Here is a 137,838-nt window from a genome sequence, read left to right on the forward strand (position 1 = left end):
ATGCTTGCATGAGCTGAAACCCAAACTTTAACAAAGATGAATATTTGGAAATAAAAAATCTGGTCACTTTTTAACTGAAACTTAACTCGTGTTTCATGTGTGGAATTAGGAGACTTTCATAAAACCTCTTGTCTGGCCTTGGATGATTCTGAGGTATTTTTGTTGGGCCCCAAACTCTATAAACTAGCCACTACTAACAGCTTCCTTCTGTGAGAGGCTCTGTTTCAAACTACAGCAAAACTCAAAGGCTAAGTCCAAAATAAACAGTTCCTGTAAAAGTAAATTGATAAATAGCTGCCCTGTAATCACATAATTAGTGGTACAATGTGTTAACCGCTTTTGTGAAAGCAATTTAAATGCTCACCATTCACATTGTCAAAAATATCATTGACCCAGTTGCTTAAAAACAATTGATGAAATGAATGTTGGTCTTTACTGTGTTTATTAATGCTGGGGCAGATCTTGCTGTGTGCAGACAGCAACAGACCCTTCCTCAGTACACATCCACACTGTGTTTTTTTTATTCTTTCCTAAGAAAATCTGGATGTTGGGGCAGGGTGGCAAGGATCCACATCTGGCCTGCTCACATATCCTTGGTCATTGGATCCACTAGCCAAACTTCCTACATACTGAGCACCAGTAGCTGTTAGGAAAAATTGTACCTCAACGAATTCAAAACATTTGATATCTAAAGCTTTAGTAATACAATCATACTTTATAGAACATGAAATGACCACAGTCGAGTGATTCGCTCCCTAAAGGCTTTCACATCAGAGAAGACCTGAAAAAATTATAGGGATACACTCTCACATTTGCAAACGAAGTAAAACACAGGGTAACAAAAGGGATTTTAAGGAAATCTTCCACCCTTCATTGGGAAATAGAGATCAAGATGATTAGATCTAGGTATGATTATGTCTAAACTAATGTTGGAATTCAGTCAACAGAAGCAAATACCCTCATTTTAACTTTATCCAAGATCATCACCAGGACTACAAGATTTCTGCAGTCTGAAAAATGTTTTATCTTTATAAAAGGTCTAGTCCTTATGTGTGAAAAGAGTTTTCCACTTGCCTGCTGTTAAGCTGGTAATTATAGAACAACATTTCTCAATATAGAGAACATTCCTTGGGATACAGACTAACTTTGGTGGGCAGCTCTCCTAAGGGAGGCTGAGCTGCCATTATTAAAAATTAAAGCTCTAACTCTTGCACTTCTGAAAGATGCCTGCAAAAAATGGAGGAATTTGTTCAGAAGGGTCTGCCTGCAATTTATACTCTTAGGCATGCACTAAATCCACCAATTACAAGAGGTGCTAAGGCCAGTACTGCTCACTATTTCACTACTGGTGCATGTACAAAGAGAAAAGCACATTAGAAGGAATTCTTACCCCAGTGTTTCTGGGATTAAGCAGTAAAAAATGGCATGTAATAAGGATAAACTTGAATATACACATGCTAAGGTGTTTGACTTTAAAAGTTCATGGAAAAGCAATGGGTTTGATTGATTGATTTCATTTTGAAAGTGAGCTCAGCTTTTAAAAGACTGAGGAGTACTGTTACAGGAAGATGTAATGATTTTACAATAACAGCAGATACCCAAATAGCAACAAACCACTGCACACAAAATGCCTGACTTCCTAGTAAAGAGCTGTGCAGCCCATGCTTATCGTTCTAAATTTTCAATTTTCAATTCCTTGCCTCCTGGGCTTAAAAGAAGATTCTTTACTAATAAACTAATAAACCTACCTATATATATTATCTTCCATTCAAATGTCATTTAACAATTATTTGACCTGGATGAGCTGCTCCCAAGCTTTTATATCAGCATACCTAGTTTCAGGACCATAACCCCACTTCTGGCTGATGACCTCTCCACAAATGCTGCAGATCCCCTGTCTGGGAAACACTGACCTTGATTGTAGGACTCGCAGGAGTATGATTCGAAATGTCACCACCTTCAGAAAAAAATGTATAGTCAATATACCTTCCACTGTGAGTCCTCAGTATAATTACAGACACACTCAATCACATACACAGGTACACAAATGTCCATTTGGGAAAGCTATAAACTAATGAAGATAGTTTTTCTACACCCTGGACAAAGAAAAAGGAAAAAAGAGAAGCTTATATTGTTACAGATATTTCTATTTTTAAATACTCAGGAAGAACTTTGATACTTCAGTAACAGGCCAGTTTCTAGAAGGACTGTACAAATAATTATGCAAAGAACCATACCCAGGGCAACAGCGTCAAGGTTTGATGCCTACATAAAGCAGTATTCTGGCACATGTGGCTCCTATGATAGACTTGGAAGCAGCCAAACCAATTTTCAAGGAAATAGCAAGCCAAAGCTATTAAATAATAGACATGGTGTTGAAGCCAGTCATTCAGTCCCCACTAGTTCAAATGTTCTTCCATACTGACAGGGCTTGGAACCCAAGTCGTACTGAAGAATGTCATTTAGCATCAGTGATGAGAATCATGAAAATTAAGACTGGAGCTGTAAAAGCAAATGGAAAAATGGGATGTAGGATCAGGGTTGCCATACGTTGTTTGCTGTGGAAAATACCTAGAGAGTGACATTGTCTATAAAATGGACAATATATATACTTTTACCAGGAAGACATAATAGAATAAAATAGTTTTAGATCAACAGGAACCACTGAGAAGGCCAGAATTTGGATTCTAGGAATTCAGCCCTTAGATGAGTTCCATTCTACAATTATTCTTGTTCAGAACAACTCCTTTTCTACAATTCCACACTATTAAAAAGAACAATCACTTCAGAAGACTGTCACATGATTTCTGGGTGTTAGCTCCCCTCATTGTATAGTGCAAACACAGTAATTTCTGCCCAGCCTAGAGAAATGCAGCTTAGCACAGATCTAGTAACACACACTAAAGGCAAAATCAACACACTGTTACATCAAGCAGGTAATATTTCTGCTCGTTTGCTTTCCACTCCTTTTTACACTTGGAGTGTATACCTCCTTTTAGAAAGTAGAATCAGAATCTCATCAATGTTGATAGTTTTCTACTTTTAACAGACAACAAAAGTTAAATCCTTCCATGACACAGCTGCCTAGAACGAAGTAGGAGAAAACTTCAGCGTGTTGGGGGAGGCATGGGGGGAAGGGGAGGCAATAGACTTTCATTGTGTTGTTCCGGACATGCAGGAAGAAAGACAAGATGCAAGGGATGTGGTTTATTTTGGCTGCAACTTTATTAGCTCAGCTCCTCTGGGAACTACCATCAATAACTTGTACAGTTCAGGTCGTCATTCTTTCCATAATCATTCCCACCTGCTGGAGAGCTGCAGTTGGACTCCTTTCTCCCATCACTCCTCCCCAACACACACACACCTCCACAGCTGTCCACCAGCTCACTACTGGCCACCGTATCCCCTAAAAAAGGGTAAATGGGCTGGAAGATGCAATTGTCTCTTTGCTGTTACAGAATTTAGCAATTCCTACTTCCCCTCAGCTTCTTACCTTTCTCTAAGTCCTCCTCCAGCTCCAGTTTATCAGAAATTCAGATCTTCATGGAACAAATACCTGTATTGCACATCTGCCTTACGGAAGAGACAGCAATTAGCTCGGCTGCGCTTCTCCACCCCTCTGCTCTGTTTCCCAGAGAGTTAACAGTTCACATTTGCTGCTAAGCATAAAGCTGTTATCAAACTCTCTGTATACAGACTCAGCAAAGTGCCTCAAATAGAAATAAATGCCATTTATCCAGAATGCTGATTATCATGACATTTAAGATTGCTGTAACAATGTTTACTTAGATCAATCAATATTTTAAAATACCACTGTAAATAGCAAAGGAAGTGTTTTTTTTACGCTGGTCAGAGAAAGTGAGGAGCAGAGATCAGTCTAATTTGATGGTTTTTATATATGCGTCAGATGATCTGTTGACCTCACATTCTCAACTCTGTTCTTTAGCTGTAAGAATGGGCATGACACCAGCAAAGACAGAGAACCAAGGGCTTGGAATGAGAGGGACAATATGTTTCACGAGAGCCAAGACCATATGGAAGTGGGGATGCACCTACTGACTGTCTGCAGACACAATCAATCCCTTGGGTTGCTCACACATGAAGTTTATATGAAATGTGTATCTGCATGCATACCTGCTCCTCATGTTCCCTGGCAAGAAGATGGGCTCTGTGTGTGCAAATCATGCGTGGAGGACAAAGGATGAACAATGGGAAAAGAGAGGAAAATGCAGCAAGTATTACACTCCCATCAAAAGTCTGTCCTTTAAGAAAAAGGTGAATACGCAATCAAAAGCACTCACAGAAAAGGTTTTCTGATATAACGCCAGCCATTGCACAAAAGTGTCTACGGAAAAATCCATCTGGTATTCCAATGGTATGACCACTGCATCTTAAAAAGCAATCAGTCTATTTTTATACTTTTGTTCCTCTAAGATTTTTTTATTTGTTTTGGCAATGTATCTACATTTTCTATGAATTATCAGTGAATGTAGGAAAGGCTTTCTAGGATCTTCAGTGAAAGAAATGTGTGTGTTTGGAAATACTTATACTTCTTAAACTATTAAAATCCAGTTGTGTGCAGTAGCTGTGCTATCACTGCCATATCATTTTGGATAATTATCTCCCTTCTACAAGCAACAGGTAATGCATACCCACTGACCCTTCCCCCAGCTGAACTGATTCTCTTTTGTCCTCTCTTATTGCTTCAGTAACCAAATTAAAATAATTAAAAGTTATACTAGTCATAGATGTGGTATAAGACCAGAAATGGGTTTGTTCCCATTGACTTCAGAGAAAATGGGTCATCTGTATGCATGGTGCTGTCTCCAGGAATACAAAATGAGGAGGACTTTGCATTTCTGGTTTGGTATTTATTTATTTTTTCACACTCAATTAATAAGTAAAAACTGCACAAAGGAAAAATTCATATATCAACATGGAACACATTTTCATCTGGCTTTTATGTTTTCTGAATGAATTCCCTTGAAAAAGAAGTATATAATTGAAACAGAAATTATGGATTTATTGATCATAAAAATCTATCATGGACAAGATGTTGAATGTTGAACTACTTAGAGAAATTTACTCCTTTGCATTTTTCACAAGAAGTTCCATTATGGGAACTGATGGATCTTTTCTGGAATCAGGGACATTTTTCTCCGTTACCGAATGCAGAAGAATGGAAATATGGTATTCTATCATTTTGCTGCACTTGGTCCAGATCCATTCAATTTTTTTCCTAATGTTTTGGAAACATACAGACATGAAAACCAATGTCTGCCTGGCCCAGCAGGAGATAGTAAAATACCTCACAAACACCAGATGGGATTTTAACAATGTTTGTATAATATAAAATGCTCGAAGTATTCTCTGCAAACCTAAAACTGAACATGTTTCATCTCACTATAAGCCTTTTTTTCACCTAGTGAATTCCTTTACATTTTCTGTTAGAAGACTGACACTAACAGACCTCTGATGTTTAAAAGGGAACCCAAAAATTATTTGGAAACTAATATTGATACATATGATAAAATACTGGTGTGATGCCACCAGTGCAAATCATGTGTAATCATTATAATGTGACTTCATGGTCTCAATGCTGGGAAAAAACATAGTGATACTTTTTCTTTCATTCTTCTATTAAATAACTAAGGCATTTGTGGGTTTTAATATATTGTGTTATGTTTATGTTTCTAACCATCAGATAACACTTTAAAAGTAAAAAAGCAGACTGCCTATCCATCATCACATTGAAAGAAATAATAATGAGTCCCTACTCCTCCAGAATTAGGAATGCTGCTGAATGGAAAATTCGAGAAGTCTACTTTTGCCACAAGATACAAAATGATTTAAACTGAAATTGTTTGGAGGAGATGAGCCAGCTGCACTGGATTTCTTATAAAAAAAAGGAAACATATCATAAGTATTGAGAAGAGTTATTCAGATGATTTTCTAACTAATTTTCTGTTTGATCGGTTTTCCTTTCAAAGCTTTAATATCAAAATATAAGGCAGTAATAGCTGAAATAATATAATTCCTGAAAATGGAATTATATATTTAGAAACAATCAAAAAGAACAGTTCATGTCAAAGCAATAGTTAAGTTCACAACTATTCTGAAATTTCAACATATTGCCCTGACAAGGGATGGACAGAATCATCAAAATCTTGAAAGATTTCCCAGGAAGGAAAATAATTTTAAAATGTATGAAACAATCAAGTTAACATAATTCTCTAGAAGGAAACCCTGTCTATATACAAGCAGCTTTGTAGCCTACTTGTTCTCTTAAATCCAAACAGCATTTTAATTAACTGAAGATTTTAAAGCATATTGTACAGCAGTATTGTTACTTCCCTTACTAAACATTTCTGCTTATAGGGTACCTGCACTTTCCTGAATAAGGGACACGCAAATCTCATTTAACTTGATAATTTTCTGCCTCCATCAGACAAAGCAGTTATTCCAAGGCTAGATCTGTAGCTAGCATTAACAGGCATAGGTGTGTGCTTTCTTGATCCAGGAGCCCTGGTCTCCCTGACTTGGTAAGCTGCAAAGTCAAACTTTATGGTTTCCTTTTGACAGCAGTCTTCTGCGTTCCCAGCAGCACAGTGATCTGGGTTTAACAAAAGGACTCTCTTCTCAGTATGCACTGCAGTTGGAGCTGCATACTCTCAGGGGAAGTGACAGCCAGTGACTCCAGAGCGCCTGGAGTGCCTGCTTCTCACTTCCTGGCTCCATACTGTGATGAAAATGGGACAGCAGCAGTGGCATTGCTCTAGAAGGTGAGTGGTCAGGGCCTGGCCACTGAGTGCAAATACGAGGTTGGTTTTGGATGGGGAGGCCTTCCAAACTCCTGCAACCCAGCAGAACTCAGGTGGGAGAAAAGGGCCCTGTTACCCACCCTGGGAGCACTTCTGCATGGGCCTGGGAGCAACTTCAAGGGCAATTAGGGTCACACTGAAGGAATTCTAGGCAGCAGCAGATGTAGGTAATGGCGGAAAAATAGCTTTTTTGGCTGCTTCTTTAGGAATTAGGTACCTTATTTCAGTGCAGTTTCAACAATCTTCAACTTCAGCTTAGGGAGCTAAGTGGTGGTAATGCAAAATAGATTAGTTTAGGAAAATTTAATTCCAGAAATGCCTATTGCCATCTGAAGGGACTTAGTAGAGTGCAGCAGTTTAGATGTTTTTGCATCAGGTTTACCAGATTCTCTCAGTTGTGATTTATATTTATCATTTAACTTTAAAGAGGTGTCAAAGGAATTGTGGCCCCCTAGAATATGCCCCTTTTAATTGTGACTCTTGGATGACTTTATGCACAAAAGTGCAGGGTGTCGATTGAAGTAAAGCCACAAATGAGTTATGCATGGTCATCTTTAAATCGAAAAAGTATTAAGTGCCTTTAAGTTTCCCTATCCCTTTGCATTGTAGGCCAGATTTTCATAAGGTGAAGCCTGATAGCCATATATTTTGTGAGCCTAACATTTGCACCAGCAAGAGCCGCAAATGCATCCTCAAACATAGCTTTATTTCGAGAAAACAGACAGATATTTGGATAACTGAGGGAACAGTGAGGTCTTACTAAATTCAGTGTGAACCTTTCCATCAGCTTCAGTGGGATTTATGTTAACAGTAGAATCATATTTTTATTAAGAAATTAAAGATTTCTGTAGATAGCTGCATAAAACAAAGAGCAAAATGACGGAGTCAGATATGTCATGATGTCTGGCTTGCTTTGTGAAAATCCCACACTGAAGGTCATCAAAGAAAGAATGATTTCAGGAGAGCCAGTGCTGGTATAAACTTTTTGTTATGCTTTTTGTAAAGTTGTTTGTTCTATTAATTGAGTAGCAGATATTACTGTAGCTATTGAAATGCTATGAATTATTAATTGATTATTTTTATTCTCTTCTCCTGTGGTGTATTATTGCACTTCCTGAGGGTTTTATGTGAAGTGCAGTTTGTGCTTTTTGGTTAAATATTTTTAAAACACTAACACTGTCAGGATAAAGAAAAGCCAAAATAAATTCTACTCATGAAAATTTTATTTTGGTTAAGTAATGTGTATGTATCGCCCACACATTTGGCTGCATCCATTTACAGACAAAATCTGCCTTCATAGAAATTTATGTGCAGAAACAAGGGACCAACTTTAAAAGCTGGAACACTTCAGCAGAGAGCTTTTTACAAGGGTCCTATAATTTGCATTAGTCAGTTCCATGTGTGGCACCCCCTTGAAACCTACAGCAATTGTGAGTGTACAGTCACAGAAGAACTGGGTCCTATATTTTCCTTAGTGAGAAAGATATAAACAGTCAGTGTCCGGAGGGAATTCACAGAATAAAACCTATCTCACTATGCAGTTGTGTACTAAAATACTCCTCTGTAAAACTCTGGTCTTTCAGTATTTTTATTTCCCAGTGACCTCATAGATTTTGTATCAATTTTATTCAGTTTACAAGTTAAAATATGCTTGTGCTTCCTTTTGTAAATGCCAACCCTCCAAACTAGGCCTGAAATGTAAAAGTCAAGATAGGTTTTCTGAAGTTTATACTCATCAGCATCACCAGTAAAAGATGCTCCACAGCCGGAGCTCCATTAGAAAAGCTATTGTGCAAAACTGACAATAAACCAAATCACCCTCACTAAATTTCTTGGCTCTTCAAAAAGAGGAAAGCAGCTAAAACATACTGGCAAGGGCTATGACACCTTTGGAAGAGCTGTAAGTACCATGTGCTCCGGCTCCCATCTGCCTGCTGCTCACACATGACTGTTGAAGGACAGGCTACAGGCTCCTTACTAAGACCTGCCTGGTGGTGCGTCAGTTTGTATTTGGGCCTGCACTGGCTTGCTTTCTGTTTGATTTTATGCTTCAGGGTTCCTTATCCTGTGCTTGAGCACCTTCATGAACCCTGAAGGAGCCCATAACTATAGCCCATGAGTCCTCTGGGTCACGTGAGAGCTACCATCCAGGGACTACACTCATTCCTAGAGTCAGCACAGTAAGCTCAGCACGCAGTGGAAGCAAACAATAGGAGGAAAAATGTGCCATTTTTAGTGAGCACCTTCACTTTATTCACAGTAATTGTCCTCAGAGTTCCCTATAAAGTGAGGAGTAGTCTCTGAATTTCAATGGGAAGCTTACCTCCCTTCACCTCCTTTGAAAATGGCTATCTGTATGTTAGTTTTGATGCTGCAAGAAAAAAAGTCAGATTGAGAGAATTTTTTTTCCAATTTCTTTTTGACCATAGAACAAAACTGTCAATTATTTGTGCTAGTGTGTGTATGTGTCCAGATGCTGCTTTTCAAGTAACACATCCTACCCAGGCTCCGCATTACGGCTCCATCCATGTCTAATGCCTTCAACTGCAATAGGGTCTCATTCCTGTCTTCCCTTTCTCATCCAAGAGAGAGTCTATGAGGCTGAAAGAGTACTGAATTATATTGGTTTTAATGGACCCAAATGCTAACTGCCTTTTCTGCATTTCAAAATTTACATCTGGAAACAATAATAAAGCCACTTTGCCTACAAGTAACTTTATCCACGCTACTTACAACTTAAAGAACATTTTCTTTGTATTTCTATTTAAATAATTTGACAAAGACATCTCTCAGATGCTGGCTGATTCTCCTTGTCTTGGCTAAAGGGTGCAGTGCACGCTTTCAACCTCCAAATGTGATCATTCTGTCTCTTCTGAAAAAAAAAGTTTCCCTTTGAAGTTACTGAGGCAAGCCAGTGGTGTTGGTTCACCCTCCTGCTTCCACAAAACCTATTATTCATAAATTGGAACACCTACTTGATGACTATAAAGGTGCAAGCTGCGGGCTGGGATTCAGTACATTTCGACAAACATTCTCCTGTGTTACTATTACAGCAGACAAACGTAATGTGCAGAAGAAATTATTTTAAAAGAATTTATGCTTGTAAAGCAGATACATCTAATAAAAATGAAGTTAGAAAAAAAATAGATTTCACAGAATATACACTTTTAATGAACAGTGCATGCTTCTCCCAGGATTTTTTAGGCAGCATATGGAAGACTTTATTCTCATGCATTTTGTGATAGGATCAAATAGGCTAAAACTCCAGATAGAACTGAGAGTAGAGTAATCGCGTTCATATTTTTACTTCACTTCTTGAAAATCCAGACACTCATATCAACAGTGTAACCTGTTCTTCAGTATATTCAAACTGTGCTAGAAAATAAAAACCACGTATAAATCTAATGCCTAAAGCCCTGCCCCGTTTTTAGTTTCAGAAAGCAATTTCTATTTAGCAATGGCCTTAATCCTTCAAGTGCATCTGTGCTGTGCAGTACTATCTAATGCAGCCACTTAGGTATTCATGCAACTTGAGCTAGCTGAGCTTCGCATTTGTGCTGAAAGATGTACCAGCTCTCTCAAAGCCAGCTCAGTTATACCAACATAGATATACAGAGGCATGTAAACACCCTTGTCCTGTGTAATGATATAGACCTTGAGAGTCAAAATTTCCATTGACTTCAATTAAAATTAGCAAAATAGAGTATGAACTGAAAGATTGGCCCCTACAGCTACAGAGTTAAGGTAACAGTGGAAGGGAATGAGTCCCTGAACTTACATTTGGCTCAATGTGAGCTGACCCCTCTACCATTCATAACTACCTCCTAACTCAATTAAAAGATTTTTTTTGTGTGGCAGAAAAAACAAGCCTTGAAACTTCACCTCTCATATCCCAATATCATCCATCATGTGTCTCAAAGCCAGGTATAAAGGAGAGAGAAGTTCCTAATGCGAGGATGCTTTCAAAGCAGGTTGTTTGCACCACTCATTTGCCTGCATGCAGTTTAGAGTGGTAAATGGAGTCTACTGACAGTGCCTTAATGGGCTGAATGCAAGTGAACTGTGCACAGCTATCTAATAAATGCTATTTATATGGGGCACTTCTAAAGTAATCACATAAAAGCAGTGAGTTCTAAAAATCTCCAGTTTATTAAGTCTATATATGTATCATATAAAATCTAACTATATCTGCATTCTGTTGTCCTGGCAATGTCTGGGTGACTGCTAAAACACTGAAGACACAGATGGTTCACAAACCTGAAGGAATATTGTCCTGTTTCTGTGTACTACTACTACCATGCCCATTTAAGTATCAAAAGGATAAAAAAGTTACAGTTGTGATATTATAACTAAAATTATTTTAAGCAAATTTACATCATGCTACAAAGCAAATCAAAGAACGGTTGTGACTCCTCTGTTGATAACATCAAGAAGGTGTTACAACAGCATCTGGAAAGAATGGCAATAGCAGCTACACACCTTCCTTCACTCTTCTGATACAGGCTCAATTAGGGGCACATGCAGTACTACCATTAATCCTTTGGACTACATTGTACGTTCAGCATTTTCAGTAAGTATCACTGAACAGAACAACCTGTAGAACAATATGTAGAACATATACTGACTTCAAAAACAGTTTTACCAATGACATTTTCAATGGCAGTTCCTCCTGATAAAATAGAGAGACAACGTGAAAAAAGGATTACATGAGGCTTCTCCAGGTTACCTGTGTAGCTTTTGATTATTTTTTTTTTCTATTTCCCAAAAAACTGTCTAGTGAATCAAGAGTATTTTGACCAAGGAGGACTAACTGGGGACACAGTCTCTTCATCAGGTCTGTCATTGTAGAACTACCAGGGTGTTTTTTAACCTTCCTCCTTGTATTACTTACGTTGCAGTTGGGTTCATCACTGCTAACATGTGACGGATTTGGCCACCTTGTTTCTTAAAAATTTCAGACTGTTCCTTCAGAATTGGCATTTGTAGATCGGGCTCCAGTAATTCCAAAAAAAAAAAATTCCATCTTGAAATATGTCTCATAATAATTCTGGTATCATGTTTGTAAAGGCAGTTTTCCAGAAGATTAGTAGAAAAAGCATAGTCCTTTTTTTGACAGTTACCCTTAACTGAAATCACAACACAGGCCCAAACAAACCTTTCATCTGACATGTTCATGGCAGGATGATGGGAATCTGTTGTGGCAAGTTGATCTCACCAATTTTTCACATATAATTCAAACTCATTAGAACAAAATGAAACCCCATATCCATCCATGGCCTAAAGAACTGAGAAAATCACACTGAACACTGGAGTGAGGGAAGGGAAAGAAGTATTCACAAAGGCTAAGTTTAGCCTTCAAAGACCAGACTTGCTAGGCTACTTTCATTGTTGATAGAAGGTGATAAGCTCTACTGGGGAAAAAAACAAGAATGCCTAGATTATGGCTTCTGCTCTGAACCATCTTCTAAAGAAGCCTCTCTCTTTTGAATATTGTATGTTTCCCTGCTTTCCTCTGGCACTGTTAATGTCTCTTTCATACAACCTATGCACTTCTCTTTCATATGACCTACGTACTGTCCAGTACTTTTGGGAAGGATGGAGAATTCACATTCATCCACTTCTCTCCCATGCAGTGAATGGTTGTGTCAGGCAGCTCTGTTGTAACAGTTGGTCACAATACAGAGGAGTTAAAAACATTCCTTTATTTTCATATAGCCTGTGCAGCCTTCCCTCATTGCACAGGCACGTCAGAGACTATCACCTGATTCCTCAGTCTAAGAGATAGTGTCCAGGATTCCTTTTGAAATGAGCTGTATGTAGTTTTCCACAGCTTTATTAATAGCTGTTAGTTGGTACAGGGGACACGCAGCCATGTTCCTTAATGCCTGAGGAGCTCCCTAATCTGCAACCTTGTACTCTGCACCTGTATCACACCTCTCCTTTCGCAAAGACCTGCTGGTACGCAAAGAGTGAAAGGGCAGAAAGTGGATGCAGGCCTCTCTCTTTACACAGGTAGAATGCCATTTTTCTACCTTGGAATATAAAAGGCCTTACAAGATGAATGTGGGGTAAAGGCTATATTATACAAACTCTTTTTCATAAGTTTAACCTTTCTCTCACATTTAGGACAGAAACATAGAACAATGTATGCTGGAAGGAAGTTACAGAGTTTATCTGGTTCAACCTCCAGCCCAAGGCAGGACCAAATTCAGTTCATATTGCTCAAGGCCTTATCCAGTAGAGATCTGAACAGAAATCAAATCTTGAAATAAATTATGCCCCAGAGACTGGGGACGGCTAAAAATAAGTTGAGAAATTGGATATTAGTTTTCTTTTGAGCTTTACGCAGGAGCTAGGATTGGTTAGACTGCATCCCCACTTCTCCGTTCCCTCCATCTCTTTTAGTACCTGAAATCACGGAAAGTAAAAACTTGTTTTTACCTAGTATTTTCTTTTCCAGTCTGTGTGATGCTCTTTCACCATAAAACTATTACTACTTAAGAGTGTCTGGGCATTTCAGATGCAAGTTTTATATTGCTGTTGTATTTTAAAGGCTAGATTAAATCTATTTTAATAGCAACGTGATAATATTTTTGCTTCAAAGTGTAAATTTGTTTAAAATAAGCTGCATCTCATGCCTTGTCAATTCTACTGCCTGGAGCGCCTGCTGAGTGTCCTGGAGAAGGGCTCGGCGCAACCCAGCAGCCAGCAGAGGGAGCCCGTGCTTTGAGCGTGGTCTTCTCTGACTGACCTCGAGAACGATGTAAGAAGGCAACAGTACACGTGCAGCTTCCACCCAGATAAACTCCAGCGCTGTAAGAGATGGTAGCCAAGTTAGTTTTTAGTTCAGGCAGAAGTACCTCTCCCTTGTGTGCTCGTGCTTTTGGCAAAACAATAAATAAAATCCACACCTTCCAGTAATAAGCAGTAAAAAAAATATTTTGTGTGAATACACAAACACATGGGAATCCATTCAACTTCTTCACAGATCAACTTATAGATACGGTTGGAATCTTTTAATTAACCCTTGGCCTCTTATGCCTTTTCATCTGTCACTACTGTTTTCAAAAGTCAAAATAATGTCTTCATCTGCTACTTTATTTACTTCACTTCAACCACTGCTTTAGACTTCAGCCTTGCAAAAAAATATATACGCTTACTTTGTCCATATGAAAAGTCGCAAAGAAGTTGTGCAATGTACAAGAAATAAACTTATAACATATACCTGTGCCTTTTCCAAAGAGTAGTTTGTCCTTTTAAGGTCTTACTGAAATGTAATTATTTGGCTTGTTGTGGTTTTTTTCAAATAAGTCTTTCAAAACTCTTTGTGTGAAAGCATTAATAAAAGGTACCATATTTTTCATGTGTTATGGGGATGTTTTTACAGAAATTTCTCTGAACTGTTGCAATTCACCTGAACACAACTCTAAACTTGTTAGGTTTTACTCTAGCAAGGTACTGAGATAGAAATGGGAAGAATAGCCTTGCATGCTAAATGCAATGGAACTACAACAAAAGCCTCTATTATTTGGACAGACCACAGTAAATAATAAGCTGTATTTGAGAAACATCTATGTACCTGATAATATATTTTCCTTGCATCTATCAACCCACAGCAATAGTAAGAGTCGAAATAACTTAGTCACACCAGCTTACTCCAAACCTCAACACCTCAAAATAATCTAAAGACAAAATTAACTTAATATTGAATTTGATGTTGTCTCTCATATATATTCTCAACAAATATAAAGTAAGAGTTCTTATTGCATGGAAAAAGGGTCTCAAAAAGCACAGTGGGAAGAACTTTGCTGATAATACTGCTGGACAACTGTAAAACTGGAGGAAATTCTAAACATTAAAGCTCCAAAATAAAACAGACCATAAATAATCTTCTTTGATCACCACAGTAAATCTGAATTTAGGATTTCAAAATAGCTTACTTAGTCTAACTTTTCAAAATGTTTTTAAGTTGTTCTCAATTTGTAATTAAGTTGTCTGAAGTTAGGACAGCAAAAACTACCAGTGCCTCAAAATCAGCAGTTACATTTTGAAAAGTAAATAAAGAGAAATACCCCATTCTGAAGATTTCTGGGCACAAAGGTAAACAGTAGTATCTGATTTCACTCAAATTCACCTGTGAATAATATGCTCCTGCCTTAAAAAAAAGTTGAATACAATACCAACATATACATACATATCAGTAACATAATGCATAATTTGACAACTTACCCTAAAACACTAACACTGTATGGAAGGGGCAGATTTTGCAAATGGGTCAAACTGCAAGTTGTTGACAGGACAGAATTCTGAAGCAAAATAAGAGGACAGCTGAATTCTGCATGGCCACGCATAAGGAACACAGCATCCCTTATGAAGTCTTGTCTCCCCAAATCATTTCAGTTGTGTTAAGTATACTCCTTAAAATCATCAGCCAACAGACCTGACACTTCTGACTTCTTTCTATAATAACATTTTCTAAAATTCTGCAATAATGATTATTATTCTTAATATTAAGTGCACTAAGTGCATATTTGTTCTACAGATGAAGATGTGTTCCCTGAAAAGGAAAACCCATAATCGAAATTAAAATGAAAAAGTACAAATACATTGCTTTTGACTTGGTCCTTTTGAAACCCATTCCAAGTGGTCAAACTTAAAAGCAATTATTTTTCAATACAATGCATTGCTTTCTCCTTTTGTCATTTTCTTTCTCTTTGTATATTTTAAATTCCATCTGGTTTTACCATAGTTCACAGAAATATTTCAGAGAAAAATTAAACTTGACCAAATGGTGCTTTCTGTACCACTGCTGCTTCTGACAGATTCCAAGTGGCATTAGACCAAAGTGATTAGTACTGACTTACTTTCAACCTTCTGTTTCACCTATCTCAGGGGCTTATATATTGAGCCAAATGCAGACCAAAAAATGTACATGAACGGCATATACTAAGCCTGGGTTTTTCATATTAGTCCTTGTTTGCCAGTTTCCTCTTTCCTGCATATAACTTCTCAGGGCTCCGCTCTACTGTAGCAGCAACTCTAGTCATAATCAATGCAAGGATACTTTTGCATAGCAACCTTGATTTAGCTATCCACAAATTCATAAAATAATTAATACAGGTGCTTTGAACCACCTTCTGGAGGAGTCTGTTACTCTTAATCAGCTTCAGAGAGATGCCTGGGAGATTAAATTTGGGTGGTATGAACACTCTCTCCTCATCTCCTACTGTCTTCATTAATTACTAAAGAAAAGTAGCCAAACCCTCAGAGGCCTGAGTTATTAACAGAAATAAATATATTGGCTTCCATGAAACTGTACTAATTTTGTATTGCTGAGAACCTTGCCTTTTCAGCTACTACAACAAAATGAACCTTATTCTGGATTTACAAGAGTTTAACAGATCTGAACCAGGTCTATAAACTATAAATTTTAACTCTTTCAGACACTTTTTTTAAAAAGTGCTGCAGCAACCATGCATTTGGAAATTTCAGTGCTAACAACAGCAATTGGAGAGATATTCAAACCATTCAGCTTGGGCAACTGTATTGGCCTTGTAAGAGGCTCTAAGGTTCCCTGTGTGATCTCAGTGGACAGAAATAAGAGTTCTCTCCACTTGAAGCCAGGGGCCAGCAAGTGCCTTCTGCAGGTACCTCTTTGCCTTCAATGATGACAGATGAAGCTAAACAATGCAACACGCTGCTCCCCACTTTTGTAAAGATGGTATATGTTGTGAGTCTATGCTGACACTCTGTTAAGCTGGGGTTTATAAATACAAAATTCTTGCAAATAAGTTACTTGCCTCAAAGGCAAACACATCCCAAAATAAACGTGCCTGCCCTTAAGTCAGCTAACCAGCCTTGCCAAGGAACAGAAGAGCAACCCAATGCATGTTACAAACATGTTAATGTTATATAAGGTCCTGATTCTGACATTCAGTCCAGAAATATATCTCTCTATCTTTCAAAAACATTTAACGCAAATACATAGCAATTCACAGACTATTAACACTATAGGGGACAGCATTTGTAGAAGAAAGGGCATAGAAACTTCAGAATTGTGTATTTCAACTGGCTGAGTTTATTGCAGGTACCTCTTGCAAGTTTTTTGGGGGCCACCTTCCCTCCTCTTCTCTGTAAAGACCTCCCCTGCTCTAAACCTCCTACTAGTTCTGAGTGTCCCCATTCTCTTTTTTCAAATACCAGGGCTCCTCCAGCTCACCCACTCTCACCTTCCTATAAACATCTGTGCTGCAATCACTCTTCCTTCCTTTGCTGCATGCTCTCCTGCATAAGGCTCCTTCTATCTTCAGCTCCTTGGCAGCTGTAGGCACTCAATCTCACTTTTCCTTCCTGCTGGTTGCTCTGTCCAAATTGTCGAACAGTTCCCTTCCTCCCCCTGCAGCAGGGGCCCTGCATGATTCCAAGTCATGCACAATAGCATTTCTTGTACATCCATGTGAGCATTCTACACGACCTGTGTCACTGGCAGGCTCTGGTGGAGGCGTTGTGCATGTGTTGAAGGTCACAGACCTACATTTTGCTCCTTCCCTCCCTTTGTGTCACTTGGCATTACTGCAGATGGGACTGCATCAACTTCAAAGAGTCAGGTGGGTAACATACCCTGCCAGTTTATCACCATGGTACAAAGTGAGGATGAAGCATGTGAGCCACAGAAACATGGACACTTCAACATCTGTTCTGATTAAGTATGTATTAAAGGCTTTGTTGATTAATTTTGCACTGGGCAATATGCAAACAGTTTACAAAAACTTGTTAAAAAATAAGTCCTATAAGATACACCCTTTTTGATTTGTCCAAAGTCCTAGTCAAGAACAGGAAAAGTACTGTTATCACAATGATAGATGTTTGAAATGTTTTGATCTTACTCATTAATGAAAAATTCTTGACTTCTTTCTCTGCAAAGCAAGCTGCTTGTTCTCTGCTTACACCTCAGAAGACAAATACACAGAGACAGAAATAAAAATACAGACCTCTCCCCCCTTCTAGAGAGGAATTTAGAGGAAAACAAGGTATTACACCACATCTAAAGCCTTCCTGCAATTTGTCACAATTAGGTGCTTCTTTCTTAGATATATTTCTTTCTTTAGCATGGCAGCTGATCCAAAAATGACTAAAACTATTACAACTACCACAAAAAAAGAAAAAGAAGAAAAAAACACATTATTGTGACCTCCTTCAAACAACTACAAAACAAAGTAATCGCTCATTATACAGTATCATGCTAATACACTTCAAAAACCACAGGAACCCCAGGGTGTTTGCCACACAGACACAGTGAGAGAAGCAAGGATGAAAAGAATTGGACAGAATTTCTATATGAGCTGCCAAATTAAGAAGTGACTCTATACATGCACATGGTATGTATCAACTCTTGTCTTTCACCCAGCGAAGAATGCAGATCAGCACAGCACATAGAGGACACAGAAATACATCATGCATCTCCACACGCACACATATTCAAAGGTTTTATGTTTCACAAGTGTTAAGGAAAAAAAAACCTACAACCCTCTATGAACTGGAGTTAACTTCCTCACAGATGCAGAGGTATTGACTTTCCATGGGAGTGATGAACTTTTGTTACATTAAGTGAGCAATATTTTGGAGACCTTCCTCAAAGTCCCACTGACAAGCATCACAGAATGCAGCACTCTCTGGACTTACTACTGTGCTATAATGCACAGTAAAGCATTTTTTAAGTGTTTGGCTCTGACACCTGCCATTATGTGAAACAAGTAGCTATTGATTACTTTTGTAGGGTGAGAAAGCAGAGTCCCAAGACTGTGCAATTCAGGAAACAGTCAATGGGATTCAATCCATCTTAACATATCCTTCCAAAATTCACATCCTTTTTTCAGTCTTTTCTAGGAAACATTTGAGCCCGCTTGCCATGTGGGTTCAAACCTACTATGTGTTTTTCTGTGCATGTAAACACAGGACAAATCAGTTTAGAGACCTGTTGCAATGATTACAGACTATCAGAAGGCACAGTTAAGACCACAACATAAACACCTGACTAGAGGAAGGCTACAGTTGATTTGACCTGCCTTGCTGCCACACTACCATGTGTCACAGTTCTTAAGAAACTGTGTTGCAGCTGTTGATATGGTTCTCTAAGGCTACAAGTGAGACAAGCTTTGCATGGGCAGTTAGATATAGCTTGAGAAAAAAAGACCGATGAGCCAAAAAGAGAGGTCTTGTCTGTTTTCAAATATTAGTTGTTTTGATAAAAGGTATTACTCCTCATCTAATGCCTTACCATTCTTCATGTACTTTTACACATAGCTTACATGTTCTCCTCTTTCTTCTTTTGGCTTTACGTGAGACATATAAGGATAAGGTCCCAAGCTGCTATCCAGAGGGACCTTGACAGGCTTGAGAGGTGGGCCCGTGCGAATCGCATGAAGTTCAACAAAGCCAAGTGCAAGGTCCTGCACATGGGTCGGGGCAATCCCAAGCACAAATACAGGCTGGGTGGAGAATGGATTGAGAGCAGCCCTGAGGAGAAGGACTTGGGGGTGACGGTTGATGAGAAGCTCAACATGAGCCGACAATGTGCGCTTGCAGCCCAGAAGGCCAACCGCATCCTGGGCTGCATCAAAAGCAGTGTGGCCAGCAGGTCAAGAAGTGATTCTGACCCTCTACTCTGCTCTTGTGAGACCCTACCTGGAGTACTGCATCCAGCTCTGGGGCCCCCAACATAAGAAGGACATGGAGTTGTTGGAATGAGTCCAGAGGAGGGCCACGAAGATGATCAGAGGGCTGGAGAACCTCTCCTATGAAGACAGGCTGAGAGAGTTGGGGTTGTTCAGCCTGGAGAAGAGAAGGTTCTGGGGAGACCTTATAGCAGCCTTCCAGTACCTGAAGGGGGCCTACAGGAAAGCTGGAGAGGGACTTTTTACAAGGGCATGTAGTGATAGGACAAGGGGTAATGGTTTTAAACTGAAAGAAGGTAGATTTAGATTAGATATTAGGAAGAAATTCTTTACTGTGAGGGTGGTGAGACACTGGAACAAGTTGCCCAGAGAAGTTGTGGGTGCCCCCTCCCTGGCAGTATTCAAGGCCAGGTTGGATGGGGCTTTGAGCAATTTGGTCTAGAGGAAAGGTATCCCTGCCCATGGCAGGGGGGTTGGAACTAGATGACCTTTAAGGTCCCTTCCAACCCAAACCTATGATAAGGTAACAGACCAGTAAATGTTAAGAGTTAAAAAGCATCATTTAAAGTATTGTTTAGAGCACATAGTTTCTATGTTGGTGAAATATCCACTTAATTATCCACTTACAGCCTGGCAGTAATTCCCTAAATGATGTCACATCCACTTCAACTCAAATTAATAGAAGGTTCTCTTCATATAGCTTATTTCCACATCTTCACTCTAACACGTGGATTTTATTTCCAAAACAGAGAATTACTGTAATGATCAGCTTTCATTCCCTCCAAACAAACATTCAGTAAATCTGCATCCTATGTATTTACTTTTTTTTCCTTGTTTCTTTTCCCAAATGTCTAGCTATTAAAATGTGCCTGGGTAATCCTGGCTTCTCCACTAATGTTGTATGATTTACTATCAGATATTTTCAGACTAAAAATAATGTTCATGTCAGCATTTGCTTCAAAAATTATATGGATAAGTCAGCCGTCACTGTATGAATTGTAACAGTAATAACAACACTGTTTTTCTACTTTTGTGCCTTCTTCCCATCACCAACTTGACTATTGAAGAATATTTCACGTGAATCCAAGCAAATCTAGCCTGTCAAATGTTTGATCTTGCAAGGTCCTACCTTCATACCAACCACAGAACTGTTGAGGGAAGAATGCAGCTAGGTGGCAGTGTGCCAAACAAAAGAATCAATATAAAAAGATGATTTCTAAAGATACCTTAAATAGCATGAAAACCTGGACGAAAACAAGTTGATGTCACATAATACATAATATTATTGGGACTGACAGGCTGTAGCCATGTGGTGAATTGGGCCAGGGTAAGTAAAACTCCTGTATTTCTTTCTAGTTCTAGGAGTGACTCTGCCCTAACCGTCCCACATTTCGAGTACCAGCATTTATCACTACGGAAAACAGAAATGGTGCTATCTGCCTTGGTCTAAAGAACATGGCATGGCTTAATAAAGGGATGGAAATACATGCATTAGCTTCAGATCCTCAGTGAATCATGATAGATTATGCAAATGAGTGTGAACATATACTGATAGATAAATATGGAATCAAATGAGCCCAGTATATAAACAGCCTCTGTTGTATGTATAAAAACCATATATAGTGATAAATCTTAAAAGACACGCTCCATTCTCCAGGACTAGCCACAATAAAAGGACAAATCAGGTGTCCTGCAAAGAGGAAAGGATCCTTCTGCACATATCAGTGGGCAGTTGCAGTACCGCTCTACAGTAGCACAGCCTAAGGGGCTAGTGGAGCTTCACACTTGCCTCATGAACCCTTTCAGTGTAATGACTTCAACACATCCAATGAAGAATTTCTTCTCCCAATGGGCAGAAAAAGAAATCCCACCCTGCACAAGAGCTTTATTTTCTCCATAGCCTAACCACACAGCTGTCCTGCCTTCTAGGAACTTACCCTTCATCCATAGACAGGAAAGGGAAAAAGAAGCTACATTCAACCGTAAACTACCTCATCCTTCACCGCTGTGCTTTTTACTTTGGCGCTGTATTGGACTTGCCTTTATATTTAAGCACTAGCTGCTACATTTGCTAGTGCAGGATCTCTTAACATTTCTGCTTTAAACTCCATTTTGGCTGGGACAACTGATCATTTCAGGATTAAACATAAATTTCCATTGTTAAACGCTTTAGTCACACTCTTTTTTAAAGTTAATTCATCCAGTTTAAGCTTACAAAACAGAAATAGCAGCGAGTATTTTGGATACCTATTTTCTTTTTACAGTCCTATACTTTAAAATCAGCTTTCACATAAAGCCTAAAATCTGTCATGCTGTAAGTAACGATCTAAAAGATGCACGCTAAAAATATATCTGCTGTGCATTCTTGAAATATGAATTGGTATGCTTTTGTGTGCTAACAACACGTAACACGAAGTATCGTTTTGTTTATTCGTACGTAAGATTCCATGAAAATATATTTTATACTGACAAATCTTAGGCTGGAAGGTCGTCACATTACATATCACATTCAGAAGAAAAGGTTTTTTGCCTGACTATCAGGAAGACAGGAAGAGATTCAAGAGAGCGCTCTGCTGAGATCCCTACGGGGTTTGTTTACTACCTTGACGAAAGCCAAAGACCACTGATGGCTGTACTATGGATGTCACTCCAAGTGACCAGGACATTATGCTGAGATGTCAGAACCTGCAGGAAATGATACAGTCCCAGCGGCCTTTTGGAACAGTAACAGCACCTCCCAGAGATGTTACCAAACTGACAGATGTTTTTCCTTTTCCCTTTATGGAGAACCAGAGACCTATGAGAAACATGAAAAGGAAATAAGGGTACTGCCTAATTTAAATGTACAAAGGTAGGAATTATCCATATTCATTCCTATCAAATCCTTCTTTTAATCTTCACGTCACTCTTCTTTCAAAAAATCTTTAAGTAAAATTGAATGTAAATACATTAAATATTTCAAAGAAAGTCACTAGCTGAACAAATGTATTCATGCAAAATAAAAAACACTCAAAGGAGGATTTTTACAGCTAAACCCTCACTAATAATTAATCTACGTCTGTCTAACTTCAGATATCTTGTGCAAGCTGATAAATCCTCAATATAAAATGAACAAACAGTATACACTTTGCTTTCTAGAAGCAAATATGCCCACAAAATATGTGGGCAATGGCCTCAGGTTATATAAATACTATTTCACTACAGTTCTGAAAAATATTTACTTATTTGTTAACTACAACTATTCTGATGTCTTTTGGCAGCGCACATTAAGGAGTCTAATATCATGCAGTACAGATGCCTAACAGAAGCCATTTCACCCTAGAAGAAAGTGAAGTATTCACAGTTTATCAAACCATTAGCACGTACCTATCCAGCACAGTGTGAAACTTTTTGAAAACCATGAAATTCAGTGACGAAAGTATTGCTACTTCGCAGCGATATTAGACATGACTAAGAAACAGTCAGAGGGTTTTGGGGGAACAGGTCTCCTGGACAGATATGGTACATAATGAAAACTTCGCTTCCTGCAGAATTTTTCTCCTCAGGCATTTCTTCTGGACAACCTATGCTTTCAACCATTGTTTTTATTAGCTTAGGATAAGGTGATGCTTGGGGAAAAGCTTCCCAGCAGCCCCATAGGCCTAGATTTATAAAACCTTCTGGCCTGCCTAACCAGCCAGATAGCAGATTCCTTTTTTATTATTTTAAATAAAGCACTTGAGCTCCAGTGCAAGATCCTTCTGCATCTCAGATTACATCAAATGATGGACCAGAGGTGGGAATAGGGATCGTAAACTGGGTACAACATAAAAGCATGTATTTTGCCGGCCTTTTCATTAGGCTGTAATTTCAAATCTAATTGTAGATTCAAAGACAGTGCAGCAGAAAACCTTTAACTCTTCAACGCATACCGAGTAGCCTGACCAACCATTTAGTCACCAGTCTAAACAGGAATTGGGCTGGGACCGGGTCATTAAACTGGTAGCTAGTCTTGAGTCTGGAGCTTGCGGTCAACTTTGTTCACACTGAAAACTGATTTTGAGGAAAAAAAAAAGCGCTTTAATAAAACCTGCCATCCTCACCTTTCCTTCACCAATGGCTTTGGCATACTCAGTCACAGAACAGCACTGCGAATGCCACTTTCTGCACAAGTGAGGAGTGGAAACCTCTGGCAAGAAGCTGGGTGAGGGACAGCTCAAGAGCTTTCAACGGCAGCCTCGCAGCAAAGTCAGTTTCCCGTGGCGACTGGTGGCCTGTAGAAAAGTGCTGCCTATTGCCAAGCCTGCGATTTAACCGAGTGGGAGCGAGGGAAGCGAGTGGACCCCCACGTGTGAACAGGACCACGGCTCATCCTGCAGCTGGGACCGCTCACCGACGACCGGCTTTCCTGACCGTAATCAAGGTCTGGGTTAGACCTCTCTTCCCAGCCCAAAGGTGCACCCAAGCCTTTGTCCCACCACCTCAACAGACCCTCCCAGATAACCCCACTGATATCAAATGTGACTTTGGGGAGGGGTGCGGAGAAGGTTCTGCCCAACCGACCGCCCCGCCGCCCTCCAGAAACGTCCACTGCGCGCGCCCCTGCCCTGAGGGGAGATGACCGCCCTGAGGGGAGCCCCCAGGCGCGGCTGCCGCGGGCGCGGCGGGTAGGCGGGAGCCGGGGGTGGGGGAAGCCCCTCCGCCTCCCGCCTCCTCGCCCGCCCGCCGGGCCCGCGGCCGCCCCCGCCCGCCCGCTCTGTACGGCGTCGCGGGCAGGGCCCGCCGCGCTACGGCGGGCAAGGCTGGGGCGGCGTCAGCGGGCGCGCGGTGCCGGCTCCAGGGCTTTAAAGCAGCGTGTAAGCTGAGATGCTACCACAGACAGCGGCGCGGCGGCGGCCGCAGCAGCAGCTCCCCGAGCCTAAAGGGGCGCCCGCCTTTCGCTCCCGCCGCGCCGCGGGGCATGAGAGCGGCCGCCCCGCGGCTCTACGTACCCGCCGGCTTCCATGGCGACGTCCCGCGCTGCCCGCGCCCTCCTCCTTCTCCTCCTCCTCCTCTTCTGCCTGCCGGGGCTGCGGCTGGGGGCGCGGGGCGGCGGGCAGCGCCCGCGGGGCTGCCCGGCGCCGTGCCGCTGCGAGCAGGAGGGCATGCTCGTCCGCGCCGACTGCTCCGACCTGGGGCTCACGGCCGTGCCCGCCAACCTCAGCGTCTTCACGTCCTACCTGTAAGTGTGGGCAGCCCGCGCGGGCGGGCCGGGGAGGGGGCACCGGCGGCCGCCCCTGCGCCGGCAGCGGCGGGGCGGCCCCGCGGGAGGGTCCGGACCGGCCCTCGGCGGTGACAGGAGGTGCGCGGGGTCTGTGCGTTGCCGCGCCGCTGCCTGGAGAAAACACCCGACTTCAAATAAGTTTCTAATCGCTTTTTAATCAGCGGGCGGGTTGTAGAGCGTTTATGGGTATCTCGCTATCTCGGTGCCCGGTCCGGCGCCTGGAGGATCGCTGTGTGATGTGCCGTTTAGAGGGTAATTAAAAGCGATTGCAACAGCAGAAACTCGATTAGATCTGCAGGGACGTTATCTTCACCTTTGCTTCCCGGGACAGGGCTTTGAACTGCGGTTACTGCTGATTTAATCTTTAACAGATCTCCCCTCGGGTTGAGGAAAGGCAATAAATAAAGCGAGCTCCCAGGGGCGGGCAGCGCTCGGAGACCGGTGCGGTACCCGGGCGGCCCCGCGCTGCCGCCGCGGCGGGCAGGTGGCTGTGCCCCGAGCCGGGCCCGGGCCGGTACCCCCGGCCCCGCCGGAGCCCTCCCTCTGCCTCCGAGTACCCGCCTTACGGGGCATCCCCGCCGGGCCGGGCTGTGGGGCTTGGAAACCCTTCTGCATCTCGGGCGCGCTGAAGTACAGCGTGTAGGGACAGGGACGGCAAGAACGGAAAAACTTTGTATTAACAAAAAAACACCCAAAAGTGGGAGGAAACTTTTTCTTTGTTTCCTTTTGGAAAGAAGACTCTCTTGGATTTGTGTGTTGAAAGTGTTGGTGAGCTAAAAGTCTTACTCCAGTGCCCTCCTTACTGATTTCATACAGTTCTTTGTGTTTGCATGTCCAGTAGCTTGTTAATTTAATACTTATCCTCCATATCCAGCATACATATGTCTGTTTCTGAATGTATTTGTCCATCTGTATAGCATGTCAACATGCTGTTGTCGTGCTTGCTACTATGGTTACTGTAAGGATGCTTTCACAGTATTGTGTCTGGGACACTAAAGTCATAAATCTGAACTCACTTCTCTGTTAATACCAAACTTCAAAGGACATAAAACATGTTGCGTCTGAGAAGGTAGATTAAACTAAACAAGAAATGGCCTTTCTAAAAGAAGTACAAACATGACAACAATCGCAAGGTAGAAATAAAGTGCAACTAATAAAATCTAAGTACTAAGTATATGTTAAGGGAAAGCTTAGTTTAGTGAAAACAGCATTGGTTTAGAAAGAGGATGTGCAGCTGAAAGACTTCTCTAAGTATTATGCATGTAAATACTGCTCTGAAATTTATCTTAATGAGATCAGTTATAGCTTATTTTATTGTAAACATTTCAAAGTCAAAGCTATTAGTAATGTTAAGAGGCAGGAGTCAGTGTTACTGAATGACCATTTACAGTAGAACTTGGGCTACATGTAATAAAGATACAATATTTAAGACACATACAAAGTCTGCCACTGATTTCAAACATAGCAGGTCAGGATTTTGGGTTTGCACAAGACACACTGTTTTTTGGTGCTTTGGAAAGTCATGAGCAGAACAATAGATGATGAAGGTATAATGGCATATGTAAGCTGTGCATATCCTGTGTCAAGAAGTAGATGCCCTAAATTCATGGTTGCTTAGAGGAATGCTAAAACTGGAAAAACTTTAGAGAACCCACTGTTTGACTTTTTTATGAAGAAAAAGGGAACGCAGATATGCATGATATGTCAAAGCACCACTGCTGTGGTGTTCTGCTGTTGAAAAGATATATATACCTCCAGTAACCTGCTTCTCAGTAGGATTGTGATCTGGTCTGCGCTTTAGTTTTTAAAGCCTCTTGTCCTTCAGCAGAGGAGTGTATTTCTCTGGTCAAGAATTCTGTGCTGTCCAGTAGTGTACACCCTGAAGTAAAAAAACCCCACTGTGGGACAGGCAGATTTTTAATGACCAAGGATGCAGTCATGCAGTATAGCAGTATAAAAGACTGGTGCATACACATAGGCAGCTACACTTACCCCTTTCCGAATTTACCAGCCTGTTATCCTTGGATTGATTAATTATTGCCTAATTATGCAGAGTTGTAGCTCCTGCCTGCCTTCTGTAAAGAACTGTCCAGTCTCATTTTCTGTAGATGGATAAGCAATGGCAAATTTTAAAGCATGCCTGCTTGTTATAGAAATGTTTGCCTCACTGAGCGTGGTAGTGGCCAACCAGATGCTCCTTGATTTCCCCCCCTCACCCCCAAAAGCAGAAACGTCTTTTTGCGCTGTGACAGTTTTTACTTCATATCAAAGCAGGAGATTAAAACTGCGTACTCACATTAACTCTCTTTCCAGCAAAACCCCCCATCTTCTCTAGTCAGTTTTGTTCTTGCACAGTAGACATATCTGGCCAAAAACAGTCTGTGGTACTACCTTGGGTTAAGTTTGGGCTTTTAAAGTCTTTTTTCCTAGATTTCTGTCATTTTTATCTTATCTGGACACTTGCATTTAAAAAAAAAAGTAAATGTTTTCTTGGTGTGCACTGGAAATTGTGTGAAAAGTTGAAATGCCAAGGCCAGTAAGGTTTGGTTTATGTTGGGACAAATGTGTACAGAGCATGCTATATTATGGTGACTGAATTTTGCATGTTTTTTGTGATGGTGCTCCTGCAGCAGAGCTAAATGTACTCTACAGATGGACCTGCCTCACATTTCTCCATTCTCATTTATATTCCCGGCAGCAATTCTTGCCTCCCATCAAAAATCTTTATTTATGATGATGTGTCTCCTGCCATGAACTGTTAGACTTTTTAAGAGCAGACAAGGAAAATCCAGGAGTTTCTTTCCATTCCTTTTTCTTCATTTACTTTTAGGCTAAATAATGTACTCAATGTATTTAATGCAATTCCTGTTGAAATAAATGTGAATTCCATGTTCTGATGAAGGGCAGCACTGAGTCTCTGTTTCAAATTAAGAACATGTCACTTTCCTATCAGTACACAGTGAAAAGAAGAAGCCAGCATCTACAGGTCTCTTCCACATGGGACCCTCATTAATTCTCAAACCAAGCCTGTGAGTTAGTGAAATATTGTTACCATTTACTGTGATGTGGAAAACTGAGGCAAAGAATGGCTTGCTCAAAGTTGGAGGTAAGGTTTATGACAAAGCCAGTAATTAAAGCCAGAACGGCTTACTCTAACTCCATTCCTTAACCATAGGCTTACCCTACTTCTCCTAAATAATTACTCATTTAAAATACTGTAAAATCTGGCAACTTCTGTTGAAGAATATTAAGTAGGATGAGTATTAAAAAAAAAATCTGTTTTCATATCTCATGTGGTGACAGTATAGAAGATAGCTCTTAAAGATTTTGGGGGTCTCTGTTACGTGCCTGGATAGCACAGAAAAGTAAATTTATTAAAAGTACCAGGGCTGTCTAACAGTTCAGATGCTGTGTTCTTTGTGATCAAAAACTCTCAGTGATAAACTTAGTGGTATATTTTAAGTGGAATATTAAGTGGAATATTTTCGTAATGTTACCATCTTAGATTGACATAGACGTGCATGCATACGTGTATAAATATTGCAGCATATGGCATGTTACCTTTTACATTACAGTTTACTTAATGAGTTATTCTGGGATATGTGTTATTTGCATTTTAAAAGTTTAATTTTCAGTACATTGTAAATATGCATAGTAACATTTGGGAAAATCTGATTCATATAATTTTTATTTCTTCATAGAAATGATTAAGAAAAAACTATTTTTCAAAACTATGATAACATTGATAGTATTACAGTAAAACCTATGGAGAAGAAATCAGCGCATATTATAGGGTTCCTAACATATTCGTCTTCAAATAAATTGTAGCCTTCTGCTTCATTCATTGCCATAATATTGTATTTGATGATAAATATTCCTGTAAAGCATAGTCAAAACTCTATAAGGTATCTGAAAGTGTTTAAGACTACTAAACAGAAAAAAAATTACAAAGAATTTGGGAGAAAAAAGATTTACTTTTTGAAGGTTAAAAAGTATATTCCCAGAAATTAGCTACACTTCTGAAATAAGAAAAATAGTGTTCCTGTGTCAGAATACCCAAAAGCATTAAGACCAAACCTTTAGGGTAAATTTGCACTATTTTAGTCGTTCTGATCTCACAGTGCAAACTCAAGTCTTGTCTGCGTCTTCATCTGAGGTATCTTGGGAATGACCATAGTTTTTCAAAGAGATCAAACACCAAGGCATCTTCTTTTGAAGAAGCAAGCTTTATAAAGTCTCTTACAACTTTCAGATCCCTTGCCAAGATTTAGGTGTTAGGTAGTTAGTAAAATGTTTGCCTTTTCTGAGAAAGTACTTCTTTACATAGCTACAAACTTTATAAACCATTTTTGTGCCTTTCTACTTGAAATAAATCAAATGTTGGCCATATGGTTTCAATTAATAATCTGAGCCTTGTCCCAGTTGAAGATGAAGGTGAATCCAGGTCCTGGATTTAGAATTTAGTGTTAAATTCCCCTTTTGAAAAGAAAACAGGGCATTTCCTCTCTCCTCATGGCAATAGGAGGTAAGCAAAAGTAAAATGTACGCATAGATAAATTAGAGGTACATAAAAACTGAAGAAGTAACAAACTATTTAAAATTCATGTGTCCCAGTTTTCAAGGGATTTGCTTTAAATTTCAAAACATAATGTGTCAAGTCAAAGTCAGTTTCTCTGTGAAAAATTTGGATTAAAAAATTATTTAAGAAGAGAATATCACTCTTACCTACTTGAGAATACACTGCTAAAAATCACTCTTTACACTACTTCCTAAAGAGCCTTGTGCTGCTCAGTATGGGGAAAAAAAGTCACTCACACGCTACCTCTCTCCATTGTAGCATTTGCTCTGTGGAAACGCTGCGTAAATTGACAGGGAAAAGGAAGCTGTCTTTAAGCTGGTAGAATGTAAGGAGCTGGCAGGGTGAAGGCACCTTCAATTTGGTTTGGTATCTGAAGTGCATAGGACAATTGGCTGGGCAGAGGGAGCCTGACTCCAGCTGAGAACGCATGCACTGGGCTGACCTTCCCAGTCAGCATGCCAGCAGAGATTAGACTTTCCTCAAGTGCTCCCTTGTTAACCCAGCCTTTTCTCCGATGTCATTTGTCTTTCAAATGCTTAAAATTGCTACCTATTTTGCAGCAGTCCAGATTGCTTTCTTTTATTCTGTTTGTTGGCCAAGATAATATTTCATCTGCATGCACTGCTTTCTTAACTCTCTATTGGTTATTTAAATGGTCTTGATTAGTACAATTTATGGTATTTTCCCTGACTTACTTCCTTGAACTGTCCAGCAGATCTGATTCTTTTCCCAGTAAAAATCATGGTAAATAAGGTGTGGTTCCTTTGGCTCCAAGTAAACTGACTGAGGGCAGAACATGATGTGGTGTTTTTGACATACCAAAACAGCTTTAGACTTCAGTTAGAAGAAAATACCCTAACGTCTTTAAAAAGAATGAGATGTGATCAAAGCATGCTTACTCCTCAGAGATTTAGCAATTCATGTGGCAAATCCTTATGCTACATGCTCTGTACTGTTTGCTGAGAAGACCTGAGAAACTTTTGCACAATTTTACTGATCAGATGTGAGAAATTTAATGCCTGGAGAATTATGAAACAAATAAATGTAGCTGGAGAGGGACAGGGCCTGAAATTATGTTACTGTTACTTGTTGAAGGAGTGCTACCCTCTTCTCTCTCTTGGAATCAAGGTTTAAATGAAAAATGCACAAAACTTAAAACAATGAACAGCTTTGACTATATATGACAGTAACTCATGTACCCTGTTTTTAGTCCCAAGAAGCACGCTTTTTTTCTAAAAGGTTATGGACAACAGCTTGGAATTTTTGAATTAGAGACCTTGGAATGAGTATTAAAGCAGCGGCACCCAAGTAGAAATACCATCCTGGAGTGTCTTTGCCATTTAGATGAAAAGGACCCCCGTAAACTGCTGCTCGGAGAGGTGTGATCGCCCAAGCTGAGAGCGCACAAGCCAGCTAGTATTATACTAGGCACCAGCAATACCTGGAACTCCAAGCAAGAATGAAATGGGATAGCAGGGCAGATCCCCAGGGACTGTTACAGTATGTCCCCAGCTTGATATGGCCTTCGCTAATCCCAGTTTTATTTTTTTTGCTATGTTTTACTAAGTTTTAGATATGAGTTTGGGGGTTTGGGGGCAGTGGCCACAGCACTAAGGCCCATCCCAGAGAGGACAAGTTGTATTTTCATGGCTGGAGATTGCTGCAAAAAATAATTATTCTGAAGTGTAGTGTTATCCAACAGTGATAATTATAATAACCAGCCACTCCCAAATTAAGATTTTATTGGTAACAAATGGGCTCTTAGTTTGGGCCCAATTGTATGATTTGGCTCCAGTCCTTCAAATACTTATCCAGATACTTAACTTTAGTGTCAGGAATGGTTCCACTGAAATCATATGTGCAAATGTTTGTCGGATCAAGGCCTTGAATAATTCTAAAACAATTATCCCCTTCCCCAAATACCAACTTATTTGTGTGGAGTAGTTTCACTAAGATTTTCTACTACACTTGTTTAAAAGCTCTGCCTTTCAAAATTTTTCAAAATCTTATGTAAAATGAATATTTAGTTTAATCAGGAACACACTGTCTTTCAACAGTATTAAGTTACGTAATTGCCATTAAGTAATTTTAAGGACATGTTTTTGATAAAAAATTGCTAAAAATTTTTACATTATAGTATAAAAATATAATCTTTTTGTACAGGAGATATGTTATTTTATGTGTGGAGATGTGTGTATAGGTAGGCTTTGGGCAAATCAAAAAAAGTATATCAGCCTTAAGCAGTACAAACAACTATAGCTCCCACCACACCAAAACTCTCCTCTGTTTTGCAGGCACTTGAATAAATGCTTTCTTTTTTTATTGAGAGTAACTATGCTTAGTAATATTACCAAACTTAAGCATTAAGTACTTAAGTAATGCAGAAGTATTTGCTGGATTGGGAGTTAATTTGAATAATGATTGTATATAAACTTAACCCTTTAAGTCTTTTTTTTTTTGTGCTTGTATCATACAACTTTTCCCATGAAAAGTGTACAATAATTTGATGCTGGTATTTATGAAGGGGAAGTAGGAGGTAGAAAAGTAAAGCTGGTGTTTAGTACTGCTACTTCTATATTTTCTTCAGGTTTTTTGCTGTTAGTTCCTTTACCTCAAGCCTGCTTTGCTTGAGGATGGAATAGTTAACAGAACTGGTATTACACAGAAATAAAACTTTCCTAGCCCTTGTTTCTGCAGCAGTAGGCGTCTTACGATGCCAGTTATACCATGTCTTCTGGATCCTGTGATAATATAAATGCTAGTCAAGTGACTGAGAGAACAGATGTGAGATGATGTCAGCATTAAGGGAAGTGTAACTGCACTGATTTGGCATTCACTGAGTTTGTAAATGAGTCTCTGTGTACCCTGAGGGGAGAAGCAGGTCATAGCTGGCAAAGGAAGCAAGTAAGATAAGACAAAGTTCTCTCTCACCCATCACTGAAAGTTACCTGTACTGAACCACCTTGATGAGTAACTTGCCTTTGGGTCTTTTATCCTTGATCAGTTTGGCGTGGAGGCTGCCTCGGAAATTAAATCTTTCTTGTGTTGGTCTCGCATATGATGAGGTTGCAATTATGTTTGCGGTGGGGGGCAGACCAAGTTGTCCAGTGTCCAGAAATGAGATTCATCCTTATGAAGGCATAGAAACCAAACACCCTGGTTCACAGAGATTGCTATTTTGGAAGCATGAGGAAAGGGCAGGAACTGCTTCTGGGAATAGGGAGTGTGATCAGATAGCTATAGCAGGGATCCAGGTAGCAAGACCTTTGAGTTCTGCTCCTGGATACAGTAACGAAGTAGTTTACAAAGTTAAGCAAATCACGCAAGTTTTCTGCAGTCTTACTCTATATATGTGATGGCTGGGACAACTACCTACATCTGAGTTTGACTGATTTGGTAGTGGCTGATGCATGCTGGAGATCTGTAGATTTAAAACACTTAATGAGGAGCTAATTATGAGTATGACATAGTAAAATAAGGTAAAATCCCAAATGATTTTCTTTGCTTCATAAGGGTGTATGTCTGCCTTTCAGTTTTGCTCATGGCTGTCTATGTGGGCTGAACACTGATATATAAAATTCTTCTTGGAACAAGTGAAGTCCATGCAGGCGTCTGAAAGCAATATTTGACCTGCTGACAAAAAAATACAGGGTCCATGTGATTGGTGCAATATAGAAGTATTGCCTGCACTTGTGCTGAAGTTGTGCAAAGACATGGATTTGGAAGAGGGCCAAAAGAAGTGCAGGTTCAACCCTGTGACCTGACAGGGGTCTCAGAGAGTAAATTCTAGTCCTACAGTGTTCCTGCATAAAGCCTCACCATATTGACTTTAACCTGCAACAGGCACACACAATTACAGGAAGATTAGCAGAGAAGCAAAAAGTGCATTGTGAAGAAAGAGGTGGCAGATGGCTTGGGAATCTGTCTGTATCAGTGCTACAGAGTAGAGAAATATGGGTCTCATCAGGCAGCTCAACCAATTTTAAACCCTCAGGAGAAGTGGCAGTAATACAAATCACAGTTTACATTTGTGCCATGTGTCTGCAATAAGCCTTTCTAGGGTACAGTTACCTTGGCATAGTTATTATCAGAAACATTTGTGACTAACTGGCCCTAGTGGAGATTACACCTAAGTCTATAGTTGTGGTGGGGTGAAGAGTATGGGTTTGCAGTACTGATGCTGGGTGTTTTTAAAAATTGAGTGTGGGGCACTGTGGAAGAGGAATTGGTAGCAGAATAAGGGGTTCACGTGGTGTTATTTAGGCCTAGCACTGAAAAGGGACAATGTGAAAGCTCACGATCTGGGAATAGCATCTGGGAAGGCTGTAAGCTCCTCAGCATATGGAGGCTTCATGTTGCCTCTTACCTGTTGCCGGTACATATGTAGAGGGGTGTGAACTGCCAAGTGCCAGAACTTTGCTTCTTTCTGGCCAAGACAGAAGATGTGAAAAGAAAGGGCAGGACAAGCGTCTTGGAACATCCTGTCTGCCTGAAGGCTAGAAACAGTAAGGGACATAGCTGAACACATTCTTGAAATCTTGAAGTACATGTTTTTAGAATAAAACAAATACTTGCTGAATACTGATAAAGTGAAAAACTTGCATCTAGAATAGAAAAAGCCATTGCGTAGAAACAGATATGTGTGGAAGAATATGGTAGCAGAAGTATTTCTTAGGTTATTTGGATGTAATATTTAAAATAAATCATCATAGGGAATGGAGAAAAAAGACCCAGTGCCAGATTCATCTCTGCATGTCATTCCATGTGTGTAATATAATAGACTTAGGCTAGAAAGACTTCAATTAGTTTTTGCTCTGCTTATACTAGTGGAACTAACTTAATTCTGTGAAATTGGTACTGCTAAAATAAATTTACTTTGAAAAATTTGAAGATTTTGGAAAAGTGTTAATTAATGTAATTAAAATGAAGCATTCACCTCAGTTTTAATGTGCCAACTCTTGACAGAAATGCTTCTGTCGTTACTGTGCATAGTGTCTGTCTTTCTGAAATAAATAAAAGTCAAGATTTTTTTTAGAATAAAAAACATTTTAAGCATACAGCCAAGTGATCATTATTGCCTTGTTTGTGTCAGGATGTAGTCTCTGGCAGGATAGTTGTGTGTGTTGTGTTGTGTCAGGGAGTTGTGGTCAACTGCAGACTTTCCAGCAGTTTGAGGATGGAGGGATTTTCTTTTGTTTTTCTGTCTTTTTGTTGTCGCTGTTGATAGCATTCAGTGAAAAGAGCAACAGATTTTTTTGGAGGATGCTTACACGACACTGTGATACATTCATTCCATTTATCATAGACAGAAAGAACAGTCACACCAAATAGAGTTATCAAAATCGCATTTCTGTACATATTGGTTCCTCATCTGTTCTGCCTTCAATGGCTGTCTCCGGTCAATCTGTGAAGAATCCCGTAAACCTGAAGCCAGATGTGGTCTGTTTTCTGCATTTATCATCAATCATAGATACAGCATCTTGCAGTCATGTAGCTCTATGTTCCTGCCTGTCTGACCATAGAGCAGTGCTGCAGGAGCATCAGATTTCACAAGGAATTTATAATATCCAGATTCACTGGATGGTATTACTTAGTGTTGTATCTCTGTGTGGGAAGTATCTAGGGAAATGCTGCATGCTCTCAACATGCTGCTAGTTTAATCTCTTCTGATAAAGGTTTGTGAAAACTAATTGTGAGCCAATTTGGTTCCAAATGAAGCTAGAACTGAAACTCCTTTTGATGATACGGATTGAGCTCCTGGTATGTCACAGTTAGTTTTATTGTAGAGTTCTGTTGGGTCGTGGTGAGTCTAATCTAAGGAAAATTACTCACTCTTTACCCAAATGTCACCATATGTTGAGTAGACAAACAGATTTGTTTTTCGTATTTGGTGAATGAATAATTACCTAAGTACACAATGATAGTAATTAATTGTAAATGACATTCATTAGTGGTTTTAATTATCTCAGCATGGAGAGCTTCTGTTAAAGTGTTCACAGCTTTTATAAGGCAGCATTAAGGTAGTTGTTCAATAAATATGTCCTGATCAAGATTAGACCAAATGAAAGTAAGCACTCTGTGTATCGTCATGTAACAGTATGAATTTAGTAACTGGATGGATGTCCTAGCCACAGAGGAATAACAATGGAAAGACATAAAGGAAAAAAAATACACCTTAGCAGCAAAGCATTACGTCAATATTCTTTCAGTCAGTAATATCACTACTAGCATTAAAGATAAATGAAATACATGCTTAGCTGTAACAGCGTGAAACAAAATCAGACATGAAATAAGCCTTCTGGTTTTCCTTTATCTGTAAAATGGTGGTTTGTCAGAAACAATTCCAGCAATTAAAATCTTCGGTAATCTACCATTTATTAGCAGGTTTAGACATTAATCTGAGTGTTCCTCAGTGCTATTAAGTCTGTTCACAATGAAATGCCTTGGATCAGTACTAGCCAGTGTGATGCTTTGGAAGATGAGTCTAAAGAGCTGAGAAAGCAACTAGTGTATTTCTGTGCTGTTTAACTCATGGAGCAGCTCCTGGCTTACTAGGCAAACTGAGGTCTTCAAACAGTGTGACAGGCAAACACCTGAGTCAGGCCACTTGGGTGCAATTAGAGCAGGCCTGTTGCTACTGCGGTGACCTTGGGTGCACTTCAGGAACTTATGCTTCAAGACTATGTAAGCTGACCTGAAAGAAACAGCCCAGGGCTGCACCAGGTGGGGAGGATGACACAGAACAAAGGGAGCTCAAAATTTTTCTTTATGCAGTATGGCACCGTTATTGATGAAGATGAAATATGAGGTAGAATTTCTCAGTAGTTATAGTATGAGAAAGAGGCTTTGAAGTTGCATACTAAGATGATTCTACAGTGCTGCTTCAGAGTGTTTCTTGAGTAAGTATTTTAATGATGTAATATATGTATGTTTTTCACTTCTAGTTAAAAAAAAAACAGGTTTTGAATATTTTGTCATGTGTCAGGGCAAGTATGAAGAAATAACTGCACAGAGATTGATCTCAGTGCACAGGGGTTTAAATGTGGAGAAAGAAACCCCAACAACATTCAGATATCTGCCTTTCCTTTTACGTCGTCATCCATCAGAATAGATAATGCAGCTCCTGTGAAATCAAGAGTTTAATTTCCTATGAATATTTTTATTTCTTCCATATTCATAATAATCTTGTTGACCGGGTTGTCTCTGACTGTCAGAATTATTAAAAATACATAATTAAATGTTCTGATAGGCAAGGTGATGGTTAGGTTTACTGCTGGCATGAGATTATAAACTAATTTTAAAATTGTTGTAAAGCACTCGGAGCACAGATTGCATTAACATAATATATTGAGTATTAACATATTAACATAAGACACAGTATTGATGGATAAAAATTCAAACTAGACCAAGAAAGTACACGTTAGACCATGGAATAATGTCTTCAAACGTATGACTTGGAATAGACCTGCAATTTTCAATAAATAAATAAATAAGACTTTAAGTTTCCCGCTGTAGAGAAACAAGCTTGAAATGTCACCATGTAAGTATATACGTGAGGCTAAGTAATATTAAAATTAATAAAAGATTGATTTTAATGCCAGTTCTGTACCTCATGTTACTCTCTCAGTGTTTCACAAAGTGTGTGATGAAGTTGACTTTGAAAGATACTGGTTAAGGAGAATTCAGTAAGGGATATTGGAGTGGAGTTTATGCTGCTTGTAAAATCCAGGCCTGGCAGGTGTGACTAGAGGTACCTTTTGCTATTTTAAAATATTTTCCTTTGTAGGTTACTTAGACCAGCAACACAGCTCACAAAGAAAACAGAAAAGGCCTAAGGCTGCTTTTTAGAAAAGCAGTCAGCTTGTAGATATCCTGGGAACTCTTCCACTAGTCAGAACTGTCAAGCAAGGAATGTAGGTGTCCTTCTCTGGCTTCTGAGGAGGTTTGCCATATACTGTTGTCTGCCTCTTCAAGAGATGGCTACTTACAGGCAAGTGAGCCCCATTTGGACTGTTCTTCAGCTGGGTCAGTGAAGCACTGTTCTCCAGCTGGGTCAATGAAGCATTGTTCCCCAGTTCTTGAAAAATTATGAAGATCTGTCAGAACTATCAATTTAGTTCAGTAGTTGGAATTGTTGTCTTTTCTTGGATCTTAAAAAACATACATCTATGTTCTTAAACTTTCACATTTAGAAGACCTGGCATATCTACAAGCTTTGCTAGTTCTAGGTAAAGGTCTCTGGTAAGATGATTGGATTTATTATACATACTATGTTTTCTGGAGACACAAACAAATGCAGGCTAATGCAAATGTGCGCACCTTCAAGCTAATAATTTCAGCGGCAGTGCTTCTGTATAGTGCAGAACCTCCATACGCTCATTAAGTCTTACCCTTAAAGTGTAAAATGTATTAAGACATAGAAATCAGTGTATTTTTTCTCAGTATCAGAATCTTTCATTCTGTCAAAGTGGGAATACTTTTGAAGTTCTGTTAAACAATAAATTTTTCCTTGAATACCAAGGTATCCTATATTCATGGGAGTTTGGCAGTAACATAAGTTTGGATGCAGCTGCAGACGTAGCTGTTTTGTGTTTGGAAGGAAAGACGGATGTGACTGGTGTGACATCAGGCAATCCAACTGTGGGGACTATTACCTCCATATCATCTACTCACTGCCTGGTCCCTTCCCAGTAAGTGTCTGTTTGCTATCTGCATCGCTGAGTGACTATACAGCTTTTAAGCCTTCTATCCTTACCATCTTTCAGCTATTAAAGTAGGGAAAAGACACCTTACACTAGAGAACAAGATTTTTCAAGCTTCTCAGCCTACTATTCCAGATCTAGGAAGAAGTTTTTCATAAGATTTTTCTAGCTATTGAGTCTGAATTACATCTCACTTTTTGAAACATCAACTGATAAGATGAAGACGACTATTTCCTTTCTAAGTTGCAGTTGGTAGAACACATACAGGTATTGTGTGTGTGCCTGTGTACAGGCTGGGAAAGAGGTTCTGGCAAATATTTGGGCCTGAGAATATTTATTTTTGCATTGATTTTTATATGCTATATAATTTAAATGTGCCTGGCAGTCACCTTGGAAATCTGCAAACCTATATAACCGCATTGATGAACAAGAGTACGACTGCAAGTGTACTGGCAGTAGACAATAAGGCAGCTGTCTAAATTTGATCATCAGCTCACTGACTAGATTTCTGTCATGTTTCTAGGTCCGTCCACTTTGTGGAAGTAGTTATTGACAAATAAAACTGAAAATTGAGTGGTCTTGGTATCACAGTGAACTGTGTAAGCTCTGATAAAGTAGAATCAAATTATTGAAGAGTCTAGAAATTATAAAGCAATTAAAACGGGCAAAATCAGATTTGAATTATTAGGCAACCTGTATTCTGAAGGGCAAAATAAGAGATTGCAAAATGGATCAGACCAAGGTGATTAAATCTGTATCTCATTCTAACAGCAACCATGCCTAGCTGCTCTGGAGGATATTTAACTGTTACCTTATGAGTGAAATCAAATCCCTGTGTACCATGGTATTTTAATATGTTTGTGAATATTCGTATTCCTGAGAGCACACTGACCCTTTCTAAATGCTGTCAAAATACTAATTTCAGCTGCCTCAAAACAGCAGTTTTTACAGATACCAACAGAGTGCTTTTTAAAGTATTCAATATTGATAACTTTATTATTACAGGAATCTCTTTATTATGAAGAGGATTGTTTCTTATTTTGAAAAGGAGGTATATGTATAGTCTAGCCATTGTATTCATCTTCTTTCTAAACAGAACAGTCTTAATCTTTTTTTTATATCCTCTTATGGTAAGTTTTTTTAAATTCCTTTAGATTAAAGTTCTCAAAATAAATGGTGACTGTTCAGTGAACACAAAATTATTTTTTTTTCTAATTCTTTGCTTACCAAAATAAAAAAATACAGAGTAATCAAAAATCAGTGCCATTGCAGAAGCCAACTTTGAGAGCCAGTTTTGGGTTTTGCTGTAATTACTGTGCCTGAAAGGACAACAGAATGAGGGTGTAGTGGGCATGTTGGGTTCAGTCCAAAGATTGTACTTGAGGGTAAGTCATGAAATCTTATAACGTTGATGGTTTAGTGAAAGAGGGCAGGAAAAGCTTGATTTATATGCTTTATTTTCTGATATGTTCTATCTATACACTTTGTCTTCTGGTCCTGTCAGCACAGAATCTCCTCATACAAAAGCATAAGAAACCAAAATGGACTTTTTCTCCAAGCTGTGAAAGGTAACATTTAGGACTTGCTAGATCTATGAGGAAAAACAACTTAGGAGAGGTAGACCACCAAAAGTGAAGTTCCGAGGTGCCAGCATGTGTGCTGACTCCTGACACTCCCAGCTCAAGCACAATTGCTGATTGCATTTAGCAGGGAAGAGCACTGGGAAAAGAACTTGCTTTCAGCAGCCGAATTCCTTGAGTAGGAGCTGCTTGTCTTTGCTAGTTAACTTTCTGAATTCACAGAATGGGAAGAAGATACTGCTCAGAATTTTCTGGAAGATTGGATTTGGAATAGGAAACTCAGAAAAAAAGTGCTTCCATATTAAGAGTTCCTCTCCAACACAGACAGTTTAAGATGTTCATGTTGGCTTTCCTGCCTCGAAGCCAATTGTTCCCACCCTCCTGCTCTGGGCTTCGCCTCTTTCAGCTGTGCTGACTCAGCTGTTTGTTGGGCTGTGCTCCTAAGCAGATCTGTGAAATAATCCAGTTTAAAAAGAAACACATACAGAAAACCATAGGGATGGGATTTGCTTATGTTTGATTTAGTTGTAGTCATGTGCTCATTAGCAAAAGGCTTTTGCCTTGATTGATTGGGTGTACTTGATAAACATAGCATTTTGTAAAAATTCCGTTGGAGGTGCTGATAATATGTACAATGTAAATTCTGGTGACTATTCCAGATGAGTCTAGAATTCAGCAAAACTGAGCAGGTAAATGTTCTCAGACAACTTGATTGAGTTCATTTACAGTGGTTCAACTTAGTAGTCAACGGAGAGAAAAATTTTCACCCAGACATAGCTCTATAAAAACAATTGCAAAGAGCAGTTCTTGAGTTTGAGAGTGAAGTAAGTATGAAGCTTATACACCAAATAATTTCAAAATAATGACTGAATAAAAAACTTTTCCATAATTGGAAAAAAATACCCCCTCCACTCTGTATCAAAGTACCCACAGGTAAAACGTTTTGTCTGCTTAATGGCAAACTTCACCTGATATATATATATATATATATATATGCTTAGCCCATAGCCCACATGAGACCATGTTTAAAAGAGTGAAAGAAGACTCATCAGATATGAGCTTACAGTTGAAAATGCCACCTTACTCTGAAATAGCCATGAAATATATGATCCAGAGCAGAACTTCAACAAATTATTTGCAAGAAGACTAATTATTATTATTACGCCATGGAGAACAATATGGCTTGTGTGTATATACTAGACACCTTTGTACAAGAATTATTTCATTCCTTTAGACACTGTGGCACTCTTACGATGCAATAACAGGAAAAAAAAGCATTGTAAGAAGTGATTGCAGCAGCTAATTTCAAATATATTTGCTTTTTTTACCTTATTCCATATGCAGAAAGGGAATATTCTCTTCTGCCTCCCAGCTGCCCTTGCTTGCTTTGAAAATCAAGCCAAATTCTGCATCCCCAACCAATGCTTGACAGGTAAAACAGATAAAAATACGACAGTCACATTTAGTAGGTTATCATCTCATACATCACTTTACAAAAAAAAAACCAAAAGGTAGACTTTTTTGTGTTTCTAAAAAACTTAAACCATTCTCCAATTTTATGTTTCATTTCTCTAAAATTCAGGAATGCCAGAACTGGTACACTTGGGGCACTATAGAAAATGTACCTTTATAACTATGAATCATCTCATTGTGTGTCTGTTGCAGTAGCCAGAGACTGCACTTTACATGAGACGTACGCATGACAACATTGATCAGAACTTTTTTTTGTTACTAAGATTAGTATTTTAACATTTTCAAGCCAGTTCTGTGTTTCTTGATTGCCAAGTAGCAAATCCCCCAAATACATTTTATAATCACGTTCTATATATATAGCATTATAAGGAATTATATTAAACATATAACAAGATTAGTAGAATTGTATTTTAAAACCTTGCTTCTCCTACAGAGTGTTTAAGGCAAAGAAAACTGTTATATATACCTTTGTAAAAAGTGTTTCTTAAAATTGACTTTATTTGTTTTACAGTTTAGGAAACTCTGCAGGTAGCCTTAAGAGCCTGTTCAATTCATTATCATTAAATCAACAACCAGAGCTTCTTTCTGCCATTCCCTGGCAGGATTAATGGATTTTGGCATGATTTGTGCATTTAACAGTGAAAGCTCTTGCTGGGTAAGCTAGTAAGCTTGACTAATTCTCAGTTGTGCTAACTTCATAAACCTATTTTAAGGTTTTAACTTTGACTAAAGATTAAAGGTAATGACTTCACGCTGCTACCTTTGAATATATGATACTCTAAAATGATTATGGTTAATAAGTGTAAATAAAATATTGAGTATATATTGTATGGTACACATATGAAAATATGTATGTAATGGATATTTTACAAAATCCTTTAAACTGTCATTTTTGATGGTTTAAAATGAGATTCCACAAAACAAAGGATGTATTAATATTAAAACACCTGCATATATTTAAATGCTTGAAATATTAAATAATACAAAGAATTTGTAAACTCCATAACAGGAACAGATCATTTGTATTTCAAAACAACTTACACTTGATTCAGAAAAGTGAACAATTCTGATTTCATTTGAACTAAAGCTAGCTTGCTCAGCAGAGCCATTTTAACCTGTAAAGCATTCCAGTTACTGTCGGGTTTTTCACCTTTCCAGACAGCCCTAGAATCAGTATTCAGAAAAGCCTGAGGAAAGGAGAAAAGAGAGGAAAAAATATTTTCAGCCTGTCTGACAAGACTACATAAAAAGCTCGTGATCAAAGGGTCTTAAATACACGTTACTGGTGTGACAAACAACATTTTTGTCCCTTTATTAGATTTATTTTTCTTCTGAAAACTGCAGTGGCCAGTGTATAGTTTGTGAAAGAAAGCTGGCAGGGTTGTATTCTTTGATTCCTAATTAACACCTTCAGTCTCATAAGAGAACTAACAGAAATACCATAAAATGTTGCAGCTGCATTGTTATTCCGCTTGGTTGGTTTGTTAAAAGTCGGCTGGGCATTGGCAGCTGCAATAAAGGAAAAGCTAAATGGATGTTTTGTATTGTGCCCACTGAAGTGAAAGAAGGCAACCATTTTATTTTCAAATGGGCAGCTGCATAGTGATGTTTAAATGGAGCTAAATGTGAGATTTACTGTTAATTTATAGTAATTGGTTATAAATAAAGTAGCAGTATAGCTTGGCTTTTATCTATTAAAGCCATAGAACATGAAGGGAAGTGAGTTATGAAGGGTAAAAAGTGAACAGTAAAATACTAGAGTGATAGAAAACGCTGCTTAAAGGAGTTACTTAGAAGGAATAATGATATTTGGTTTTGCAATGTAATGTAGCAGCCACCTTGGAAGCAACTAGTCAAGCCATTCTTTAGATCGTGCTTTGAGAAGTAAAGGTGGACATTGCTTTGTCCCACTATAGTGAAAACCAAAATTTTAATGCTGGGATCAGAATCAAATGTAACTCTGCCTGGAGAGCATAGGTTTGTATTTTGGGTAGTAGAATAAAGGAGGCATTTAACTCTGGTCAGATAAATCTCACTCACGTTCAAAAAATGCAATTAGGGAAATATGTAATCAAATTTCATCAAATGCTAGCTGAGGGGTTACCAGTTCTTTCCTTGCACAATGACTGAACTAAAGAACTTCGGTGTCTGTGTAAGAACCATTGTCCCAGCCCCAGAGACTGTTGGAAACAGAGTCCAGACTGGCCGTGGGAAATACCTACATATTTGACACAGGCCCCATTTCTGAGAGAAAAGGGGGTGGAATAGAAAGTATGGAGATTTTACTGTTGCATTCTAATCAGCCATGATCTGCCTAATTTGCTTTGATCAGGAAGATAAACTAATTTTCTTATAGGCTGGATAAAAGTAATTAGCAATCCAATGCTTTCATGTTTTTGAAAAGGGTAAAGAAAAGAAGAGCAGAACTTGTAATGATGGGAGCAAAGTACCCCTTTTCGGCTCATCTGAAAGCATTGTTAGTTGAAAATAGGATGGTGCCATAGGAGAGAGGCCCTGATTAAGGTGGCTTTATGGGCGGGGATGTCATTGTACACCATGATCTATGATGCTATCCAGCTAAACATTTCTGGGGATTAATTACACATGAGTTTTAGTATATTTAGGTTCTGTTCTGGTTTATGGAAAAAACATATCCCATGTAAACAGTATGTCTGCCATTCTCTGAGGATGCTGTTTGATTTCCCAAGGCATTTTGGTATCTTTCTCCACAATCACATTAGAATAATTCAGTGGATAATTAAAGTCTGGATCTGCTGCTACCATAAGGCTTTAAGATGAGGATTTCTAAGGCCACAGAGTGAAATCAAAAACACCATAGCCATAGCCAAAGCCAAACTACTGGATATCCCCATCTCCTGATTCCATTAGGTAGCAGCTGTGAGGTTCTGTGGGCCTGAATTGTGACTGTTAGCCTGACACACCTGCTGTGGTGTAGTATGCCTCAGCTAAGTTTTCTGGGAGTTGTTACTCCTCCTTGGCTTTGGCCATTCCATTTAAGTATCAATCAAGATGCCTAGAAAGATACTAAGTTTCACTATAAAACCATTAATATGCAGACATGATGAAATGCCAGGAGACAGGACTGCCATCTTTACCCAGGCAAACAGTACTCACTCAGATAATCTCACTGAAGTCCATAGGCTGCAGAATCCCCCATTTTTAATCCTTCTCTTTAAAATGAAGATTGCTTTGGAAACGTTTATTAGCCATCTTAACTGGTATTAAACTAAGAAACTTTCAAAGAATATGTGTTCTTGTAATTTTTTGTGTTTGCTGCCAGTCGGCAGTCTGGTGCTCTGTCAGTAACATGCCTATTGTCATAAACAAACATCTCTAAATTGTCCATCACACATGACTTAGAAGAAATTACTGGACTGCATTGTTCAGCTTTTAGCTATCTCACTTTCACAAACTTGAATTACAAGGGTATAGAAGATATTTTGGAGGGGCATCAGGGGACTAAACACCCATTCCTTGCGGAAGCCTGAGGGACCTTCCATAAACATTAGGGCCTCACATTTGTACATACTTTTGTGCTATGCAATAATAATGCAGAGAAGAATCATGTAACCTTAGGCTGTACTAAATGAAGGTTAAGGATTACATCTTCCCCCAGGTTTCCCCAGCTTTTGAATTGAGTAGTTCAGCAGGCAGTTCAAACCAGCCTGCTTAATAGTTCTGTCCACCTACCTCTTTGTATTTTGAAAGTTATATTTAAAAAGTCAGATAAGCATAAGGACTCTATTTATCATTTGTGTTACGGTTGTATTGCAGTCCACAGCCATAATTGGGATTATGGATCCACTGTGTCAGGAACAGTTAAAATACAGAGGCAGGCTCTATAAAAGCTTTTGTAGGAAAAAAACAGCTATTTGTGATGAATGGGAAAAACATTTTACGGTGTGGATAGAGAAACAGGGGCATATGTTCTATCTCAAAGACGCTCCTATTAAAAAAAATAATATCCTTTAAAGACTGAGTTTGGAAAATTAATTTCCCCTGCCAGTAAGATGCATTGAATAGTATTTGGGGGGGAAAAAACTGTGTTCCTGTATGATAGCAGTCTTAAACTGAAGTAGATAACAGATTTTTCAGTTGTCTTTCTATGTCCTAAGATATGTTGGCATTGTGAACATCTGCAGTATTTGTATTCCAACCCATGTAATGTCAGCTGCAAAAGCTATGTTGGTTGGAATGTGAGAACATGGTCACAAAAATAAAAATTGATGGAAGAGTTATAAAGAAAAGTAGAAGCTTTCATTGAAATACCATTGAGAGTTGTGGTTAGCCTGGGAATATTTATTGGTTTTGCTTAAGGAGGCAGCACCACCTCATAGATAAAGCATTGACGTGAAATTCAGACCTGTATTCTGTTTCCTTATTGCATTGCTTAGTGCCACAGCAAAATTAGTTCATCTCCCACTCTAGAGTCTCCTCAGCTCCTAAATAGTAGTTAACTCTTTTGTTCATGCTGTTCTTTGAAAAGTATTGCATAATAGGATATTGCTGTAGAAAAAGTGCAGGAGGGAAAAGCCAGCAAGCACATAGTTACCCCTTTTCTTCCCCTACCCCCTACCAATACCCATCCCTCTTGGGTATAAGTGGGCAGAAGGTGCTCCCCTGGTGTTCTCAAGAGAAGAGAGAGCAATTCTGTTTCAGATCTTTGAATTACATCACATTTTCTGTAGGACATAAGCTAGAATGCAGATTCCTACAGATGTTATTCACAAGCCTGAGGAAGGACAGGGGATTGCTTTTGTCCCTCTTCTCGAGTTGCACAGAAATTAGTTTCCTAAATCCTTAAAGTTTTTCAGAATGAAAACCATGAGGAAATCAGAGGATCTGTGACTCTTACAGGAGGAAAACACTGACCCTAATTATGAAAGTTGTCCTTCTTCCATAGCGTTCTGTTCATTACAACGCCGAGGGTTTTTAAAATAACATTCTCATGGTAATATGGAAATACATGACTCAAAATGGTGCAGAAAAATAGATTTACAAGGAATACTTCACACTTCTGTAATATCACTTGTTTCTAGTCCCAAAGGATTCAACACACATCTGAAGTCACATCTACATAGAATTTTTTAGGAAGATGTGTGTGAGCTCTGCCCGTGTTCTGAGCCATCTGGAAACCATCAGCAAAGCATTGAGACTGACCTTACCTGAGCACTAACCTTACCAAAAAGGATGGTTTTTATCTAGTGACACCTAAGAATCTGCATGGGAGAGAAACCTGCTCCATCTCATTGAAGCTAGAGGAGTCTGGCTACAAGACACAAACTCACGTGAAGCTGGGCTCCCTGAGCTCTACTTTCATGAAACACATCCTGAAGTACAGAGAAGAAAGATTTCAAAAGTCTTTGAAAGTGTTGTCACAGCCTAACTTGCATTTGCTTGTGTTAGGGTTTTACTAATTTTTATTAAACCATCCTTACTAAGTATTCTGTATTTCTAGGAAGACCTGCCTATTTATGGTTTTATAAAAGAAAACCCAACAATCAAGTCACAAGTCTTAACATATACTGATGAAAGTAAAGACAACTTCTCACTTTCCCACATAAAGAAAACTAGTTTCTTTAATGAAAAGAAAAGCTTGAGCAAGCAAACAGCCATTACAGTATGTTTCAGATGTTAGAAAACTTAAGTTGTATTGGTGCAGAGAAGGAATCAAGGAAGCAAATTTCTTCACCTAATTTCTTCGCACCACCACTAGTATAAATATATATTGTGCATACATTTTATCTTGTTATTTAGTTGCTCCTGAAGTCAACTGAACTGGTATTCAGCTTCAGATTCACATGCTGACCTAAAATGCAGCTGTGTAGAGTAAGCAGTGTCTAACTCTCTTGTCAGTGTAGTCCTAGTTGTTGGAGAGCATTGACCAAAAAAAGTCACTTATTTGAAGATGAGATAAATCTTTCTAGATTTAACTGACTACACTGGGAGCCCAGAAGCCTGTTTCATGTGCAGACAGCTAGCTTAGGGGTGTTAGGAGCTGAATCCCAGTCTCAGAGGTCAATGCAATTGCCTAAACACAGGTGTCTATCTAGTGCACTCGATTTGCATTAGGGTATCTTAGCTGGCCTTCAGTTGTCCCTTCAAAAGGCAACGGGTCATCTCATGGGTCATAATGTTATATCTGCCAGGGCCATGTGGATGTCTCAGGTAACCGAGGATGTTTTGAATTACTCTAGATGCCTATGTTTAGCAAACTAAATTGAGTCTCCATTCTTTAATGCAGCTGGAGCTTCATTTAGATGCCTGCCTTATGCCATTTAAGGTACTCCAGTTTATCTGAGGTGTCTCCAAGTGGTACATATGATATAGCCTCTACAGGAAGTGCATCCCCTACTGTGTGGAGAGTGTTGGTTGGAACCCAGGTAGGATACCCTAAGTCATCTCAAGAAGTGACCCACAGATAAAAAATTCTGGCCTAGCTTACTTTTAATCAGCCAAGAGCCGTGGCATAGTTCCCCTAGAAATCTTCAAGACACATGAAGAATTGCAGTATTCTTAATGCAGCAGCTTGGGGTGAGGGCAGATTTGGAGTAGAAAAACCTTTTTATTTAAACTTGTGTGATAGGCTTCATATTAGTTTTACAGTGAGTTGGGCTGAACGTGGATGATCTGTTATGCCATATCCAAGCTGGGAAGAGTTTTCACATTTAAATTATGAGATCTCTTCCATTGATAGCAAAAAATGGGTGTCTACATAGGTGGACAATAAGGCAAACAAAAGAAGCAGATGCAAGGTGTAGCTTACAGCCATAATTCATGTGATTTCACATATATAAACCCTTGACTAAGCTTCTCCCTATCAACAGTACTAAAGGGAAGGATAATCTTTGTATGTCTTTGTAAGGGATGTCCAGTGAACTTCACTGATCCCTAGGCTGGGTGTTCTTCATGTTCACAGTAAATCGTCCAGTATGGTGAAAAGATCGATTTGTTCAAACAATGAGATCTGTCTGTATTGGGGGAAATTTGACAAGGGTCTGATTTTTTTTTTTTCATATTAAAATTTGCCTAGCATTGCATCACTGTCACCTCAAAACTCTCCTGGAGACTCCTGTGTGTGATCTTGTTCTGGTTTTCTTCTTTTCTGTGATGCATAAACATTTTGACCTGGTTATTTCAATAATAATGATGACATGCCTTGTGCCCTTCAAAATAGCTCATACCTTGGCTTTGGTATAACTTATTGGATGCAAAATGCAAAAAGAAATTAGAAAGGAGAGAACACAGACATTATTAGGATGTAAGAACAGCCTAAAGAAAGAATTTATGTGTGTAAGGGGCAGAGGTTCTGACGGCTTAAAGTCTGTCCATTTGCTTTATTTGGAGAAAGGTAAATTAATAAGTATCGCCCTAAAATATGAACACAAGGCAGTATGTAACATATTATAAATTATTAAGCTTTGTAAGTGTATTAAGTTTTTATAAAATATCATAAAGTAAAAATGTTGAACAATGATATTTGTAAAGTTCTTGTCTTTACTTTCAATATAAAACAAACAAAAAGTCTTCTGACATCTGATTAAGGGAAATTTTAGACTGTTTCCTTAGATAAAGCAATCAGGTTGTGCTTTAATCAGTTTCATTGTTGAATTAGAAGAAACATACCTTCCACTCTTAAAATAGTAACGTAATTGTAAAGTTGTCAGTCTAGGGTTCCTATTTGAACTGATTACACTTGATAAAAATAACAAGCTATGACAAATAGCGGGGCTAGGTTTCAGTAATTCACTGAAGAATGTCTCTACTAAGTCTTTGTGGCAAAATGTCTTGTTTGCAGGACAAATGCAGAGTTGAAATAACAACCCATGAATACCACTGGTGAAATGGCTATGTATACAAGGTGAATGCTAAAGTTTTCCGTTCTGAATGGACCTTTTAATCCAGGCATTATCTAGGCTCTGAAAAAGTCTTCAGTGGCCTTACGTACAGATTAATGGGAAAAGCTGAGACTCAGAGCTGGGCTATTTGCAGAAACAGTTTTCAAGATTTACTGATGGTTGACAAATGCTATTTGAGCTTTCAAAGCCATCAATATGCTATTGAAAGGGATTTAGAGGGAAATCCTCCCACTATAGAAGATGAGGACTTTGAAGGATCTCAGTGGAAGCCCCTGGTCTCCCCACCCCTTCAAACCTTTCACTGGCTTCCTTCAGCATATAGAGCCCTGAAACGCGTGGCTATGGGAAAGGGGGTGGAGGTCCCTTTCAAAGGCATTTGTATATAACTGAATGTGCCAATCTGCTTTTGTTCAGGCATGAGAACTGAATAGAAGTGTTTCCAGAAAAAGTCTCTTGTGCTCATGGTCAGCTTTTCAATAGGCTTTCTTCTAATAGATTTTTAATATGGGAGCTGAAAATGGTGAAATACAAGTTTGAAAATTTTATTGAATTGATAAATTGTCCAGAAAAAGCTCTCTGCCCTATAGCATTTGTTAACGATGCTACCATTTCCTTCTTTAACACTGGCTTTTAAAGAAAAGTAACCTCATACATTATACATGTGACAAGACAAATCACCTGAGCTTTGAGTTTAATTATTTAAAATAATGCCTTGTCTTTTTTTCACAGACATTTTAAAACCTGTTTCTATGTTATTTCTTTTTTCTGGTTATTTAAAAGCTCATTTTCAAACCACATGTGTTTATTAAAAAATGCCCATTATGGGATTAGGTTAGGAAAAAAGACACCTTAGATGATCATGTTTTTGTTAAAGAGCTTTTAATTTAAGATCAGGATGGCTTGAATTCCTCGTTTTTTCCTGTGCTGTGCTGAATCTGCAGGATTCAAGATGAAAATTCTGAAGAGCTTAATAAAACTGCACAAACGAAAAAGTGTCAGAACCCGCTGGACAATTCTGGAGAAAGGATCTCTCTGGAATCTCTAGTGGATCATGCAAGGATATACTGGGGCTTTATTCAGGGAGTTTCTGACAAGTTTGTGTTTTTCAGTCAGAACAAACGCCCACAAAATATTAATGCATTTAGAGCCATGTGGTGCTGTTTTCTTCAGTCTGTCACAAGTATGTGAAAGTTGAGATCCAAATGCCAAGATCATGACTGAGAGGGGCATCCTTCAGCTTTCTAATCTTCATACCACTCCCCACATGGGATGGGAGAATGAAGCCAGCATGTGGGCTGAGGTAGTCTCTTTATACCCTGTGTGTGATGTGAAGAACACCAGTCTGCATCCCACAAACTCCAAACCCCTCAGGAAAGGAAGGCAAGGCTGACTGGATTCTGCAGAGTGTGGAAAATGGGATAACACCTCTCAGCAGAAGACCTGCTTCTGCTTAGTGAGTGCCTTGAGTTTATTTCAGTCCTATATTTCATTTCTACGTGCACCATTTTCAAGCTGACATCTGTTTTGTCACCATTTGGGGAGGAGTGCAGCAAAAGCAGTATGTGGCAGGTACTGTCTTGTGCACTCTTGTACAAGGTGAGACCAGTGGTCATCAGCAGTTGCTGTCATGTAGGAGGTGGGTCTTGCTGTGTTCATTTGTGCTACTTGTTCATCACAAGGCTAATTAAGCCTGTAAGAGATCTCCCAGGGTGTCTAAGCCTTCTAGTTCCAAAATGTCGATTCATCTTTGCTCAGAAAGAACCATCACAATGCAGATTATTCTGAGTAATCCTTGATTTCCTAATGGAGCTAACTGGAAAGTTGAACTTCATGTGAAAAAAAAATTGAGCAAAGGCTATGGAAAAGAGAGGGTGAGGAAGGAAAAATGAGCAGAATCAGCACATCACTTTGGAAGCAGAACACCAGGAATGAAAAGTTAAGTACCCAAGTAATTGGAGCAGGCATGACAACCAAACAGAAAAGAAAGGTAGGCTTTAACAGTGAACAATACGGAAGTAAAAGAAACTGAAATAAACCACTTCCTTAGATTTTTTAATCTCCTCACTTGAAAAAAGGTATAAGGATGATTTCGTCAGCAGAAAATGTCACACTTTCCTCTCTTAGTGACCCAAACCAATGGCATCCACCTTTAACTCAACAGATTTTAGAAACGATAAAATGGGTAGAAAAAATATGTAGAAATCTTCCCAGTGATCCCAGCGATACTACATTCACTACTCCAGACAAAGCATGTGCTGTTGCATGATTTCCAGAACTGTGAAATACTGCCTATTGGGTAGAACCTGGCATTAGGCACCCGGAGGCCTGGGATGACGTCCTCCTCCCATGGGAGTCAATGGGAGTTTTGCTACCAGCATCAGTGGAGCCAGGTGTTTACCCCCAGGCACTGTTCTAGCGCTGACATTGACTTGCTGTGTTATAAGTTTTAAGTCATGTAAATAATAGAGTGACTGATTCTTTCCAGCATTTTTATAGCATTTGGAATAGCTGAAGAAAAGAGATCTTGGAAAGTTTATTTCATGTGCAAAAAAAGCAGAGCAGACAGGTGCAGTATAGGGGACACACTTATTTCACATATGCACACAGGTGCAATATAGTTGGCAGCAGCAGTTTACATTTGTTAAAAGTTTGGTTTGGCTACTGATGTTTTGTAATATTGTTCAATATTGTCTCCAGGAAGACCCAAAACTGATATTTGAAACCGGAAACTGAGACACAGCAGTGGATTTGATTGAACAGCACCAGTTAATTGCTTGCCCTGAAGAGATTTTCTGTTGATCATCGTAACAATCACAAGAAGTGGTGGGTCACTGGCCTCAAAATGAGGTTGCCAAACAGTGGACTATGTAAACACTGTGAATAAAAGGAAGGAAACAGGGATAATTTATTCTGGATCAGAGGCTGCTGCCTCTACTCATACTAAATATTAGCTTATCCTCTGAACAGCCCAGCTGATCTCAGTAAAAATAGTCCTGAAGTATTTTGCCTCCACATATTAGTTGTACAGCTCTGATCCCACTAATTTAGGTTATTGGAAAGGGAAATAACTTATCCAAAGAGAAGACACTTTTATACTAGAAGGAGCACAGCCATTTTCCCTGAAGATTGTGCTGGTATAACCACATGAAAAATACATGCCAGCCCGATGCAACACAAGGTCTCTACTGGAGATTTCTCCTTGGTAGGGTAAGTTAGCGCATCTCAGCCCTGCTCCTTGGCCTGAATTGTTTAAAGCTAGCTCAGGTATTTCAGTACTCTGCCTATCTGAAGGGCAGCTGTTCAGTTACAAGCAAACAAAATGTGTGGAGACTAGGCATACGTGATGTCAGTATAAGATCAAGGACTTGGTGTTTATGTATATTCAGACTATTTTATACCAGCCCATGTGAAGGTATCTCATGATGAAAGTGAATTTTGAACACTTAAGCCAAAAAAAAAAAATACCTGATGGAGAAATACAGTGTTTTTAAGTGCATTATCTTTGTAAGAATCAACCTATACATATTTCCTGGCACTTACTATTGCAGAAGTTTGGGTGTTCAGTCTGTCAGTGAAAAATCTGACAGATATGTCATTCCTCTGAGCTCTGTAGGAGGTATTGGAAGAGGCTGTCAGCCAGCCAGGAGCTGGCAGATCTGGAGACCCATTGTGTTTCAGCAAACAAGCTCTGTCAGACATAAAGGGAAGACGTGTATAAAACACCCTCCACAACTTTGTACATCTGAAGAAGATTTACAATATTTACATCCTAGGTATAGGATCACTCTGCATTACTCTAAGCCAACACTGCCAACTGAAAAAAAACATTTCTGCTTCACCTTCCTTATTTGTTTCTCCCCTATACTTTAGCTTGTCGTAGCACAAACAGTAATGCAATGAACCAGCTCAGGGAACTGATTTGGATTAAAACCATTTTTTTTCTTGATGGATTTGTTTTAATCCAGATCAGTTGCCAACTCTGGTTCAACAGCATCCTCAAAAGGAATGGGCGGTGTTGGGGTGGGGGTGAGATCAGGAGTCATTCTTTTGGTAGCAATGTTGGGATGAAACTGAGTGCACTGGTAATATGACATCAGTTGGGTTGTCCAGGCAATGAAGAGAAGATTCTGTAAAGAATTATTTCAACTAAGCAACTACACAAAAAATGATCAACTTAGTAATTCAGAGTAGGACTCTAGTAGTTGTAATATAGCATAGCATCATTTTCTCTGCTGAGGTACAACTCCACTATGATAAAAGCAGAAGTGACAGTGCTGTGTTAAGACAAGTCCAATCATTCAGCACCAAGGCTTAGGCAAATGGAAACCTATGGAGTAAGAGTAGTGAAGAAGCTAACCAGAATTTTACTGAAAACTCCTCTGAGATAAAAAGATCAGTTGGGATCAAAGAGGTGGACCCTTTGTTTGCTGAATGATGTTTTTCCCATTTCCTTTATCAAGCCAGAATTTCACCCAATCTGGAGTACGTGTATTTTGCAGTGAACCAGTTTGGGAATACCAAGTTTATATATACGACAACTGCTACATTACATCACAAAAAGTAGCATTGTGCAGAGACCCTGCATTGTGAAATTAGTACAGTCATAGCAGCATCCTGCTGTACCTGGGATAATTAGCCTTTCTGAGGGCACCTAACATGGTAATGTAACTTCCAGCTCTGGACCCAGCTCACTCATCTATACTTTGGGGACTTTTGCACTGTGCAAAGTAGGATATATATTTCCTGCTCTAAATGCAGGTGTGCTGTGCACAGATTTCCAGATACTTAGACTTTCACCGTCACTGTTAGAATGTGTTTATAGCAGATGCTGTCAAAGCTGTTTGCTTTTTAATTCTTCAAACCCATGCTGTGGAATTGAGTTGAGGCAAATTAAGACCAGCAAAATAAATAACTTGCAGTGTATCTTGTTACAAATGAAATCAAATTAAATAATCCCGATTCATTTCCACCCTCAGCAGCCTCACTGAAGTAATATTGGATATTTTGGTGAAGATGAGTTTTAAAAGTTGGTTTGTGTAACATATAATCTATGCTATGCACAACTTCCAGTTGGGTATTCAGCTCAACTGGCTGTGTGGCCCACCATACTTGATTTAGGAAAGTTGTACTTTATGCATTTAGGGTTGTATTTTGAGTCTTTGTCTACACTCAGATATATTTTGAATTAGTTTCTGCTGTAGTCAAGGTATAGTATACTAATAAGCAAACTATGCTGTGCTTTTTGTAGATGATCTCCTCTCATATAAGTAACCATAATTTAGGAACAGCTTCATTGAATTCAGAGGGATGAATTTATAGACCTGGAATTAGAAGGAAATTGGACCCCAGTTTCTAAAATGGATAAATATGTCCATTCATTCAGGAAAAAAAAGGCATGTTTTCCTATATTTTTGTAACAAATAGTTGTAAAAATAAGCAACTGCTAGAGTTGCAGAAAGTATTCTGAAACTAAGAGAGACCAAGGGTTTTTTTTCCCAGACTTGGTCACTTCTAATGAATATCTTTTCTCAATTTAACTGTACTGTTCTTCATCAAAAATAAGGTAAACAGTACCTGATAAACAAGCAGGTAATGATGAAAAACAGAACGAACATTCTAGCAGTTGTCTTCATAAATTACAATAAAACCTGATATATTTTCCTGTTGTGTATTGTTTCAGTATTTGAACAAGATGAATCATGTATGCAGTACTCATACGACCTATTTGAAGTAGTGCAGAGAAATAAGTAATAACTCACAAAGTGAAATAATACTAAAAAATCTGTGGGCATGAGAGGAACAGGAATTCCATTCAGTCCTCTTTTAATTGCTCCTGCTGGCTTCTGTATTATAAAGTATTCCTTTAGTTATTTAAGCTTTAAAATATGTGAGTTAAGTACATAAATGATTGACATGTTGGAATGTTTTTGTAACTTACCCTGGTAATTATTACTTAGCAAACTGAGTCTTCAGCACCAAATGAACAGCCATGAATCAGCTTTGAAAGTAAATGGATAATTTCATCTACGGAGTATCGTGAATTTGATATACAAAGAAAAGCAGAGAGCCAGAATCTTTGTACCTAAAATGAAATGTCAGGTACTTGTCAGATTAATTCAGCACTGTGTGCGTTTGATCTGATCTTTGATCTTTACTGTCTTTTTGACCCTAATTGTTTGCTCTGCCCTGCTCCCTCTGCTGGAGTCTTGGATAAACTGAATGGCAAAATTGTTTCCTGAAAAGATTAATCATGCACATACTGTTTGCTTTACAAATGTTCTGCAGTCTAGATTTAAGTAGGTCTTTGATGGCTGTTGATATGACAGAATTGCCTACTATGTTCAGGAATAATGCGTGCTGTTTAAAATGGCAGTGTTACAGGGCTTCTGCAGTAATAAGCCAAATTTTGCTGTCTGTGACATTAGAGGAACCCACTGACAGGTGTTGAGAGTGCAGAATTTTGGCCAAAGCATTTTGTTACTTTGTGTTGAATCCAGACGTGGCCTATCAGCCTGGTTTGCTGGGATCTGATGTTTAATATTCACCCAGCGGGTTATGGGCCAATGCACAACACCAGAGAAGAGGTATAGACAGAGCCCTCCTGACCTTGCTGAATCACCTTTGAGGCTTTCCTAAGTTCAAGGCACCTGATCCTTCCCATAGATATCTATTTACAATTGCAGTGGTTATATATTCTGTAAGCAAAATGCACTGCTGGAACAAGCACTACCCGTGGGCCAAGGAAGGGAAGGACAGTGCGAAGGGGACAGTGGAACTACTCTCCGTTTACAGGCGTAAAGCTCTTCGTGAGCTGCACAGGCACTCTTACTCTTGCTGCAGGGTCTATTCTCATGCAACCACACAATGTCATTTGCTTTTTGAAGGACATGTTTTAATACAAAGGTGTTAGGTCTCTATAAGCAATGAACTTCAATGTCAAGCAACAGAAATTTTCTGTAAAAAGTGAGTAACAAGCAATCCTGTTTTAGCCTTGCATCACTTCTGTGTTAACTTCTAAAAGTATAGAATGGGATCAGTTGCTGATAATTTGCTATTACAAATAATTATTACATGCGATAACTAATTTTTAGTTATTTAATTTTAGCATTTGTCATTATCAACGGGCAGAAGGGCAGAAATACCCATGCTATTGCCACTTGTTATTTACTGTGATTACCTTGATAGAGAGATTGCCTGCTCTGTGTAATGTCTATTATAACTCTCTCTCTTTACTGCTTCCTCCTGCAAATCTACCACTTTTTTTCCAGAAGATTTTTCCAAATGCAAAGATATACTGCTTCAAATGTGAATCATTTAGTGGAAATTCACATCTTAATCATAGTTTACTACAGAGTCCTTTAAAGAACCACAGATGAAGTCTGAAGGGAGTTGTGAGAAGAAGTGCTATGATTTAATTGTCAGGAAGCACTTACAATGCTTATTTATGCATGCTCATACTCTGCCCTGTGCTGCTCTGCTTGGGTGTATTAAACATGCAAATACACAACTACCAATTTTCGTGTTGATTATGGAAGATAATGTAACCTAGGATCATTAAAATGAAAATATGGTCATTGTTTTCTGAGGCTACTGGCAGCTTATGCATCACCATTTGGAAAACCAGTGTAAATGCCATGGGGTGGACAGTATGATCTAATGAAAAGGACACTGGACAAATAGTGGTGAGTGTTTGGTTCCTCTGTGGCGTGTAACCTGCTGTTTGACTGTGAGCATGTCACTTCACCATTAGGTGTCTTAGTTTCCCCTCTGTAAAATGATGGGAATAATAATTATTATTTTATTTATTTATTGAAACCCTTGAATGAAAATGTGCTATAGGAATTTATTTGTAAGAAATAGGAATTACTACTACTACAGTGTTGGCAAATAGATTTATCTGCTTTAAGTAGCTGTAGCAGATGAAGTTATTTTTAATATCCATAGTGAAGCATTTTTATTAGTAGATTGCATGCACTTAATAGCTAGCATATTCTTCCATCGTACAGTGGAGCTAGTAAAGTATTCTGCCAACAGTAGAAATAAGAGTGCTGTGTTAAAAAGATAGGCATAGCAAGGGAAGACCAGTAGTAATTCTCACCCCTTTTCATTATTTCCTGTTACTGCATATAAGATGTGTCCAATTTTGCTGTAAATGGATTAAGGAAATTGTCTTAGTTTAGGGAGCTGTTCTCAGCTGGTAAGAACTCAGGGAGTGCATTCAGTCTATTGTCCGTATGTGAGTGCTTTATCTTTCAAAGACTTCCATAAAAGTAATCATTAATACATCTTGTCGGACTAAGGCAGGCCTAGAGGAAACATAATTAATAATACTAATAATAAGTCTCGATAATTTTCTAAAAATCAACCAGGTTGCAACTGTTAAAAAAAGATAGGCTAGAAGATTCATTGTCTTTAATATTGGATTATTGTATTAGCCCTGCAACGGGTAGACAAGTTTGTGCCATTCCATGTAATAGAAGTGTAGCCTAGTAGTAGATTAACAGGTTGGTGAAAGCCAATAGAAGCCTTCATATATCCCAACACAGATTTCTGTTCTCCTTTAAAAGACATAAATGTAATGTGGAAAACTGATCTTCCAAAATGAATAATCACTGAAATGTCTCTTGTAATAACGGCTAATAACAGGTTAGTGACTTGGCCTCCAGACTCATCTGTTATAAGTTAAGAACTAGTTCACTTAACTTGTTTTACTGGCTTTTGGGAATTCATTGTGAACTGCTCACTTTTAAATGGTAACTGGATGGGTTTTTTCAGCATGTATATGCATGGACAACAAAACTGGGGGAAAAAAAGAGCTGTTGTATTTGCCTTCCTGGACTCTGTTTTGCAAATGCTCAGAATTTTCCCCTATAGTCACCAAGAAAAAACAGACAGATGCATGGTGCAGTTTGCAATATTTTCCATTGCTCAAAGATTTCATCACAAGTAGGATTCCTTTTGCAAGACACCGGAGACACAGCGTGGTGATTGATTGGCACAGAGTATAATTAAGATGTCATTATAGTGAGCCGTGTTACCAATGCAGTCATTGAAGGAAATCTTTTTATCTTTTGAAAAGATAAAAAGTTTCATTTGCTGGTATGTTGCTTTTATAGTCAGCAGTCGAAACAGGCTGCAGGGATGCTGATAGGAGAACAGATGATGTGTTCATCTGACTGTTCAAAAGAACCTATCGCCTTTCCAGTACAGTACATCAGCTCATGGTGCAAGTAGTTTTCGTGAAGGTAGATCTGGTACTATCGCTGTTTACATTAGGAGCATTTTAAAACTCAGAGTATACTCTTACAATGCTGCTCCTACCAACATCAGTGGGGTTTTCTTGTGCTTTGGTGGTGGGATATAGGAGTAGTTCTGTTAACACTAACTCATTTAACAATTTTCAGTATTCTAATAATTGTAAGTTTTTCATCACTGTAGCTTGTAAGAGTCTACCAAGTTTGACAGGAAATGTTTGCAGTTTCAGCTGGTTTGGTTCTGAGTATACATGCACAGGCACACAAAGGAAATTGGGGAATGGATCTGATATAAAATCAGAACCATTCCACTGAGGATAGTTAAAGATGTAGTACCTTGATTTTAATATTTTTCAGCATTACACTACAAATCCTGATTTGCAAGCCATCTTTCACCACCTTCATTTTTCTAGAGAGAGCAAATTGCTGATTTTGACAGGCTAGCACTGAAAGGAGAAAACAGAAAACTCATTTGATGCACTTTTTGGAAATAAAGCAGATGCAGGACATAAGACATAACCATTACAATTGTTACTGGTTTTCATAGTAATAATATGTAAGCCTACAATTTACCAACTAGCTCTTTCTAGCTGTTAGCTGTGCTTGATCTAGCTAAAGGCCATAAATCTCATCCTAGCTATGTCTTCTTGGCAATATGGTCCAAAGGCTGGCAAGTTTGCTGAGAACCACCTTTATTTGTCTCTGGAGCACTGTGAGGAATTTCTGCTTAACAGCCCGAACTTTGCGGTGTTGTTCACATGAGACCCAGTGACTGATTGCATTGTATTAACTCTTTTTCTTTGTCTCACTTCTCCAGACATCCCCCCAGAAGTAGCTCTGGGTCATAGGACTTCTCTCATAAGTCACTTAGTTACTTCAGTGAACAAAAATTGGATTAAATGCATCCATGGTGATCCTGACCCAAAAGAGTATTCCAAATCTGAAAAATCGGAGCACAGATGAACTACTGCTTTGCTAGTGTAAGAGATGTGAGGTTTTTAGGGAGAAGTAATGTCACCTGCTTAGCTAACTGGTACAGCTGGAAGAAGTAGAGGGTTTTGATTTTTGTGCCTGAAAGTTTCTCAGTTTTTCCAGCTGTATTAGGTAGCCTAATCAAAGATACTACTGCTCCCTACAGTATTCTCCCTTATATTCTTAAACCCTTACAGCTACAACAATAACACATCGCCAATATAGACTAGAGTGGCCTGTATGTTAGTTACTAGTGTGTTAAAACTAGTTTGGAAAGATGTTATTGAGCAAATTTGGAAATAATTTCTCTTACAATCCCTGGAAGTGTTTAAAAGATGTGTAGGCAGGGCATTTAGGGACATGGTTTAGTGATGGACTTGGCAGTGTTAGGTTAACAGTTGGACTCGATGATCTTAAGGGTCTTTTCCAACCTAAATGATTCCATGATTCTATGACATATGCATAGGTAATGTTTAGTAGTTCCGTTGCACAAAAACATCTTTGTACTTTGTGTTCCAAGAAAAGAATAATCTGGAAAAAAGAAACCTGTCTAACAGAATGAGATAATTTAACTGGTAGGTTTAAAAAGAGCTAGCAATTGCTGCAGTGTAGACTGGGAAAAAGAAGAGGTTCTCCTCCATCGTATGATGTGGAGCACATACTTTACCATGAGTGGAGTCCAAAAAGAAGACTAGGACACTGGGGTTCACTGTTGGTAAATCCACCTGTGCGGTCTAAAGATGTTTTTAAGAAAAGTGCATGTATTGTTGATTTTCTCATTGTGCATCAAAGCACATAATGAAAGCCACCTTCTCTTACTCTGATCCTCTTAAGATATTACAGAATCACAGAATCAACCAGGTTGGAAGAGACCTCTGGGATCAATGAGTCCAACCATTGCCCTGACACCACCATGTCAACTAGACCATGGCACTAAGTGCCATGTCCAGTCTTTTCTTAAACACATCCAGAGATGGTGACTCCACCACCTCCCTGGGCAGCCCGTTCCAATGTCTAATAACCCTTTCTGAGAAGAAATTCTTCCTAATGTCCAACCTGAACCTCCCCTGGCGAAGCTTGAGGCTGTGTCCTCTTCTCCTATCGCTAGTTGCCTGAGAGAAGAGGCCAACTCCCACTTCACTACAATCTCCCTTCAGGTAGTTGTAGACTGCAATAAGGTCACCTCTGAGCCTCCTCTTCTCCAGGCTAAACAACCCCAGCTCCCTCAGCCATTCCTCGTAGGTCAGACCCTCCAGACCCTTCACCAGCTTGGTTGCCCTCCTCTGGACTCGCTCCAACACCTCAACATCTTTCTTGAAGTGTGGGGCCCGTTAGGGTCTGGTCTGTAGGTTGCTTGTGACTGGTGTCATCATGGAGTCCTGTGAGTGATACAAGCAGACAAGTACTGCCTACTACTAACAGAAATTAATACTTTAGAAAAACTAGCTTCAGGTTTCCCTGGTCTGACCAGAGCACTGGTTAATGCTGGTTTTGTAGAATGCCCTAAACATGTGTCTATCTGAAGATGAATCACTCCCATCTTCCACCAAGGCTGGCTTTTTAAGTCTAAAATGTGATTTGGTATGTTTACAAAAACCCATTAAAACATGTCTTGAAAATCTCACTATCAAAATGAGGTTGTTAAAATATTGGGTTTATCTTAATATTCAGTAGTATATGATTCACTACCTGGATGAGTTTTTCTTTTGCCAAATAAATCCTTGTTTTTGTTCCTTTGCCAGAATAAATCCTTTGAGCCTTTATCAAATTGAAGGGTAATAACCTGCTAAATGGTATGAAAGAATTAGGTGATACAGTATTACAGTAAAGAATTAATTTAATAAGTACACAGTTCTCAAATTATACCTTGATTTTAAAGTGAATGCAGTGACCTTACCCAACAGTGATTTGATAATTGTTGTGAAGTATTAACACATTTCCTTTATTTCAAAACCTCTAGGTGAAGTATGTTTTAAATTATACATTTTAAAATTCAGCAAAAGATCAAACATCAAAATTAACCATGCTGACTAAAAGCATATATTCTATAATGTGAAACAGACTGTGAGTAATAAGAACTAGATAGAATAGGAATAGGATGTCTACCCACCAAAGTACAGATAACTTATTTACCTTGTAAGCTCTCAACAGCTGGAAGAAAAAAAATTATCTAAATGCTACCCAAAGTAGCTGGGAACTGTAAGTGCCACTACAAATATATATATATGTTTAAATAATGGAGAGTTTTAAATTATCACATAATGTTTGCATAAAATATGCAAGTCTGATATTTTTATTTTAACAGTCTACAGGAATTTCGATATAGTTATGTAAGTCATGTCTTCCACACAGAATTTTATTATGCAGTCTGTTTACAGTTTTTATACTTAATGCAAAGCAATTATAATGATACTGTAGGGCATGGGGAAGACAATGGAAAACAATGAAAAAGCATGTTAAGAATAAGAAGGTATTATATGAAATCTAGTCTAAAATATAGCTTGAATGAGCTCTGACAGAGCTGATATGGCTGGTTGTTTCCTGTGCCAGGAACTACCGTGGAACCCCACAAGGAAGTGTGCTACAGAGCAGGATCACATTACACCCTTGTTTTATGGTTCATTTCACTTATTTAATGCAATTTGAGAACCTGCAAAAAAAGAGCACTCTGAAAAGGGGATGTTTATTATTTGAAAATATGTCATTTCTTTGACTCAAGCAAGTTGGGTTTTGGGGACACCTGATGTGCCTATTGTAAGGCAAGGCAAAGCAGTACAGCAATGCAGCAGGTTGTACAGCAGAAGCAAAAAGTTTCCGTATTCATGAAATGTAAAGAATGATGCAGATGATTGATAGTTTATATCTGTACACACTTGCCTGTCTACTTTAGTAACCAAGTGTGCTACAGTGCTACAACAAAAATTGTAGCAGTTTTCCTTTACTACTCCCAAGTAAATTTTAACACAGTACAGTGGTTTATTAAAATTATGTAGCCTAAAAAGGTTGTTTAGTGTTCCAGCTGATTTATAGAGCATGATAAAACATTCCAAAATCTTTGGAAACCAGGAACATGCTACGGAGTGTATTTGGTTTGACAAAGCTACGTTCACACGAAAGAAGAATGTTTAATGTGCTAACTAGATAATGATTCATCAATTCCGGCAGAGGAACTAATTTTTGTTAATGTAGTACATAAAAATGTGTGGAATGAACAGCTGGATACCACAGTTGTGGCATGCCATGTTAAGTCTCTGTCTGTTTTTCCCTACAGTGATCTCAGTATGAACAACATTACTAAGCTGCCCTCAAACCCCGTTCACAATCTCCGCTTCCTGGAAGAGCTGTAAGTATCATTGTATCCTTGATGGCCATAGTCAGCACTAGACACATTCCTGTGTTTGTCTCTCATACTTACTGTGGGAACCAGATAAAACAGTGCAGGAAAGCTGTCAGCCTGACACTTTTGGCACATGCGGAAACACTTAGTTGAAAAAACACAATTGCTTGTGATTCTGGAAATGAACTTATGAAAGAGTTACCATGAGGCTACAACTTCTTTAAGCAGAGACAGAGCCAAACAAATTAAAATTTTTAAACAAGGGCTGTTTAAAAGACCTGGATTGCTTTTTGGAAATAGTTAAGCAGCAGGATATTAAAAGTTTGAATACTGGCTCATGTTTATTAAAATCGCAAGTAAAGCTATAATCAAAACCAAAACTTGCTGCCTCATTCTGCCTGTGTCAAGGACAATTGAGTCCACATTTCATAGTATCAAGGCTTCTTGTCCTAATCACTTTTAGTTACTGTTTCCTTACTCTTAAATTTAGCATCCCTGAAGGCTGACTGTAAAATGCAGAATCCTGCAAAAAGCTTAGTTACACTATCTAGTACATTCACCGAGGGGAAAAAGTACACTGCGAAAACTGGCTAATCAAGCACAACATCAAAAGAGGAATGCTGGTTTGAAGTGATGGTGACTAACCAAAAGTGAAAAGTATTGTGCATTCACGAGACCTGGATTTGGCAGTGACCCTAGTTATAATGGCCCAGGCTTAAAAGAAAATTTAGGTTCCTGAGGAATGATGGAGACTCTGTAACTGATGCACCATAGATCTTGTGGGAAAAAGCTGGCACCTGCATTTGCATGAGTACCTCTAAAAGTTGATTAAAAGAGTTGTGTAGGCATCCAGCCTCTTATGAAACGTGGTTTATAAGCTTTTAAAAGTGAAAGCCTCCTTTTTTTATAGCACATTTAGCTGCTAACACACCATAAAACCTACGTAAGATATGCAAAGGCATGGTGCTGCCCTTCTTGCAAAGACACAGTCTGTTTTAAGCTCTGAAATGTGTACAGTCCTCTGCAATTTAGGTGGGTATTGCACTGACAACTTTTGGTGTCCTTGCTAACGCTCATTTGAATTTTGTCACCTGGTCTTTCCAGCTGAGATCTATTTAAAAAAAAGAAATTAAAGCCATTTTGTGATGCTAACTTTGAACAATACCCTATTTGCAAGCAGATTTTCCTTTCCTGTCATATTTTTATTACTGGCAGCATTTGTATTTAGAAAGCATTATTTCTTTTAGTTCTCTCTTCCTTTACTTACTTCTTTTCTTTGGTTATCACTATCTGTATTACTGTTGGTGCAACGTTCAAATAACATACAGATATGGACATAACAAGGAGAGATGTCATACACCAAGTGCTAACAGTATCAAGTGCGTATGAAGTGAATCATGCCACAAAGAACCTGCTTGTGGATTTTTGCATCATGTTCGTGTTTGCTTGTCCAATCTCCTGTCAACTGTAATAACCCTACTAAAAGCTTCGAAACGAATGATTTCTCTCCAGCCATTAAAGAAAAGAAGAAAAACAAAAGTTTGGGCTTTTCCTTGAAGGAAATTCTAATACATTAAGCCAAGTTACCTTCACTCTTTCATTTTACAGTCCAAAGTTAGATACACAAATAGTGAAACTTATGTTGCTGCTTGAGAAACTGTTCAGCAGTCTACTTCATCTTCCTGATCAAGACCTTTGAAAGTATTCTTACCTTATTCTTGTGTTGGGCCTACTTTTTCCACTGGAAATGTTAAACCATTATCTTTATAACCCTCTCTTCCAAATTAAGTAATTCCAGTCCTTTATTGCTGGTAGTACCAGAAAAATATTTATTTCTTTAGTATGTTTTGTTTTACGTATACACAGTCAGCTCCTCCATTTGTTTCACACAAGCCAATCTTTTCCATTTCTCATTAACTGTGGTGTTGTTTTGTGAAACCCTTCCAGTTTTTATACGCTTTTCAAATAAGCGTAGAAAACTGAAGCCTTTGAAGAGGTGAGGCAACTGATTACCTCTTCTTAATGCAGATTCAGACCCATTGTGCTGAGAGATTCTTCGGTGTTCAGAGGCATGTAATACAATTCAGTCCAATATTACACAGAAAAAAGTATGCACAATGGAAGGGGAACTGGATATTCAATTTTGAAGTAGGGGGCAACAGTCATTGTAGTCCCCATGCTCCCCTATGTTTGTTTCTGAGCAGCGATTGTACATATGAAAATTATTTTGCCCATCCAGGCATTGCCCCATTGTTTTTATTCCCAGATTACCTGGGAATTGTGTGTTTTGTTTACGTAGCTTAGTTAAAGGCGACTATTGCAAAATATAACTTGGCCCATAATGCAGACGTTGTAAAAATAAGATTTTACGAGATCTTTATACCAAAGCAATGTTTCCATGAAAATAAAATGCATCTTAGAAATGTCTATCTGCTCTTTGAAATACAACAACAGCAGGAGCTTAAAATGCATTTTTTAGGGCTTTTTAGTGTTGGAAAAAAGTGTTACTAATCCCTTTATTAGAGGTCTGGTTCAAAAATCTGATAAAAGCTAATGACTGATCCACTGACTTTTAGCTTAGACATTATGTCCTAGATGCATGGTTTGGCAATACTGATAAGCCATTACCACAAAAGAACTGAGATTTTATTAAGACAGTTAAACCAATTGTTTTGACTCCAAAGCAAAGATGTATAAGCCAGGTCTGTTCAGCCAGATCTGACCTTCTAGGCTGAACCTGATCCACTCTTCCATCCAAGGTTAGACACCTCTGCAAGCAGCATTCTTGCAATCCTGATGATGATGCCTGGTATTTATCCTTAACCAAAGACTTTGATCACTGAAGTACAACATATTGAAACTATGCCGTGTTTTTGAGGTCTTGGAAAACATTGTGGCACTTTGAAAACTGAACTGTTCTAGCTCCTAAATAGTTTAGTTTTGAGCAAGATCTATTATTTGTGAAAATGATGGGCCTTTCAGGCCTAATTTTCTTTAAAGTGCATATGATGGAACTCCCACCAAGAAAGAAATATGCTTCGGCTGCTTGATTATCAGCAAGTTGCTCTGCATGAACTTGTACAACACTATTAAGTCAAATTCTTCATTATAAATTCAAAATAACTGCAGATATTTATCAGTGTGACTGAGTCCAAGGCTCGATCTCGTGTATTTCTAGACCTATGTCATTATACAATATGTGTAGAATGCCCATATTAATAGAGCAGTAAGTTAGAGTGATGCATGAAAAAAAGGTTTTTAAAAAAGTGTAAAGAATTACCTAGGGTAGGACTCTTAAGAATTTAAGAGGCAACTACATGTGAGTGTAGACATATCATTTTGTGATTAGTAGCACTTCAAAGCAGTGCCTGAAACTGTTTTATTTTATAAATTAATGTTTCTACGAAGAGTGAGGAAGAAAGCCAATAATAATTTAAAACTATTTGAATCAGACCTAACTACAAATATCTCCAACTAGATATATCTCCACACATACACGCATATGCATAAGTATATGCACACACACCCACACATGCACATATATAAGGCTTTTATTAAAATTTTAAACACGGGAACATTCCACAGATAAGCAAAACTCCAAGTGATTTTTAGTACGTTACTATTTTTGAGCAACTTAAAATAGGTGTTTTAGTAAAACAGCAATAAAGGACTGGTTTGTTACAATTATTTTACCTACAGAGTAAGACAGTTCCAGATAACTTCCATTTCACAAAATTAAGCAACGAAGCCACCTTAAATTAATAGCAACCTGCATACAGGTGCAAGAAAGTTTACTGACACCTGTGTTATTTCTTAATATAACCTTGAAGGGAATTAAATGTATGTACAGAGTTTTTCAGATTGATCACTGTATTATTACAGCGGTTGCTCAGGCAGAAGTGCCCTTAAAAGTGCATTTTACTACAATACTGAAGTGCAGAATTACAATACAGACATGTTATGTGAGTCTCACCATGATTTGTGTGGAAATCCCTTTACACTGCAGAAGTGGTCAAGAGGCCACTGCATACCTGAAAATGAAGTCCTAAATTACCAGGCACAATCCATTCCCATCTGTTCTTATTTATTGTTTTCCCTTTATTTCCCTGTTTGCTCTTTCTTCCTACAAAGAGGTTTTCAAAGCTGTTAATGGGAATTAGGTGTCCTTTTCCCCACTGACTTTGAGCAGTGGGACTGAGCTCTCTGGTTATTTACATCTTTGAAAACTGAGAGCATTAGCTCCTGGGGTCTTATACAGTCTTTATTTTTGTGCTGGTGCAGGCACGTTGTGGCTAGCACTGAAAACTGATTCTGTACTTTTTACTATTATGTAAGCTAGTAGAAAACATGGAAGTGCTGCAGCCATAGTCTAAAACGTTTTGGAGGAAGTGGGGGAATCTTGTAATTTACTTCAACAATCTTTGGACAGGATGCTTAAATACTAAAATCTTTCTCAAAGATTAATCTGCATAGATTTAAAAACCTCCAAGGAAAAAAAGTAAAAATACCTGCAAGTGACATGCACAACAAAAGTAAAAAAAACAGAGTATCATCTAGTGGTCTCAAACTGTCCACACATGCTTCCTTCCAATGTCACTTAAATACCAGTTTTACAGTTCTTGCACAGCAGGTTTTAGTGGAGCTGTTCCTGGTGGAAACTGGTTTGTGCCACCTTCGTCAGCTAGTGTCAAGAATTTTCACTGCTAAATGACTTATGATCCCATAGGTAATTTCAGAGCTGCACACATTCTAAGGCATAAGTTGTGAATTCAATTTCTTCACATAAATTGTGAATTTAGTTTATTCACTTCATACATGCATGCGTGTAGAGGTGATCTGTTCAGACTATGCCATTGTGTTCGATACGTGGTGTTTATCAGTGAGAGGTACCTGTCACCAGCCAGGCAAGTGGCCCATGGCACATTCTGTTGCCGTAAGACAGACTTTGTTGATAACTCAGGGCTGTGGCTCCCCAGCTTTGCTTTAGTATAGTCAGGGTGGCACTCCCAAGTCCTGAGAGAGGGAAGTGCACCAGTCATCTTGAAATTAACCATATGTTGGTGAAAACAGTGAGAAGATGTTTACCTAGTTAATCATTTGGAAACAATTACGGTGGTTTTCTCCCCTACTTTTTGCATACATAGTTAGTTTGGTTTACTAGAAAAGAAAAACTCAAACTCAGAAGATTCCTACTGTACGAGATAACAACTTGTAACCTTTACACAAGGTTACAAGTTCACAAAACAAGGGCCCTGATGTTCTGGAGCTGTCACTGCCTTTATTGCTGTCCCTTTGATGCCACTAAAGCGAGTAACAACAAAGAGCTCTCCCATGTGGATGTGTCAGCCTGGGACCCTCCAAACTGCCCTTTTTGCTGTCTTATCAAGAATGACAAGATGAGGAACAAAAAAAAAGAGAAATAACAGAGCAAATGCCTTACTAAATTAGAGCTGCTTGCTTTGCTCATTGAATAGCTTGTGCTGACAGACAATTATTCTGGAAATGATAATGCAAATTGCACAGAGCAACCTTGATGCTGGAACTGCTGTGCATCTGTGGTGTAAAGGGGCAGAAGGGGAGAAGATGGGGGAAGAAAGAAGATAAAAGAAAAGTGAAAATAGTAAGATATGCATGCAAGTGGAAACAATAAATGTTCTAGGTTGATATGCAAGAAACCTTGTCAGTGCTGCTGCACTGCTCTTACTGAGTGCATGTTGAAGTTTCTTTTTCGCTCGTAGCTTGTAAATGCTTTTTGGAACATTTATTATCCAGCAATATTCGTTAGTAACTTGTTTAAGATATCAAAAAAAGTCATAGGAAGAGCTTTTTGTGTTTTGCGATCAATACAGATAGTGAAATTATACTTAATTAAACTACGGTGAAATGATGCTTTATTAAACGTGCTATGTATCTGTAGATCCTGAGGCAGGATTTTAATTTAAGTCTTACACATTCTGTGTGTAGTGCCATGGCAAGTAGGCAGAAATAATTTCTTTTTTTGTCAGTGGAAGTTCAGCCTGTTTGTAGGCTGCTTGATTTCAGTGCAGTGAACACTTCCGATACGTACACTGTTCAATTTTCTAGTTGCTTAGGATTATGGGTAATGAATTCAGCCAATATCACATTTATATCTGATAGGTTCACAAGCACACTAAAACCAGCTTCTTCTCTCTAAATTGTTTTTTTTGAATTTCCAAACAGGATTAGGAGTAATTTCTCCAGTAATTTTTTGGTGTTGCTTCATTGCACCACTCAGAGAATGGTAGTAACCTCAAAACTCGGATCTATGCAATTTGTGTCCTTTGACTATCACACAGGAATGACAAAACAGTTGACACATTTTTCATTATTGATAGTTTGATCATGGTGTGTTGTACTGCAGTGCACTTCAGCCAATTCCTGTTATTAATGATTATTTATTATTAGTTCTTACCCTTTCTGGTGGTACTGGCACCACTGGGGTAAAATGAAAACAAAAACCAGCATCGGAAGTCTAAATGACACTTGGAAGACCCAGCCTAGGAAATGTAATGTGCATGATCCACTATTTGTTGCTCCATCTTGCTGCAACATTTAAACACAGAGAATTTTAACAAATTTAAGATAGTTCTGTGAGTAGTGATTTGGTGACAGCATTCTTCAAACACAGAAGCGAAGTTATGTCTCTTATTGGTTGTATCCTTGGGATATGCTGCTGGGAATCAGTGTGGGATTTCCTGGCTGATGTTGGAGTACCTCCCGACAGTTGGCCTTGCTGCAATCAGAAGGCAGGTACTTGGCTGCCTGTTTAGCAGAAGGGCCCTGTTGGAGCCCTGTAGAAGGCCGCTGCCTTCTACAGCGCTGAGAGCAAAACAGCGTGTTCTCAGCGCTGGCCATGGACAGCTTCACGAAAGGAGATCAGTTGTATTTAGCAGTTATTGGATCACACTCATGCCAGGTGCAGAAAGAGTCTCTGCCTTTTATAAGTGGAGAAAGAAATAGTACATTTTAGACCATAGCCTTAACTGACAAAAATCTGTGATCTCTTTTATCAAAGCCAGCTCAAGATCAAATGCACACTGATTTCATTCCAACTGCTTGAGGTCAGCTGGAGTTATTCCAGTTTACACCCTATGAGAATCTGGCACATGCAGTTTAAAAGGCAATTAGGCCCTAAAGCAAGAGCAGACTGTGTTATATTTGAATTCACAAATAAACTGTAAGTAGCAATAAATATAATATACAGCACAATTACAACTTGCACACTCCCCTCCCCTTTTTTAAAGAGAGGAGAATATCTTTACATTTTCTTCTTTGATCTCTCTGAGCATCAGATTTTTTAAGATATCATTTGACCCACATTTCTTTTTATGTTACTATAATAATTACAGTTTTAATTAATGTGACAGATTGAAATATAAAAAGATAATTAAAATACAGAGTAACATTTAAATTCCTAGTCTAGCAAAGTAGTTCCTCAAAAACATTTTGAAAGATATATGTTGATATCATCCATTAATTAACTAATAATTAACACAGTAATTAATCACCCATTAATTCGTACATTTCTGTTGCATTGGCCCAAGAATAATCACTAATAAATATCAAATTAAACTCTTTCTTATCTCAAAATTTAGTTGACTTTGGGTAAGTGCTTGATGAAGCATATTGTCAAAGCTTTTTTGATGTAAGAAGCAAGAACATTTTGTGTTACCTATTATAGATGTATATGTAAGCAGAAGAAAACTATGGTCACAGAAATATATAAATTACATATTGGCTATATATTTATATAGTTGGACTAAATATATGTGTAGTTCTGGGCTTGTGTATCTTTGATTAAGTATTGACAGGAAACAAAATTGAAGCAAAAGTTTGAAGATCGGTAATTCTTCCTTGAACAGAGGCAATTTTTCATATCCAGAACAAGTTGTTTAAGAAAAAGATTTGGAAATTTATGTTTTCCTGTTATACTTCCACGTTGTTCCTTCACAAACAGCCATTTCCTTTATTAAAAATGGAGATAATAGTTTTAGGATTGGTGCTAGTGCTGTTGGTACAACTCCTCAAAGAAGAGGTGAATTACTGGCAAATATAATACTGAGGTAGGATGCAAATGAGAGTCCTATTTCTACTTGTGTCAGCACAAATTTTTCCACAGACATCAATGAGACTAAGATTTCACCACGGATCTTTATCAGTTGTTCAGAACAATTATGGCAATTGGAGAGGCGGATCAGGCTTTTAAGAAGTCTCGAATTACAAAAGAATTCTTATCTGTACCCAAGGTATAAGACACAACCCATTATTACATGAATTTTAATGGAATTTTCTACCTGGCATACTAGTGTTTTAGCACCAAATTCAGGAAGGTTAGTACCACATAGCAGCAGAACTGTCCCATCTGTTGGGGTTTTTCACTGTCTCAGGCCTTCTGTACTTTCAATTTCTACTCACAAAACCAAAGATTTTTTCCACCAGTCTCTAGGTTCTTCTCTATAATTCCTTTTCAATTTTCTGTGTGGAGAGTTTGTTAGTTGTAGTATATAACATAGCAAATTAGGAATGAAACTTCTGTTTTCCAAGAAAACAGGAAAATATAAAACTGACTGAATTGTGACATTATTGATGTTAATCTACTCATCTTTAAACATACATATATATATATAAAAAAACAAATTCATGATAGCATTCTCCTAGCATGTGCAGTCTTTGCTCTCATTCCTTAAATAAAATCAGCAAACCAGTTAGTGAACAGAAGTAAAACGCAGAGTCAAAGGGACATCAAGGCAAGATAGTTCATGGAATTATTTTTGTAAAAATCTCTCAGTATCTTTGCATAGTTGAAGGATGATTTCAGATTGCACTCACAGTGACATTCTGTATAGGATATTGCACTATGTGTGGACTGATTAAATATAATGCAACACAAGTGGTGCAATGATATATAACCTAATCTGTATTAAAGGGCATGCACTGGCACTGGTCTAGAAACATTGAGTCGGTCTGGTATTGCTATTATAGTTTACTGGCATAATAATGAGAGTCACACACACACACAGAATCACAGAATGTTAGGGATTGGAAGGGACCTTGAAAGATCATCTAGTCCAATCCCCCTGCCAGAGCAGGATTACCTAGACCATATCACACAGGAACGCATCCAATATATTTATCATAAATTTGAATGTAATTAAGTTCTACTCGATTGTATCTGTTCTGAAATAGAATTACAACAGATTTCACGGGATTTTCACTTCTTAATAGTGGAGCCTGACTTCTTTTACACTGCTTGTTCCTGTCATATGTTGAGTCACACCAAGATCCAGAGTGCCATCTCTTCTCCTGCATTTCAGCACCTTGCAAGATTTAATCAGTAACTTGTTCCAGAAAATTCTATTGTGCTAATCCTGTTAGAACACAGCATGAATATTAATTAATGTAAACGTATGCTTTTTCCCAAGGAGACTATCATCTCCCTTTCATGTCCTTCCTATAGGTTTGATACTATTAGATTTTGAAATACACTTTACAGGTGCTTGTTCAGCATTTGCTGGACTAGATCTTACTCAAGCGAAGAAGAAAAGCAGCCACTACCCGTATTGTACTCACTGTCTGCTGCAGACAATGAGGAGTAGCTGGGTTAGATCTGCCATAGCCTCCTGCCACAGTTAATGGAGAAGTGCTGCCTTTATTAAATGCCACAGTTTGTTAGCTGTAGAGAGAAGACTTTTTAGTGTTTCAAGTTCACCTTCCATCCCAGCAGGTAATGAGGAGATGCCTGGTACCAGGCAAGGCTTGTCCTGATGCAGGAAGCATCCATGCACAAAGCAGTTTTGAATTGGCAAAGAAAAATTATTGTACTAGAAACTCAAAGCAAATAGTTGACTGTGCTCAGTCACAACTTCATGTTTATTTGCTTCGTTCTGAGGAATTAAGTTTTTCTTTTCAGACATGAGCAACAATTGAAGGAAGACAAAAAAAAGTTTCTGATAATTTTCAGAGCTTTCTGTGGGTGTCTCATTACTTGTGTTGTCTTTGGGAATGTTCTCCTGACTTGGTGAGCACCATTTCTCAGAACTATGACACTGCACGAGAGGTCAAAATACAACAAAGGGGTAAACAGATGGGGAACACTCAAAGGACAGCCCAGACACACCTTTTCTTAGATCTGACCATAAGCCGTGAACCTGACCTACAGCACCACAGCTGTTCCAACAATGAGCAGAGATTGCCAGCTGGGCTGAACTGCATTGAAAGATATATTATAAATTGCTGCCATTTGAAGGAATGAAGGCAACATGCTTTTCTCTCAGCTCATTTATTTTACATCTTTTAGAAAGAAACATGCAGTACAAAAACTTAGCCTATGCTTAAGCCAAAAGTATCTTGGTATCTGGACTCCAACAGTGGCAAGTATCAGGTACTGAGGGAAGCATGTGGCAACACTTCCCCATAAACTTTCCCAGCCTCCTTTAATTTGCAAGATTATATGAAGCAGCATAAGTAAAATCTAGTTCTAAAATAGTATACCTCAAAAAATATGATCCAAAATCAGTAAAGCTGTGTACTTTTGATTACTTTTTCATTAAAGAGATGTGATACATTTGATCCTCAATGTACTTAATGAGATATTTCTAAAATAATCTCAGAAATGCTGGAAATAAAAGAAATAACTTTTAAAATTTGAAATTCGAAGTTGTTCAAACAATAGAAGCCGGCCATTTGGTTATGTAAGCGCTATAAACAAGCTAGTTAATTCCTGCTCTCAGAAATCATTAACTAAATGCTGAACTGTAGAAACAGATAGTATATCCATCCTCATCTGTTCAGGAAAAGCAATATTTACCCATCCAGACTGAAATCACTGCCCAGTTTCTATCCAAAGTTCAGCAGAATATGGGGCAACTTCCCTCAAATAATTTAGGGTAATGGAAAACAAAATCCCCAAAGTGGAGAAGTAAACCCTGATAGATACTTGATAGGTACTGTAGTGTCAACAAGGGGATTCATTTTCCCCTATGCCAAGACTGAGAATATAAACACAGTAATAGCAGGAAAAAAAACGCAAGGAAGACATTAAAAATGGTGAGGAACAAATAACCCAAACTTACTGAGCTTTGCAGCATGCCTTGAAGAACTTGTGTGCTTGTGTCCAAGAATATTGAAAGAATTATACAGCGATCCCAATTAATCATTTTTGCTGATTTTTACCAAATACCGCAATGCTGGGGAATTCCAAAGGCCTGGGAAGATGCTACTGTTGTGCCAGTGTTCAGAAGTGGTCTCATGGAGCGTCTTGGGAATAGATAGGTGGTTTGCCTGAAGTTGGTTCCACAGAAAATCATGAAAAGGGCATCACGAGAAAGAATTTAATATGGTATGGTGACTGAAGGTCAGACAACATCATTACATAGAAAATAATTGTTGCCAGATGTCTACCTTTTCTGACATTGTCAGTTTGTTTGGTGAGAGAACTGCATGGAAATACATGTATTTTGGCCTTTGTGATACATTTGATGTAGCCCTCCACTGAAATATGTAGGGCTATACATGATGAGCGTGATCTGCTGCTGCCTAAGCAGAGGAGTGTCATATAAGTTAGTATTGATCACTGTCTGCAAAATTAGTGAGAGCTCTTTCCAAAATGAAAAATATTCAAAGCAAAACTTAAGAATGACCTGAGGTTTGAAAAACTCATAAGGAGTAAATGCAGAAGGTGTGTCTACCAAAAAGAAGATTAACATGTGGTTTCATCTCTCTAAAGTATTTGTAAAAGGCATATTTAATAATTGAGAAGTTATGATCCAAACGGAAAACAAGTAGCACATAAAACAAGGGTTGGAATCGCAAACAAAAAAAAAAAAAAAAAGAGGAAAAAATTACATCTCGGTTTAAGAGGACGGGTAACTATCACTCAGAACGGCTCAGGAACATGGCTCAGCATCCCTCACTTACAACTCTCTGTCGGCTCTGGATATTCCTCTAAAAGGTGTGGGAGCTGGGGCCATGCGGAGGAGACAGGCTCTTAGGGTGGTATATTGTGGGTGACCAGGTGATTCAAATGGACCTTACAGTCAGAATGACAACAGTTTATTCTGGCAAATCTTCTCCTGAAGACAGTTTCACAGAAAACCTGGCCACAAAAGGAACAGGGAAAAAAGTTACATGGAGAAGTTTTAGCCATCAGAGACTAGCTCAAATACAGCACAGTGCAGTGCAGTCTCACTAAAACCATCTTGAATGTCAGTGAGACATGTGGCATGTACGTGTGCAGGTGTGTCTCTATGCTTAGGTATTTCTTTCTAAATATATTAGGTATACATTACAGGCACCATAAAAATGTCTTTAAAATTATGACAGTCCATTTTCAAAAAATGCCAAACATTAAGGCTTACCACTGAAAGCCATGATGATACTCTGAAGCTGGGAAAAGTGAGTATTACACATTAAAACAAAACTTTGAAGCTGCATAGTGTGCCAATTAAGTTGCCGCAGTCCTGCATATTCAAAAGGGAGGAGCAGGCTTGGTAATTGCCAGAGTCCTTCTCCAGGAGCTCTTAAACAGGTCTGATTTTCTCACCTAGCCCATTTTATGAAGAGTATTCCAGTTCAAACAGGTGGTATGAACATGTAGTGCTTTTGGTAGTTTGTATTGAGGCAATCGTGAATATTACCGCAACACAGTTACTCTTAAAAAGGATGGTGGCCTGACAGAGCACCAGCTTGAGTCTTTAGGCATGTGGGTTTAGTCCTCTGCTCTTTATCAAGCTTTCCATATGACACTCAAAGCAGTAGCTTATAGCTGTAAGTGAAAACCTCAATATCTGTACCTACTGTTTTTTTCAGTAGAGTTTTGCAGACTCCTCACTTTCTGGTTCATGCCAGGCTCGTGTCCAGACTCATGTCCAGTCATGTCAGTAAAATAACAGAGCAAAAGGGTGCTGTGGGGGTGAAGCAGTCTTTAGTCTTTCCAAAAAATCATATCATAAACTGAGCTCAGTATTAGGTAGGTCCTGAGCCTCTACTAGTCAGTGATCCACAAATAGCATTTACTTTCAGGGACCCAGTCTGGAGTGCCTAACCTGCTTCATCCAGCAACAACCCAAAACTCATTGCCATTTTCACTGAAAATGAAAGCTGAAGCAGCCCCTCACATATCTGAAAAAAAAATAGGCTCAGCCAGTGAGTGCCTCACCTTGGAGCAAGAGTGAGCCAGGTTTGGTTCACTCATCAGGTGCACATGCCCAGTTCTCAGATGTCTGAACATCAGAGTCCAGTGTACTCCAAAGTGAGAGACAAGCTCAGCAGCTCTGTCTGAAGCTGAGCGCCTCTGCAGAGCACAATTAAATTCATTCAACAGAGAGAGGAAGAGCCACTTGCTCAGAGTTACAAGTCATGTCACTCAGGAGGTGTGTTTGTACAGGGAAGAGCCTTTTCCATAAATCGACAATGCCTGAAAAGTCTTAGGAGCTGGGATCTAGAACCATGTTTTCTTTTGTTATGGACAAACTTTTATTTTCTGTATGAAAGAGATGTCTAGAGAGAAGGTGTGCTCAGGACCCTGTAGTTAGCTTGAGGCAGCTAAACTCCAAAGGAAGACAACGTTTAAGGGCCAGTCAGTGCTGGATCTTTGGGACTGCAGTCATAAGCACCTGGCCTTTTCCGTGAACAGTATTGGCAACTCTGGTGCCTACTTCAGTGCTGTAGGCTCCTCTCTGGCAGCTTGGTACCTAACGCATTTTCTGGATCTAGTCCTGTGGTCTTTCCTTTCCAGAGGCCAAATCAAATGTCAGCTCTGTTATCACATCAGCTGGTCTGTGGTAACTGTCTGCAATTTTCGTGTGCAGTATCTTAGCTGATGGGAAACACCAATTCCACTTAGGCTGTTGCCAGCTAAGAGCAGACATTGTGGCTCTACTGACACAGAGTAACTTGACTGGGAATCAGACCCCTACCAATCAGTTTTCCAGCTAGGGTACAGGTATCATAGCACATTCATGCTGAACTGAGATGTCAGGAGGCTAAATGCAAGATGCTCTGGAGTTGCACTGATGGGGAACACAGAAATGCAATTATTTCACATCAAATACATGATCTTTTTCCTAGGCACAAACCTAGCAGAATGCATTCTTTTTTTGTCTGCGCTTTACAGACGTATTTGCTGTACTTACCTAGGTCTGTAAAATACTTTCAGGGGTTCTGAGAAGGAAGATGCAATAGAAGTAGGGAAAAAAGCCCTACAAATTTTAGCAAATACACTTTATGCCAACCTATTACACATCTGCTTACAGGGAAAACTATGATTCCACCAGTATGGCAGTTTTAGGCGTAGTTATTTTAAAATGAACTGTGGTCATTACTATGTGTATATATTTTGATATTAGTGCAAATTAATTAAATGTGCACAGACACATAAATGTGCACAATTCCAAAAGTGCATGCCTGTAAATCCAGTGACTCTAACTGTTGTCAGTATATCTGTATTTTAGTTGCTGAGATTGTTGTAATCCTTAAAAAGAACAATATGAAGAATTCAATGTGCATGCTAAACCATAAGCTCGATTTGCAATGAATTTGCATTTTGTCTCTGCAGTCCAGCTGTCAGTAAATCAACTGTAGAGTTAAGGGTTTCTCTTTTTTTTTTTTCTTTTAAAAGTATATTAATGACAAAACAAGGCTCTTAAACTACTGCCTCTGGCATCAGTCGCTCAGACATAGCTGTGTTGCACTTTTTAACAACCAAATTAATTCCACATGAAGAGAAAAAGTATTCACTCTTTTTCTTTTCCTTTTTCAAACTTTGCAGACGTCTTGCAGGAAATGGCTTGACATACATTCCTAAGGGAGCATTTGCTGGCCTTTTCAGTCTTAAAGTGCTGTAAGTAAACTGTGTGTCGTTTGATATATTTCTGATTTCCTAAATGCCCCAGGGAACTAATTAACCAGTGAAGTTTTGATCAAGTAAATTACATATTTTGATCAGTTCATTTTGAACAATTCAGTTGAAGTGAAGATACATATGAAATACATTAAATCTTTGTTTTTTCATATAGAAAATATCCTAAACACAAAGGTTGGAAAACATTAATGACATTCTAAAAGCAACTTGCTCATCAAGTATATGTCTCTGTACAATATCAAAGGTAAAAATTGGTTCAGTTAATAGTTTCTTTAATTGTCTCAAAAGTTCTGATTTCAAGTCTAAAATTCTTAGTGGACTTTTCACGATCACACAAAACTGGGGGTAAATTGCCATCTCCTTTTCTTGAGAGCCAGGGGGGAAAACCATTATTGTAGGACACCCTATAATTTAAAATGCAGTTTGTATTTCATATCTTGTTCTTCACAATATAATTACTATAAGATAAATTATAAAAAATATGACAAAAGCCTGTATTATTTTGAATAATAAGACAGTACGTATAGTTACTAAAATTATTAACAGGCCACATCTCACAATATTTATACTAGAGGGGATCTTTGCCTATGTAAAGTTCACAGAAACTGTATCACTAGCAAGAACGCCAACCTCCTAGGCAGCGTCAAGCCAAGCCAGATGCTACTGTAAGAGTATACAAAGCTCTACTGAAAAAAATACATAAGTGGGAAAGAAGTATAAAGAGCTTCCCACTCCATCTACTCTGAAGTCGGCCAGCTGTAGCTCTTGGGCCTAAGGAGATTTAGGCTTGCCAAAAATGATTTCATTTACAATGTCCCATCGAGTATGCCTCATTTTGAAGGCAGCATGTACTAGTTCAGTTTTACCCACACAGAATCCTTGTATATATGTAGGAGTTGGTCCAAACAAGGATATTAGGCGGTTCAAAGTGAGGAAAAGATTCTTTTGGAATGAAAAGTGATTTTTCAATCTTTGCAAGCTAAATGGTGTGATATTTCAGAAATGTGTCAGGTCATTAGTAGCAACATTCCATTTGAGAAAATTTATTTTATTAGGAAAAATTCAGCAGTTTTTATAGAGATAAAATTTTATTCAAAGCAAATCATAAACTCCTCGTACAGTTAAAAGTTCTGTTTGCCATAGTAGCATTTTCCTGAGTAAGCATTTCAAGAGTCAGTCCTTCACAGCTTTATCAGAATAAGAAGCTGAAGCATAAGAAGCTGAAGCACTTCAGAAGGAAAATGAAATCAGTACATGAGGATGTCAATTTCAGAATCACTGGAGGCAATTAGGAGCTCAAGCCCTATTGAAAGCAAATTGTATTTATTCTTTTAACGAACTTCCTCAGCTGCTTTGAAAATCCTGCTCAAAGCTGATGTGTAGCTATTAACAAAGCTAATGTGCTACAGGTATTTGTTTGCTTTGAAGAGAATTGGCATTTGACAGGGGTAGGGGAACGGAGTATTTGTGTAGCTTTCCTTCGTTTGTGATCTTGAAGCAAAACCAGTGCAAAGGAGGTAAGCTTGGAAGAAAATTGACCATAGAAAGAAAATATCTTTACTGTGTTGATTCTGTTTTTTCTGCTACTCAAAATGTAGGATGCTGCAGAACAATCAACTACGCCAGGTTCCTACTGAAGCACTCCAGAACTTGCACAGCCTGCAGTCTCTGTGAGTATACTTGATAAATCAACTTGTAACATTGCATGGTCAATAATATATGATTACCTGTTAATTACCTGTTAATATCACTTAATAATGTGCTGAATCAACTTTTTCTTTTAACTCTCTTTGAGCTGCTTTTCAAGAGAGTTGTACTCTCAATTAAACATCAAAAGTGACTGATTTCATTCCAGTAATTTCATGACACTGGCAGCTTCTTTGCAGTGTTATAAACTGGTTCAATGTCTGAGAAGACACTCCTTGCCCTGCAATGCATTCTGTCTCTCAAGAATAATATGGTCCCTTGAGCACTGGTCTTTCCCATGATTTCTTGTTAAGATTCTTTATAGGGGAAAAGAAAGAATCCCAAAGGACTCCCTTGGTTTTTTTCATTTGGTGTAATTTTTTTCTTTTTAAGCAGCAGGGAAAACACTATTAACGCAAGAAACAAAGTGTACTAGAGGATGCTTAATTATATTCTGTGCTTCAGGCAGGTCTCTGTATTTATAGTTCTTGACTGTGCTGTGCTGACTCAGTCCACGAGCTTCAGTTTTAACAGAACTCCTGCCAGAACTGCTAGACCAGGAGTGAGGATTGGCTGCTTTGTGGTATGAATGAAATTATTTTGATGTGCTTCTGCACCGTAACATAAGGATGGTTGTACCAGGTTGTGCTAAAAGCTGACCTACCCGAGCATCCAGTCTTCAACAGCAGACGCCAAAGGAAACCTAGAAGGTCAGGCAAAGAATATAATAATACTCCTTTGGTAAACTGTCCCAGCTGATGGAGGTTTGCACTCAGGGACTCACTGAGCCTATTGTGGCTTCTTTGAGTTTAATAGCTCTTAAAAATTTTTCTTCTGTGAGTTTGTACCATTGCTTTTTGAGCCAATGTAACACTCATGATTTTTTGTGGCAGCATATCTGCTGATCAGCTAGCCCGGAGTGGCATGGTGAAGTACCTCCTGTTATTTACTTGGAACTTCCCACCGCATTTGATGTCCCCTAAGTGCGGCATCAGAAGAAAGTGGAAACAGCTGTTCCTTATTGATGTACACCAGATTTTATAGACCTCTGTCATATCTCCATTAGTCATCTTTTTCAGACGTAGGCTGTTAGGATTTTTTCTCATGTGGGAGCTATTCCTTTTCTGTGGTCAACCTTGTCACTCTTATTGAACGTTTTTCAGTTCTCGTCTATTTGATTTGAGACAAGTTAAGGAGGGATCAGACCTGCACAACATGTTTAAAGTGTTTGCACACCATGGATTTATAGAGGGGAACTATGGGTGCTTTTTTGTTTGCTTTCCTACTAACTCCCCAAACTTTGTTTTGCTTAATTTTTTTAACCTTTACTGAACACTGAGCTGTTATTTTCGTACTTATTACAACTGCAGGACCTTTTTCTAGCATGTTAGTAGCTCCTCAAGAGTTTGTCACGTAAAGTTTGAATTGCCTTTTCCCTAAGTGCCTCACTTGACACCTGTCTATACTGAAATTCATCTGCCATGTTCTTGTTCAGTCAATTGAGTATCATGAGTTCCTTCTGCTGCACTTGCAGTTCACATTTTGCCACCGCAAGGCCACTCTTGCTGTCTCAACACAGGACACAGTAAATAGAGTATGTTTCTGAATTATTCACATAATTCCATTGTCACCTGATACAAAAAAAAAAAGGACTAAATTTTCTAATATATCTACTGATTTTGAATGTGCAGCATAAAACACCTAGGTGATTGAAGATAGGCAGGCAGGTTCTTTGGACAGAGTAAAATGTCAGCTGACTCTTCTCTGTGCTTTAGTTGACCACCTTATATTTTCACAGAATTACTTTGAAATAAAATTATTTTCCTAAAAAGTTCCAAGATCCAAATGTGGAAGTCAGTCTGGAAGTTCCAATAACTATCACAAAAAACATTGCTACAGTGTGCACTAATCACCAGCATCACTGGTAAAAGTCTGACAATGACAAGGATAGAGTGATCATCTGTACCAAGCTATCCAGTCTGGTTAGAGCTAAGATGTATTGGTTGAGAAATGTACTGTGTTGAACATGGTCTCTTCCTTTTTTGTGTATAAAGAAGTTCCACCAGAAGGTTAACATCTTTTACATACATTCAATTCAGCCAAAATATGAAGACAGAATTAATGAAATTAATTGATTTCCAGCAAAATTATGTCATCTGTGTGTAACTTACCACTATACAGACACACATTATACTGTATTAGCTCCCAGGTTCTTATGTCCGTCTTGAACAACATTTACGTCCTTAATATACAAAGCATTCGTTAAGGTTTCTAAAGGTGAAACAGCCCTAAGTATTAATTATCTTATAATTGTTATTTGGTCAGTGCCTTTTTTCTTTATTGACCAGACACAGACTGAAATATCTCAGCCATATACTTTTGAGGTTACAGTTCTTTCCTTTGATCTTTGAAAAAGTCATGAGAAAATGCTGGTCTAGTGACTATATTAGATTTTCTTTCTGGTAAACAAACAAAAAATCTTGCTGAGATCACATCACTCTATACACATTCTGGACCAAAACACGATAAGCCAAGCAAACAAGAGTTCCTTTGTTGCTGTGAAAAGAGACTTGAATTTTCAGCGTTGTTTCTAAACAAAATGACAGTCTCACTTAGGCTTTGTTGCAAATATTTTTTTCCTTGGGTGAAGTAGAAGCAGCAAAGCAAACACAGTTTGTGCAGTCTATGGAAAGGACCGATATTTTGTGACAGAATTAAAACAGAGGGAGAATAGGAGTGGTCAGTAGAAACCTTTGGACAGCTGTGTAGCAGACCCAAGATGGAATGATATGGGTTTGTACAGAAAAGCTACTATCACCTGAAAGGTGATCACCAGCAAGAGAGACCTCTTTGAGGAAAAGAAAACTATTATTCTTTTGTTTGCTTAAACTGGGTTGTGCCTGTCAGATAAAGGTGTGCACAGATTCAATTTCTTGTTTCATACAGTCTAGGAATTTTCTGTTCATGAAGTGGTTCTTACATTGGTTTCTGATTTACAATAGGAATTATTCCTTGAAACCTTTGAAATAGGAGGAGTCTTTTCAAGAGTGTAATTAAGCGGTTAAAAGCATTCACAAAGGCAATTCCTATAAGATAGCAACTTCTTGTATTTATTATGTTTAACTGTGCAGGTGGCATGATTTGTAGAAGCCTCATTAACCCTTTGCTTTAGGTTAGTATAGATATGAAAAACTGAAAACTGGTGACAAGACTCAAATCTTTGCCTTTTGTGGTTTTACTCAAGAAAAGCAGTCATGTAGAGGGGCAAGCCGTACTAACTGCCTTGCTACCTTAATCAATGTGAAGAGGTTTATGTTAAAATGATTGTTATATAAGTATACTTATATAATTGTCTGTGCGTGTGCATGCACAATATATGGGTATATATATGGACACACAAGTTTTCCATGTTCACTTGTAATGCAAATTCATCACAAAGTTTTGCACAAAAAGGTATTTCTGGATGATATGCTCTCCTGATTATCTAGTTCCAGGCTCAGAAATGACAGTACAGGTGTCAATATTGATAGATACATTAACTGATGTTAAATGGCCTGTGGCACACAGAACAAGTACTGATGTATTGCAGGAACGAGCAACAATTTCTTCCACTTCCTTGTGCAAGTTGTAGTATTACTGGCATGCGGAATGGCCTGACAAGTTTGAGTGATAAATATTCATAAATTTCTTAAGACTTGACCTACCCCTAGAATAGATCAGTCTTCTTCAGACAGTAGACATTATAGGAACCAAAGAAATAACCAAAAAACCCTAAGATTTGTGAATTTCATCTTCAACAGCAAAAATCTATGAGAAAACCTTTATACTGTTGTCTCAAGACAAACAAACAACAATGTGTTTTTTTCTGTCACTGAAGCAAAAAGTAAGATTTAACAATATTAAAATCTTCTCCAATTTTATTAAAGTCTTCGTAGTTCAATAGTCAACAACAGTGATGTGCTACTTTGATTAATAAATGAGTTCAGCTACCAGAGCTTGGACAACGATCACAGAATCACAGAATCTACCAACCAACCAACCAGGTTGGAAGAGACCTCAGGGATCACTGAGTCCAACCGTTGCCCTGACACCACCCTGTCAACTAGACCATGGCACTAAATGCCATGTCCAGTCTTTTCTTAAACACATCCAGAGATGGTGACTCCACCACCTCCCTGGGCAGCCCATTCCAATGTCTAGTAACCCTTTCTGAGAAGAAATTCTTCCTAATGTCCAACCTGAACCTCCCCTGGCGAAGCTTGAGGCTGTGTCCTCTTCTCCTATCGCTAATTGCCCGGGAGAAGAGGCCAACTCCCACTTCACTACAACCTCCCTTCAGGTAGTTGTAGACTGCAATAAGGTCACCTCTGAGCCTCCTCTTCTCCAGGCTAAACAACCCCAGCTCCCTCAGCGTTCCTCGTAGGTCAGACCCTCCAGACCCTTCACCAGCTTGGTCGCCCTCCTCTGGACTCGCTCCAACACCTCAACATCTTTCTTGAAGTGCGGGGCCCAGAACTGGACACGGTACTCAAGATGCGGCCTCACCAGTGCCGAGTATAGAGGGACGATCACTTCCCTAGACCGGCTGGCTACACTATTCCTAATAGAGGCCAGGATGCCATTGGCCTTCTTGGCCACCTGGGCACACTGCTGGCTCATGTTTAGCCGGCTGTCGATCAGCACCCCAGGTGTCTTTCCACCGGGCCGCTTTCTAACCACTCTTCCCCCAGCCTGTAGCGCTGCATGGGGTTGTTGTGGCCTAAGTGTAAGACCCGGCACTTGTTCTTGTTGAACCTCATGCCGTTGGTCTCGGCCCATCTATCTAACCTGTCCAGATCCCTCTGTAGGGCCTTCCTACCCTCCAGCAGATCGACACTCCCACCCAGCTTGGTGCCATCTGCAAATTTGCCGAGGGCTGCACTCAATGGTTGTGCAGGACTCCAGTTCCCTTTGTGGCAGGAGGATTTAAGGAAGTAACCAGAACATGTTGATTTTGAGATGTGGTTTTGATCTCCAAGTTCAGCAGAAGGATGTCTTCAACTTGTTATTTGGGCTATAATTTTCCTCTGAAATCTAGTGTGAATGCAAAGTATGTGGGTTGCTAGTCCTAACAATTCAAATGGCATTTATTTCCATTAAGCCAAAAAGAGGAAAATATATTCGCAGGTACCATGATTGAAAGAGAGGAACACACAATGACTGATGTGTCACAACTTAGATCTTGGCAGCACGGCTTGAAGTGTCACTTGAATGCTCTCTTCCCTGTTACTCACCTTGAGCAAATGTATTTCTTTAGAACCAACTATAAGCAGATGGTCTCTGGATTTTGTGTTTCCCACAGCATCAATGTCTCCATTCTGCTTTTAAATGTCTCCATTCTTCTCAAGAAGCCTTTTAGTGATTTTGAATATACCTGCATAGTCCAAAAACCTTTTACATATGTATATTGATTTGTTTTTCAAATATCGTTATTAATCAACAGCTTGTTTTCTGTCCAGTTTTTTTCATTTGATGTATGTATTTGTTTAAATAGGTATCTTTTTTTCGTTAGTGTAATTGTCTTGTCATTTCTAATGACATCCTTTACGTACCAGAATTGGCATATAATTTAAGTATTTTTGAACAAGAAGGGATTGGTAAAGCAGTCAATGACATATCAGTTTGTTTGGTTTTTTTTCCTTGAATGTGTTAATACAAATTTTATGTTACTAGCAACCGATAAGCTGCAGATCTCCATTTGCGAATGTTGGTAAATAAAGGAGAAAAGCATAATTGGCACTGCTGGTGGAAAAGCAAAGCTTCTGCTATTCTCTTATTCGAACTACTGTAATACAGCCCTTTGCAGTGAATTCTATAGATGAAACTTCACTCCCTGTTTATTTTCTTGTTTAGACGTCACTGTTAATGAGCAGTTTTAACTGCGTTGTCAGACACAGAAACAGTCAAAATCAAGAACAGATCGGGTGCTATCTATCTCACTGCCTGTGCCAAACCAGTCATGAAGGACATTTAAAAGCAAGAGTTATTTATTGTATCACCTGCTTGTGTTTCTGTAAAATTTAAGAAGACTTTTACTTTAATACTAGAAAATAGGGCAGAATATAACACAGCCCCTCTTCCAAAGCGCTGGAAACAGTTGATAGCGGGAAAAAATAAACCATCTTTTCTCCCTTGACAATCTGCAAAGTTGGAATTACGGAAGCAAGTTAATTGGACTTTACAAGTAACAAGATAAGAAAATAGCATCAATGAAATTTGTTTTAAATTTCCTAACAGAACTTGTAAATTGCTTAAATTTTATTTTTGAGATATTTCGGTATTTGTGGAGCACCTGATGGTCACACTGAGTTTTACATAAAAGATTGTCTAGAATTCATCTTGGCTGTTCTTAATAATTGCCTGGCCAGAACAGGTCAGGAAATGGATTTTTCATCTTCTCCTTACTCCTCCAAATATTTGATATTTCAAAAGAAGTTTCCATTCTTAATCTGAACATAGAGTTGAAGGCTTTGAGGGCACAGAGTTCTGAAATGCTTCCAGTTCAGGCCTGAAATTAAAAAGCATTTTTTTCACAAATGTTAACTTTAAACAATTTTTTTCCGTTTTGATGCTTGTGGTAATAATCCTGATTTTTAGTTAAAAGATGAAACAACTTTGATGAAATCATATTCTCCCAAGAGAACTGTTTCCATGAAAAGACGGGAGCTTTAGTTGTGGTTTTCCATGTCACACCCCATGATAATGAAGCCTACAGAAGGCATTATCCTTCTTAGGAAACCCAGTACCTCAACAGGTACCTACAAACTCCCTGAGGAGGAATTTCCCACAGTTTAAATCAAGGTTGTATGTACCCATGCACGTGTCTGTACACATACGCAAAGATGTCTCAAAACTCACCATTGCAGTCTCCTCGTTTTTTTGCACGTCTTAACCCTCTGAGCCAGTAGAGCCCTGGGGCACACTGGGTAACAGAAAAGTGACTGAAACATGGACCACTAGTACAATATCAGACCACCCCTCTCAGTCACAGACACTTTTCTAGCTTGATAAGCAGCTGGAAGGAAGCTAGAGGTGCAAGGTTCCCTAAAATGCATATGCTACTATTTTTTTGGGGTGCAGTCCTTAACTTAACCAGCTGTAGGGCCAGTTGCTTTCAAATTGAGGTGCAAATAGGCTGAACTAGATCAGCAATTTGGGGCCACTGGGTGATGTTTTCTTTCATCCAGTAGAAGCTACTAGGCATCTGAGTCTTTTCTGGCTTCTGAGTAATCTCAGAAGAGGGTTTTTTCAATCACATTTGTAAGGGACAGATAAATTTCTCAACCTCAGAACTGCTAGCCAAAAATCATCCTGCATGGCTGAAGCCCACCAGGACGTATACCGTATGTGGGAGGAAGACAAGAAGCCGCTGTTGGAGTGGTTAGCGGTACAGGGGCTCACACTAGATTTCCGAGGAGATCCTTCTGGGCACCATACAGTGACAGACTGTGGCTACAGCCAGCCTAGCAAAGCAAACAGTGCTTCAGAGTGTTCCCAGGCACCGGCCATGACCGTCTGTCCTGCTGGACTGTTAACAGGGTCCTTGGCACACTTTTGACCCATGCCAACTAACAGTTGCCTGAACTGTTCCCGGGGGCCAACTGGCAGTTCGCCTGCCCCTGGGACCGTCCCCAGAAGGCGCTCTGCATACAGCCACCTTGTTTGGAGAAGTCACTAGTGTAGCGCGGGCCAATCTGAGCTGGTTGGCTGCAGGACTTGGGAGCATTCCCAGCCCCACCAAATGTGCTGGTCTAGCTGTGGACTCCTGATCTGAGTCTGCAGCCAGATTCCTAGGATAACCCAACAACTCCTGCTGGCCCCCACTTTTTCCCAGCTGTGGGGATTGAGGGTGCCCAGTATCAGAGACAATCTTTGTGTGAACATAGCATTGCAACTGGCTGTTTTGTGCTTTATGCAATGTGCTAGCATCCTGGCCCACTGTCTTGAATGCAGGTTGCTTGGCTATGAAGAAAAACACTAAGGGTTGAAACTCCCAGAGCTACAGAGACCTCCTCATGTAAAACTGAGCAGTGAGACAGAAACAAATGCTCCTAAACTGTGACTTGTGACTTTTATTTTTTGGTCTTGCTGTTGCCACACAGGGTTCTTTGTATTAGTCCTGTAGAAGCCCATACGAGGGCAGAGCTGAAAGTGAGCTGTGGGAACTGCTGTGCTGGTGTGTTGTCATTAAGCTTTTACAATAGTCCTAGCATTTTCCCCTGTGGACTGAAGGGGATATCCTGCGTAAAGGGCCATGACTGAAAAACATGGCTCACAATAGCCAGCTATATTTTCATTACATCCACTTTTCAGAACCAGTTTTGATGTCACTTGCCATTACTCAAATGAGGCTTTCCTTGAGAGGGTCTGTGTCACCACATGCTGGCAAGGATGGTGGGGCTGCAGGTGACCCTCTCCTACCGATTATACCCTCCCCAGACAGGCTCTGTCCCCAACCCGTGTCCATCATTGCCCCATAACTTGTGGCGAGGCTTGGTCGTGGCTCCCTGCATAACAGAGCTAGGTCAGGAGAAGAGGAACGTGGTAGGAGAGGGAGGAGTACATCCCTTCTTTAATCCACCATGCCCAAAATCAATCCTCATGTGCTCTCACTTCTCTGCCTCCCCTGCCTGTTACATACAGCCCCTTTTCATTTGGTTTTACCTCTCCTATTTTAAACTTAAATGTTTAGAAGAAACATTTTGTCTTTGACTTCTTTATCTGTCTTTGTGGCTCTCCTCTTCTCCGGTCCCTTCATTGTATTCAAGCCCTCATCCATTGCAAGAAGAGGCAACCCATGTAACAGCTGTGTATTTCAGGGGGGAGAATGACTAAGGAATGACTAAGGAATTTATTGATCACAAGATACATTCAGGTTGTAGCTGGGCTTGCTCTTGAGAGAAGACTCAGAAAAAGGAAAAAAAAAGATATTCCCTTAGAAACCTACCAGTGGTGTAAAACTAAGTATCCAGTCATATTGAATTGATCAAAAAATGCAAATCAAATCTTTTTCAAACATCTACCTTTACCCATTTTATAGTACCAATACTGACTGCTGTTTACAATTCTATGTGAATAATATCTTCTCATAATTTATGCACTTGGTCATAGCATTCACAGTATGTCACAGGAAACACCAGTGGGATACAGTCCACATAGCTCAAGCATTTGCTTTGAAAGGTTTGGACATTTTAAGTGAGTTCATGGTGAATTTTATACTGGCTGCTTTATTTGTATGCTGCCTATCAGAAAAGATCAAGCATTTCTGTTTCCCTAAATTGACTCTCTCTGGAATATAATAGCAGCTTTCAAACTCACCACATGTTATCTATATATTTTCAATTACAAATAGGGTCATGTTTGTGAGTTAATGGGTTTAGTTCTGGAAGTGCCAAAACTTTGATCAACACATGTAAAACGATTGGCTGAAAACAGTGATTTTGATCAATGCTTTATACACCAGTGTGCATTACCTACAGTATGACAGGAAACATAACCACTGCTGAAACCTTTTAATATCTGCAAGAGGGAAAATGGTACATGGAAATTTTAAAAAGATTAGATAACAAAAGAGCACTTGAGGCAGTACTTCTTATGAGCACTTGCAGGATATGTAATCCAGTTATAGAACCTGCAACAAAAATCATTGTAGTTTCTTGATTTCTTCCAGGCTTTGTTTAAACACTAATTCAACTACCTAGAATTTCATTTATATTACAGCAGTCCTGTTTTTCTTTCTGTGTTGTATTATTTTGTTTACGTAGCCAGTGATGGGTTTATATTTGGAAACTTCAGCTATAAAAAAAATCAGTTCCTTGATTTGCTACCAAGTATTGGTAAGATAAAAATCCAGGTCTCACCGATGACAGCAGAAATATTGCCATTTCAGCCACAGGATCACATACAAACAACTGACTGTTGGCTTTACCACACAGCCAGGCATCCTGTGAGTAACTCCTGTGGAGTCAACGGGGACGTCAGAGCTGCACAGGCAGGCTTCGTATTGAACAAGATGTTAACTGTAATACAGTAACACATTTAGTTTGAATAAAGCCTCCATTCTTTAATCAGTGTAACTGTCAAACTAAGGCAACTGTAACTTCTTAGTTTACATACCAGCATCACCCAGGGAAGGAATTTTCTTCTGACTGAACACAAAGAAACCTCATCTACTCATTCAAGTTATACCTTATTTGAAAACACAGGCGTAGCATGGTTGTTGCCTGGGGAATGGGGGAGGTACAGCATGAGTATTTCTAAACATTTCCAGCCTCACCCATTTGTTGACAGACCCTTGAGTTATTTTGGAAGCTCTGTCTCTGCTGCCTGCCATGTCAGTTATTATATTGAAAATCTAATTGTACAAGGGCTTTGACACTGAACTGTATAAATTTGTTCCAACTGACCTTGTCTCAGTTATTTGCCAGCCTGGCACGGAGTCTCAGCGGTCATTATTTGTTCTCCTGCAGTAGGCAGGAGCAGCATGGAGCAGGAGATAGAATGGACCTGACATTTTACATGGCTGTAAACCAGGAAGCAGCTTTAAATAAAGAGATTAGTATGCCCGCCACAAAGAGTATTGCATTTCTCTCAAACAGACTGACTTTAGGTTGTATGGAATTACTTCTTTGTACCCTGGGTGTGGCTGTTTGTTCTGCAGTGTTTTCGAACATCTATTTAAATTTATTTCTGTTTCACCATTCACTTAATTACTCCTCTGTACAGACATCTTCAAGAAAAGTTTTAGAGCGTGGCTTTCATGTTCTGAACAAGGTACAAGTTACTACAACACATTAAAAGCAGAAAAAGTGTATCGGAGTACAAATCACCATCTGGATGTTTCACAAAGTTTCAGAAATCTGAAGCACACTTTTAAATCTTTCCCTGAAAGCATCACAGTGGGAAAGCAAAACAGAGCAAAAGCAAAAGCCAAGGAATATATGTCGTAATATTTCTAGCACCACATCTGCAAAAGGTTCAGTAGATTTAGTCCTTATTTACACAAGTGTGAGAGCAAGATATCACTCTGAAGAGGTACGATGTGCAGTTGAGCTCCCTCTGTTGGCTCTGCAACAACTGAAGTGTATTTAATAACTTCTTTTTCAAAATAAATACATCACATCTCTATTTAAAAAACATTTTGCTCCACTACTAAAAAATGTGAACTTCAGTGCTCAGTAGAATCATTGGAATAAACAATATTTAAGAAAAGGTGAAATGGGAACAGAGACTCAGAAGTGAGTTTTATTTTTGGCTCTTCGAATGGGTGTCTAGTGTATGGAAACCCAAATCATCTTGCAGCTTGGTGACTTATAGGTTCTGAAAGAGAATCTCTGGCTGAGTTTCCTGCACTTTTTTATTCTATACTTTCAAATAATTGGGAAAGGAAATAAATTCATACCCAGTCTGTAGAGAGTCTCTGCTCAAAAAACGGTCAGTGTGTGCTCTCAGTGAGTTGATGGCTCCAAAGGAGAGCTGTCTGCAGAGAGCCAGCTGACGAGGAGACTTGTAAACACAACGTGAGGTCTCAGGGGTGAAGTTGCAAGCAAGATGGAAATGTAAAATCTCCAGGAATTGAAAAATGGATGTGGCAACCCATGTCCATCGTTTGGGGCTGTGTTCTTGGTGATAACTTCTGATATCCATTGTGTAAGTAAGTAAGTCCACTGTTCTTTTCTCAGAGTCAATGTCCTCTATTTCTTTTTCTCCTAGACGTCTGGATGCCAACCACATCAACTACGTGCCCCCCAACTGCTTCAATGGCTTGGTCTCCCTTAGACACCTGTGGCTAGATGATAATTCTTTGACAGAAATTCCCGTCCAAGCTTTTAGAAGTTTACCAGCACTTCAGGCAATGACATTGGCACTGAATAAAATTCATTACATACCAGACTATGCTTTTGGAAACCTCTCTAGTTTGGTAGTTCTGTAAGTTTTATTGATTGCTTTTTAGACACAATCTTCGCTTCTTTGCAGGGCTTTGACCTCTTTGTGATAAATTACTTGAAGATGCAATGTTTAATTTACATATTGCTTGAGACAACCTTTAATAATTAAACATTGCCCTAATCCCTCCCCAGTTGGTAAACGATAGGTAAATAGGTAAATACATTAAATAGGTGTATACATTAAACATCTGTTTTGTCTTACGGTCTTAATATTAAATTGATATCTTGGGCTATAAATCTGCAGTTTCCCTTCTACATTTGCACTAGGCTTAGAGATATTCCTTTACCAAGAGGTCAATTTTGTTTGTGCAGAAAATGTTCTTTTTGAAATATAAATTTTCTGTGTTGTATATGTACTACAAACCAAAATTTTAAAAAATTCTCTTGGAGAAACAGATTTTTTTTACATCTTCCTACAGTTAAACTGGATTTGCTAAATCACTTGTTTTGATCTAGCTTAAAAGTTTCCATCTCCAGTAAAGAACTGTGTAAGGGAATTAAAAAATCACCCTATCTGGTCAGCAAAACAAACAGGAAGAGATGAATTGTGTGCCCTCTAAGGCTGAATGAGGGAAGATTAGAAACAGGAAATGAACTGAAAGCTTTCTGGGTGACTTGGAAAGAATGCTGTCCAGTAGAAAAAGTATGCATTTCCCTTCATAGAAAGTATATGTAGTTTTGTATTTTGTTATGTTTGCATACCAGTTCAACTAAATGAAACACACGTAGCTTGCACCAAAATCTGGAAGGTACACTGTGGAGCGCAGTTTCAGCTTTTTATCTTCTGGGAATGTACCAAGTGGAAAAAATTCTAGACTGGTTGGAGAAACTGAGGAGGAGAACTGAGGTGGAGAAGTTATTTTAGGATACTTAGGAAAATGTTAGCATTATTAAAGAGAGAATAATATATTCAAGCTTTACAAGCTGTCTGAAAGCATAGTCTGTAAGACACTTAACATATTTTAGCATATTCTAGCCCCAGTGTAAGCGTTGAACCTGGCACATGCCAGGGTTCTTTATTGACAGTTATAATCACCATCTCTGCCTAGTGCTTAATATATTCATATAAGCATATAGGGCACCAAAAATGGGGGTTAACAGCTGCCTTGTGCCACAGAATCTTTGCCTTCTGTTAAGTATCAATCCCATTCAAGTTAAAGAGTGGATGGACTTGTCATTAGACTGAGCTTCTAGGCTTATCTCAGTAATGCTAAAGACAAGAGACTGTACTGAATGTTGTTCTCTAGATGCCTACCAGAAATATAGTGATAAGAGGTCAGTTAAGAAATGCAGGAGAAAATTATTTCTTTTCATATCCTGATTGCTTCTGCTCAGTTAGGTTCCCTCATTTCAGATATGCCTTGCTTATTTCTGTTCTTCTGGGCTTCATATTCATTAATGATTAAATCATTCCTCATGGTCTACAACATCTGATATTTTTGGCTCATAAAAATCTTTGAGTGTGGTTCTGCTTTCTTTTGTTTGCTACTCTATACAGTCTGGCAAATTTTCAACTCAGTGCAAAAATGCATGGTCAGTTGAAACAGGTTTGAAGCTCTGTCGTTAAAGATACAAAGATAATTGTAATTTGGAGATGTGCTCTTCATGCTAACTAAAGCATTAAAGGTCAGTGTAGTCATCAAAAAAAAAAAAAGTTGATGAGGTTTCTTCCTAGGAAAGGAAAAATGCACAGAATATTTGCATTTTGATACCAGAATCCCTGCCTTTTATGGACAGGTAGATTCAATTTCTGTAGGTTCTGCAGAACGTTCAAAGAGCCTCTGATCTTTAACATTTTTTTCAGAGCAGAATGAAGCATTGAAGGGAAAGTGCCTGGCAGCCCCTCATTCAAAGCCCTTCTTTTCTTTTAAAGTGCTACTCCTGTAGTTTCCCTCCACTATAGGGGTAGAGTGTCAAGAATAAAACAAAAAGAAAAATCTGCTGGGAAAAAGGCGTCCTTTTTAAAAAACAACCTGAAGTGGCTCCAACTTGTATCTACTCACATTAATGAGCTTCACACAGAGTAGATTTTTTCCATGGCAGTCTAAAAGACTTAGAAATAGGCAGCACTCTGAGCCTTCGTGCAGGGGAGTTGGTTGAAATATATAACAAAATTACTTTAAATTGCTAAACATCTGAGAAAGTAGTTGTTGATTTTTATAGTTTCAAAGGAAGGCAAGTTACAGCACTTTTAAGATCAATTAGTTTACTCATCTCAGTGAAGCTATGGCTTGTGTCTTCTTTCACTCTGCAAACCTAATGCCCCTTTCCTGTCTGCTGTATTATCCATCTCCTCACCTGCTCCTGTTCAGTGCCATACCCTCCAACACCCTCGAATATACATCTTCCAAATACACACCCCACACACAGTTTTTAAGGCAACATGTTAATTAACCACCAGTGAGAATATGTCTACAATTTCCCAATATTCAATATGCAAACTCCAACCTGGAATTCCAGTATACACCCTTTTTACACAATCTAGGTGTTTTTAAAACAAATGCCTTCTATGAAACCAGTGGAAGTCTGCATGGGTAGGGAGCTATCAGGAGAAAGGGAGGAGGGCAGCAAAGGTGCCTCTTATACATGCTCCTGCAAAAGCATGACTTGCATGTAATCAATGCATGCCTGAAAATAAGTTTCATTTGATTTAACCATCAAAATGTTTTGCTTAAGTCCACTGTGTGCAGTGTGCTTTCCTGACTGTGTGCTTAATGTTCCCCTTCAGACATCTCCATAACAATAGAATCTACTCCCTGGGAAAGAAATGCTTTGATGGGCTCCACAGCCTAGAGACTTTGTGAGTTGACCTCTTATTTGTTCCCTTTTTTTCCAGTGTTTCAATTAATATTCTGAAAGAATAAAAATAGTCTAAAAGCCAAATGTGGTTTTTGGCTTACCTAATCGCTACAGGATCTAAGTGATGGTTTACAATGACTCTATGTAGCAGATCCTATTTTTGACTATAAAATCAGTTTGCCTTTTTAATAAGCATTGTCAATTGATAAATTGTTTGAAGGACAGTTGAAAACTGTACTGAGCATTGAAAAAGAAGTGGCTACTCATGAACAATTATGTTTGCCTGGTTTAATACTATTTATTTGTGTTGTTTAATCAATAAAGCTAGTAGCTAGATTGGGAAATTGTCACAATGAAAAGCTTTAACATTAAGAAACTGTCTCACCATAGAGAAGGGTTATAAAATTAGATGGTTTTATTTTTTTACCCATGGAAAAAGCAAAAGTGCCAGCTGGCCAAATTAGGCATGTGTTTTACAAGGGGGGAAGAGGAATGTTTCAGTTGTATCCAAGTTTTTTTCTTTAAAGAGCTCTGACGAAGAATAGCGCTGGTAAATATTGAAATTTCCTCAAGTTTTCACCATAGCTCTGTTCAGACCAATTCAAATTTTCTTGAGTTTTCTAACAAAAAATAATACTACAGAACCCCAAACAGGAACGCAGTGCTGATGGTTAGCACAAAATATGTCGCTACAGAGTTAGTCTCATAAAGATGTTGTCTGCTAGAGTAGACCACAGACCCCAGAAATGCTACAGGGATAGTAAAACCTTGCATATCTTTCCCCTTGGCACCTGCCACAGTCAGCTATGTCATTTTCAGGGATTTTAAATATTTCACCCAACCAGGACAGAGGCTAAAAGGCCTGTTATGAGGAACAAATAAACAAAGTTTCAAATGTGAATAACGCTAATCTAAAGGTGATTGTTTGCTTTCACATCCACAGAACTATGTACTGCTCACTTTCATGTTTCATTAAGATCAGAAAGCAAGAAGTTTTGGGCTTTTTTTTTTTTTATCCCTAGTTTTGATTACATTGATCCCTTGGCACTGAATTGCAATTTTACAATTTTGACTTTTAGCCGGCTGTGAGTTGAGAGGAAGTCCCTTAGTGTAGCACCGGAAAGGGGGACGGGAAAGGGAGAAGGCAAATGTAATCGTTTGTTTTGTTTTTTTAAGTGAGATTCACATGGCACTTGGTCAAAAATGGGGAAAAACAGAACAATGGAATAAGTAATTGCAAACACAGTCCCAGCCACCTGGCATGAGAGAGATGGAAACACAGAGGACAGTCAGGAACCTGGGAATAAGTGTAGGTGCAGTCACTTCACTGCAATAGGAGAATGTAGCACTTGCCTCAAGCACAGTAATTGCATACAGTATAGACTGGTTTCCGGATAGTTTCAAGATAATCTAAAGAGATCTCCATGTAAATGATGGACACCGGTTTTAAGATAATTTGTTTGCATCATTTGTCTGGAAATCACATATCACTGGAGGGCAAAACCAAACCGTACATGCCTGTAATATCTTTTTGTCAATAAGCAGGAGGAAGAGATTTACAAGCAGGAAGGAAAGCCTTGTTGAGTTAAGACAGCAGTTTCCTGCCTGCGTTACTTCAGCCTGATACTATTTCAATTTCAGTCTATTGTAAATGGTGATTTGTGTTTTGCCTGTTCAAAAAGGCTTTTGCTCAAGTTTTTCAGACTATATTCTTCACAAAGCAGCGCCGGAGAGCGTCACAGTAAACTGGCATATCTCAATTTTAGTTTCAGGTGTCTCCTGAGTGCTAAAGGATGCACATGTCAAGCTGAGGGCAGAAGTGTGCTTATAGTCCATTCAGCCTACCAGAATAAAGTCTAATTACCACTGCAGCATGAGCAGTTCTTAAAGCAGGGGTCACTACCCTTGCTAAACTACTGTTTTTACAATTTGTGTGGTTAGAAATATTCTCCATATGAATATTGACAAATCTTACAATTAACAACACAGTTAATGGTGACATTGAACTTACTGTATGCTTTCCCGCTTGTTTTAGCCAGAGGAAGATCAATCATTTTTACCCTCCAAACTCCAGTATCTCTTATTTTTACCATTAACCATTTGGAAAAATCTCCAGAGATTTGTTCATCAGTGGAAAAAAAAAAAACAACAGACTAATATAACTAGACAGTGAGTCAGAGGCAAATGAAACCTTTATAGTGAGATGTGTTAGCCATGTAAAATGCGGCTCACCATACAAAGTTGTTGAATATTCTGTTTGAAAGATTTTTTTTCCCATTAATACTTTCAAGTAATGAAAAAGATGGGCAATTTACAAAACAGCACATCAATTAGTAGTTTCTGAATCCACTTATGTTTTCTTTATTGCAGAATAGCTAATATATAACTAAAAATAGGATGCTGATAAAAAATAGGAATGATAATATGCCCTAAATAGAGTTTGTTGGAAAACATCCATACACTTTTGAGGATTTCCTGGCTTTTGGCTGTATGTATTTATTCAATGCATGGGAGATGATATTTCATTACAAATGCCAACAATTCTGTTATCTGTTATGCAGTGCATAACCTAAATAATAAAATCTATTTTCACACAGAGATTTAAATTACAACAGTCTGGACGAGTTCCCCACTGCTATCAGGACACTAACAAACCTAAAAGAACTGTAAGTACAGAGCTCATATTAAGAAGAAGGATGTTTTGTCTAGTGTGTGGTTATTTTTTTTAATGCTGGTGATTTTATCAGTAATCCTTAAAAACTGATATCCTAGGAAAAACTAATAAACATGTCAACATGCATAAAAGATCATTTTCAACATTCAGTTTAGAGCATTCAAGTTCTGACAGCTTTTACTTTTATACTGCATTGTGCAGGGGGGTTTTCCCAGGAACTTCATCCTTGGAATATGGTAAATAATAAACAATTAATTCACTTTGACTCCAAAACACAACAGTTGGATTTTGCAAACAATCCAATGTATCATAGTCTTCTAGTCTAAGAAGAAGGTGTGGCACCCTTATTAGTCCATCAGGTTTAAATGTCTTTACCTTTACCTATAGTAGTTGGACATGGTTGTACCCCTGCTACATCACAAATCGATCTTAAAGCCACTTTAAGTAGCTACCTTGGATTTTTACCAAAGCAGGGATCTCCAGGTAGTGTTGACTCCAGCTCAGCACCTCCCCTGTTGGCAAAGAGGGCTGCTCTGGAGGAGGGAGTGGGGCTATGAGTTTCTCAGCCCAACTATTCTCAGCTGCTGTTGATGTCATCTGTCAGCTAAAGTAATTGGTATGAAATCTAGCAGCCTCAAAGGACTGCCTTTTTGCTGACCTCTGGATTCAGTAGCCAAACATGGATAACCCAGATTTGCAATAAATGCACCTTGCCCAGTGCAGCAAACTGCCTGATGTGCTTGAGATTACTTACTGGCCCTGCAAGACTTCACTTTTAAGTATCAAACTTCTTGTTTCAGATAAGCTCCTAGGTGCAAGAAATCTTTGGGGTGTGAAATTGCAACCTGACAGCCCAAAGCCAGCACAGACCATGAGACCATGTGCTTCAGTGCTTTGTTTGGGCCCTGGAAGATGATCTTATAAGCATGAGGTGTCTCCCACAAGGTTGTGCGTGCCCTGCCATTCTCACCCAAGTGGGAGCCCAGGCTCACAGAGGTTCAGCTCATTGCAAGGTCACCTTATCTGAGTGAGACCTCATTTCTGTCTCACAATTTATGCCTGAGCTGAAAACACAGACTATGACTTTTTATCTACAGCTTGGAGGCACCCAAGGCAGCCAGTCAGAGCTGGAGATCTACTGGCAAGTGGCCAGCAAGTCAGGGCCATATCTGTTTGATGCTAGAGGGACACCATTGTCCCAGATGCTCTGCACTTCAAGGTCTCAGCTATAGTAGTTATCTCTCCAAAGTAAGTGGGTGTAGCTGTTACTCAAAGGTAATGCATACGTGATGTTTTCCGGACTGGATTTTGAAGATACCTATAGAAGCATTTTTCCCAGTGTGGCCTTCATATAGTCTTTTTACCCAGGGATGCAGATAGATTTTACTGTTTTTTTGCTCAGTATGTGAACTGACAGGCTATAAAGTGCCTTCAATTCAGACAGGGTGTATCACTTGGGTGCAGTGCCCCAGGACACAAGCTGCAGCCATGAGCAGGCTCTCATCTGACCAGCTCAGCAGTGCTTCAGTCTCTTCTGTGCATAAATGCACTGGAGTCTGCTTTTGGCTGGTGATGGGGCTGATCCCTCACTCTAACTCAAATCAGAATGGTGATGAGGGACCAGATACTGCCCTGGGAAGTTGTCATGCCATTTCCTTAGCTTTTCTGCCATGCAAGGATTGTCATTCAATACAGCCACAAAGCCAGTCTGTTTACTGGTTCTAGATTAAATGGGATCCTCATATTGCTTAGAGCCTGCATCTGCATGGATGCAGTTTTTATTGCATGCAAAAGAACTAGGGATTTAGAGCCTTGCTCTGTAGCTCGTCAGCAGTAGCACAATGCCTAAGCAAGTAAAACCAATAATGTGGGACCTGTTCAAGGAATGGCCAGGTGCGCTTGCATCAGCGAACAACTTGAGGCTTTCTAAATGCATTGGTTTAAGCTGGGAAGCTTTTTCATACCCGACTGAGCTAATGGGAGTTTCCCACACAAATCATCATTGTTCTTTTGAAATCTTAGTTGTTTCTTTTGTTGTTCACAATGGAGAATTACTCATATGAAAAAAATCCAGTAATTAATGATGAGACAAGGATTTGGCCCTCTATCCAGCAGGCACAACTACATTGGGTAGCTTGTTCATGTCCACATTTAAAATATTTCAACAAAAAGGTGATTGTGGGAGGGTCAACATATTACAATATAATGTATAAAATCATGTACTTGATAAACTTATGTAATCCATTATTACCCCAGCAAAAGAAATAGTTGCAGTTTAAGAAGTACAAGGGGAAATATATTTACTATTTTATTGTTATTTATTTAATTATTAATATTTAACTATTAGTGGTATTAGTTCATATGTGTGTGTATGTCTATATTTACATTATATCTATATACATACACACATAGATTCATAGATACATGACATGCAACTGCAAAGCAGTTTCCTACTGAGGGCATCTGAATTATAAAATGTCATTTTGCAGTTTACTTCATCTGAATGGTTTTCTTCATTTAGAAAAGTGTGGAATTCCAGCTGTTTCATTGCTTTTCTTTTCTTTTGCTTTATTCAGTTCTGTCTTATTCCTGAAAACAAGGACATACCTTTACATACAGACACTTTTCTTATTACAAACAAAAAAAAAAATCATGCATTGTGAATACAGATTGTGCCTTCACTTTTTTTTTCTTATTGTGTAAATCATTTTTCCTTTTGTAGGGGATTTCATAGCAATAACATCAAGTCAATACCTGAGCGTGCATTTGTGGGTAATCCATCACTTATTACAATGTAAGTAAGTGATAATAGTGTTTTCAATGACTCTTCTTGTTAGAGAACGTGGAACTGAGTATTATATTTGTGTCAAATAGGTCTTGTGAGTGTACTGTGTAGCACATCATTATACAAGCAAACAAGCTCGTACCTTTCCAAGTTCGTGGAAAGAGCAGCAGTTTGCATGCCCTGTTTAAGGGAAGTGAGTAGTGGTCTCTGGCCATTGACCTTTTATTTGAACTATTTCTTCTAAGTCTCTTAGCATTACTGGCAATGTAGAAGCTAGCAAAAATTACTCTTGGTGTATTCCAATCTGAGTTCCCATTATCTTACACGAGAATGCATTTAGTGGGCAAACCTCAAAATAAGAAATTGTAAAATAAATGTAAAAAAAATAGTGACTTGTCTTGAGCAATATTATTCTATGAGCAAAAGCAGCATGGCTTTAAAAGTGCAAGGCAATCTCTTCTGACTATATGAAGTTCTGACTTCACCTGCTAACCTTAAATTTGTCTCAGGTCATAACAAAGTTCTTCATATTTGGATTTCTATATTTGCAAACCTGTGAGGAAGAAGGAATGTTCTGTTGACTGGCTTCTGGCTTTAAAATCAAGAAAACAATAACTACTTGAATATTCAAAATGTGAAATGTGGTTGAGGGATATAGATTAGTGGGTGAGAAAAGCCCAGAGGTGTACCTCTGCTACAACCAGAAGTGCAGAGTCCGTGATTCATCACAGAGTGTACGCATTTGCTTATAGTACAATCATGTAATATACTTAGAATCTTTTAATATATTTTTCATAAAATGTCTTTTTGTCATCTTTTTGCAGACATTTTTATGATAACCCTATCCAGCTTGTTGGAAAATCTGCTTTTCAGCACTTACCAGAACTCAGAACTCTGTATGTGTTTACTTTTCTATTTTAATTGTCTTTGTATATCGCAATATTAGAGTTGTCCCACGCTTCCCTCACCACAAATGTGTTGAAATGATCTTTTTAAATTCTAGGACTTTAAATGGTGCTTCACAGATAACAGAGTTTCCTGATCTGACAGGGACTACAAGTCTGGAGAGTTTGTAAGTGCTAAAGAAGTATTATTGCTTTGTTTTATTTTTTCACATACTGACTTATTCTAAAGAATGTCCTAAAAAATATATTTGTTCTGCAATTTTAAAAAGTAGTCTTTTTTTCTTTTTTGTTTTTAATAAATACTTTCAACAGGACACTTACAGGAGCACGGATCACCTCTCTCCCCAAATCAGCTTGTGACCAGTTACCTAATCTCCAAGTGCTGTACGTTTCAGTAAGATTATTAACATTACATTAATGCAAGAGATTAACGAACAAATTAAATCATTATGATTTCAAAATTACCCAATCACTGATATTTCTGTGTATCACGTTACTTCTTAGGAATTCAGCTCAGGGAACAGGCCCCCATATTACTCAAAAAGTTCACAACCCACTTATCAGTCAGGATTTCCCATACATTGCTGAAAAAGATAATTACTTTGCGTATTTTTAGGAAAGGGTAAAATGGTTTTTAATTTTATGTAAAAAACAACAGAACTACCTTGTTTTCATTCATTCTGTCTCTCCTACAGTAGTCTGGGTTTTTTTTTCCTCACTGAGGCAGATAATTCAGTGAAGTGAATGGAAAATATAACTAAGGAGTGGAGTTTTGAGTTCTTGTTATGTTCCTCTTAGATTCTTTTCCAACCAGACATAAGTAGCTGACCGAAATTTTAATAGACTATTCCTTGGCATAGTTGGGGCATAGTTTTACTAAATATCCGATATTATTTTAGCTTGGAAATTTCCTTGGAGTTTGCTTAATCACTAACGAAAGTAATCATTGTGTCCGCTGCTTTGAGGATGAGCCAACAGCACTTTCCTCTGTGTATTACATCACTAGGAATGTATTTGATATTAGTTCTCTGGCCAACATTGAAATAGCACTAATTACAACACATTATTTGAATACCAGTGTGGATGTCATGAACATTTCCAGAAAAAATTCAGTTTTAGTTGATGGACTCAATATAATCATTTCCAGAATGATAAAAGACAGGAACAGAGTCTGTTGCCAGGAGAAAGTCTGTACACAGACTTAAGTTTAAATATGTCCTGTATTATTCAAAAACAATAAATAATCTCAAAATAGAAGACAAATAAATACTGTAGTAATTAATAACTTGTACAGTTCATGGTAGAGTAGGACTGTCCATTGGAAGTCATATTTTTTATTTTTGAGTATCACCCGGTATTATTACAGCTGATATTTAAAAGGGTGAGGAACTAATTTGACAGAAATTTCATGTATTCAGTGTTGCTCTTTCCCCATTCCCATCAGATTGGAACGAGCCTCCCAAGCCCACATTTAGGTTTGAGCATTAGTTTTGCCTGTGCCGTGAAGTATAACAGTGTGCCGAACCCCACAAGTTACTTGGAGACTGCGATCTTGAAGGAGCTTCCTGGCTCAGATACACGCACAAACACTACCAGCACAAACACTGCTTTGAAAGACAGTTTGTGCATCCTACCTAGCCACCAATACTGCCAAATGTGGATTAACGTACACGGGGGCTTCCTGGGTGTCTGCGCACCTGCACTAAAGGTGTATGTGAGAGCACGGTCCCAGCTGTCCTCGAGAGACTACCCTCAGCACAGCTGGATATGCACCTCAACACAGGAACCAAAACCACTTGCCCTCTGCTGCTGCCAAGAGCCTCATGTATTAACAAAGTGGGAAAAAAATCCCTAAAAATAAACAAGTAAAATATTTCCTGGAGGTGTAACAGAAACTGAGGGGAGAAGGGTTTTGGCTTTGGTTTTTTTTTCATTGTGTGAGGAGGGAGTGTCAATATGTACAAAGTTCAAGCTGATATCATACTTTTAAGAAGACCTAAGTCACAAATCTGTGCATGACAGAATAGCCACAGTCTGCCAGACATCTTTTACCTCCAACTCACTGAATTCTCCTCTGTCATGTCTGATTTGGACCACAGCGCATCTGTGAAAAATACAAAAACGAAGGCTGTAATCTTCCCTGCTGTAACAAAAAAATATACATATATTGATGGTAGCCTTTGTGTATAGTAAAATCAGAGTGGAACACCTTAAAAACACACTTGGTCATTACTTGCACCACTTCCATAAATCAAATATAGAATATTCTAAATGCCCCTGTTGGAATAGTAGCAGTGAAAATAAAATTTTACCAAGGAAGTAAATGGGTGAGATGAATGAGTTTTAAAGATTTTGAAACAGGAGTGAGAAGAGATTACTCTTTAACATTATAATATTGGATAACTGTGGAAAAGGACATTTTTCGTAATTATAGGCATAAGGTTTTTTTCCTATATTCTTCCAACTAGCAAATTTCCCATTCAGTTTTCCCTGAGCAAGATGTATATATAGGATGAGACTGTTGGGTGGTGGGGGTGGGTGTTTGGTTCCTTTTTTTTTTCCCCTTCAATTTCTGCAAATTGCCTGGGCTTGGTTTTGATTAGTTATATTATACTATAAATCAGTCCAGATGTTTCAGTTATTCTGTAATTTGTTGAGTTTTGGCTCAAGTCTTTTTAAGGTTTTTTCCCTCCATGTAGTGATTGATTTCAAAGTTAGTTCCAATATATTTTTTAACCACTTCCCTCAGTTATAAGATATAACAGTCTAAGGATCAGAGGCAATACTGCTTAATTAAAAGTGTAGAATGGAAAGCTGATTACAGTCCATTGTGATTATTACCAGAAAAATATAGGATCTTCTCTGAAAAAAATATGAGTATATTTAGTAGATTATTTTAAATGGTTTAAATATTTGTCACAATTTAAACATGATGAATATGAAGCCTGTGATGAAAATCCAATGTTCTCTATGAGCAGATGGCCAATATCGTTACTGTAAAACACTCAGAAGAATTCACTTCAGGCAGGAAATCTTCAGACAATGCAAGGAATTTGCAAGCATAGGATATGGAGTTAATATATTTTGCCTTTTCACCTCCTCTCTCCTCCTCAGTTAGAAATCAAAATCTGACAGGTGAGAGATGGTAACTGAGTTTGCACATTTCTATTCTTCTGTGAGTGTGGATAAAAACAAGTTATTTTAAATTGAGCGTGAAGGTAGACAATGAAAGATCTTTTTCTTTTAACATTACTTTGATGTTAATCTTTTCTTTTCCTGTGTATTACAGGGATCTGTCTTATAACCTGCTGGAAGATTTACCCTGTTTTACTGCGTGTAAAAAGCTCCAAAAAATGTAAGTGTCAAACTATACTAAAAAGCCTAAAAAGAGGCATATATATACCAATTTGTTTGAGCATCATTAACTTGGTTATTGCTGGGCAATTTGACATATCCCAAATACATACCCTTAGACTGTATTGAAGCAAGTCATAAACACAGTCTAAAACACCCCGAAGTGTCCTCCAAGTGCCTTTGAAGCTGAGGAGATTCTTATTGCTATTTCAGTGACTTGCATCACAATGAAATCGGTGAAATCAAAGCAGACACGTTTCGGCAGCTGGCTGCTCTTCGGTCTCTGTGAGTACAGCCCTAACAGCCGTTCACCCAGGTTCTCAAAAACATGGGGTATACACTGTCTGCTCCCTGTCTGGCCCAAAACATGCTTGTTTCTGTTTTTCTTTGATCTTTCACCCATTAGGTTATAACTGTGAAAGCAGAACAAGCATTGTGAAGTTTAGCGTCTGCAGCAATGAATTCGAAGATGTAAACTTACAGCTATAAAAACTGTTACTTCTAAACATTTCACAGTTGGACTAGATGGTTGGTTTAGTTCCATTCCAACTGAACTATTCTATTCTATTCTATTCTTTCTATTGAGAGAGATACTGAGCCAGAGCTAGTTATCTGTTGGCAGGCCCCTGTAATAATCAGCTCCAGGAAGCATTAAATTTTTTTATAGAGAACAGTGTCTTAAGAAATAGATTCTAATCGTGTGTGGGTTTATAGTTTTCACACAGATGCATATGCTAGTAGAGTAATTTTGTTGAGAAATGACTCATGGGTGTAAGTCTTTACAGGATCAAGCCCGTACTTTTTTTTTAAGAGTTCCTCTCAGTTTTTTGATTTTTCAGGGGCAGTGAAGATTGAGATTAGGAAGTTAAGCCTATTGACAATGGACTTGCTGGTTTTAGTCACATCACGAGGAGCTCTTAGAAGTAGTCCATATACCCCACCCTTCTTTCTGTTGCCTCGGGAGGCTGTGAAGCAGACTGAAAATAACTGTGTTAGACTGCAGAAGGCATTAAGAAGTTCTAGAGAAAGTTGTCAGCTTAATAACTAACGTCATTAACTGACTAACATAATTTAAAAACTGAGAAAAGATTTTGCACTACGAGATATGCAGAAGCTTAATGAAAATATTTGCATGTAATTAATACTTTTTTATATTTAGGCCTCATAATCAAGTGTATGAAAACTTCCATATTCACTCAGTGGGTATGTAATTTTCCACTCACTTTTCTTGTAGGGATTTAGCTTGGAACAAAATTAAAATTATTCACACCAGTGCCTTCTCCTCTTTACCATCTCTGATCAAACTGTAAGTATTTGTACATCTTCTACATTCATATTTTCACATTTTTCTTGCAAAAGCATACAAAAAAAATTAATAACTTGGTGCCCCACTCAGCAGAAGTTGAGGCTTTCTCTATTCTTATCTTCTGGTCTGTTGAATCAGTATTTAAATGCCTGCTTTCTTGTAGTTCAACTCCCATAGGTATTATGGCAGAGCTGTGTATAACACTGTGTAATCATCAGAGTGATTTGGGGTCCATGAAGCATATCAGTGTATCTGCCTTTCTTCATTCAATTTGTTATCAGTTCAGTCTCTTTTATCAGTGGGGAATATTTCCTGTTGTGTATCAGGACTAAGAAATTGGATTCAAAATTAAATAAGAAACATTTTCCAATAAGCTTCTTTATTTCATCATTCCTCATTTGAAGGAGTAGTTTTTCTTCTTTAGTAACTTCAGCCAGAGTAGTTAGCGGTCAAATCATCAGCAGTCCAATTTTGCAGGCCTTGTTCACACGCACTTCTCAGTCCTTACTAACTTTTTCCCACTGTCATTGTAATGCCTCTTTAAGGTGAATCCCTGAGGCATGGGGTGTGTGGGAAAGATGTGAAAGAAAACTTCTCTGGAGTCATCCTGCTCCAGGGTTGTCACAAAGATACACTGCTGGGCATCTGCTCACAGTAGCTGCTGGGAAACCTAGATTTGGAAAGGGGCATTCATTTCTGTTGATGTGCAAAGCCTCCCCTATGAATGGTGCACTGAAAAATGTCCATAAAGAGAATATTGCCTATGGCATCCCTTTTTTGTGGGCCCTCCTCAGGACTTCCCTGCAGAAGAAAGGGTGAGGGCACATCATGCTGCCAGCAGTAAATTGTAGCTTTGGTCAATAGCACAGAACAGTCAGGGAGGGTTAAAGAAAAAGCGCTTTGACACACACACACAGCAACACAGTGTACCAGTGTTTCCTGAAACCTGTAAGTCTGTAACCCTGGTCTGACTGCAGTCAGTGGTCATTTTTACTATTGCAGTAGGACCAGAATTTCACCTTTTATATTTAACTATATTGTGAGCAGGAGGACACACACACGAACACACTAAACCAGAACAGGTAGAAGACCAGTCCATCAACATACCTCTTATATTATGTCTAGCCCCTTAGATTTCCGTAGATAGTCTGACAGGAACTTTGCTTTAAACCCTTGGGCATAAAAGGGTTTCAGCAGCATCAAACTCCCCTTCTTCCTCCTTCTTGACTGTTGACCATCTTAGTATTGCAGTGTAGATAGTCTCAAAACTGGCACTATGAATATTTGGAGTCAAAATTTGGCAACAGAGACTTAGCTAACTGCTAGGTATTACTGTTAGCTTTCTGCTAGACACATAGGTGCATACACCTGAGTGGTGCTGCAGCTAGTGAAGAGGACTGAAAAGACTTGTAGAATAAACGGAAGAGAGAGGGAGAAATAGAGAATAGAATACCTCTGGACTTCCCCATCTTTGATTACTTTACCATTTCTCCTTGATCACAGTCACTTTTTTGTTCACTGGTTTTACTTTCCCTGTTACATATCCGTGCTCTGTGCTGTCTTTCTTCAGCTCCTCAGACAAACCTCAGCTTAGAACTGTCACCTTCATCTGCTCCAGCCCAGACCTGTCCTACCCTGAGACACACGTCTTCCCCGTATGCCTGACCTGCTCCCTGTGCAGCTTTCAGGGCAGCTGTGTACTCTAGCATCCCACTGAATCTTTTAAACTGTGGGAAGCTGTTCTGCTACTGGCTCCCTTTAATTCAAACGATCATCTAATGAACAGATTTTAAATTCATTTGCTAGGTTCAAAACTGGCACTATGAATGTTTGGAGTCAAAATTTGGCAACAGAGACTTAGCTAACTGCTAGGTATTACTGTTAGCTTTCTGCTAGACACATAGGTGCACACACCTGAGTGGTGCTGCAGCTTTGCTCTGCTGGCTGGGGCCTCTGTTTAATGCAGTCGTTTTTGATTGAGTTAGAAAAGTATAACCTGTTTTTCCAAAGAGACACTTCTAGTGCTGAAGAAAAAAAATGAAAGCCCATAAGCTGATTTTTATTTGCTGTTATGCAGGGATGTGTCATCCAACCTTTTGTCCTCTTTTCCTGTGACGGGGCTACATGGTTTAACTCATTTAAAATTAACAGGAAATCATGCCCTGCAAAGTTTGATATCATCTGAAAATTTTCCAGAACTCAAGTGAGTATATCATTAAAACTAATAAGCCACATTTGTGTTCATGTGCAATGAAAGGTGTGTCAGTGTGTAACGCATGTTACTTCGTATTGTCAGTCTTTGATCTGTGCTATTAAAACTAAAGCAAATATGATAAAAATGATAGACTTCTTTTATTATGCTCACTTTTAACTGAAGAAACTATGAAGGGTTTTGAAATATTAACCCCAGTACTTGCTTAATACAAGCCACATCTGCTTCCTGGTGATATGTTTCAAAAGCTGTTAAAACAATATTGCTAGCAGGTTAGTGATATGTCCTTCTTCTACTGGACTGTGCTTACAGAACTTCCATTGTATTTAGTGACAACACAGCAAATATCAAGGGAAGAATATACTCCTGAAGTTCCAAAATATTTGGCCTCCTGTGTTTGAACATGTTTTTTCTGTAATCTTCTGATTAAGATTCAGATAATGCTTTGCCATTATTACTAAAACATTTTGATGCTAGTAATTTTCTGCTGGATGCTCTGTGATACAGGAAGGAAGTGTTCTCTAGAGATCATTTGCAGCTCTGACAGTCACTGGATGACCGTAGAGAAGTCACAGTACAGAGAGTTTTGCCTCTGACTTCAGGGTGTTTGGGAGTGTCCCCTAACTCTCCCTTGGTTTTTATATTTTAATTAGAGAATGCCAAGTGCAACATATATTTTTTCCATGTTTAACTGTAAAAGGTTTGATATCATAAAATTTGAAACTATTAAACAGTGTGCACATATTTAGAGAATCACAGAATGGTTGAGGTTGGAAGGGACCTCTGGAGGTCATCTTGTCCAACTCCCCCTGCTCAAGCAAGGTCACCTGGAGCCAGCTGCCCAGGACCACATCCAAACAGCTTTTGAATATGTCCAAGGATGGAGACTCCATCCTTATGTCCTCACTAGATTTGCCTTTTGCACTGGAAAAGTCTCATGAGTCTTAGCAAGCAGACAACTCAAGGAGACATTACCATTAATGAAAAGAACTGGAGTGTTTGGCGTTATCAATAAGGGAGTCATCCCTGGAGGTATTTAAAAGACAAGTAGATGTGGTGCTTAGGGATATGGTTTAGTGGTGGACTTCGTAGTGTTAGTTTATTGGTTGGAATCGATGATCTTGAAGGTCCTTTCCAACCAAAACCATTCTATGATTCTATGATTCTGTGAGTAGAAGTGCGGAGATGATTAAACCTCTCCGTACAGCGCTGGAGGGATCCACACTAGAACGCTTCTATGATGGCATGTTAATATAAACAGAGAAAAGAGCTGAAAAAATTGGTCCCAAGGTTAGGAAACAATGCCTTAAAAGACTTAATAAACCCAATATTTGTAGTTTGTTATAGAGGAGATTGGGCAGTGACTTCATCACGGTGTATGAAACTACTCTAAACATAAGCATTCAAAGTACTAGAAGCCTTACGCCTCTCTTAGGTCTCAGAGGTCAAGCAGCAAGTACTGTAAGAAATTGTGAATGGTTGAGCTTCTGCCATAATTTTTCTTCTCTCACTGACTTTGCCTACATGTTGAGGCAGGTGACAATTCTAAAATACCTGAAAGTTCTTTAAAAGAATGTAAACACAAGAAAAAGGATTACTCCAACCTAGCAAATACATAGTGATGTATATACCATGGCCTAGAGGCATAAGAGGTGCTGCAGTAGTCCTAGAATAATCCTCTATTCAACTGAATGAGATTTTTTAATTCTTTTATCAGAGTTATACTTTATATAATTTTTCCACCAGTAAAATTTATGTACATTGCTCAAATGCAACTACAGTGTATTTAGTCTGGGTAAGTAGTTAAGAAGGATGTGTCAGGCAGTAGCTTCAGTCTTAAAAAAAGGTATAAAAAAGTATGATTAATATATCTAGAGTTGATTTACATCTCTAAGAACAAATTATATCCAGCCAGGAGAGAATGGGGTAAAATCCTGACCTGGCGTCTGCAGGACTTTTACTATGAATCAAAATGAGGCCAGGACTTCACACAGGATCACTGCACAGACAATGCATGAAGCACCAAACTTGAACAGAGATCTAAAACAAAATGAGATTTCACCTTTTGTAATTGTTGGAACTAGACACTGGTTACAACATTAAAAACAAATTCCTGTATAAAAGCTTTCTGCTCATCTAAATGGGTCATTGCTGTTCAATACACAGACACATCAAAGAGCTGAACATCCTCTGCCCCACCTTCAGCAATGGCATCAGAAGGCTCTATAGAGCTGAGCCCAGCTTGTTATGGCAAGCTATGAGGAAGTAAAATCAGGTTGCCAGCCACTCCTTCCTTCTTTATCTGATGCTTTGATTCAATGCTGTGAAGAACTCAGTGATTTGCTCCATCCATCATAACTCTGCCTTCCCATTCACCGTCAACCCCACACCTTTATGAGGTGGAAAACAACCTTATGTTCTCTGCTGCTTAATCTAAAAATAGAAAAAAAGAGGCATTCCTTGCTGCAGGAAAAATATTATCAAGGATACAGATATTGTCAATAAGATAAACAGTATATAAAAATAAGTTCAACCAGTGTTTCTAAATGAGTTTAATTTCACAGAGTCCAAATATAATCACTCACATCAAATAAGCACCAGCCATAAAAAGGACTGCTTCCAGCACTGTATGGCTGAGAGTTGCTGCCTTTTTTTGTTTGTTTGTTAAAAGTAGCTTTTGCAAGAAAGAAATTCCTCTATCACCAAGCAGAGCTGATACTGATTTCTCTGCATTGCAAAGTATGTTTTGTCCTCTGTGTGTTCTGGGTCCCTGTCATTCTGTGCAAATTACTGTTTGCACACAAATTCAGAAGCATTCGCCAGTTTGAGGCCTATAGGCATATCCTAGTGACCTAGAGAAAAAACAAAAAAAAACAAAAACAAAAACAAAAACTCTTCTGGTTTGACAAAGGATGCTAGAAAGACCTACAGAGAGGATAAGAAGTGGGAGTCTTGCTCTTCAAAGATAATTTAAAAGCAGTGGATTTTTTTGGCTACTTCATCGGAGCAGTGGACTAGCACAATGTGAGAGGTCCACATTTCCAGTGTGTGACAGGCCAGCAGGCTGGTAGAAGCCCAAGAGCATCTGGAAATCTGTCATTATTAAGCACACAGAGCTGTTTGGATAACCAGAGAGTATATTTCTGTTAGTCCCTTGACCCTAAAATATCCACTAGCTGTTCATTTCCCCAGCTGTATCAGTCTTCAAAAGGGTCTGAAGCCACAAGTTGCAGTGATCACCTTGCAGAACTGTCAGTGTTTCTTTTGATAAGTTTTTTGTTGTTGTTTGTGGGGATTTTTTTCAGAAAAGGGGCATTTCTAGCTGGGGATTGGGATTTGTTTTATCTCAGGTGACTACCTATGGGTTAGTCTAGTAATCTATGGGTTTAATAATAGTTTATTTAAGAAGGGTTTCTGGGAAATGTGTTCAAAAATGTTTAATGGAGATAATCTTATTTTAAAATATAGCATGGACAGAAATTAGTTAGAAATTAAATATTTAAATCTGCTGACATGAGGTTGCTTCATAGTTAGATTTTGGTTACCTTGAACTTTTATTGGAGTACCTTAAAAATAACTTATGTAGCTTTTTGTATTGGGTACAAGGGTATAGATTATTGTTGCTAATTCCCAGCAGAAATATAAGTATATAGAATCTAAATAGCCCAAAATGCACTAATTTAAAAATCACTTTAGAGCTTAGGGTTCCATTTGTTCCCTTTTGTACCACGCTTTTGGCTAGCGCACAAGTTTAAGTCCTATTGGTGCTGGGCCTGATTCAGGATGATTTCTTTGCAGATTTCCCAGGGGGTTAGAGGTTGCTTGGAATGCTCATTATGTTAATTTATATAATCAATCTGTTGAAAGTAATTTGATAGGAGGATGTAGTTCTGGTTTATTCCTTTTAAGTCAGAATAACTTCTAATCACCTCTTTATCTTTGATTTTTTTGGTTTATTGGGCTTTTGGAATGAAGGTGAGTTAGGTTTTATTATGTACTATTGGCGAACTGTGCAAATTAAATATCTCTGCTTCCAGAGCATAAAATATATCTAAGGAATAGAAGAACTAGTCTGTAGAACTTGAATGTATGTAGTTCTTGCATGCTACCCAAGAATTTGCACATCCCCAAAGGAATTAAATTCAAAATATACTGCAAATGAGCAATTTTCTGACAAAAGAAACCCTCAAAATCATTGAAACTCACTGACCTGTACTCAGTTATGTGTTAGGAATACCAATGATCTTAGAAGAGTTAGGAATGAGCATCCAGTGTCCTGCAATGACTGTGCTCATTTCTAAGACAATTAATAAAGTAAAACCTTTTCCTCAGTGACATCTTTTCACACACAGTGTCTTTCTGATTCATTCACCGTTTGGTTTAGAACACTGCTTTCTTCATCTGTGCACAAAAGACAAATCTCCTTTTTGCCATCTTACTGTGAAAAGAGTTGGCTGTGGAAAAAGGTGGATAAAGTTTGAATTCCAAAAGATCTCATTCTTACCAAACTGGAGAAATTCGATTTGGGAAGTGACGTTTTGGTTTTGCCTGTTAAGCAGGTAGATGCTGTTGTGATCTTTGTATCTGCTTTTTTAAAAAAAAGCATTAAGAAAGTAACGCGGAGAAACTGTTGAGTTACACTGTAAAACCATTCAAAATCATAAAATAGAAATACAGCTCTAAGAGTAACATTCACTCAACTGCAAGGCACATATCTCCCACTTTCATATCTCCCATGAAAATGCATAAAACTTCATTGTGCCTTTACTAAAATTAGCCTAGAAATCATCTGCATTTCTGATGTGGAATTTTATTTATGAGTCCTCATTTTGTATTATCATGACTGATTTTTACCCATAGATATTTTTACTCGCAGTCATGGTTATTTAAACAAGTTCCTTTGAGCTAACAGTAGAGGAGCAGTACAATCCAGTAACTCTGATGCTGAACAAGTAGCATGGCATGCTTCCTTTTTCTTCTACAGGGTCATGGAAATGCCTTATGCTTATCAGTGCTGTGCCTTTGGAACTTGTGAGAGCCACTACAGAATCTCCAGTCAATGGAACAAAGATGAGAATAGCAGCATTGACGATTTGCACAGGAAGGATGCTGGGTTGTTACAAATCCAAGGTAATCATCATCTTTGGCTTTTAAATCTACCTAAAGGCTGTGAGCAGCCTGTGGTGTTAAACAAATCCAATATTCTCTTACAGTCACAGAGGCAGCCTTTCCCTCTCTCTTGCCTAATATGTTATTCAAGCATTCCTATGCTTAGCAAACTCATTTTTTTTCAGGTCTGCCTTTCAAAAATCTCACTCACTCATCTTTCCGTCCAAAGAATAACAGTAATAACGTGGGAAGTGAAATCTTCCCTTTATTTGAGAGACAGGGAAGTGGTGCTGGTATGTAACCTCATACAAGAGCAGGCCAGCAAAGGTCCAGTTTCTTGCCAGCCTTGGAAGTAGCAACGCATCCTTGGCTCTCCTGCTGTCCACACGCTTCAGGATGAGTCACAGAGCTTATGCAGCTACTTTGGCATAGCTGCCGATATTTTTTCCTGGCACTTCCTGGGTACCAGAGAGTGCATCTTCTCTCCAGGGCAGGAGACTACTGTATTTTTCTTCCCCTTCAGCACAAATTCTGTTGCCTGACCTGTTACTTAGGTGCACACATACATGTTACACTGTCCTGCTGCTTTCTGTGCTGTCTCCGCTCCTGCAAACCAGTAAGCCTCAGAGTTCAGGGCTAGCCCCAGCAAGAGTAGAGCCAAGAATATGTGGTGGAGCGATGACATAAGAGACACAGACAAGCTTGAGTTAATTCTTACTACCCTGGCACAACAGCAGAATTCATATTTTAAACACCTTCCTAGGCAGTCGTCACACTGCAAATTAGATAATGGAGAATGTACCTGTAAGTGATTATTTTCAGAGAAGTGATCGTGCCAACTTTTTAAATAATCCTGAGTACAGTAATTCAAAACCAAGTAGGAATACGTCTGCTTCTGCTCACAGTTTGGCAGGCAAAAGGACAAGACCAGGCCTTAAATGTCACAGACATTTTTGCAATTTGTACTGAAAGAAATTATCCTGAAAATTGCAGTGTCAAATCTGGGTATTTTCTCCCCCACAGATGAGCGTGACTTTGAAGATTTTTTTCTTGACTTTGAAGAAGACTTGAAAGCTCATCATTCAGTGCAATGTTCACCTTCTCCAGGTATGAAACTGTCAGACAGATAGGAATCCAAGCACAGTATTACCAGATATTCTAGATGCAGAACAAACTCTGAATCTGATAAAAGGACAATAACATGATGTTTTGCAATAATTTCATGAGATTAACACAAATACATTGCATGATAATATAAAATTTCGCATTGAAGTCCAGAAAACTATTCAGCTACTAAATTCATCTATGAGCGCAACAGAAGTTTTACCCAGTCCTCAGGCAGATCTTCACTCCAGGCCACTTTTCACAGGAATTGATCCCCTTATCAAGGGAATGAGAGAGCAAAGACTCTGTTCTACCAAGACACAGATGATAAAGGGGAGCAGAATCTTTGCTCGCTCAGTCTTTGGCAATGCTAAAGTAATTCTTCTGAACCCCACTGAATTATTCTACACTTGAGCTTCTTGAACAGTACACAGTTTAGTTCAATGTCTAGGAAATACCAAACACTACTGTACTGATGTACACAGTCCATCACAAAGGACCCCCAGCACTGTCATTTTCTTTATAGAATAGTGCATCCCTGGCTTCGCAGTGTGGCAGAAAGCAAAAAGAAATACATTGATTGAATTGCAAAGCTACAGGCCACCAGTTCCACTGAAAGTTTCCTTTAAGGCAAGGAAAGAAACACATCTTTGGAAGCTTACTTCTAGCTTTAGCAGCTGTGGTCATAAGTTTTGCTTGCTTGATTCAGCAAACATTTTACCTCGCCATTCTTTCATTGTAAAACATGAACAGAAAAAACCCAAGTGACAACTAGTACTTCAGCATTCATTCCAAGCCAAGATTCTTATTTGTAACAGCAAATAATAATACATTTTTAGAAGTTATGTAAAGAGGAATAGAAAAGGCAGGAAGCCAAGGAATTTAGAACCATTTGACCATCACATATTCTCCTATGGCCTAAATGTAACTACTGACTTCACGAAAACATTGCTGTCTTCAAAGTAAGTTATCACCAGACCCAAGGGAAAATTTAGCTTCCATGCTGATCTTTCAAATGATATCTTAGAAAAACTTGCAAACTGACACAACAGATGCTTATGCCTACTTGATGGCAACAGCTCTAGTCATGTGGAGCACATCTCAGCTGCGGGGTTTGTGTCTTCTTGGAGAAGCACAGACCACTGTGAAGGGCTTGCTTTGAGAGAGCATAACTGGCTCGGACTAAGATCAATAATGTTTCTCAGACTGCAGAGCATTCAGCCTCAACCGCACAGCATAGGCACCTCAATTCTATGAGAACACACAGCAGGGTTCAATCGTAATGACCTGACTTGAGCCACAGGTCATCAGAAGCCCCTCTGAAAAGGCAGTGCTTCCAAATGCAAAGACAGCCTCAATTTTCTTGGACTGTGTAATGACATGTTATAACATAGCCAAAGTGCATCTGTCCACATCCATTACATCACGCTTCACCAGGACTCATTAGCAACCTGTCCTAGTTTAGTGAGGGGTATCTTTTTCAGCTTTTTTAACACACTGACAAACATCACAGCATTTCCTGAAACTACAGACTGGACATTCACATTGCACTTGTACTGCTAGGCAAAAAAAAAGAAACCCGTAGACTATTTGGGTTGAGGGGCAAAGACTCATATGCACCAGTAATGCAACATGCATATGAGCATGCATATGTTGTCAAGGTCTCAGACTAGTTCAAAGGAAGAACAAATTTCCAGCTCGCCTTTTGGGCTGAAATTCGCTGCTTGGCTGTGCTGAGAACCTGCAAGAAGCATGAAATTTAATGTCTTAGAAAGCACAAAATTATTTTTTAGTTTACATGAGTTTCCTTTGCACTTTTTGTTTTGTCATTTCAGGTCCCTTCAAACCATGTGACCATCTGTTTGGCAGCTGGCTGATCAGAATTGGAGTGTGGACCATAGTGGGCTTGACTTTTATTTGCAATGCACTGGTGTCTGCTACAGTTTTCAGATCTCCATTGTATATATCCTCTATAAAACTTCTGATTGGTTTAATAGCTATTGTAAATGCCATGATGGGTCTGGCCAGTGGAGTACTGGCTAGTGTGGATGCATCAACTTTTGGTAGCTTTGCTCAATATGGAGCACAGTGGGAAAGTGGAATTGGTTGCCAAATAACTGGCCTTCTCTCCATTTTTGCTTCAGAGGCATCCATTTTCCTCCTTACCCTAGCTGCTCTTGAACGTGCGTTCTCTGTAAAGCACACTACAAAGTTTGAAACAAAATCTTCCATTGCTAGTGTTAAAATTGCCATTTTCTTTTGCTTTATGTTGGCACTAATCATTGCAGTGATACCACTCCTCAATGGGAGTGCATATGGAGTTTCTCCACTTTGTTTACCCTTACCATTTGGAGAACCCACTGCGATGGGCTACATGGTAGCATTGGTATTGCTGAACTCCCTTTGTTTTCTGGTAATGACTATTGCTTATACAAAGCTCTACTGTAGTTTAGAAAAGGGAGAACTAGACAACATTTGGGATTGCTCTATGGTCAAACATATAGCATTGCTCCTTTTTACTAATTGCATTCTTTATTGCCCTGTGGCCTTCTTATCTTTTTCCTCCTTACTAAACCTCACTTTTATCAGCCCAGAAGTGATTAAATCAATACTGCTAGTGATTGTCCCACTGCCTGCATGTCTAAACCCACTCCTTTATATACTTTTCAATCCACTCTTCAAGGAGGACTTGGGAAGTCTGCGAAAGCAAACTTTGTTATGGAGGAGATCAAAACATGCTAGTCTGATCTCTGTGAATTCAGAAGACATAGAAAAACAATCTTGTGACTCAACACAAGCATTGGTAACCTTCACAAGTGCCAGCATATCATATGACATGCCTACCAGCAATTCACTAATGCCATCGTCTTATCAAATGACAGAAAGCTGCAATCTTTCGTCAGTTGCATTTGTTCCATGTCGCTAGTTTCAGTGGCAGTACAGAAAAAAATCTATGTTTACAAATTTTTTAATCCCGAAAGTAAGTACGGGTGTGTGTATACAAGCTAGAGAGTGCCTCTGAATTATTGTTACACACATCAGAAAACAGGCAATGACAAAACTTGCAGCAGGCTGAAAATCCAATACTTGAGCCTTCTCAGCCTGCTTCCAAAATGCTGGGATGAAGAGGGAAAGTGAAAGCTGCTGCAGTTTGTGCAGTTGTATCAGCTGCTGTCTTTTAAAGTAGCAGTACTCAGAAAGGGCATCACTTGGTCAAGAGCAAAAATACCACATTTCAATGGATAACCTTGTTTTTCAAAGCATCGCCTGGTACAGTTTGTTTTCAGGGGTTGGGTTTTTTTTTCCCATTTATTGTAATTTGGTTTTAGTAATAGTTTTTCAGTGCCATGATTGTTTTTATAAGCATCTGTGTGTGGCCCTCATTCAGCAAGGTACCTAAGTGGAAGAGTAGTCCTGTTGAAGTCCTAAAGGTTTCTGCGGAATAGACTTTGATAAAGTTCCATGTTTGATAAAGCTGATTGAATAGTTTAACTGTCATTGGGTTTGGTTTTTAGAAGTCATTTGACTTGACAAGGCATTTTTAATTGTCAGCTAAACCTACAAAATTAACATGGTGTGAAAGAAGTTAATCAAGATCCTGTTAAGCACTTAAAATGTAATTGTAAAAGACAAGCCATTATCACATGAATATTTTTGTAGGGAGGTTCTGCACAGTTTGGTCCTGAATTGCTACCACGCCGGTAGAATTACTCCCAGAATTACTCCTCATAAAATTGGCAGATTACTCACAGAATTTGAGGGTGGAAAATACTACATAGAAAGTCATCAATACAAAAAGACTGGCATGCTGAGGGCAATTAAAGGACACCAAAGGCACTCACATAGAAACATTAATTTAAGGTTGTTTGTCTGGGAACAAAAACTGTAGTCCTGCTCATGGCATGATCTCTGTCCAGTGAAACAGTGATTCTAGAAAGCCTCTAGTTCATGGTCACTAGTCAGTTGAAGATTTAGAGGCCACTGTGTCTTTTTGGCTGATAGCCAATATCCTTAGCCAAGGCAATATCAAGTAGGAGTGAAGAGATTGTGTGACCTGTGTTCTTAGCGCTGATTCAAGCACTGCTGGGATATTTCAAACAGTTCTTGCATTCACGTGCTGTAAAGAACATTTTGAAATTAAGGATATGAATATCATGAATTTAAAGCAGCTTAAGAAAGAAGTGATCTGATCACAGTTTATAAGTAGCTACTTCTGGGAAACAGAAGTTTGAGAGCAGAGCACCACTCAGTCAAGAGGAGAAGAATCTGGTAAGATCAACCGGAAGTTGACATTAGGGATATGCAGCATAGAAATAAAGGTGCAAATTGTTGACAGTGATGGTCATTAGCTAGTGGAACTATCTGTCACCAAAAATGTCTAAATTCAAATTGGATATATTGCTGAAAAAGATATTAGAGCAGCTATTGGAATTCAGGGACTTCTGACGGCTTTAGTTTAGGAAAAGGTTAGATTAGATTAACAGAGTTCCTCTCTGGCTTTAAATCTGTTAATACTTTGTTGAATCAAGGCATGTATGTTTACACATCAGAAGCATCCCAGTTAGAGAGAAGAGGCTTCAGGCCTTTGCCAAGTCTACTGTCAAAGTATCTCAGACAACAGAGCCACCTTCACTTCCCTAGAATATCAGTCTTTGACCTTGGCCAAGCCATCACGGGATATTCTAGTATTCTTTTCTCAGAGCTGGCACCTTTTGCTCAAGTGAGCTGATCATTTAAGACACGAAAGTACACAAATTTACCTGTTTTTGTTGTTACAAATAGCTCCCTGAGGAGTAACATTTAATAGTCCAGTACTCACTGCTCAGTTAATGGCCCCTCAACCTGCAGGTGAATGAGACTAATTTTTTAACGTTACCAAGGTTAAGCTAGCACAGTAATTAAGGTAATTAGTTACAGATGATCTCTGTTGTTCATCTGTTACTGTATATAAAACTTCCTGGGACTCAAAAGGACGGATTTTCACAATGAAGAATTTGTTGCCAACAATGGATATGCCTTGATTTTCTTGTCCATTCACACTGGCGTATTTTTAGTTTTGCAGTTACAGATGGCATCAGTTGACTTTGGCTGACACGTTCATCCTTCAAGAAAAAAAAATGAAACAATGCTGAAATTATGTATGATAAAGTCAGCTGAATCCTTATCTTAATCCTTTATCTCTTGTGGCTTGTGAAGCAGTGCAGCATACAGCTGGAGAACGGTGCCTAAAACCACTTTGGATTAAACAGAGGATCAGTCAACCATTGCACAATACCTATTACCATGTTTACTTAGGTTTAATTTAACTGGGGTCCATCTGTGCTGCACCACTTAATGTCAGTGAAATTCCTTTCAGCTCACTATATTTAAGAAGTCTGTAAAGTGATTTGAGAAGCAAAATAATTTTATAATTCTAAAGACTAGTTAAAGAAAGCTTCTTTTATCAGAACTTTTTTAGCTTGCAGAAAGTCCTAAAGGCTTTGTGTCTTATTTTTATAAGCATGTTTGAAATGTTTTGATCAGATATTTTAAACTTGAAATTGTTAAAATTCATTTAATAGATTTTTAAAGAAAAATGTGTAAATATAGAACTGTATTTATTATTACAGTGAAATGCAACCATACAGTGAAATGTAAAGGACATGAGATTAAGCCCTGTACAGTTTCATATTGATATTTGCTATATTTTCTGCTCATATATATTACTAAATTCATTATCTGTAAATAATACAATGTAAATGTGTAGTGATTGTAAATAGGTGATATGCTTTCTTTTCTATCAGCATTCCAAACATATGTAAGTTGTAATAAAATGTGACTACACAGTAAAGAGCATTTAATCAGGACCTAACACCTCGCAAAATTGCGTGCATCCTCAATTAATCCTTCCCAAGTTATTGTAATGCTTACACTAACGTCCCCAGATGTCTGAAATTCTTGTCAAAGTATAAATTACAGGCTGTGTGCTCTCATTAGGTGCCCAGGGAGCAAAAAAATGAAGAATAGTGTTTAATTTCAACACAGACTAAGTCTTTTACCAAAACTTCACTCCCAGGCCCTTATGAAGAGATCCTGCTCCCTGTGCATGCTGTCCATATCTCAGTGACGACCTCTCACAATTGCCACGTGCAAGACGGTCACCTCCAGCCAAGTGAGAAGGACATGCATCAGGTCAGGTGATGAACATGCATGAGTTACCAACAGGCTTCAGACATATCAGACCACATGAGAGATGAGGTTCTGCTGCACTAGACTGCTTCTTCTGGTGAGACAGCAAATTCTCCCACATTTCCTTCTTTTCTCTCCAATCCCTTATGTGATTAGTAAACAGCTGGCAAAGTTCATCTGATACACGGCAGAGAGGCAGTAGCACCATCACGTATGAAATGCATACAATGCAGATACTCAGAGCAAATGAAAGGTGGGGCCCAAAACATGGGACATGGCAAGAGTCAGGTTGCTCAGGCTGCGCTAGAAGTTACAGCTCAGTTGCATTAAAGACAGGCAGCGGCTAAGCAGAGTCATGTCATCATCTATGCATCGGGGAAGGGAGAGAAGGGATGCATTCTTGTTAGGAGGGACTGCAGCACAGGACAGTTATATGTGCTTGGTTTTTCAGCAATTGTGGTTTGTAGGTCATTTCTGTGAAGTACCCGAAAGAGATAAAATACCAATGAAGTAAAAATTCTGAGAAGGCAATTGTTTAGTGAGGAATTCACTCCATATGGTAAGTAACAAATTAGAAAGATTTAAAAAAAAAAAAACCACAAGTAAAATGATCCTAGATGTAAATTTGTTTTAGTAGGGAGTGTGCAAGTTCTCATCATAGATAAGGAAGCTAGAGTAGGGTCATTTCAGCCAGAAGGGCCAGTGGAGAAGTAATTTTGGTGGGTGAATTTCAGAATAGTCTTATTGAGGTGGGACAGAACCAGTAGTGAATGGGGATGAAAAAGGCATTAATTACCTGTAGGAGGAAAAAAACAGAAGCATGACAAAGATAGCATAGGGGGATGAATAAGGGGAGAGAGGGCTTCAAGGGACAGGATGCAAACAGGGGCAGAGTTTTATGGGATATTGAGAAGGGTGATTGAGTTTTGCGAAGGATGAAGAGCTTGGAGTGGGTACAAAAGGATGGAAGCAGTGTAATGCCTGAGGAGACTGAAATGGTAAAAAACAGGAGTGAAGATGCTTTCACATGCACTTATTTGCACCAGACAGTGTAAGCAGTATGAGAGCTGGGAGCCATAAGGGAGAATGAAATGGTGTTATTTGAGGAGGGAAATACTACGGCTAGAACACAGAAAGGAAAGAGAATAACTACAGAGGAAGAATGGGCTGGTTAGTGAAAGCCTCAGTGCAGAAGGGAAAAAGAGGCATCAAGGTTATACATCTTGGTACATGGAAGAAAGATTTTTCTTAATTTATGTACCAAATAGTGAGCAGTAGTGCCTGTGGTCACAACTTCAGTGTTCTAGGCAATGTACTGTCACACATAAGTACAGGTGACTTCTCCCTTAAAGCACTTGCGCCACAGATGTGTAGTGTTATCTGCCACAACTGAAGGAGAGTTTACTGCGGGCTCATGCAATGGGTTATTTAGGTAGAGCAGACAGAGCACACCACCTGCTCACTGCTCTGGCACACTGGATACATTACTGAGTTTTATCTGGAAACTCAGCCCTCAGGGAAGTTGCAGATACCTGAATGGCCAAGGAAAAGGAATTAGTGAGAGACACAAGTGAAAGCCATAAAGAAGATGGGATCAGTTGCAAGAAAAATGGTTGGGGATAAAGGCCAAGCCTTAGCAGGCACTAGCAAAGAAGCAGGGAGAATAACGCTGCAGGAGAAATGCTGCATCAGCTGGGCATACGCCTTCAGACCTCATTCCCAAAATGGGGGAGAACATCCCTGGATAATCTGGTGGTCATACTTCATGTCAAATTGAGACCAGCCACTTGCACAGTCCTTGCTGTTGCTGCTGCTCCATGTTTGCTTTCTGCCTTAGTGGCCTACATATACTAGACAGCAAGAAAGCTGCTGTCACACAAAGTATCAAACTATCTCCTATCCATATCGTCTGTAGTAGGAATTTCAGCTTTACAGTATTGAGCACCACTGATTTCCTCTGACTGTTTTATGAAAGACTGGAACGATAATCAGACATTTCTCTGTCATCAGTTTAGGTTGCTGTATGAAAACTAAGGTCTTGCTGAAAACCTCATTAATCAACCACTTAAGGAAAAGTCAAATAATTAAAAGTGTTTGTAGCAAAATTAATGTTCTTCCTTCAGGAAAGCACTGGAAGACAAGGAAGCGGAGGCAGAAGAGTAAGAACATGAATACAGGAAAGCTAACAATAAAAGACCAGAACTAGGATCACAGCAGCAGCAACAACAGTGGTAGAAAATCCTTTCCAGATCCATAAGGTACAGTAATTGTGCAGTTGCTTAGGTGCTGCAGGAGAACATGTCTCTCAAACTCCACCAGAGCTGCACTCCTTTCACCAGCAAAGGACAGACCAGCATCTCCACAAACCGCCATAAGAACCTCATGTTCTCTTTCAAGAACGTGTGCCAATCAAGGAACAAATCTGTCATTCTCCAACAATGTTATTGTAAAAAATAATGTGGGTATTATTGTATATTATCTAAACTAAGCCTAGGAAATTGATTCAACTCTTTATCTGTCTTTGCTTGAACAGAGTCCCAGCTACATGAGATTAGAAATTTTAAAGAAAAATGCAAATTTACCTCTGCTAAAAAATAAAGTAGAAGGAATTCCCTGTGTTATACCCAACACTTGCAAGTGTACTAGCAAGAAAAGGGAGTATCAACATTAAGAACATCTTGTTCACATAACAAGAATCACAGACTTGTGCTCTAGTGACTCTGGAGACATAGGAAATATGAGTACGTTCCCTCCATAAAACAATTTGTTGTGGCATGGTCAAAATTATCTGAGGATCTGATCTCAGCCATAGGAAAAAACAAACATTAAGTATTCCTCTTGAGAGCTGGCCCACAGCCAGGATTTCTAAAAAACTCAGTCACAGACAAAGAGTCCACTCGAAATCCCTATTTAATATTTTCACAGGTGGCAACATTTTCCACTTGTCAAGCAAAAAATATGCTTCCTTAACAAGGGAAAAAACTGTCCATCTGTTAATCTAAAGACTTCCACTAAGTATTGTGCATGCACATATCAAGAGTTTTCTCCAACTGGCCTTGAAAGTCTCAGGACCCCAAAATTAATACTTCAAGGAAGTTCCAAACATCTGTTTTTTTTATGTGGTGTCATTCTTGATATGTAATCACTGTTTTGACAGGTGTCTGCAGTTATTAATTTGGTTCCACGCATAACAACAGCTTCTCAGCGCTATCTATAGATGTCAGCATTTCCAGTTTATGAATTGACCTTTTCCTGGAGGAAGGAGCTCTCCTGGCCTTCTAAGAAAAAAGTAATTGGGGAGATTGTTCTACTAGAAACAGAGGTTTTGTCTTCTGTAGGAAGTACCACAGCCTTCTGTGAAATCCTCCTAGGCGTCTTTTCTGGTTAACTATGAAGATGAACTCCAGAAAGTTTTGTGTGGCCAGGGAATGAATTCTAGGATATGAAATGAGTCTGAACTCTGCAACGTTAACAAATGCCTCACCAGTTCTCTCCCTGAACGTCAGCAAATGAAAGAGGAGCCAAGATCATTGTTCCAGGGAAGTACATAGAAGAGATGATTGATGAGAACATGTCTAAACCATGGCAAAGTAGCCAAGGGAAAGAGCCAGCCATCGGCATCTTAATTCATGAAGTGGGAAAATTGTTCCCTGACTTAACTGAATGCCCTACTGTGAATGCAAAGTATGACGAGTTTTGCTTTATTTGATATATACTTGTCTCAGTATACAGACAATCCTACATATTGTTGGATTTTCCTGAGGTGGTTTTTTTTTTTTTTTTTTTGTAGGTTGGGCAACTGGTGATATTCTGGAGTTCATGAGTTTTCAGCATATTCCTCAGTACTAAAGTGTAGCTGCATACAGATTTTATACACAGATTTCTCTGAGCTGACTATTCCTCAAGGAAGCTGGCTATTGCTTGCCACTAGGGTAGTGACAGCTTCACGTGTTTGCTCCTTTGTTTGGTGATGACATGGTATATTTGATACTTGTTAAATTCAGTGTCACAGGTGAACAAGGTGCAAGGCCCATTTGTAGAATGGAATGAGACAGAAAGCCATTTCCTAAAAATGGGGTTTATATACTTACTTCAAGTTTCACCTTCAGCTGCTTGGAAATTGTAGGAACCTTGAAGGAAACAATAATACAGCAAATTTTCCATTGGACTTGTCTCCATTTTGCTGACAAATTTAACATCAACCCACATCTCCAGCCTGTGGAATACAGAGAGGCTTGAGATGCTCCAGCTGCCAGAATGGTCATCGCTTATGTTCACACTTGAAGGTCTAAAATCCATCATATTACATCCTACCCCAAAATATATGACAGTACAGCAGGTCAAACTTTGCAAGACCTATCCTGCAAGAAAACATTTCAGTTCACAACTTTCAGGAGCAGTCTTTAATCTAGCAATTTTCATTCTGATCCAATTTGCTAACTTCATGTTTAAAAAGGCAAAAATAGGACTACATTCATGACAATCCATTTAATGTCATTCAACTTCAGGATGAATTTGTTAAGGCTGGGGCCTAGTTGTCTCCACCTCGAGCAGGGTTTAGGCACTTTGTTTACAGTACAGTCTAACTCCAGTGACAACTAAAGTCAGTCAAGGCTTTCTGTTTGGAGAACAGGAATTCCCATGTACCTGTGCAGAAAATCCCATGCATATTTTAAAATGCCCTGATATGGTGAAATACCCTGATTGTGTAAGCCCAGTGAGGAGGGGACATCCTCAGAGAATAAGGATACCTTTTTGGCACTATCCCATTCATTTACTGCACACTCCAAAATGTCTTGAAGGCAGCTGTGGACAATTTCTTTCCTCTTCATACAAAATCTGTTTCTCTGGGTAATGCTGATACTTCCTCACTGCCATCTCTACCTGCTTCTCTGTCCCACTTCTCTCATGCTTCTGGCTAAGTAATACCCAAGTTATGCCTCTGGCCCATCAGTTCAGATTCCAGAAAGCTTTGCAGTTTTGGGGATATGTGCTCCTGCTGGCATTTATCCAGGTGAAGGAGACTCTGTATCACCTCTTAGTTTCAAATAACTTTCTCCCCAAACTACAGAATAACAATATGAGTTACTAGAGCTGTTGATGGTATAGGCTATAAGTCTTGGTATCCTGCACACATGGAAACGCTACCGTCATCAAGTCAGAACAGGCTGACGCAGAGGCAGTTACAGGAATTGCCCAATCCTACATTGACTAATATACAACCACTGCAGTCACAGGCAAGTCAATTGAAACTTTTTCACCTGCTTTTGTGGGCAAGTTTGCACTGCTACCTGCAAAGCCAGTCTAAAACCATTTCAGGGAGCTGTGTACTCTGAGGAGATGAAGACTTTTTTGGTTCCATATTCATTTTAAGAATTTGAATTTTGCCTATGTACAGCATAGGCAACTATTTAACTACATCTCTTTGCCACCCTGTTTTTGAAGAATAAGATATAAGGAAGATCAGTCATAACATCTTAAATTTTCTCACTCTTCAAGCAAAGACCATTACAGGTGAGAAAACCATCTTAATAGGAAAATTAAGTGAGCAAGTAGGGATCCGTTCAAAAGAATCTGCACGAATGCACAGCACAGGATCAAATCTTGCTGAAACATGGAGTCCCTGCATGGGTTAAACACCTCCATCTTGAAATAATCTGCAAACTGCATGATTAAAGAAAGCAAAGAATCCATCTACAGGGTGGGTCGTGGAGCACAATGGTGGTAAACTGATCCTAACTGGCTGGATAAAGGTGTTATTTTGGAAATAACTCCAGTATTCAAAACTGATTACTTTGAAAAGGAGATAGGTTATCAGGACCAGGGGTGAAGTCACATAACAGGGTAACTGCAACTAATACATAATTTCTATTCTTTCTGAGGAGTTGTTATTCTCTATTACTCTCTTATTGGAGAAATACACTAGGAAAGCTGACTGCTCATGGCTTGGACAGGCATATGCTTCGCTGGATAAAAAAACTGGCTGGATGGCTAGGCCCAAAGAATTTTGGTGAATGGAGTTAAATCCAGTTGGCAGCCGGTCACAAGTGGTGTTCCCCAGGGCTCAGAGTTGGGGCCAGTTCTCTTTAATATCTTTATCAATGATCTGGATGAGGGGATCGAGTGCACCCTCAGTAAATTCGCAGACAACACCAAGGTGGGTGGGAGTGTTGATCTGCTGGAGGGTAGGAAGGCTCTGCAGAGGGATCTGGACAGGCTGGATTGATGGGCCGAGGCCAACTGTATGAGGTTCAACATGACTAAGTGCTGGGTCCTGCACTTGGGGCACAACAACCCCTTGCAACACTATAAGCCTGGGGAAGAGTGGCTGGAAAGATGCCTGGTGGAAAAGGACCCAGAGGTGTTGGTCGACAGCCAGCTGAATATGAGCCAGCAGTGTGCCCAGGTGGCCAAGAAGGCCAACAGCATCCTGGCTTGTATCAGAAACAATGTGGCCAGCAGGGCTAGGGAAGTCATCATCCTCCTGTACTCGGCACTGGTGAGGCTGCACCTTGGACATTGTTTTCAGTTTTGGGCCCCTCACTACAAGAAAGACATTGAGGTGCTGGAGCGAGTCCAAAGAAGGGCAACAAAGCTGGTGAAGGGTCTAGAGCACAAGTCTTACGAGGAGTGGCTGAGGGAACTGGGGTTGTTTAGCCTGGAGAAAAGGAGACTGAGGGCAGACCTTATGGTTCTCTACAACTACCTGAAAGGAGGCTGTAGTGAGGTGGTGTCAGTCTCTTCTCCCAGGTAACAAATGATAGGATGAGAGGAAGCGGCCTCAAGTTGCACCAGGGGAGGTTTAGATTGGATATCAGGAAAAACTTCTTCATGGAAAGGGTTGTCAAGCATTGGAACAGGCTGCCCAGGGAAGTGGGGGAGTCACAATCCCTGGAGGTATTTAAAAGATGAGTAAATATGGTGCTTAGGGACATGGTTTAGTGGTGGACTTGGCAGTGTTAGGTTAATGGTTGGACTTGATGATCTTAAACGTCCTTTCCAACCAAAATGATTCTGTGATTCTATGAAAGAGAGCTAGCCAATACCTACGTTGTGAAACCAAGCACTTCAAAAGCAGAGGGAGTCAGATGACTCAGTTCTCAGTGAGCCTATCTGTAAATAACAGCAGTCTTGAAGACCTTACCAAGGAACAAAGATCTGGCACCAAAACTTCCTCAGCTGTGTGCAATGATCAGGTCTTTCTCTTGCTTTCTTTAACCAGAGCATTTTCCAACAAAGATGTTGAGGGAACTATAACCATCAGGCTGTGCTGATGTGGTATGAGGGGAATATCTGGAGGAAACCTCAGGGATGATGCCTGTGCCAAAAAAGCAATGGTGCTTCCTGCTGAGGAGGAAAGCAAACAGGTCTGCATTAAATTGACCCTACTCCCAAAAGGGCCATGTATGAATATGGGAGCAGATCTCAGGTATGATACGAAGTACATGGTTTATCTACCTGAAAATTGGCAGACTTGAGTGATGTAATACACAGCCTTATTCTCTAGGCCACTGTCCTCCATAACTACCATCTCCCAAAAGAAAAGAGCGACCCTCCTAGCATGCCATTTTTTAGTGTAGTGCATGGTAATTGAGCTGCTCGTCATCACCTGGACACATAAGCGTTCACTGTGAGATTTGTCAGCCTTGTATTTTGAACAGCCTGAAAGTCTAACATTGACACGATGCTTCTGCTCCCCCGGAGGCCCAGGTCTGCTCAACGTGGCCACCCAAGTGGGCTTCTCCATGCAGAGGGATGTGTCTTGTTCTGGAGGATGTGAGGAGCTAAAGACACCAAGCCCTGAGAGATTGCGAGAGTATGTATCTAAGGGACAATGACAGTCTTGCTTTGCTGACGTAACGTAATAAAGGACACAGGGCAGAAGCATAGCTAGGAACACCTACAGCAGAGTTTGGTATGTGTTTGCTATCACAAAGACAAAGAGTCAATATGCTCTGTGAGAGAAAAAGACCATTTCACTGTAGTAGTTGGCAAGGAGGTAAAGTCAGGACAGACTGGCAACTCTGTAATATCACCATGGGCCATAAAGATTGTGCAGTTACCTTAGCAAAATGGAGACTACAGGTCGGAGAAATATCCTTTTGGAGTAGACTTCTTCAAACAACATGCCCCCGTTCTCCAGCCTGAGCCCTTGTGTTCGAGGCTTTTGTCTGTGCAGTGAGTGTTGCCAAAACATCTGCCCCAGGAAATGCCACCTCTGGGACTGGGTGCAGCCTCCATGGCTTCCTGAACAAGCAGCTTTGCAACTGAAAGTCCTGAGCCCTCCTTGATCTAGGCTTAAAAGTACTGCAAGCGGAGCACTTAACAGAAATTTTCCCATCTCTAAGACAGCAAACACACGTTGTATAGAGGTTGAAAGGTGGAATTTGACTCTTGGAAGAAACACAAGAACAGATAACCTTCGAAGAAGCTGGAGCAAAAGCATTTGAAAAATCTCATAGTCACAAACTGCCTCATTGCAAAAAGCAGTGAAGAGAAACTGAAATGGCAGTGGGCAAACTGTGCATGTGCCCATGTGCTGGGCACAGGGGAGGACTGGACAGTACCCTTTATTGGTATTGCAAAAAGGAGAAGAAAGATCTCCAGTCTTAAATAAAGAGATGTATGTGCATCCACAGTATGAGAATATTTGTGGAGCATCAGTCAAAGAAATAAGATGAAGATACTCATGCAGAAACAAAGCATTTCCATGAAAAAAATCATTTAAAAACACCTTTATACAAGGATCAGTAGAAAACAAACAAAACATAAATAATTGTGTTTTATTGGGTTCATCAAGTGTTAAGTTTGGTGAACTGACAAGCTATTCAAAATTCAAATACTTTTTTTCTTCTATTCACTCCACTTAAATAGGAATCGGTGATATTAGCTTGTACAGAACCGAAATACAGGTCAAAGTAAATTATCAGTATTAATTATTTAGTTCTATTCCTGAATACTGCTTTTCCACCTACAAGAATTGATAGGCTTTCCCTTGAAAAACATTTTCTCTCCTTTTTCCACACTCTTGACACTATTCTTTACACAACGCTGCTGGTGTACATAGGCCTTTCCAGGTATTTAAGCACTTGTTGCCTCCTCAGAGGGTTTTACAGCAGTAAGAAATACATTTTGTGAGCCATAGGTGAACTGTTCTCAGTATCAATCTCACTCTGCTTTTATTATTATCTGTGTCAGGAGAGCACTTTGGAGCTTTGGTCATGGACCGCAACCCACTGCTCTTAGAGCTGCATAAATACCAAAGGAAAAAAGGCTGCTTGGAAACTCTCGGGGCTAAAATCTAAATGAAAATATGCATAAACGGAAAGGGAAAAAATGGGTAAGAAAGCCCACAGGCCATTCCACTATGGAATTCAGAGGCTTTGCAAGGACCTTCTGCACTTCAGTGGATTTCAGCAAGTTTTTATTTCCATACCAAATATGCCTTTTTGCACAGTGGAACTTCTCACGTTTGTAGGCAGTGAAGTACAGCACAGTCCTAAAAGCTGTTGCTTTATGGTAGAGTGAAGCATTTCACATCAAATCTGGGACTTCATAAATGATACACTTGGTCTGATTTGGGGGTTGGACTCGATGATCTCCAGAGGTCCCTTCCAACCCCTAACATTCTATGATTCTATGATTTTTTTTTTTAGAAGGTAAATAAGTGACAAACAATAGAGCCATTGTCCACTAAGTACCATTCTTACACCAAGAGCCTTTCATAATGACAGCAGCATCATAAAAGTGCTTTGATCTATGAAGGATCAAATATCTTTGTTTCCTATTAACATAACTTTCTTTCCCAATGGAGCACAGAGCATTCCTGATAATGGCACTCTTATTAAGATAATTAGAAAAAGATTGTTCAGCTCTATTTCCCCCCTTAGAGCTCCCTGGCAAATTTCTCCTTTCGTGTCATTCAGATTTTCTACCCCAAATACCTCTGTCATGAGGAAAAAATTTAAAAGTTTCACATTTGTGGCTCAGAAGTTCAGGCTGCCAATGTGATGTTAACCAGCCATTAAAAGGTTCTGAAGAAGGACCCAGACTGAAAATTAAGCCATCACCTTTTAAAAAAATAATAATTTTTTATAACGTGGGCAAGATTTTAGATAACTATGTCATGGATCTTTTAATAAGGTAGCAGGAATGTGCCTTGGGTTTACTAGCAAAGAAGGCATGAGAAAGCATTACAGAAAATGTGTGCCCCAAGGGATTTGCAGGAGTAATACGACCAGAAGCAGAATCCAAACAACAGATGACAAGATGGAGGAAGACACTTGTTAAGAGAGTATTCCCAGACATCCTATTGGAGATCTGGATTTCTTACTTTGTCTTGCCCTGCGATACTCAGGCTTTTGCGTTTTCCATCAGAGATGCAGATCTGAGGTCGCAAGCAGTTCGGGCCAGCTGGAGAAGGTCAGTCTTTTTTCTCCAGGCACCTAGTGCCACCATGTGCCCGGGTGTGCCTCAGTGCCATTGTGAAACACTTATTTCCCTTTTCAGTTTCTGGTTCAGTGAGTCATTCCTCTTCCAGAAGGCTCAGAAGGACAATTTGAGGAAAAGCCCTGTGCAGATTTGGAGAATTCTGTCAGAAGGGATCCTCCCAGACTCTCCCACCTTGGTGGTGGTGGAGATGGGCACAAGGCTGGCAATGGGAGCCCTTAGGCTTCAATAGCTTTCCATCTCAAACAAAGGGTCCTTGATCAGCAAGATGGTTGCCAGTCATAGCACACCCTGAACTGCAGAAAGGAAATAATCAATGAAGAGATCAATTGATAAAGCTGATCAAAGGGCTCCAGCATTGTAAGAGAAAAGGATCTCATCAGCCACACTTCGGAAAATGATGGCAGGAAGCCCAAGGGCGTAGAAAACAGACCCCAATGAAGCAGATCTGGGGAAATGTAGACTAGGAAATCATGCACAGAAGACTCTCATGTCCATACAGAAGAGTGGTCAGGAAACCAAGTGCATTGGGACTTACTTTTGTTCATATTTATGCATTTATTATTCTATAAAAAGCACATGTTCCTGTTTGCTTCAGCTATCTAAAAAGGTAAGCTTTAAACCCGAAGTATTTGGAAGGCTGGAGATGGGACAGGGATGTCCTGAACCTGTTGAAGTATTACAGTTCCTGATTCAAAAATCTTGAGGCAGGTGGGACATTAGAAAATGTGCTGGAGAAGCCAAGAAAATGGTCAATATTGCACTGACTTTGACAGCCCACGTCTACAACCTAAATACTGCAGCCCAGCAAGTGTGCAGGTGGACAAATGATGGCAGGGATGTATGACAAGAGACTTACACTCCTCAAAAGCAAAAATGTCCTAGAACATACCACAGTCTTTACACACTTCACTGCTCAGACTGGGATCTTTATTGCCATCACCACCACAGTTTCTATAAGCTGTGTGGAAAAATAAGTTTATTAAGAAAGTATCCCCTCTTCCACCCTGCATAACTATATACATACTTGTTATTTAATCACTACAGTCCTGAGAAGGTTGACATTTCACGCTGGCTCAGGGGACCTGAAGGAAAAGAGATGTGAGCCGCACTGAGGGCTTCAGCTGGGAGGGCACTCAGGCAGTACCAGCAGCCCAGCTGCTGCCTCTTGCTGCCTCCAGGCAAAGGTGTCAGGATGCCGTCTTCGGCAGTTTCGGCACTCAGGACTTCCAGGATCCCAGCTCCATCCAGCCAAAAGCCAGGAGGCTCTGGTCAGTGTGCTTGGCTCTGTGAGCTCCTCTGACTCTAGAGTACCAGCACACAATGTGACTCATGGCTCTAGATGCGGCGGCTGTGTCTGTACTGTGAATTAAACAATCTGGGGATATTCTCTGCCCTCAGGGCATAATCCAGGTCTACACGTTTACACTCCCTCCAGTCCCTCTTTCCCTCAAAATAGAGTGGTCTTGTCCATAAAACATATTGGGAACAGTGTCTGGTCCACGTTAATTAACCAAATGATACCTGTGACAGATGCTGCATGTGCCAAAGCCATGCCAGGAAGCCTGCTAACAGCATGTTGAATTGTTAGCCTGTGCTCAAGTCCGTATCTTGCCCAATCACAGTAATACAACCAACATTTCTGGAGTTTCTGGCACAAATCAGATGGTTCAGAGGGACAGGGCCTAGGGTTTAGGCTTAGCATCCTACCAGTGTGTCCAGCAGACCTGGAAGCACTATATCACAGGCAACCTGGTTGTATTTCTGACTTTGCTTGGAGACTTCCCAGTCCACTCCATTGTCCAATTGCCTGTGATCTAGCAAACACAAAAAACAGTTTTGGATAAGGTCCAGTAGCTCATCATCAGGTGCTTTGTGACTGGATCAAGGCTTCTTGACTCCAAGTTTCTATGGAAGATTCTCTACGCAACCATTTGCCCCAATTCTGATTTAGGACTTCCACCACATCAGAAATCAGAGTGTGCACAATACAGGGAGTGAGCTCAGGTCCTGGCGTTGTACCTCCGTGTTCTCCACCCATCTACATGTTGGGTGAGAGAAGGCCAGGCTGAAACAGTTTTCGTTGCTCTATTTCAACAAATGCTTTTCATAACTTAAAACCTCTGGACTGCTTAATAGAATTGGACAGAAAAAAAGGCAGAAAGATATACAAACATAATAAGCCTAACCTTTGATCTAGGTTGATCTGATAAAGCCCTGGCACAGGGCCTTCAAAAACAACTCAACATAGCATTCTGGAAGGATTATGCTGAACAAGTGATAAAAGCACAGGCTTTGTGTTCATTGGCACTTTACAGACACTGACCCACTCACATGCTGATTTCAGACAAAAACATTGACTTTTTACCTCACAGATGAATACTAATGGTCATGTTCCTATCTCCCACCATGCAACTATAAATCCACTTACATTATTTATGGTGCGATATCTTTCTCTCTCCACGCTATTCTCCAGACAATCCATCAGATTATACTGGGGCTTTACAACATTGTTGCTCTCAAGACCTATACTTTGAAGTTCCCAACCATCTTTCCTCAGCCACACAGTTTTCTCAAACTGACCAGAAAAGGGATTGACCTAACTAAAAGGGTCACAAATGAGAGCCAGATTGACAGTTGTCATGAACATAAAAAGCAGATACAGAAATCAATGAGGATTTTCATCTCAAAGAGCAAATATTCCTCGTAGATCACTTGTGGCCATAATGTGCTGTGGTAGCGGTAAGAAATTAATTCAAAATCATTCTCTTTTTCAAAGATACAGAGTTTTTTTTGAAGCAAATCACTTACACGATGGCATCACTGTATTTTCCATGCTGTTTTCTGCTAGATCAGGCCCTGCTGTCTGCACAGAAAGGCTTCCTCCCACTTACTCTGTGTCAACATTTTACTGAGCCATGATACGGTCACTTCTGTCAGTACCCCAGGTGCAGCACCGCAAACTTTATGATAAGATTTTATGCTCCCATTAAGAGAGAGCAAACAGACACATAGATAATTCATTGCCAACAATTTTACAAGGTTAAGTTTCAGTTACAAGCCATACTCTGTTTTATTATCTGCTACTCAGGTAGGACAACAACAAATAGTAGCACGCAACAAAAAAGTAGCAGTTAACGGCTATATCCTCTTTTAAGCTAAATTTTGATCTTGGGTTCCTTACAAACATTAAGCCTCCTTACAGATAAGGATAAGCTAACACCCCTGCTCTGTTCTTCAGAGCAACAGATATCCCCTGGCATGAAATACTGACCGACTCTGGAAAACAGACCTTTTCTGCTCTCATCTCATTCCTGACCGCTCCCTTAGGATGACCCCCAGTCTCAGGTGAAACGTCAGGACGTGTAAGGACGTTTGCTGGTTTTGGTCTCGATTCCTCAGGTAAGATACAGCTCCATCTGTGCACTGTTAACTACCTAAGTAACCTGCTTGGAATTTCTAAAGGATTTAAAAGATGCTGAAAAATTTTGAAGTCAGTGCTGCTACATCTTTCTTTGTACTCTATCCAAGCTAGTTAGGAGCATTTTACATCTACAATTACACTCTCATTACAGAACAGAGATATAGCTTGTATATATTACGTGTTAGATAAAGTAGGTAGACATATTCAACTAACAGTCTCTTCATTAGCTACATAACCCACAAATTTATTATCTTGTAACCAAATACCACCAAGACACAGATGCTTACATTCAACTCACTTAGAAACTATCTTTGAAATCTATCAAATGCAAAGACGTGACATAGCATCTAGCAAAATTATTCAAACTGTTTCCTTTTGATATTGCCAGCACCAAGGAAATAAACTACTTTATTAGCCAGATGCTGAAAGGTAAGTTAGGTTTCAAGAAACAACTGACAAGGAAACTCCATAAACATAAATGGGCTTGATTACATGCAGTTTGTTAAAAACAACGTAAATACCATGAATTCTTCCTATCCCACCAAAAATCAGTGTCAGTGAAACAGCCTGTGATTTTCTGTGAATAAACAAATGGTGTCCTTCAAACCAAGAGGATGGAGTTCAGTTTGTCCACAACAGTTCAGGAAGCTAATGGCTATGGGGGGGAAAAAAACAACCAACCAACCAAAGCACACAAAGCTATCTACCACAGATGTAACCAGAGTCAGTCAACATAAAACCTGCAAAGGGAAATGGGACTGCAATTGGTTTGACTAGCTGACCATCACTTGGGAATCTTATATTTGAAATCTGAAGAAATATTACTAGTGGGGAAAATGACATTATTGATCAGATTGTGTTTCCATGTTCATATGGAAGAAGTTTGCTTGTAATCCCAAAAAGCTGATCAGATGACTGATGGACTCATTCCCTCAGCTGAATTGTTCCATGACATAAATTTAGGTGATCAGACTTCTCATTTATTCACATAAAACAGACACTTTGTTGCTCTGTAATTCTTAATGATACCTCATGGGACACAAATTCAAATTACCTGTGCAGAGGAAGGGGCTTGGTCAAGGTCCAAGCAGCTTAAGGAGAGATGCAAGTCCACGAGCATTCTGGAGCCCTGGGGACACAATCCCATCCCACAGATGGGCAAGTCAAGAATTCAGGTTTTTTTCTTTTATCAGAAAATTCATTCAATTCTATCCTATTTATCGACTTGATAAATATCATCTATTTTGATGATTTCCATAATCTTGAGGTGGTCTTCTTTATGGACCAAAGGAAAAACAAAACCAGGCAATGTCTGAAACTGCTAGAAAAGAGCAGAACTAACAGAGGGCCAGACCAAGTGGTTCTCAGGAACACAGAGAAACCAACTTCTGCAGGGAAGAGATTTTTATTTCGTGGTGCTTTTCTTCCTTCACTGATGATTTACCTGCTTCCAAGGGGCAGTTTCTGGTGATTGCTGCCTCTTTACAGTGCATGTTTCCTATTGCTCCTCCTCACTAGAGGCCAGAATCTTTCATATTCCTCTCTGCATGAAGGGCTCCTCCATTTTAATCATCACGTGAGCGAGCATCTCAGAGGGGACAATTTCTCTAGAGATTTGCAGCTTCCAGATTTTGAAGAGTACACCCATGACAGCAACTGCAGTGACAATGAAGAGTTTATATATCTTAAGGCCACATCAGGTCCATCAGTTGCTTCCTTAAACATGTTACAAGTGAATTTTCCTTGACTAAGGAAATTTCAACTCATCCATACATTGCTATCCATACATTGCTAGGAGAAACGTGCTCATGATCATTAACTCTACTGGAATAATTGCACCTCTGTAACAGTCGTCGTGGTTTGCAATTTTAGAATAGTCCAGCTAAGAGTGCTCCAAGTCCGATCACTTCTGCTCGTCTCAGGAAGGCTTCCTTTGACACTTGCTACATACCTATAGTTCAGGACGAGGTGGGGAAGGGACGAGTGTTCAATTTGCTACAATTAGTAAGCAAGATAAAGATGTGGATGTGTTCTTTAAAAAAAAAGACGATGCTAGGTAGTTCATTAGTTTTCTCAGATAAATACAGATTATGCCATCAGCAACAGGTGGCATGGAAATTCCAGCAGGTTTTGCCCGGCATGGATCATCTTTCCATCAGTAAGGGCTGAAGAATAGGCTAAAATTTCAGACTACTTTGACAACTGCTTACAGAGATTTAGCCATTATATTTATCAAATGCTAGAATAAAAGGTTATCATCAGCAGATGAAGAATTGGCAGAATGAGGAAGAAAAGGCAGCAAGGAAGACCTCTGCTATTTCACATTGGATTTGTTTCTCAACAGATAGTTGTTGTTCAGACCCTTAGGACTGGAAAACAATGATTAATCCGTCAAAGGATTTTAATCCCAGGCCCCAGGTGATAATTACAGACAATCTTCAAGGCTGGGTAAGATTTTTGGTGACATTTATAGTAAAAGCCTGGAGAAAAAAAAAGGAGCTAATGCTTCCTGATTAGATGGAAATGCACCCAGTCTTTCATTATCAACACCATCTCAACCCTGGGTATTGTGGAATTGGTTCCAAGCATCCAGCTAGACAGTACCACAGACCAATGAATGTATAGGGGTTTGAGCTGTATTGTGCTTTTCAGGAAAGCTGGAGGATGTGGAAGTTTTCACTGCCCCTTTTCACTTAGCTCCTCTGCAGATGATGTGAATTTCTAATGTTTGGTGGGATATTGTCACTTTCAGAAGTTACCTACTCCTTTGAGTAGTAGTTAATGAGCACTGAGGGCAGAACCAGCACAGGTGCACAAGGAATATGCCTGAAGGATTTTGAGTGCAAGCCGATTTATACCTGACCCTCACAGATCTGAGGCAGCGTCTCAACCACCTGCTATAATAGATCAACAAGCATCCTTAGTTTTCTCAATTTAAACCATTAAATTTTTGTTTCTGCCAATCACCTAAACAAAAACTAAACTACATCTTTCATTGAAGGCCATGGTTACCTCCAGAAAGAATAAAGCTAGGCAGAAAGTCTCTATCAGTAACTGCAATCCCTGTACTAACTGTATAAAACAAAGGGTGTGCAGTGGGAGAACACGTCAATAAAAGCACTAAAGAAACTCTATAATAAAGTCCATAGCTAGCTCTTAAACTACTATATACACTAACATAAGAAGTATTTACAAACAAAGTTAGTCAAGTGCAAAAGATCACATGCTCACAGCTCTGTCTCGGCCAGGGATGGCAGGAAAGAACCTAGATGGCTGGTCTGGCTCCATGCTTTTTGCCAGTGACTAAAAGCATGAAGGCAATTAGGGGCCAGGTACAGATGATGAGACAAAGGTGGTGAAAGCACATGGATTTAACCGGGAACAGTACAGAATCACAGAATGGTTGAGGCTGGAAGAGGCCTCTGGAGCTCATCTGGTCCAAGCACCTGCTCAAGCAGGGACACCTAGACCCAGTTGCCCAGGACCATGTCCAGACAGCTTTTGAATATCTTAAGGATGGAGATGCCACGACCTCTCTGGCCAACCTGTGCCAGTGCTTAGTCACCCTCACAGTAAAAAAAAGTGTTTCCTGATGTTCAGCCAAAACCTCCTATGTTTCAGTTTGTGGCTATTGCTCCTAGTCCTGTCACCGGGTATCACTCAGAAAAGCATAGCTCCATCCTCTTGACACCCTCCTTTTGTACACATTGATAAGATCTTCCCCCAAGCCCTCTTCAAGCTGCAGAGTCCCAGCTCTCGCAGCCTTTCCTTATATGTGAGGTGTTCCAGCCTCTTACTTACCCTTGTGGCCATTCAGTGGGCTCTCTCCAGTAGCTCCATACATCTCTTGTACTGGGGAGCCAGACCTGGACACATCACGCCAGGTGTGGCCTCATCAGTGCTGAGAAGGATCATCTCCCTCAACTTGCTGGCAATGCTCTTCCTAATGGAGTACAGGAGGCTGTTGGCCGCCTTTGCCACAGCGGCACATTGTTGGCTCACATTCAACTTGGTGTCCACCAGGACCCCCAGGTCCTCTTCTACAAAGCTGCTTTCCAGCCTGTACTGGTGCCTGGGGTTATTTCTCCCCAGGAGCAGGACTTTGCACTTCCCTTTGTTGAACTTCATGAGGTTCCTGTTGGCCTGTTGCTCCAGCCCGTCAAGGTCTGTCTGGATGGCAGCATGACCCTCTGGCATAAAAGTCACTCCTCACACTTTTGTGTCACGAGCAAAGGTGCACCCTGCCCCATCATCCAGATCATTAATGAAGACGTTAAACAGGACTGGACCCAGTACTGACCCCTGGGCTACACCACTAGTGACTGAGCTCCAACCAGACTTTGTACCACTGATCACCATCCTCTGGACCCAACTGTTGAGCCAGTTTTCAGTCTACCTCCCTGTCTGCTCATCCAGTCCATACTTCATCAGCTTCTGAGGATGACATACCACTTCCCATGACTATTGCCCATGGAAGAACC

The 137,838-nt window shown here is 39.3% G+C and overlaps 1 protein-coding gene across 1 annotated transcript; it reads left to right on the forward strand.

Moving 5' to 3' along the window:
• Window positions 1–24,477: 24,477 nt before the first annotated feature.
• On the forward strand, window positions 24,478–116,242 carry LGR5 (leucine rich repeat containing G protein-coupled receptor 5). The gene is made up of 18 exons (XM_068401096.1): window positions 24,478–24,695; window positions 62,449–62,520; window positions 77,303–77,374; window positions 78,994–79,065; window positions 90,833–91,048; window positions 93,797–93,868; window positions 96,465–96,533; window positions 99,264–99,335; window positions 100,151–100,222; window positions 100,330–100,398; window positions 100,544–100,615; window positions 103,521–103,586; window positions 103,799–103,870; window positions 104,820–104,891; window positions 106,969–107,094; window positions 112,088–112,233; window positions 113,236–113,319; window positions 115,152–116,242. The coding sequence occupies exons 1-18, from the start codon at window positions 24,478–24,480 to the stop codon at window positions 116,240–116,242; spliced, it is 2,733 nt and encodes a 910-aa protein (XP_068257197.1).
• The last annotated feature ends 21,596 nt before the right edge of the window (window positions 116,243–137,838 follow it).

This window comes from Nyctibius grandis, chromosome 5 (assembly GCF_013368605.1).
Source record: "Nyctibius grandis isolate bNycGra1 chromosome 5, bNycGra1.pri, whole genome shotgun sequence".
In the NCBI taxonomy this organism is placed as follows: domain Eukaryota; kingdom Metazoa; phylum Chordata; class Aves; order Nyctibiiformes; family Nyctibiidae; genus Nyctibius; species Nyctibius grandis.

Excerpts from the sequence above, each read along its gene's own strand:
- LGR5 (XM_068401096.1), top strand. The coding sequence starts at position 24,478 with ATGGCGACGTCCCGCGCTGCCCGCGCCCTCCTCCTTCTCCTCCTCCTC. Across the intron at positions 99,336-100,150 it reads AATCCATCACTTATTACAAT|ACATTTTTATGATAACCCTA; the intron begins GTAAGTAAGTGA and ends ATCTTTTTGCAG. Across the intron at positions 100,399-100,543 it reads ACTACAAGTCTGGAGAGTTT|GACACTTACAGGAGCACGGA; the intron begins GTAAGTGCTAAA and ends TACTTTCAACAG.